The sequence below is a fragment of the Nipponia nippon genome, unplaced genomic scaffold (genome assembly GCF_047370975.1).
Source record: "Nipponia nippon isolate SJK-2023a ecotype South Korea unplaced genomic scaffold, ASM4737097v1 scaffold_32, whole genome shotgun sequence".
Classification (NCBI taxonomy): domain Eukaryota; kingdom Metazoa; phylum Chordata; class Aves; order Pelecaniformes; family Threskiornithidae; genus Nipponia; species Nipponia nippon.
This window is the reverse complement of record NW_028262350.1, coordinates 3737298-3877704: the sequence shown is the minus strand read 5'-3', so window position 1 is coordinate 3877704 and position 140407 is coordinate 3737298. Positions and strand designations below refer to the sequence as shown.

General features: G+C 48.9%; 3 protein-coding genes and 1 long non-coding RNA gene across 20 annotated transcripts in view; 2 read left to right on the top strand and 2 right to left on the bottom strand.

Annotated features, from left to right (window-relative positions):
* LOC148054283 (uncharacterized) overlaps positions 1 to 4012 on the bottom strand; it is a 9552-nt gene extending 5540 nt beyond the window's left edge. Inside the window, exons 1-2 of the long non-coding RNA XR_015707478.1 lie at positions 3956 to 4012; positions 2859 to 3847 (exon numbers count right to left, since the gene is read on the bottom strand). This is a non-coding gene — a long non-coding RNA (uncharacterized LOC148054283). The remainder of the gene's footprint in view (positions 1 to 2858; positions 3848 to 3955) is intronic.
* A 70875-nt stretch (positions 4013 to 74887) lies between these two features.
* Positions 74888 to 88154, bottom strand: KAT7 (lysine acetyltransferase 7). 4 transcript variants are annotated; one of them, XR_015707555.1, is made up of 15 exons: positions 86166 to 86350; positions 84681 to 84857; positions 84261 to 84500; positions 83627 to 83709; positions 83291 to 83380; positions 82588 to 82686; positions 82311 to 82421; positions 81284 to 81475; positions 80997 to 81086; positions 79925 to 80065; positions 78634 to 78727; positions 78300 to 78446; positions 77373 to 77479; positions 76338 to 76712; positions 74888 to 76244 (listed from the first exon to the last, which is right to left on the bottom strand). XR_015707555.1 is itself a non-coding variant. In XM_087770402.1 (15 exons), the coding sequence occupies exons 1-15, from the start codon at positions 87870 to 87872 to the stop codon at positions 76611 to 76613; spliced, it is 1836 nt and encodes a 611-aa protein (XP_087626528.1). In that variant the 5' UTR covers positions 87873 to 88154; the 3' UTR covers positions 74888 to 76610. The 4 variants fall into 4 exon arrangements, 3 of the variants coding, with proteins under 3 accessions (XP_087626528.1, XP_009462883.2, XP_087626527.1); XM_087770402.1 differs by adding an exon at positions 87858 to 88154 and having other exon boundaries at positions 74888 to 76712; positions 86166 to 86313; XM_009464608.2 differs by having other exon boundaries at positions 74888 to 76712; positions 86166 to 86352.
* A 32-nt stretch (positions 88155 to 88186) lies between these two features.
* Positions 88187 to 121473, top strand: FAM117A (family with sequence similarity 117 member A). Of its 14 annotated transcripts, none has more exons than XM_087770415.1 (11): positions 88187 to 88429; positions 89139 to 89246; positions 91817 to 91942; positions 95406 to 95499; positions 113346 to 113512; positions 116957 to 117073; positions 117613 to 117726; positions 118048 to 118182; positions 118703 to 118925; positions 119298 to 119418; positions 119907 to 121473. In XM_087770415.1, the coding sequence occupies exons 5-11, from the start codon at positions 113492 to 113494 to the stop codon at positions 120244 to 120246; spliced, it is 1071 nt and encodes a 356-aa protein (XP_087626541.1). In that variant the 5' UTR covers positions 88187 to 88429; positions 89139 to 89246; positions 91817 to 91942; positions 95406 to 95499; positions 113346 to 113491; the 3' UTR covers positions 120247 to 121473. The 14 variants fall into 14 exon arrangements, with proteins under 14 accessions (XP_087626541.1, XP_087626539.1, XP_087626538.1 ...); XM_087770413.1 differs by having other exon boundaries at positions 95403 to 95499; XM_087770412.1 differs by lacking the exons at positions 88187 to 88429; positions 89139 to 89246; positions 91817 to 91942; positions 95406 to 95499 and adding exons at positions 98496 to 98785; positions 99003 to 99390.
* A 658-nt stretch (positions 121474 to 122131) lies between these two features.
* On the top strand, positions 122132 to 127514 carry SLC35B1 (solute carrier family 35 member B1). The gene is made up of 9 exons (XM_087770177.1): positions 122132 to 122530; positions 122684 to 122787; positions 123799 to 123929; positions 124483 to 124513; positions 124720 to 124877; positions 125228 to 125354; positions 126267 to 126373; positions 126651 to 126804; positions 127164 to 127514. Exons 1-9 carry the CDS (start codon positions 122328 to 122330, stop codon positions 127214 to 127216), a joined length of 1068 nt encoding a protein of 355 aa, XP_087626303.1. The 5' UTR covers positions 122132 to 122327; the 3' UTR covers positions 127217 to 127514.
* The last annotated feature ends 12893 nt before the right edge of the window (positions 127515 to 140407 follow it).

The window sequence follows — 140407 nt, the reverse complement described above, 5'->3', positions numbered from 1 at the left end:
ACAAGCTCATTTAGGGACATGACTTGTAAACTTGGAACAGGGGGGAAGCAAGGAATAAGCAAGAGCTGTACCCTTCCCTTAAACAACCAAAGATGTGTATTTAATGTGCCTTGGAAGGGCTGACAGCCACGATCTAGACGGGATCCATCACCTCAGAGCACACCTGCACACAAGACAGCTTCAAAGACAAATCACAACTCTTCAGCTGTACTCCAAAGACTTAGATACCAGTGATGGATACCTTCAGCAAATACATACGGAGAACAACTAGGGAGACAGGCCAAAATCTAGAACTTGGTTCTCCTAATACTCAGGATCTGCAAGGGAAGAACCGAGCAGGACACCTGCCCTGCTTCACGGAGAGGGGAGGCCTGTGAGGTTTATTTATCTTTCCACATACTTAAGCACATAGAAGCTACATGACAGGTAAAACACAATCAATGGGACGCTGATACCAGTAGAGCCTCTGGGCCCCAGCTGAGGACTTGCACTGGTATGACATTAGGTAGAACTTCACATCTCAGGAGGACAGACAAAAGCCATTTTAGAGATGGAGAGCTGAGGCTTGGAGACAAAAGCAGCACACAAGGTCACGACACCCTTTAGACCCTGGCATTAAACTGGGATTCATTCCCAGTGTCTGGAGCTGCACACCGTCAGCCGGGCTGTTCACTCCAGCCCCAGCCTTGCCCATCAACAGGTTTCCTCCGGGACTGCGTGGGTACCTGGGGGCCGGTGGGTTGTTGCCATCACAAGAAAGGTGCAACTGAAACTCGGGCGACTGAGCCAGGGAAACATTTACTTGGTCAGACTTTCCAAAACTCCCAGGCTAGGACTCTCATCAAGGAAGAAGGCACACATGGGGTTTGCCTGCTTTATGGACAATTAATGCTATTTAAGTACAGTACTCCTAGGTTAACCATCTTTGTTTTGACTCCAAGCCTCTCAAGGAGACCTCAGCAGAACAATCAACATGAAACCCAAACCCCAAGCGTTAAAGAAAAAAATAAGAGATGCATGCTTTAGCACACTACAGTTTTCCAGCATTCCAGGACAAAAATAGCACAGGGACCCTTTCCCCTAAACATAAACCTCCAGCTGGGAAACATCCTCTAGACACAGGATACAGAGGAAGGAGGACCAGATCCCCACTTATCACTGTCTTTCCATTAAAGATGCCCCATCCAACAGCTGCTCCCATACCAACCACCACCCCAGCACAGGGCAAATACGAGATACCAGCACCGCCTGGATGTTGTTACACAGCCAGAAAGAAGGAAGCCCAAGGCAGGCAGGCAAAGGGTTAAGAAACAGATCAGTGCCTGTCATCAACAACCCTGGATGCGCCCCAAGTCTCCGGTGTTGGTACCTGGGCGCCTACCTCTGTCTCTGGGGTGGAGTCCTTCTAACCACAGGGCAGCCTCGCCTGCATTCCTGCTCCCTGAGTGACAGCTCAGGAGCAGCTCGGCTCCAGCCTAAGCCTTGGCAGGAGAAAAGATGCCTCCTGCAGGGCCAAGTCAGACTCGCCCTGGAAATCTCCTTACTTAGTAGAAACAGGTTAAGGAGCCAGGAGCCAAGGGCTTGGCACCGGCGGGTGTTTTGCTGGAGATGTTTAGGAGTGCATTGAAATTGCCAGCTTGCATCTCCTTAGATGTCTGAGCAATATCCTAGCACAGAATTAGGCAGGTAATAAGGGCTTGAAAGCAGGAACAACCACAGCTGGATTAAGATATAGGCACTCTAGGTCTTTGCTCAGTTCCCTGGCTCACAGAGACTTGGGATGACATCAGTCTTCGCTTTCGCTTAGTAAAAGCTTTTCTGGCACTGTTTGCAAAGGGAAGCTGGAAGGAGAACTGTGCAAGAGCCACCGCTCCAGTGACACTTGCCCAAGTTCAAAAGCAGGGTCCAGCAGAGGGAAGAGCAGCAGTTGGTATTGCTAGAGCCAGGAGAAAGACTCACAGGCACAGGCCCGTGATCCCCTTGTTACAAAGGTGGCTTGGCTGGCAAGGGCATCAGCAGAGCTGCCACTACCACATGGAGGCACCACACTGGTGGGTGGTAGCTCTGAGGCAACCACAAGCAGTCTCAAGGGTACCAGATGGTTTCCATCAGCCCTGGGAATGATCAGGGTGGATTTCCCACCTGCCAGAATTCATCCAGGTCTCTGCCCTCACCTTGCATCTGCTCATTCATCAAAACCACGAGGCTGGCTCTGAACCTGCTCCCTGGCAAAGCCTGGGGGTTTTCCAGCCCCCGCCCTTCCACGCTGTCCCAACAGCAGCGCTGGCTGATGCCAGCCAGGGAGAGTGCCACAACTGCCAGAGTACTGCAGGCCGAGACAAGGGATCCCACAGCGCCCGTAGGCAGCTGAGGGCACAGACACATGCAGTACTTGGCTGGGTAAGTTCAAGATCCACAGACCCTTGCTCTGAGTTCCGATGCTGGTTCTGTTTGACTGGTGCCAGTCAAAGCGGGGATTATCATCACTCACATGCTGGGGTTTGGGTCAGGACCATTTGACCTGTGTCCGTTGGAAGAGGCGGCTTCCCTGGGGAAGCGGGCATCCACTTCAGTCAGATGGGGCCAAACATTGACTTTAGGGGAAGGTCCAGAGAAGGAGGGCTCAGCTGCTGGGTTTGCAGCCTACAAACCAGCCAAACACAGCCAGGTTTTTAGACAACCTGTACCATTATACAGCTCCTTACTGCTTATCCCCACGGATCAGGGCAAGGATGCTGGTATTTCACAGCCCCAGCCTGCCCAGCAGCATTTCCCCATTTCTGGGACTGCTGAACTTACCCTTGTCCAGCAAAACCCACCTTGTCACCCAAACAAGCACAAGAGAAGCTTTATCTCACCAGGCTCAGCTGTCCCTCATGGAGGTGGGTCATTCCCTGCCAAAAGCCTGGCTGAGCACCATCATCTTGCCTAGATAAGTCCAAAGAGTCAAGGTTCATGCTGTGCTCACTGTCCTCCAGCAAGACTCTGAGTAAGGAGATCTCTGCAGCACCCAGCTCTTGCAAAGCTCTCCTCTCAAGCACCAGCACTCAATCCATCCCAGCTGCAAGCACAGACCATGCTCAGGGCAGCTTATTAATTTGCTCCAGCTGACATGAAGCTTGTTGATGACATTAAGGGTCCCAAGTGAAAATCACTGCATTTAAGGGTATGGGTGGATGCTGGCACATGATCTTTTAGTGTGGCTTAATGAGGTACTGAACATCAGCTGAATCACGGCAGCTCAGTTCATTTAAATGCAAAATAGGGACAACTGCAGTAATTTGATCACTGTAATCCTCCACACATTGTCCTAAACATCTTTTGATTCACTTTCCTCCATAAGTAATGTAGTGAAACTGCTGCCAGTTTTTGCAAAGTGCTTTGATTTATGCAGATGAGGAGCATAAGTCCAGAGTATACTTCCTCTTCCTGCCTTTTGTCTTTTCTATTTAAACTTGTAAGATATTCAGAATCACAGCAGAAAAGGCACTCCTAATTGGATTTGGTCCTCCAAACTATCTTTTTCATAACTGCCTCAGTCCCATAAACTGTTTCTTGTCTCACCCCAACAGCAGCTGAAGCATCTCTAGAGAAACACAGGTCTCAGCCATGGAGCAGTAGTTTACTCACATCTTTGCAACTACTCCCATCAGAGCTGCATAACTACAGTGCCAAACTCTAACTGTGTTGCAGTGTAACTCCACTCACTCCAGCAGCATTAGTCCTTGTTGTTACTGAACACCATTCATCACGAAGGGGATGCTAGGGAGGAAGAAGAGCAGGGCTGCTCCAAGAGTGCAGTCAGGCCAAGGGCTGAGGGTGACCACAGCAGGGTCCATCAGCAGTCCTGAAAGAGGCAAAGCAATCAGTCAGGTCCAGGTCCACCCAGAGCATCCAGTCAGAAGCCGCAGGAGATAGAGACAAATCCACAAGGCAGGTCTAGGAGACAGGCTACCTCCAGCATAGGTCCCAGAGCTATCCAGTAGACAAAGCCAGAGACACGCACACCTACTACATAGCTCAGAAAAAAACTACAAGTTCAGGGACTGAGCTTAAATGGAGCTCCTCAGCCTATAGGCAGAGGGAGAGGGTGGAGACCCCAGGTGAGGCTGCCCAGGGTCATTAAGATCTATTAGTGCACTTAGGGCCCTGACAGGAGGCTTTCTAGATCAGGTGAATGTTTCTGTAGGTGGGTCTCTTCATGCTTGGTGGTCACAAGAGGAGTAAAGAGGTTTTAAAGACAACAGCAATTTCCTGACCTTCTCTATTCCCTTGGACCAAATTCCCATCGTCTTTCACACAACAAACTCATGAAACTCAAAAGGAAAATTCGCAATGTTTCTATCAGCAGTTCCTGCCATTTATAAGGCACAGTCCTGACATACACGATAGAAACCCTCTGTGTTCCTAAGGCAAGTTGACAGATTTTCATAATCCAAGCCACCTGAGCTTCCCACTGGCATGGAAACCTATCTGCTCCAGTCCTGGCTCAAGCAATCTAGTTCTGGCCAGAGTGATGCTGAACCTTGGCCCTGTAGGGGTGCAAAGACCCTATGAGCCATGTAGGGATGTGTCTGGTATGGGAACTTTCAGGAAGCTGTGCTCTTCTGATCACGTCAGGCTCGTTTGCCCTGCCTACATCCACCAAGAAATTAAGGAAGCACTAGCCCTCCAAAGTGCTAAAGGCTGGCTGTAACCCTGTGCAGCCTCATGAGGGTTTCTAAGAGACAAAGATGGTGAAACCTGGACTGCTGGGATCCCAGGCAGGAATGGCTCTTGGACTACCCCAAACGTCTGAGGTCAGGGCTGAAGAAAAGTGGTCTCAGAGAAGACCCTCTCCCTTGATCAGTGATACATGACCTCCCTCGTACGCTTTCTGCTCAAGAAGTGCGACGGGACTCTCTGGAAGGAGCTGGGTTTGGCTGGTGGCAACCTTCTGCCCGTGCAGTGTCCTCTGCTCTAACCCCATCACACATGGGGAAATCTGATTTACTTGGTCTTGCATAAAGCAGCACAAACGACTTTCACCACCCTGTCCGAACACTGCGACCCTTCCTCCAACAGAGGACCAAATTGCTATTTTCATTTTATCTCAGTGGTGCACCCCTGACAGATGGAGAGAATCGGAGCTCAAATTGCTGGTTCCAGCTTTTGCCAGCTAACATAGAAATGCTTATTCCTCCTGGCTTTCCTTCACTATTCAGACCTCAGTTTATTCATGTTCATAGAAAACACTTTGCCAAAGGGACTCACGGGGACTATAGAGTAGTTTTATCCAATTACTTTTTAACTACACCTGTGATTCCTGGTGAGGTCTGGACACTGTCAAGGAGAGCAAGGCTGGCTTTGTGTTCATAAATTAAATCATTTGCTGGGAAGCAACCCAAAGAGCACAGGCTCTTCCCCTTTATGCCCCTGTTCCTCATTCCAGATCAATGTGGACATGACAAGAAAAATGGAAACATTCTGACAAAAAATTTCACCCCTAAATCTGTTTCTGTTGAATCATGTCAAGACCTGACTTAACGGAAAACAGTAAAACTAAAAATGAATAAATAGTCTTCCTAAAGGGAATGAAGGCAAGAAACCTTCAGAATTTCTAACAGAATGGAATAAAAACATAAATTGATTCTTGCCCAACAAAATGCTTCATCCTGAGAGAGTCTGAGGATGACACTAGGCTCTTTTTCAAACACTGCACCGATAGTGAGGAACTCCAGAAGGGACTGACAAAACTAAATAATGGGCAAAATCAGGCAAATGATCTAAGCGTACAACAACATTAACACACCTAGGAAAAGGTAATCTAAACCATGCCTACACAGTGCCGAAGTCAGAACCGGTAGATACGGCTCAGGGAAGAGTCATCATCAGCAATTCTTGGAAATCATTACCTTAATGTACGGTGGCTGCCAAAAAAGCCAACAGAACTGGGTATCACCAGGCAGGTGGTGCACCCAGAGGGTGCTGTTTTGCTGCTATATAAGACCTTGATGTGCCCATGTTGAGTACCGTGTGCGGTTTTGGCCACCATGTCTCAAGACGTGGAGTTACAGAAGGTCCAGAGAAGGGCAACCAACAAGATCGAGGGCATGGCGAAGCTGCCTTATGTGGAGAGGCTGGAAAGACAATTTCCTCAGAACTGACACATTTTTCAAACTGTTGAAAAACATCTCACATTCTTTGACCAAAAACTAATTCCAGCGACAGCCTCTCTGGGTCCAGGCAATATCATTGCAACTGGGACGTTCCCTGAGGAAGAAGGTGCTAATTTCACTTCTTCCACTCTTCTTTTGTTTCTTCTTGCGCAACTGAGAACGGCTGCTTGGGAGGCGCCAGGCTCAAGCGACACAGGGAAGGCTTCACCGCGCACCCGTGACCGAAGTGTGGGCCAGATCCTCAGCTGGGAGCACTTGGCCAGTTTCGCTTACTTTGCTTGTTTGTTGTGCACATCACCCTAAAAGGGCACAGTGAGTGTGTGATCTGCTGCTGAATCATACTGGAGGCTTGCAAATCCAAGAGCTGATGAGTCTGTGCTAAGGGTAAGGCCACTGCATCTTATGTCACTTTTGGCAGCAGGGAAAAAGAGGACACAAGGTGCCAAACAGCGTTGCTCTGGTTAAATACATTTGCAAAGGGTGCAATGACAACACAAGAGGGCAGGAGAAAATCAGACACACGGATGAAATTTTGGCTCTTCTGAAATTACTAGCAAAAATCTGGTGCCTCTGGTGTACCGGTATCTGACAAGTTGTACCCAAACACCCCATGAGAAAGAACAGGAGACGCTAAAGAGCAGGACACTGGCAGTGGGAAGGAATTATTTGTGTGATGTATAGGCAAACATCTGCTTTTTCACCAGCTGGAGGGTCACCAGTAGTTTTGCCTCCTCTGGAGATTTCATGGCTTTGAATTAAAAGGAGGGCATGCGTTATAACTCCCTTCCACATGTTCCAGCCTCACCAAAACGGCAGGTCCCTCTGGTCCTTGCTCTTGTAATTCTCCAGCAGTGTTACCCAAAGTTTTACTTTGGAAATTCAAATGCTTCACTTTCTGTGTAAGATTTGTTGGTCCTGCCATAATGCACCACTTTTTTTTTCTTTTTTTTTTTTTTTTTGTAAGGCTCTCTTAAAACTAAAGATTCCCTGATGCAATGCCATCAGGACAGTGAGGAGCGGACAGGAGCTCCTGGGGTGGCTAACAGGCTCAGCTCAGTCTCACCATGCTCTCCAATGCAATACGAAACAGTATTATTAATGAGAACAATAATAAAGAAAAGGATAACATCACATCATGGGAATTTGGTGGGCAAGACACAACGGTGTTGATGAAGTCTGCTAAGGAGACTACTGAAAGCAGAAATGGCATTTCAGAGTCTAATTCCCATACACAAACCCCTACATCCACTTGTGCAATTGAAAAACCCTTTTGAGTAGCTGCAGGCTGGACATGTCCAGATTTACGGCAGATTTAATCTCAAAGTGGTCATGAAATTCCAGCCTGAATCACTGAAACTTACTTACCAGCCTTGTAATTGGGGCAGAAACAACTGAGAGGGGATTTTGGGATGCTTGGGTCAGCCTCCTGGCATCCACTGAGATTATTGCTGTATAAGATATTAAGCAGATAGACTTGTACCCGGAATGGATGTCTCCTTTTTCACTTGTTCCACCTCTATCATTGCATTTAAACCAACGTTGAATGGTGGTTTGTAACACTGCAAGCTCCAAGTTCATCCATCCAGTGGGAATGGGAATGGGAGAGGCCAGTCCTACAGGTTGCCATCTGGCTCCAGTTCTCTGTGGAAGCAAGACAGGTGAAGGCTGGATATAATTGACCCCAATTCCTCAAATAGCCCCAATTGCCGAGGAGATGGCTAAATAGCAGTCTCCGAATCTGCTCAGAATGGACCCAGGTGTCCTGGTGCCCTATGGCCTGGGACAGAAACCTTTTAGCACCCCTGTCTTCCCTCCAAAGAGCACTGACAGCGTCTTATTTCAGAGAGTATCTGTCAGTCCAAGAAGTTTAAAAGCTCTGGATCAAATTCTTAATTACCCTGGACGGACACAATAGAGGCTGTCAGCACACAACAACTCATAGGCTGGCATTGTCAAAGGGACCAAAGTGTTAAAATACCACTCGGCTTTGCCAGAGAAAGTCGACTACTGGGGAGGGGGATAGTATTGGTCTGTTTTTTTCCTTTATAAAAAGGTTAAAAACAGGTCAAACTTCATAAGTGCCATTTCAAAGAAGATCTGGGCACTGGTAGGAGGCAAAAAGATTTGTCTTGTTTATGAATAATTGTAAATTCTTGGCAATCACAGGGTTCCAGGGCAATTCTAGGTGATTACTTTCCTCCGAACAACAATTTAAAGAATGAAAATATTTTGTTTATGATATTAAGGTCTTCTAGGATTCTTCCCATCCCAGATCATGTGCCATTAAAAGGTTAATTTTGATTGTATATAGAAATGAGACACTCCATAAAATCTTTGGTTTTGAAAGAAAAGTTTCGGTTGGCACCAGTTTTTTTTGCTTTTAGTCCCACAAAAAATTCACTTTGGGTTAACCCAAAACAAAGGGAAGAAATCCTTGAACTGCCAGAGACTGAAAATATCAGACATTTGCAAAGCTCTAATTATGGGCAGTTTCTCCAGGCTGGCTCGTCCTTCTTTGCATCACATATTCCAGGTCTTTAAAACCAAACCTGTAAAATGCACTTGAATTTAACCTGGAACTGGATTTGTTTCTCAACCCTGTTGACAGTTTTGAGCTGTGACACCTGTGTCAGTTAAAGGGTATGAATTTTTTACCTCTGTAGTCATGTACATATAACCACTAGTCTGGTTATCATTACACCGGTGTAAACATACCTCAACCAACATGGCCTATTCACCTTCCTTTACCAGAATCATTATGGCAGCAGAAAGCGTCTCTTGCCACTAGAAATCTGCCCACAGTCAACAGGCCCCACTCTTCAACTCTAGTGACGGTGAAATACATTCCTAGGGTCCTGCTCCTTGCTGCTCCTTTCTTCCCACATTTTTGCTGGAGCTGGACCATGCCTCCTGTGACAAGCTTGCTTGCTTGGATGTACACCCAGCAGACCATCCATTGGCCCTCAAGGACCATGGGCTTCAACTTTGGCTTTCTCTCCAAGCCTCCAAGCATCAGGGCACATACAGCACAAAGGGAGCAGCCTGTCCCTGTCTCCCCAGCCATACCGTTACCACAGTACGGCCGTGGTACCCAACAGCAGAGAAGGTCTCACATCCACCCCGTGCTTGTGTGTTGCCACCGGTACCCAACGTGCAACCCCAAATGGCAATTCCTCTTCCCGTTCCTTGGTAAGGCCCCACAGCCCTGCCTGGCATGGCTTCTTGGGACATCCATCAGCTGGTGTCAGACTCGATGTGTGTCTCAGCCTTGCCCTCTTACCCCTGAGATGATGTCAGGGAGAGGTTGGCCCAGTGGCCAGCCAAAGATCTGTCACTAGCCCTGCCAGAACTAACAACAAAGACAAATGGGCCCATCACAGTAAATGGCTCTTAATGGGCTGCAGGAGGCAATTGGTCGGCCGTGCTGGCTGGGCACCATATGTGAATTCTTCACTAATCACTCCAAATTGGTCCAATTTGTTCGAGAGCTGTGTAGGGACTTGTGCACCAGCAGCCGTAGAGTTTTAACAGGAGCAGAGCCCTGCATGGAAATAATTTTGCACTTGTGTGGATGCTTCCTGGGGCTCCAGCAAAAATGGGGAAAAAAAGAAGCAGCAAAGAGGAAGCGGGAGCTTTCAGCTGTACGACAGGGGCTTTTCATCATTTTTCACTTAATGCTCCTTGTCTTGAGGAGGAAAAAAAGACAAGGATCTAAAGAGATTGGATGTGAATGAATGAGGCAGTGAGGTTCCAGATGATGGCTAATAATAGCCTTGATCTAGCACTGGAAATACACCGTGCTTTACTGCTCGCAGAATGAGACCTGCCCATGAGAGCTCCATGTCAAATGGAGCTGGGGAGGCTGAGGTGAAGGGGGAGTTGTAAAAAAGGAATATTGGGGAAAATGAGCCTTAAGGAAGAACTTCCATGGGCACAAGGATGTCTGTGAGGAGTCGATGCTGGGACAGTGATGCACAGGGAGGATTGTTGCTACATTTTGAAATTGTATTAAGTCTCATACCACCTCTGAAAGCTCCGGCTCCTGGAGACACTTGTTGAGAGGAGAATTTCTCTTTCTGGCGTCTCCTAAGCTTGGAGATGAGGCTTATGCACACTGAGAACACACCTAAAAGATGTGGATTTTAGAAAGATCTTGTCATTTTGGGGAGAGAGAAAGGATGTATAGGTTTTTGAACGCCTAATACCGAAATTTGAGAAATTTGGGTTGAAATTCCCATCTGCGTCTGGGCAATGGAGTGAGCCTGGGCCAAGCAGGGAGGCCCCTTCTGTGTTAGTCTGTAAAAGACGGCAATCAAACCCCCTCAGCTCGGCTGATGGAAAGGCGAGGTCGTTCACTTGCACAGGAGAGCCAGCAGCCGGGCTGCCGGGGTCCTGCAGACCTCGGAAGATGGCTGATACCCAGAGCACCCATCTGCCCCAGCCAGGAGATTAAGTCACACCTGCAGTCTGAATGGCACTAGGAAGATAACAACCAGCTTCCTGCACCCTTTATTCAAAAATAAGCTACTTAACCCCCCTTTTAAACCCTGCACTTCTACCCCCTCCCCAGCCCCTCTGTGTCCATCTCAGCAGTCACACCCGCTATTGAAAAGAAGCATTGTTCTGCCCCTACCTTGCCTTCACCTCTCTCCTGTGATCAGATGTTATGGCTCTAATTATCCTGCTCCCTGCCTTCTGGACTATCAAGACATTCAATCAAAGGTCACCTGGGTCATCTTTCATTGGGAAGAAGAGACGTCACCAGGAAGGTAAAGTTTCGGAGCATCCTTTGATGCTAAGCTAGCAGGAATTACAGTCCAGCTCTCCTGGGATATTCACCGCTCCTGGCTGCTCTAAGGCACTGAAAGGTTTCTCTCTTGGTCTATTTTTTTTTTTTTTAACTTTCTTGTTAACTATCAAACCATTGACGGCTCTGCAAGTCCCACTAGAAACAAGAGCAGTGTAACAGCATAGATGGCCACTGGGCCTCCTGGAAAACAAGCTGTCATCCTTCTGGGTCAAGTACTGGGCAGAGGTACCAGTGCAATCCCGGCTAACACCTTGTGTCCTTCTGGCTCTTTCTGAGCAAGATGCCAAGTCTTCTATTGATATATAACCCTTGGCTTTTAAACTCCAGCCACGGCCAGCTCGGGTCTTTTCAACTTGATGGTAGGATCTGCTGCACTCGAAGATCTCCCGGGAGGAGATCACCATTCACGTGCTCCAGAGTCATTCTGCAAAAGCCATCACAGGCAACTGCGAGGTCATGAAGACTGCGGTGGAGACATCTCTCACCGCGTCTGGCCAGAGCTTATGAGAGAAAAAGGGCTCAAGAGCACCCAAACCGGGAAGCAAATTTTCATAAGAATTCGGTGCAATGGGAGATGAAAGCTTTGAAAAAACAGGGCACTCATTTAAGGACTTTACAGACCGAAAAGCCTCATGCTGGGCGCCCAGCAGTGAATGCCTCTGAGCACTCTGCAGCGAGGGTCTCTGCCTCACTCCTGCCCACCCTTCCTCATCCCGCAAACCTGAAACGGGTTAAGAAAGCAGCCAAAGTGCTTTAGCTTCCACGAGCTAAGGAAGAGATATGGTTTCTCCTTGTTTGCATGCTGATGAGACCCACAACAGAGGTGCCCTCAACACTGATATCTCCTGCCTCATTGCATGCAGAAAGATGTAGAGATTTCAGCCTGGCTCCAGCCTGGAGGGCCTCACAATTTGAAGGGAAGGACAGTCTGGCTTTGCTGCATCATCCTTCCCGAGGGCCCCAGGGACTGCAGTCTAAAGAACTTCCCCATCCACGCGGAGTTTGAAGCTGGGACTCATGGCTGGGAGAGAAATCGCTGCGAGGCCAGCTCCGCTGTGCCCTGTCTGGATTCAGGCTTGCACCATGCACTCTCTGGGACAAGGTCTTTCCTATTTGGCACGCTCTTCTTTGCCAGTTCTTCTTCCTTTCCTTCCACCCTCATCTTCCTGCTCTTTTGAAATCCGCAGCTTTTATGTAGGTGCCAAGGCTTGGCACGTTCTCTCTGATGCTTCCCTATATTGTCTTCTTTTCTCCCAGATAAGCTTCTTCCACCTTGAATAAGAGAGAGAAAGAAAGAGCCAAGAGAGAAAAGAAAAAAGAAAACAAAATGTCCTGGAGGGACTTGGTTATGACCCACTAATCTTGCAGAAAAAATGCTGAGACATTAAAGTAACAGAAAACTGGAGAGTTAGTCAACATTTTTTACCTGGAAGAGCTTCTCCAGATGATGTGTTTCCCTCAATACTGGTATTTTTCTTCAGCAAACACTGATTTCAAGAGAATGTTTGAATTCCGAAAACGGGAAACACTTACTTAAATCTCACTGTACCCGCTTCTGGGCACTGCATTTTAAGAGACTACATAAGTGAATCTGAAAAGACAACACAAACAATAAAGAGGATTAAGAAAACACAATATACGAGGAAAGATTTTGTGTGTCCTCATGCCAGAAACTGCCATTTAGCCCTGGGCAAAGAGGCTGAAAACTGCTATTGTTGCAGAGGTGCAAGAAAGTGAGAATCATGTCCACTGTGCAAAATGGAGTGGACTGACATGGCCCAGCCTTGCCAAGAAGGTGCAGAAGTGGTGGGACAAAAAGCAGCCCTGGGTTAGCCTACAGTTCCCAAGAGGACTAGAGGTGGAAGCCAAGATCTGTCCCATCTGAGATGCCCAGAGAAGTGGTCCCCAGGCTTCCTCTAGCATCCAGGGGAGAGGATATGAAGTGGGATGAACCTTGAAGGTGTCCTTTTCCACCCATGGGTGCCAGAAAGAGTCTACAGAAGCTGTGCTCCTAACTCGGTCATCTCCGTGAGGAAAATCAAGTGGCAATGAGTCCAGCCTGTGGTACAGAAATCCAGATCCATGAAAAGACATTTCCCCTCCTCTTTCCCAATTCCTTGGCTCAGGGGAAGTTTCCACCTGTTTCACAAAAGGGATGATTCTGTGATTCTACGGTTCTATGTGAGCCCTCTGGTCCCACACCGCTGGCGAGCGGGGCTCAGCTGAGAACCTTTGCAGAGACAGCACTGCTACGGCACCCCAACCCTGCAGCCGAGGTGCTCCGCACCAGTCCGTGCACCCTTGCCCCAGGGGAGGGTCATGATGGAAGTCTCTTTGCAAGAGGGGACACTCGCTCATGTCCCTTTGCCCACGCAAAGAATACTGGAAAATTTCAAGAAGAGAGAGATACTTGAAAAAGAATAAAATCTCTACATTAATAAGCCTGGAAAGGAAGAAGAGACAGACTTAATCTGATTGTGTGGGAGAACATAATCACAAGGGACTCGGCGCTGGGGAATCAATACCAACCGTGGCTGCAGGGGCCAGGATTTTGGTGCGGGCTGGCAAAGTTGTTGATTTGTTTAGTTCCTGATGGTTTTTGGGAATGGGGGAGCAAAGGGAGGATGGGATGGGATCCAGTCAGCGGGGACGGGGGAAGCAAAGGCCGCCTGTGCCTTTAATTTCTGCAGCCCAGGTTTTAGAAATGCAGCTTTGCTTGGAATGCTGCTGAGTGTGTAGCCCTGGGACAACTGCGATCCCTTTGATTTGGCAGACTGGAGCCTCTGCAGGTTGCTTTGTGGGTGTATTTCATAAGAAAACAGAGGAGGCAGCAGTCCTGCCCTGTAACAGCCTCCAGACATTCTGGCCGGGTGCTGCCAAAGCAACAGCCAAGAAAGGCACCGCCTGGAAGAGTGGAGTTTCAAGAAAGCCTTCTCTGGTTGGGATGTTTGCCCAGCTTGCAGAAACCTTGGCTGCATTCTGGTTTCTCCATTCAACGCAGAGGCAGAAAGGTTCCTGCAGGTAATTACATAAATTCTGCCTCCCTGCCCCCTCTCTTCCACCTTCGTTTGCTGCTCAGCAATGCTGGGATGGAGCAGGAACATGCACGTTATGGGAACTGCAGTTGCAATTCAGATTTTCAGGATGGAACCTCAGCTCCACCACGAGGAGTGATGCTGACGGTGGGGTAACACGTAGTGCTCAAGGCCCGAGCCCTGGTGTCCATCTCAGCCTGAGAAGCTGTGCAGTAGGTCTCCAAAAGTGTTTTGACACAAATGCCTGGGAGAACCTTAAATCAAGGCCCTGAGATGGGTAAATACAGAAACTGGGATTTTCTGATTGCATCAGGGCTGCAGAGCAGGATCTCATAGACTTATCTGAGGATGCACGGAGCCCAGTCTAACGCCAGAGCGGGATTCTCAGGGTTTTTTGCCTTTTCCTTTGGTCTAGGCCAGGGATCTAGGAAGAAAGCACAGTCGGCAGCACAACACTTGCCGTATCGTGTCACATGAGGATGCAAGTTCACGTGTTGTGAACCAGTGCCAGGCAAATTCCCCACACAGCTCCCTCGCTGGTAAGGAGTAACAGCATGCCCTTGGGGTGACTCAGCTTTTCCTCTGAGCCCTTAATCATTGTTGTTCAACAGCATCGCTCAACTAATGCACATCCTCAATAACCTAAAGAGACGAGTCTGTGCATAAGCGTGTGTCCCAACACGCCTGTGATTCCCTCTTTCACTGAAAAATGTTCAGTGCCGGACACCGCAAAATGGATCGGGCGATAGGGGAGGCAGTGGATGCTGTTGCTGTTCGGACGCCGAGTGCGATGGGCCACGCTGCCCCACACGTGTTTCCCGGAGCGGACAAAAGTCTGAGCTCAGCACAGTGCAAATGTAGGTGTCTGTCTCCGGTGAATTGCTATCCAAGTGAATCAGGCTGGAAGTGGAGCTGAAACAAAATAGCATCTGCAAACACCTGAAAAAGCTGGAAAAGTTTGAGGCCAGCTCCAGAATCAAAGGCTTGGCCCAAAATACGTCAACGCTCATGGAAAGACTCCCATGGACTGCCCTGGATTTTCCATTAGGTCTGCAAAGCTCAGGCCTAGCGCTGCATCACTCCAGATGTCTCACAACCCAAGAAGGTTCCTTGGCTCCAAGTCCTGGCTTGCCACCCTCCCCGGCTGGGCCCCTGGCTTGGCAGCCCACGGACCGGGATGTGCTGCACCGTGCACCTGCTACGTGACACGCACGTCGCCCCAGGGCCTGATCCTGCAAGGTCCTGAGTTAGCTCAGCCCTTCAGCTAGAGTGGTCAGCCTGAGAGTCAGGCATTTCTGCACCTGGAGAAAGTCCTGGGCAGATTCAGCAGGGCTGGAAGAGTTGCTGCCAGACGGGAGGCCTGCCAGCCAGCGGCCGCTTTCACCGAGAGATGCGAGCACCGGTCACCGTTAGTCATTGCTCTTGCTCATTCAGGCACCAAAAAGGGCCAAGAAAAGATTGGACTGAAACGTGATCAGGACAAAGAGCAGCCAGCCAGGTTAGGTCTCAAGGGCTGTGAACCGTCCCGGCTCTGCTCAAAACGGGAAAGGATTTGCAGAGCTTCTGCTCGTGGGCTGGTGTCACCAAGCTGGCACCGCTCCTGCCAGGTACCTTCCCAGTCTCCATCATGTGAGATCCTCTACCAGAAGTGCATGGTGCTGGAGTTTCACAGCTCTTGAAGGAGGTCAGAGAAACCCTACGGCAGCTACTGCTGCTTGTGTGGAGCTTTTCACGTCAAAAATTGTTGCAGCCAGCTATAGGCAAGGCTGTATCAAAGGGAAAAGCTCAGAGCAGCAGTGGTCAAGGCAGTCCTGATGGTCTTCCAGGAGCAGACAGGCTGACCAGATCAGCATGGGTCTCCAGCTCACCAAGCTGCGCTGGTGCCCCAGACCAATCCTCCACGGAGGTTGCCACGGGCCATTTCCATACTGTACAGTGCAATTCCTGATAAGACCTTTTTTCCTGCTTACATGCGGACCCTGGCAAAGCAACGAAGCTTGAAGCTGGAGCCGTCACAGGACTGACTCAAGCATCGCGGCTGCAGCAGAGCCGGCAGTGTGGATGAGGAACAGGATCGGTGGTGGGGTGGGTGAAGGGAGGAGTCAGCGAACGTGTTTTACAAGAGAGTTACACAACCCCGCACCTGGTGCAGAGGCTTCTGGCTCCCCGATGGGTCCCCCAAGATTTTAATAGGGAAGGGGAAATGTGCACATTGGTGCCATTGTGAATTTTGCCTTTCCTGGCTAAAATGATCTGTAAATTAGATCCAAGGGGAAAATGTTAAGATAGAGGTGGAGGTAGGTGTCCCATGAGAATAAGAGCAAACCTGCAGGGTAGGAGGGGAAACCAGCTGCCCACCAGGCACATGAGAAGGGACCTCTTGGCCACCACGTGCAGTGTGTAGATACAGCAGGTGCCCTGCTGTGTAATCCTTTTCCTAAGTGCCGTCAGGGACTTTCGCCCCCTCCTCTGCCGACTTAGATGCTGCTCTAGACCTCAGTGCTTGCAGGGTCAGAAACCCCACTGCCAGCCACCGCTGGCCAGCTCATCTCCCCGGCTTTGTGGAAGCTCAGGAAAGGGGAAATGAAGGAGAGAGCCCAATTCACGCCCGTGTCCAGGGCACTGCAAGCACATCGGCCCCTCTGTAAGGAAAACCTCCCGGTGCCACATCGCTGTGGAGGGACGGCTCTACTGGCTGCGGCAAGCCAGGCAGTGCCTGGGCAGCTCAAGAAGTCACACCAGCGCCGGTACAACCAGTTTTCCTCACAGCTGAACCTTTCTTGTGCACCTCGTTCTTCTGGTAACTTCAGCATTTTCTGCCAGGCAGTTTTGGTCATATGACCAATCTGCTTCTGTTTTTGTGTTCCCAAAAAATGCGAATCAGCCCCTCGGAGCCTGCTGCCATCTGCCCCCGGCAAGCCCCCGGTGTGTCCGGGAGGCAGGGACCGCGCTGCCTGCAAAGGGAGGGCTCAGGGCTTTGATGTCGGTCACCCAGTAGCTGGTGACGAATGTCTTGAGGAGGTGCAGGTCAGTGCCGCACCGAAGGGGCCGGAGCTGGAGTGTAACGTGGCTGCAGTCGGTGCTGTGTGGGTTCCTGCAGGCAGCGCGGGTGCTGCCACGTTACCCCAGGCTCCCCTGGCTGCCTGTCGTCACCCGCTGCCTGTCGTCTTCTGCTTTGATTGGGTGCTCTTCAGGATATCTGCGTCAGATTTGCACGGCGCAGAGAGCAACGTGAGCCCACTCCGTGACTGAGGCTTCTTGGTGCTGCCACAACACAAACAATAAATAATAATTATGCTGGGCTCAGAGCAGCTGACATAGGAGTGGCTTGGCTGGAATCACCGTCCTATCCAGCCCGGCATGGGCCTCACTTATCCCCATGAACTAGGACGAGAGGGAGGAGGACAGAAGAGGAAATCCACTGCAAACATTCGCCTTCTTCCTCCTGTGTAGGAGGGAGCATACAGAGTGAGAGTCAACGAACCAGCTAATTTTTCTTCTGATACAACGCCAATTGCTGCACTGGAGCTGCTCCTGGGATGAATTTGGCCCAGTGTTTACATGAATTATTATTATTCATTAAGATTATCTTGTGGTTAAAACACAGGAGCGGGAAGTGAGCGATATGTTCCTGGCTCTGCCACCGACTCTGAGCATGGCCCTGGGCAACTCACTTTCCCCCATTACTTTCCGGAAATATATTTTCAAGTGAACAAACACTTGCATTGAAATGAGGGAAAATGACACAGATTATGAACATCTGCATAAATACCTGATCGACATCCAAATCCTACTGAGAAACAACAAAACAATGATCTCAAAGTTTAGCAAGAGCTGCTTTTGTTTCTTTTATTTGCTAATATATTTGTGAATAGGGCTTGGTTTAAATGTTACAGCGATTGCTGGGGGCCTAAATTTTCAACTCATTCATATTCTGTCAGGGAGACTGTGGAAAAGGAATGGGCATGGAGACTCACAAGCTAGAAATTTTCCCATCCAAAAAGTCAGAGAAATAGGGCTAAAAATACTAAACGGGTGAAGAAGAAAAAGCATTGCAATGAAAAGAGAAGATGCAATGAAAAGATCAGATTCCTCATTGTGGTCTGGCTATTTCACGCCGCTCATGTGGCTCAGTCAGCTCTTGCTGGAGAATCCCGCTTTTTTGGGGTAACCTCTCGCAGCTGTGAAGCTGGCAGAGGGGCCCCCAGCCCCGTGCACCCCATCCTGCCAGCGCCCTGCTCCGGCCCCTCTGGGCTGGGGTGACAAACGGGAGCAGCGCCGCGCTCCAGCCCGGGCAGGACACAGGGGGTCACAGCTGGCTGCTGGCTGGGGTTCCCTGGGCAAAGCAGAGCTCAGACCCGGGGAGGCTGGGCTGCTCTTTCAGTGGGGGATGAAAGGAGCTTGTTTCTGCCGCTCCAAATCTGACAACTTGTACATCAAATAAAGGGCACGGGTTGCCTTTCAAAGCAGGGGAAAAAAAAGAAAATCAAACCCAACTATTTTAATTGACTCTCCCTTAGGGGAGGGAGGAGAAATGATACAATTATATGAGGGAGGTGGGGAGAGGGGTAGGATCATGAACTGGATCCAGTTTTGTGAACCAAATGGTTGAGAATGTCCTCAGACCTCCTACTCCATGGGCTTAACGCAGCTCTAGAAGGGTGCACCCTTTGCAACTTTCCCCACCGTGATTTATGGTGATCCCTCCAAAAGCCCTGTACTGCTTTCAGCATATTTTCTTGCTCAGCCAGGGCATCCTTTAATTATCCTGTTTGTAAATTTGCAATTAATTAATTAGCCTGTGTCTGAAAGGGCTTAGAAAATGTAAGTGTGGCTGAGTATTGTTACTGTCAAGTTCAATTATTATCATTAAATATTTATCTAGCATTGTAACTAGTGGCTGGCATTTTAGAGAGATTAAGGAAGATACTGTTCCCGCCTGGAAGGCCTTGTCATCCAAATTAGACAAAGAGAGAACACGGAGATTGACAAAAGAAAAGGACCGAGATGGAAAGGATTGAGACACCATAAATAAAGATGGTTGTGAGTCATATTGTAAACAAATACCTCTAAGCAGAAGGATAAAGAGAAGTAGGAGTAGAGCAGGGACACCAGCTAGATTAGACCTGTCAAGATGCCGCTTTTCAGTAAATAAGGCAGTGGTGCGAGGACCTGCCCGTGGAAGCTCTGATACCTGACACTGCCTCTTTGCAGGACATTTTTAAATACGGGGCCACACTCAAGGCAGCGCATTCTGCCCTTAACTCCCTGCAGGTAAATGCAGCACCACAAATCCTCTCCTGCTCCTTTGCTCCAGACCCGGCTGGGCACAGGGAAGCAGCGATGCCCCAGCTCCCTCTAGCCCGTGAGTCATGGAGCAAGGGGGACATTGAGGCTCTGCAGTGGAAGTGCGTGAGATGCAGAAGGGCACAAGGATTTTTGCTGAACGCTGCCAGGCTAGCAGAGACACTGTTTGGCACTTTCAGGGAAGGGCATATTTGTCCCTGTAGAGCTAGATTACAATGCCAGCCCTTCCCTCTCCTCTGCACAACTCACCACTGCCTTCCCTCGTTCCTGGCCTGGCTCCCATCACAGCTGGGATCTCTGGGCAGGAGGAAGGTGGCTCTTCAACCCCAATCAAGCTGGCCAGGCCCTGCAAGCTTGGGGAGGTTTGTCAATGGGAATGCCCACCGAGGGCGGGGTGCATCCCTTCCCCTGCCCACCTGGTTCTTCCACCGGGGAGGATGCTGCGTACCTGCCGTCCCGCCTGGCCCCGGCGAGCCAGGGCTGCTGCTGAGCGTGGGGAACACTCCCTGGGTGACACGCTGCCTCTGGGACGTCCTTGCACAATGATGCTGCGGTGAATGAAAAACAAACAAGAATCCCGTGCTCTTTATTGCATGTTACGAGGTGACATGGTTATAAAAATACAGGAGAGCAAATTTGCCAAGAAGGGAACGGGAGTGAGCAACAGAGGAGCTGGTTTCCTCCACGTGTTCACTCTTTAGCCTTATGCAAATCTCAGTAATATCCATTTCTCTTTCTTTAAAATCTGAAAATAACAGCGCTGCTCCTCTGGGCACTGACTGCTGCTCTGTCTGGGTCTTGGTCTGGCTTCACTTCTCAGTGATGCCGCAGAAATCACACAGGTCTATTCTGTGCTCTGTGTGCGTGCACGCACAGATTCTGTAATCAGCGCTTACGACCTGATCCAAACAAAGCCCTAGTGGCTTATTCCCAAGAGTAAGGGATTTTCCCAGCCTAAGATTTCCTGTCTTGGGAGCTTCTTGGGACAAAGAGACCTGGGTGGAAAATAATCTTCGATTTTCTGGTCTTTGCTCCAGATGTCAGTATTAAACTACCCAGAGTGCTGAGAAATCGTACTAAGTGATAAGCAACATTAAGGTAAATTGGGTTATAATCCTTAATGGTTATCTGGTGCTTTATAGTTCCAAAGAACTAATCAAACACTAATTAATTCTTATAATGGCCATCTAAATATTATCTTCTCTCTGGAGATGGGGAAGCTGACAGGTGAGCCTTGCCCAAGGCTGCAGAGCCCAGCAGAAGCAGGGTCAGCGCTAGAGCCCACGGACTTCTGCCGTCAAAGCTGGCCTCTGCCCGCACCGCATCCCCGTTTTGGTCCCTGTCCGCGTCCACAATGCCATGACCTGGATTTCTGAGGCACCTCAGGCTGGAGGAACGGGCATGTCGAAATCCAGGGGAAGCACTGTTTACTGGAAGCCAGCCTCCACACGCATGCCACACGGTCACATGTGGCAGCCTGGTCAGACGTGACGCGTGGTCTACGAGGTCATTAAAACCCCAGCCTTTGACCAGCTCAGCCAGCCATCAGATGGAAGGAATGCAGGAGGCATCTGGGGCTGAGCAGTGGCCGTCAGCATCCCCAAAGTGGGACAACCCCTCTGGATTTAGGGACAAAAGGGAAAAAACTCTCAAAATGGGCAAAACAGGCTCACAAAATCTGCTGCCAGCGAGTTCTTGCAGGGCTTCTCCTGCCCCACCACTGCCCACATGAGGATCAGAAGACAGCGTTTCCTTAAATACTTTCTGCGTTCTGGGGGAGATCCAAATCCCAGCAAACCAACAGCCTGGCGAGGCTCCGCGTGTTTGCATCTCACTGCACCAGAGCTGGCCCAGGACTCCAGCGGGCCAAAATATGGGCGAGCTGGCTCCTCGTCTCAAGCTAACTCCTTTCAAGCTCGTTCAGGTCTCTTTCTAGCATGCTACAGTCCCAGCAGCGACTTAAAATATAGACATTCCCGCAGATAGTAAACGTGATTACACAGAACCCGGCTGTGTCTCTGCGGTTTTCTCTCACTACCAGGCTTGTCGACATGGAGCCACTCCGGAAAATTAATTCAAATTAATTAAAAGTATGAATTTAAAGTTGATCAGTTAAAGCCCGTTAAACTCATGATTCAGATTTCAGAATTAAAATGGTTTTAATTTAATCTAGTTCAACACACTCTCAAAGTAAATTAAACTAAACCACATTAAAGCTATTTTAATTCTCAATAAGCATGTTTAATGTGGTTTAATTTATCCACTTTCAAAGTGAATGCAGATTAACCTTCCTGAATGTCCCCAGGTAGACAAACCCTGCTATAGGAAGCAAAGATGCAATTTAAGTCCACCAACAAAACCAATCAAGAGTTTTGATCTGGATAGGGACCAAGCCGTAATTTAACGCTCTCTCCCAGATACGGCCACACTGCAATTTCAGGTCCGACAGCAGCGCCATCCAGTAGCCCAGTAACTGTAATCCGGCCAGTGAGGCTAACGAAGGCTGTGGGCTTCGACGGGGATGCACAGGCTGCCGAGGACCCTGGGGTTGCTGGGCTGAGCTGCAGCCCATGCTGCCATGTCCTCCCGGTGGGTTTTGTCCTTGGGGCAGTACAGGTATCTGCGGTACTTGTCCGGAGCTGCGGTGGTGGTGGAAGCATCCCTGCAAGGACAGCCGAGATGCTGCGATGCCATCTACAGGGGATAATTCAGCTCAGCACAAGGTCCACGGGGCCAGATGCTCCAGCTCAGCTCCCCAGCAGCCGGGGCCAAGCACTCCCAACGAGCCCAGCGCCCGGCGCTTCGACGCTGAGCTCGCGAGGAAGCTCAGGCCTTTGTGTAGCTGCTTAAGCAAGGAGCTCTTTGAAAATGCAAAGCCTGGGGGTGATGGATGCTGAGCTCTCCTAGAAATCCACACCTCAAACTGGTTCAAAGGTATCAGACAGGCAGCCCTAAACACTTCCAAGAGCAGAAAAGTCTTCTCCTAGGACATTTTTCCAGCATGCTCCATTCCTTCTAAAAAAACATCAGTCACTTTATCCCATACGATCCAGGGCCGCTCTGCTGAGCCAGGAGCCACGTGAGCGCCAGCTATATTTCTGATGTGAAACCTCTTCCGTGGTTTGCTCTGACACCTGACTCATAAGGAATCAGCTCCCGATCCCTATGAGGAAGGTGAGGGACTGAGAGGGCACCGTTCCCTCCCCAGATCTCGGCTCGGTCAGAGCCACTGATACCACGGGGTCCTGCAACTGGAAGCAACGTGGCTGAGGGCTTGGAAAGCAAAGTCTGGGTTTAGTCCCTTTTTATATTCAGACTGGGCTTAGTGCCAAGGTGCTTTCTATGCACACAAGATTCACAGTGATTTTGTGCCAGTGTATACTTAACCCCACGCATAAATAATAGCTCTGCATTCAGTAGGTAATGCCATTAATTGCCCTCACATTACCTTTCCCTTTCAGGCTGCACAGAAGGAATCCCAGAAGGGGAACGTCAGCCTCGTGTCAGTGCAGAATTGGAGCCATCCCCTGAGCTGCACCGTTTCTGACCTGAACAGGAGCTCTGGTAAAGTTACAACTTCACAGACGTTATCCAGCTACAGGCTCCTCGCCCTGAGCCGGTTTTCACAGCACATGGCTGCGTGCTGGCTTGAGCTTTGCCTCTGATCAGGTCCCATCCCATATAAACCCTCCTTGCGGGGGCACAGTGAGCCCACACAGATCATGTATTTCTTTGCATACATATATAGTTTCCTCTACACGCGTCCCCCTACCCCAGACATGCAGCTTGGGCTTTACATGACTTTAGGCACCCAGCCCTTCTCTCCCAAGCCTCTCCTTATCCCCATCCATCCCACAAGGAAGCAGGGAAATTTCCCCGCTGTGGTCTTTTCCCTTGGCTGCAGCACCGAGTCCCACAGCCACCCTGTACCTACCACGTCTGCGAAATGGGTTACAGCCCCAAAAGCATGGACCTCCCGGCAGCTGCAAGTCTGCCCACCAGAGCAAGGACAAGAAGGATGGAGGACAGGGAGAAGAGGTAGCCCAGGGTATCTACTTCTCAGGGGCTTAACTGAGGCTGGATTTGTGGGCTGCTGAGTAATTAGGAGAGAAGATCTTTATCAGCTAGGATCTGGGGCTGGCTGGCGGTTCCCGCTGTTGATATTGTGGCAAAGCGGTTAAGGATGGGTGAGAGGAGAGAGAAAAACAAGTCTGATTCCTGGAGACACTGCCGCTGCTGAAGGGTCCTGTCACCTTCTTGCCAGTCCCCTCGGCTGACTACAAGCCCATGGGCTCCAGCAGCTGGGCAAGGCCCGCACCCTCCATGTTTTTGGCACCAGGGAAGTGTGTCCTTGCACCCTCCCAGGAACACACAGCCCTGGGTCCCCCTCCTCCAGACTGGGGAAGCAGCATAGCACCGGGATGTGTCATTGACCCGGAGAGATACGCCAACGCATAGGTGTCACGAGAGACATATGGATCAGGACACACACGCAGAGACACACGGCTCCGAGCAGCACCAAAAACTGTGTGCTACAAACCCAGCGAGAGCACGGCAAAGGGAAGAGAGGCGTATACAGCACGGAGAGCAAATCTAGCTTTTGCAGTCGAACGTGCTGTTTCCCCATGCATTATGTTAAAAATAGTAGTTTGGCTCCCGGCTTTACTCCTTCCCTGCTCCTGTGAATTGCGCTCTCTAGTCCCCACGGGGATAAGAGCAGGGGCTACCAGTTCAGGTGATATCCAGGGTCTAATCCAGCACTTCCCAGGGCTCCTCTGCACTCAAGCTCCCCTGCCCAGACCCTGCAGGGGTGGTTTGTTTCTCCCTTTAGCTCACCTTCACTCCTGGCCTCCCCAGTCCTCCCTGTGCAACATCATCTGCTCCACTGCCCGCTGCCAAGCACAGACCTGCCCGTGTCAGCCTCCATTTGTGGTGCAGCACCTGCTTTGCTCTTAATGCCGCCTTACTCCCATCTTACCGCCGCTCCTCCCCTCCCCCAGACAGGGCGATACAGCCATGGATGAGGATTTAGGAGAGCTGAGATCTCCCAGCTCCTGTTAGCAGGTGGATGATCATGATGGAAACGACATGCTGCTTTGTGTCTCCATTTCCCCATCTGCAGAATGGAAATCGTGTGTAAGGGCTGGGCTGTGTTGTTATTCTTCACTCTGGCCCTTTACAGGATGGTGCCCAAACCCCAGCAGTCCTTCAGCCCTCCGCCATACAGGCTTTAATACCATTTGCTAAGCTTTGCCATAGTCGTTCCCTGTCCCCTCCCAGCCTCAGCAATGCCACTGGCCACGTTGCTCCATGGACCCCAGCAACCCTTGACCCCGCTCAGAGCCCGTCCAGCTGCCCTGCTGCGAGCTGTGCAAGCACCTTGCATCCACAAGCACCTCGTGTCCACCCTGGCCCAGGGGAGCTGACATGCTGCTCTTCATTCCAGCAGGATGAAGAGTCTTGCAAGTTTCCATGGCCTGACCTTGCATCACCATCAGGGAATTTCTCTCGGGCACTTTGCTGGGAGCAGTAAATCAATCCCTGGTGGTAACCTGATACACGTTATATTTCATACCTTTCTATCTACAAGGCCAGCCTGCCCGGCAAGGCGTGCTGCCGATGCGGTCACACAGAAACTACCTTTCTTTTGTGCACAAACCAGCCCTGAACGAGCGCAGGAGCAGCCTGGCACGAAAGGGACTGGTTTTGCACAGCGCTGCGCTCCCCCGGGCTCCAGCATGGGCTGGAAGTGCTCTGTCAGCACTTGTGAACCTGGGGCTTGCCGGGAGTTCCAGTAAACTCCACCTCTGAGCCTGGTCTCTCTGGAAATAACGAGGAGAGGATGGCCAGGCTCCCCCCAGACACCAGCTTGGGACTCAGTGTCTCTTTCTCCTTCTGCACGCTCTCCCACCGCCCTGCTGGAGACGCGGTCTACCTGGGAGGGCTGCGGCAGGGGAGAGGGAGCCCTGGGCTCCCGGCTGGCTCCGCGGAGGAGCCTGCCCCAGCACTCGCAGGGAGGCGAGAGCCAGATCAGCTGCATTCCAGGGCACGGGATGCCCTGTGAAGTGGGAAGGCCCCGGGCCAGACCGCTCCTAAATCCTGAAGGTGCCAGAGTGGTGTGGGTTGGAAGAACAGGTCGGGGCTGCCGCCCGAACGGGAGCGTGGGGATGGTCTGTTTGTGCGAGGTTGCAGAGAACAGCTGGCTCTGCGGTTGAGAAAGAGGAGGGGGTGTGAGGGAGGAGGCCAGGGGAGCAGTGGGACCCCGGGGTTTAGGAGCTCCTCCCTCGGATGTCACCTCCGCACCCGGACCGTCCCCGGCAATGCAGGGCTGGGATGAACCGCGGGGATGCGGGAGGGAGAAGGACGCATGACGCAAAGGGTTTGTGTGTTTGGCAGAGGACACCCATGCTTTGAGCCACGCGGACGGTGGCTGGGAGGCACGCAGTGACGCTAGCACAGGGCTAAGCCCAGGCTAGCTGGCCTGGGTGTATTTATTCCGTCTTGGTACCACACTAACCCACTTATCTGGCTTTGGGACTGAAGTGACTTTGTGTTCGGCAGGCTCGGAGCCTTGGGGAAATGACCATTTAGGCATGAAGTTGCAGAGAAATGGTTTCAGAAAGGCTTGAAGGGGGCAAGTTCAGTACCAGGACTGATCCCGGCCTTGATCCCATTCCCCAGCCCTAAGAGCTGAGCTGCCACGGGGTATTCTGCAATCACCTCGATCCTGGACAAGGAGAGCCCTTCAGCTGTCTCCGTGTAGGATGCACAGATGGACCAAGAGCTGGGGAGGATAAATGGTCCCTCCTCGAGCCTCGGAAGCAGGGTTTAGCTCTGGCTGCACCTTCCCTGCAGCAGGGTTAGCCTCACCCTCCCCACAACCGCAGAGCCCCAGCGTGCCCCACCCCAGCACCCTGCACCCCGGTCCCACGCGCTCGCCCGACGTAATTGCGCCACCACACCGTCATACCGCTGCACCATCCCGAGCAGCCAGCATCTCGCCACACCATCGCACACGCGCGCGCACGCAAATATTTATGGAGAAGACTCACATTTCTTTACCAACAAACTTGAAAGCATTTAGGGGAAAAAAAAAAAAGCCAATAAAATGATACCTTCCAGCCAACTCACAGTGTCTGGGAGTGATGCTGCTCTTGCTCCCTTCTGGCCTGAGTGGTTAGCCAATTTTTGGGGCCTTGCCAGGGTGTTTCCGTTAGAAGGGGAAACTGATTACATGAGTCAGGTGTTTCTTTGGTACAATTCTGGTTATTTACAGAGCTCCCAGAGAGGCAGCTGCCTCCTTCAGACACTCCTATCTACTTTTCCAGGTGTGCTATTGCCCTCAAAATACATCTTTCCCTTGCTCCTTCCCTTGCCCAAATGGACACAATCGTCTCTGTGTTTGCTGTACATTCAAGCATAATGTGAGCAGCCGTGCCATGAGGCTACCAGCTTAAGCCCTGGGACATCCTATTATTTCAGCTGTTAGTGTCTGAAGAGGCAGTTAGTAATTTCTTCCATTATCTTTGAATACAAGATGGCCAGGAGCCCCCTCCACTTTTCTACATACCAGTCCATGTACGAGATTCATCTGTTTGCTGGCTGAACAAAAAGGAAAAAAGTTCTTTGCTGGAGCATAACCTTCACCTGAAGTTATTTTATTGTCTTTTTCACCTTAAAAAAAACCCAGATTAATTTGAAATCAAAACACTGCTTTGAACCCCCAAAATTTAATTTCATTTCTGATCTTTTTGAAACAAAGGAAACATTTGAACTTCCTCCAGATTTTCCCTCCTGCCTTCTCCAAACTAAACTGCCAAATTCAATCCAAATTCATGAGTAGTCTTGGTCTCTCTTTTGATCATCATGCCCTGAAACATCATTCCTGGTGCATTTGCTTTCACCAAAAAGGCTTTGTTCCGTCCTTGAAAAAACATCTCTGCCTGTTCCAGAGATCATGATGTTACCAACAGCATCTCCCAGCGTAACAGTACTCGGCACTGTGATCTGCTCTGACATACAGCCCACCGCAGAGAGCTGACGTGGACCATCATGCCCAGTGCCTGGAGCCTTCCCCTATAGCCAGATAACCACAGCACACTCACCCTACAGGTATATCCAAGCATTTTGGCTGGCAAACAACAGGGGTCTTATATCTATACATTCAGCCCAAGCAAAACTCAGCAAAGCTAGCTGCTCCCACACCGAGTACTGAAATTGAGAGAAGAGCCCACAGACTCAGAAAAGCAGCAGATTCTGCACCGCTCGCTAAGGATCCCATGACCCGGGTTGGATTGCCTCTGGAGTACTGAGATCCCAACGCTATCCAGAACATCGGAGTGGCTCTTACGAAGAAGACCATAGAATCATAGAATCACTTAGGTTGGAAAAGACCCTTAAGATCATTGAGTCCAACCACAAACCTAACACTGACAAGTCCACCACTAAACTCCGTCTTTTAAATCTCAAAACAGTGGCAGTGTGAATCTTTGAGTAGCTGCCACATCTTCTGGAAGTAGCATGATGCCCCACGGGTGTAAAAGCTCTGCTCTAGGTATCACAGGGAAAGTCCCCAACTTTTTAAGTCCTCTCCTCAGCGGGATGCTGAAGTCAGTCTTCCAAGGAGCTTCTTTCTTCTTGGAGTATAAAGTCATTGCACTTGCACTGGACACTCTCTGCCCTGGCTCTGGATGTAGTTGCAGGCTAAATTGCAAGCTTTGGGTGATCTAAACCCATAAGGAAACACATGACACAGGGGTTTTTGGAGAAGTCTGATAACGCGTTTTGATCATGCCTAGCTCTAGACTGAGGTTTCTTCTCTGACAGATTCTCCCCACGCATCCACAGAAGAGACAGAGAAGCACTTAGAGGGAATTTAACAAAGATGGGGAGACAACGCTTGGGTGATGTTCCTCAGGACAAACATTCAGGCTTTGGTGTGAAGTAGAGATCCCAAGTATTTTGTGAAGCTTAAGAAGCCCACTGCATTTTAAGATGAGTCAGAAATCAGGAAGATCATACTCAACCTCATCTTCTCTGGGGCTCCAGTGCCTCCTAATGAGCCCTGTGCATTGTTTTCATTCTGGTGTTAAACTTTATCTCTAGCCATGCTTCATTATTATTTATATTAGGATAGCGCCCGGGGGCCTTCACCCAGCTCCAAGCCCCACTGTGCTGAGCACTGCACAGACATGCTCGCAGGGAGCCCAGCCCTGCAAGGCTTCCAGTCTCACTAGACAAAGGAAATATTATTATCCCCATCACCCCCACTTTGAGGAGCAGCCCAGAAAGACTCGGGGAAGTGCCCAGGGTTACAGAGGGTTTCCACCTCCAGCCTATGTTCTATTGCCTTGAGCTAAATTCCCAAGTGGCCAAATCTGCCATGTCTTCATTGAGTTGAATGGGTGCCACAAGCTAAAAGGAGGTCCTTTGCCTCCTGCTCCACAATGCGGGGCAGAAAAGAAGGGAACGGCAGGACTCTTTTTTGTCCAAGCACCACATCCAAAGCCTGCTAAAGCCGCTCAAAGAGTCTTTCCATGAGCTCAGTTAATACTGGATCAGGTCTCTTTGATATACCCTGGGTAACCCTCATGCCCGTCACTAACCTCTTCGTGACTCAGTTTCCCCACCACCATGAAGCTGCTGGGCCCATGTGCGCAGCACAAAGCATTGGTTTTGCTGGTGCCAGCACAGGCAGAGGCAGAGCAAGATGAGATCACCCAAGAATGTCCTGGGAAGAAGAGGACTCCTCCGGGATGTCTTCATCCCCAGGAGGAAGGAAGTGGAAGGGGTATAAATCACCACAGCTTCACCATATCAGAAATCAAAATCTCTGCAGCTGATCCAAGCCCAGACTGCCGTGGGCATCCCTATTGCTTTTCCTGTCAGTTCCCTTGTTGTTAGAAAGGCAAGTACAGAACAGCACATGCAAACAACACAATTAGGGTTGTATGTGCTAATAAGGGTTTCGGCACCGTGCGGCTTTAATATGCAGTGATCAGAGAATTTTCCCTGGCTCCTCTCCCCAAAGAGTTATTTGCTTAGGCTGCCTCGCGCAGTTGCCTGGGAGCTCTCAGCACCTTGCGCTCACTCCAGCAACATCCTCCACCCCAGCAAGGCCACCTATTGAGGTTCTCCCTACCACGTATGCTCTACCAAGCAGGAACAAAAACATTGCTCCAGACGCAGTCTGAACTGCACCCTCTGCCTGGATCCCCTTATCTCGTCTCGGAGTCTGGGAGGTTCGTTTCCCGAAGGGGCTCCCTCCAACACGCCCCCGGCCGTGCCAGCAGCTGGCACTTCATGTCTGTTGGCACCATCTCCGGCAAGATCTGAACTGGCAGTGCCAAACTGGCATAGCAGGATCACGCACCGGCCATGCTCTTTATAACAACAATCCTTAGCACACGTGGGTCTGTGCTTTTCATACACCTTACCTTCCTTTTCACGTGGAGGCCAGAATGACTTCCAGGTGGGGAAACTGAGACCCAGAGCAGGGAACAAATATCATGACAGCATTGCCCAGTGGTTACAGCACAGCACTCAGTGTAGGCTTCAGCTTTGCCACTGTCACTTGTGTTGTCCCTGAGTGTGTCACCTCGCCCTTTGCAATGCTTTGGATTCTCAGAGTCACTTTGAAGCCTGTTGATGAGTGACGCTGTGTTAGAGCTGAGATGGATGCGAGGGACCTTGTCCTGGTCACATCCCATCCCCGTGCCTCAGCTGCGCTCCAGCCAAATTCTTTGACGTTCAGATCACAAATGGGCACATAATTTCAATGGACTTGGTTCCTCTGGTTGCTGGGAGCAGATCGGCAAAGTCAAAGTAATTCTCCCCATTTCCAGGCATCACTCATTCCCAGCAGTGAGATGGCTCTGGGCCATGGGTGGCAGAGGTGGAGGCTATGTTTTCTCAAGGCTTTTGTTAAGAGGATCTCTAAGGAAGAAGAAGAGAAGGGGCTGGAAGCCATTGGACTCCAGAATAGTGAACTTCATGGTAATTTCTGACCAGTTTGGGATTTGGAGCAATTGCCACCAAGGGATTGCTGCTACCACTAAGACAGAATTAGAGACAGGCCACATGGCAACATGTGTGAGCCCCAGGGCTAGCCCCGGGACAGCCGCAAAGGGTCACAGCACCATCTTCTGTCCACCCCAGCAGGAGTGGCTGAGACCTGGTGGTGGTTGCTCTACTACAGCTCAGGGATCTCTGCACCTCCCCGCTCCACTCAGGAATAAGCAGAAGGATGCTCCACAGAAACCCTTTGGATGCAAAAAGTTACATCAGGCTCCCCACTCACAACAGAGGTGGCACCCGCAGAATCGACCGCCTGCCTTCTGCCAAATAACGTAATGCTCTCCGTTTTCCCCAGGGACCTAATTAGCTGGGTCCAAGCTGGTCTGCAAAGCCCTTGCACCCCGTCAGCTGCGCGCCTCCTCCTTCTGCCACCCACCCACACGCGCAGATGAGGCAGGAGCCAGCTGAATGACACAGCCGCATGGCATCGTGCCCCATGTACTTTTAACCCAGCCAGTCCCTCTCCCTTGGGTGGTTCAAGGTCCGAGCGCACCAAGCAGCGCTGACAAACGGGAACATAACAAGCGCTGCCTTTAGGGCTGCGGAGCAAGGCCAGTTGGGTGCCCCTCCTGAAAGCAAAGTGGGTGACCAAAAACTTCCACCCTCCCAGCTTTTTTTTCCTTGTAATGTTCATGGGAGAGGCTTGTGTCCACGAACAGCCTTCATTGTCCCCTACACTGTTTCTTGCTGCTGGGACTGCATAACTGCAGCTGGTAGACTCCCAAGGTCTTCTGCAGCCATTGTACCACACCATCCTGTGGGAGAGGACGGGGACTCGGGGACCTCAAAGCTCCTGCAGGATGAGTACCATGTTATTTCTCACTGAGGACCCTGCTGAGGAATTATTTTAGCCCAGGCAGGATCTCTTGAAGTTTCTCAGACATGTGGGGAGATGCAAAGGCGCCAAGAGCTGTGTGATCCCCCAGCAAAGCCGCTTGCTCGAGGGCTTCAAGAAAGTCTTTCTGAAGGAAACCTCAAGCTCTGGGAGGCTCTGGCCGCGGTGCCAGCGGGATGCACAGCTCTCCGGAGGAGGGTGCGGCCCACCGAAGAGCTTAGCACGGCACATGAAAGGGGACGCCAGCAAGATCAAGTAAGAGATCTTTGGGAAGTTGCTGAGATTTTCTACCCTAATTCCCTCTAAGCCAAACAAGATCTCCCTCATCTGGCTGAAGTTCCCCCCACCCATCCCTCTGCAAAAATGTTGGGCTCTGCCTTGGCGCAGCTGAACAGAGACATCTTGCGGTGATGAAGAACCCGGCACTGGGGAGGGGAAGGAAAGTCATCCCTTGGGCCTGAGAAGTGCCAACAGACCTGTTGGATGGGGAGGACTCTTACCTCTGGTAGCAAAGGCTGCAGCGCTCCACAGGAGATGGCTGCCAGGGACACCCATGGGGTAAACAGTGAAAATCAGGATCAGCTTCTGTGATCTGGGGTTACGGTACCTACAGACCTGCACGCTTTGCCAGCACTAACTGGATTGCCTGCGAGGCAAGGAAGAACCAGTATCCTAAATTCATAGACAGTGGGAAGGGGGACTGGGAGGTGTTAAGGCACTGAGCAGAGACGTGTCCTACCCAAGCCAGCCAGAACGCCTACAACCAAGCCCAAAGCTGCACTCGTGGTGGTCAGCACGCTCCCCGCAGCACTACCTTTTCCCTGCAGTGACTCATTCCCCAGCAAAATTCCCCTCCTGTGACCCTACACAAACAAACTCTTGCTGCTTTCACAGGCGATGTTCTGCAGCGCAGAATTACTGGGCTGTCTGACATGGGTGCGCTGCTGTCCTTTGAGAGCCTGCCTTCACGCAGCTGCCCCGGGACTCACACCTTTATCTTTCGTGTAATGGGCAATGGCTAATGAACAGGAGGTGAGGCTATGAAATAGGCTTAGCATCCAAAATCTATTAGGCTAGCATAAAGGCACCAAGTGCTTCCCCTTTTCCACCCACAGACAAGCTCTCTCTCCATCCTGCTGGTGTGCCAGCAAGACTCAGTAAAATGTTTGCAATTAATTGTAAGAAATACTGAGATGCTAGAACCTAAAAAAAATCATTCCCCAACAGCTGGCATTAGACCAGCTCTAATTTTTTTTTTGGTAGCACGCTGCTGAAACACTTGGCTTTCTTTGCATCTAGTCTCATTGGCATCTCAGTGGCCTGCACAGCAGCAAACGCAGCCTGCGGCTGGCAGCCTGATCGGGCAGAGCAAAGTGTCTTAGTAAAAGCCAGTTGCAATTTTCTAAACGAAAAACTGAAGATCTAATATTCCAGACTTTGAAATTGATAACAAGAGAAGGCGTTCCAAATATTTTCCTACAAGCTCCCCTTTTTCTTCCCAATCATCTCACATTACTTGTAAGTATTATTGCAATGACCAAAACCCCTTATCAGAATATATATCCCATTGTTCTAACTGCTGTGTAAACACAGACGAAAAGATAAATTATGCTCAGGGGCCTGAGGGCATCTTTAAAGCATCACAGTTGTTATTATTATTTAAAAACATGGGAGCGGAACTTCAGCTGCTAATAACCAACAACAGTTGAATTCATCTCAGCGCAGTCATGTGCATTTCCATCTGCTGAGAAGATGAAGCAAAAAACCTCAAAATCTAATTTTCAGTTCAAAATGCAGCATTGGAAGTGGGAACATAAATTATGAAATAATACTGACAGATTTTAGTTAAAGCTTGTGTTGTGATGGAAGAACTATTTGCAAAAAGCGACCATTTGATACTTTATAATTAATCAGGAATTACTTCAAAGCCAGATCTACCTTATTTTCCGTGGTTTCCTTTTGCTAAGATCATCCATTATTAAGATTTCCCAAAGCACTTGAAGTGAATACACCTCTGACAGCTGGAACTACTACCCAATGGTAACACCTGCCTGTCGTAATCTCTTTTGTTGCATTTTTCTAGTCACTTTGAAGGTGGAAGTCACACATGCACATGCATGTGCACAGACACCCCCCCACGCCTCCTGCCTGTAACGCGGCAATCAGAGCTCCCAGGGCGGCCAGGGAGAGGTGGCCCCCAGCCCCAGCCGGCCAGCCCGGCTCTTTGCCTGCTGCCACCGTTCTCAGGGGTCGGATACTGCAGCACACGATACGCCACAGGCAGCCACGTAGGTTCGGTCATTTGTTCAATGCCTCGTTCGATACGGAGCTCACCTTCCCCGCGTGCAGAAGACCCCGTCCCTCTCCTCTGACGCCCGTTTTGCCGCTTTCCCTGCACTCCTGCTCAGAATCACACACCTCAACTCATGAGTTCGGCAGTGACCGTGGAAGAAGTTTTTTTCGCATTAGTGGAAGATGAAGGAAAGCTTGCACAGGCTCTGGATTTGTGGGCAAACTTTTACTATTTTCATTTTGCCCAATATCTGGACATTTGGTGCCTGGGCCATGCATCAGCCTGTGCCCTGGATAAAGACCCCAAAGTCGAGGGAAGATTGTCACTGGATTGGTAGAGGCAGCATATAATGTCACATTTTTGGTAAACAACCAGACTCATCAGCTGAGAGCCTTGCACTGAGTCCCATGCAGTAAAATCAAGAAATCAAGTTCACTTTTGCTTGCTATATAATTGCCTTCAGTCCTGGCTTTTCACAATGATCTCAAAGTGCTTTAGACACATGGGTGTGTGGGGCTGGCAGCTCGCCTGCCTCCAGAGCGTGAAGGAACTCCATGACTCCGCCGTGGTTTCACCCCAGGCGGCAGCTCAGCCCCACGCAGCCGCTCGCTCGCTCCCCCCCGGTGGGGTGGGGGAGACCATCAGAAGGGTAAAAGTGAGAAAACTCGCGGGTTGAGATAAAGACAGTTTAATAAGCAAAAGCCGCACACACAAGTAAAGCAAAACAAGGAATTCATTCCCTACTTCTCATCAGCAGGCCAACTCCAGGAAAGCAGGGCTCCGTCACACGTAATGGTTACTTGGGAAGACAAATGCCATCGCTCCGAACGTCCCCCACTTTCTTCTTCTTCCCCCAGTTTACATGCTGAGCATGATGCCATACGGTGTGGGATGTCTCTGGGGTCACTGGGGTCAGCTGTCCCAGCCGTGTCCCCTCCCAGCTCCTTGTGCCCCCCAGCCCCCTCGCTGGTGGGGTGGGTGAGAAGCAGAAAAGGCCTTGACTCTGTGTAAGCACTGCTCAGCAACGGCGAAAACATCCCTGCGTTATCAACACTGTTTCCAGCACAAATCCAAAACATAGCCCCAGACTAGCTACTATAAAGAAAATTAACTCTATCCCAGCCAAAACCAGCGCAGACTCTCAATCTGAACTGACTTATGTGTTCTCCTGGGCTGTGAATCTCACGCAGAGACTCACGCGTGGCTAGCTTCCAGTCCAAGCAGGAAATACCACGAGATCGGCTTTTCCCGTCAAGCTTCGGGCCTTTCCCTCTCAGCTCTGGCAGGAAGCTGAAAAGCCAGGACTTGGAAGTGCCGGGGAAGCTCACGGAAAGGCTTGTTTAGAAAGGCATGGCAGGCGAAGCAGGCATCCACCCTTACTTCTACTTAGGGGTTCTCCTGCCCCACTCTTTCTTTTGAGATTCATTTTCTCCATTAAAAAAAATAGCTTTTTTCAGACCTGTCTTGTTGCATAGGAGTCAGGCTGATCAGTGAGCGTCCTTGGGGCAGACTTAGCCAGTTTCCACGGTCCATCCTCTCTGTCCAGCTCCTGAGAGCCTGTGTCCCTGCTTTGAGACTGACAGCAGCTCCAAAAGATAGCACGGCCCCTGCTTTCCTCTCTCCTATGCTTGCTGTGCATCCAACGGAGAAACGGCAGGGATGCAGGCCAGGGGAAATACTGGTTTGGCGGAGAGGGGCACATCACAAGCATAGGAGGGGCTGCGAGGGAGCAAGTGCAAATAACTCTCACTGAGCAGGCAGCAAGCTCTGCTTTGGAGAAGACAGTACCTAACCCTTCTACTGTTCATAAGAAGCATCCTTCTAACCAGAGAGGAAAGGATTTTTTTATAAACCTCAGACCAAATTACTGCTCCCCAGGCCTAATCAAACACAGTTCCCAAAAGTATTGGCTGGCTGGGGGCTAAGTTTAGGAAGGTGTTTCCTTCCCTGCCTCCACTTTCAAACTAACCAGGATGAGGAGGAGTTCAAAGACCTCAATTGTTTGTGGAACACTTTGAACACAGAAAGGGCCTTGGGCAGGGAGATGGATTGTGGCTAAAGCACAGGCCCAGCAGGCAAGAGACCTTGTCTGCATTCCCTGCTCAGCCACAGAATCAGCATATGACCCCGGAGTGCTGCTCTGTGCCTCAGTTTCCTCACTGAAGAAATCAGGCTGAGGATCTGCCATGTAAGGCTGGGTAGAGCATCTCGAAGGCTCAGCGAGTCCTTAGGATGAAGAATGCAAACCGTTCTAGTTCAAAGGCTTATTCCTGGCTTCAAACGTGGTGGTGCTGTGTGCAAGGGGCTCTGTACATGCCCAGAGCGAGACAACCCTTCTCTAAAGAGCTCCTCAGCCTAAACAGACAAGAAGAAGAAAGGGGTCCAGGGGAAAAGATGACTTGCCTGATATACTGAAGGTTATGCACCAGGGGAATGACTTGACTCCAGCAGTCCAAGAAAAACGCCCTAACGATATGCATAAACATTATAAACACATATGATTGCTTCATTGTACACAATTCTCCTCTGGCTGAGGTCTCTGTTAATCAGGGCACGATAAGGCCAGAGAATTTACCTCCTCCCCATCTACTCATGCTGTTTCCTTTTCATTTATTCAATGAACAATCCCTTTGAGCAAAGTCTTTATCAGAGCAGCTCACAGCACTCCCTGCCAGGAACAGAGGCACAGAAAACCTGCCCGAGGCTCCAGGGTTTTAGGAATCCCATCTTTGCTACCTTACGGATGCCAGCAGTCCCTGCCCAGAATGGTGCTGGGGTTGGGAAAAACTGACGTGTAGAAACCGTGAGTCTGAATCTGCCTCAAAGAAGATATCAGTCGTACGCTAGACACATCTCCTCCAAGGCTCAGCGCTCTTCACAGCACAAGATATTGGTTCGATGTAACCCTCAAGGTCAAAGTGGGTCATGAACTTTTTCAACAGGTGACTCAGAGTCTTCTGCTACTGTGGGAAACGCTGGAGCAATTTTTCAGCTCAAGTGATGGCAGTTTGTGCTTCCAGTGAGTACGATCCCAGTGCAGTTTGCTGATGAAGCCTGCACGCAGGTGTCACCCCAGCAAACCTGCCCATCACCAACCCATCGGCGAGCAGTTCCACAACGTCACGGGAGTCTTGAGGAGCAGGGAGACAGGGCTGACGGGAGTTGTGTGATGGGCGAGCGTAAGGAAGGGAGAAAGAAAACGGTTCACAATTAAATAACAGAAGGAGGCCATGCATCACTCTAACTTGAAGCAGAAAAGAAAGACTTAAGCTCTGGAAAGGGTTAATTCCATCCAGGTATGTTCTTTCAAAGCTGAGTATTATGAGGCACATCCCATCTTAACCGCAGACATCTTCAAATCCTTGACGGAAAGCTCTCCGTGCAAAGTCAGACTTGTTGCAAAGGACCTGCCTGCTCAGAGCAGCTCTGTGTCACCTGTCAATCCTGGAGCCGCCTCCAGGGATGGGAGGCTCGAGTTACGGAGAGGAACACTCTGCTAGAGCTGGCGACAGCTCCCAGCGCAGGAGGCATTGTGCATTCCTCCCCGAGCTAAAAAAGGACGGTTGGGCTTTGATCTCCGGGCTCCGTCTGCACCACAGTGAGACGATGCAGAAGGCCCTTGGGGAGGAGGAGGGGGAGGTGGACTTGACAAGACATTCCCTAAACCAGTCTTCTCTTCAGGTCCTAGAATCAAAGGGGATGAGGGGGCGGGCATGGCACCGAGGATGAAAGCGGAGACGGAGCCTGGCAGAAGGGAAGATACCACAAAGAGCCGATTTGGGCCTCCTTCTAAGGCAGGGAAGGCTCCAGCAACATAGGACCAGATGGCTAAAGAGAATGGGAATGAGCCTGAAGATGTTTCTTCTCTTCCCTGGTTTGAATGCAAGCCAGGACAGTAGGAAATCAGTGCTGTCCCTTGCTTGGTAGCCATGTGCTTTATGCTTATGGGAGCTGTAAAAACATCCTCACCGGCAGGCTCCATGGTTAGACCATGATGGGCATGGAGACTGAACTCAGCTCCTGGCAGTCTTGCGTGAAGCCAAGGAGGGGATGGCCACAGAAAGGAATGCCATTGCAGGGACGCTTTGGCACGCAAAAGTGGTAAACCTGGAGTCACGGCTCTGCCACGGGGGGCTAAGTGATGGAAAAGGTATCAAAGCACAGGAAAGCCAGGGGACATCATTTCTTGGGAATGCCTGCCCGTTAAGAAATCTACCTTTAGCATCCAGGGAAGACTCAAAGAGATTGGGACGAAATGGGGGGAGATGGGGATTATCAAAGCTTTTAAGATTTGCTGAAATAATGATTACCTCTACCCAGCTGTCAATGCCCTGTCTGCCTGTCCCTTTAATCTGCCTGTCTGGAGGAGGTGGCTGCTTTCCTCTTGGAGCACCTCTCCTTCCACCACCGGGCGCTGCTGAGAAGACCCCACTGAACCCCAGCCCCGTGTCTCGCTGTACAGTGTGACTGAACAAGTTAAACGTCACTAAAGCCTCTCTGCCTTCCAGATGTCTAAGACTAGGCTGAACCTCAGCTCCCTGCCTCCTTTGGTGCCCCAGAGTTATTGAAATACAGAATCTAGAACTGGCAGAAAAAAATATTTTTCTCCATGCAGAAAACTTGCAAAGCAGAACTTAACCAAAACAGAACAAATTTCAGAAAATTTCATTCTTCCCCTACCTCCACCGGAGTTTTCAGCTACAGAAACTTTAATTAGGATGGCCACCTCGGAAGTCTGAAGCTTCCACAGTCCATTTCCCCAAGACTTTAACTTTTGTCTCACTATTGTATGGACATTTCCCAGTATATCTCACTACCTGCAGGCTGACAACAGTATCTAGATGAGTTACCTGATTGGAGCCCTACCACGCGTAGCATTGAGGATACAAAGGAAGATGCAGTCCCTTCCTCCAAGGAATGGGCGATAGAAAGGGATGCAGTGCCTAAACAGAAGTTTGGGAAACTGAGGCAGGGAAGAGCTCGACAACTTGTCTAAAGCCGCACCGAGAACCGTAGAAGGAGAGCAGGTTTTCTGAAATCTAGGCCAACACTTTAACCACAGGGTCATCCCTCCTTCTGTAAAGCACTGAACCTTCCTTCAACCTTCAGAACAGTTCCCATATATTTATATAAATATATATGTATACACCTGAGACATTATTGCTTGGGAATCTTCAGGCCCTCGGCCCTATCCCCACCCTTTGCACTCATTAATCCTCCTTTTTTCCTTCCTCACATTCATAAAGAATCTCCCCTCCAGCAAGGAGGATTGGCCTTGGCTCCCTCCGCAGCCCAGCGCTGCTCCTTCCCTCTGCCCACGGGGCTGCCGAGAACAAAGCGCGGCACTCCCCTTCGCCAGGGACACCGCTGCTCCCGCGCTCCCAGCCCTTGCCCCGTCCATGGCAGAAGCACGGATCCCCTGGGAATTTCTATTCTTGCCACTGTCCCCTCGGGCCATGGGTTCCTGCCCTCAGCCACCAGCAGAACAGAGTCTCTCATGTTGTTGCATAAACAAGGATGGTCTAGGTGCAGGGAATGCCGCATATTTGAGAAGGGAACAGCTGGAGTGATGGAATGGGGCTCCGGGATGTGACTGTGCTTCCTGGCTCCGTCACTGGCTTCCTGCATAGCCTTCAGCAAATTCATTTGCCTTCTTTTTGCTTTGTTTGCTTATCAGTAATACAAGAGAACAGCGTTCCCACATCTCAGGTCCATTCTGGTTTCTCTGTCTAAACTTTCCAGGTTTGGGACCATCCCTCCTCAGTCTCCAGCACTTTGCACAGGAGGGTCCGACTCTGATTTCTAATATCAGACATCTTGATTTTCAGAAAGTTCCTAATTTGGGCAGCAGTACGTAGTGCAGAATCCAACATTAAAGCCACTACAGCCTTTGGGGATTGAGCTGTGGACTTTCTGTGCTAAAATCTGAGCTTCTCTGGTTGGAGGGGTAAAGCCCAAGCAGTGCAATACACCGTCCCCGGGGTTTATCGTCCCCCTGATTTGCAAAAAGGCCGTGGGCTACAAGGTATTCATTCCAAGACTGCGCTCGCTCTCTTTCTCCCTCTCTCCTGAGCCTGCACCTACCTGCAAATGCAACTCAGCTAAATTGTAATTGGCAAACGAAAGTGAGCCAACCCCCATATTTCTTTTAATGTTTCCACAGGAACCTGGGTGATGTCTTTCACATCATACATCGTGGGTGGCAGAGACCTAAATAACCCCCTTCAGCAGTAGAACATGTTCAAGAGGTGCCAGTGTTCCCTCTCTGACTCAAATTCATCTGCAGGATTTATAGCTTCAGACCTGTCAAGCTGCAACACTAGCAGCCGCTCCATAGGAATCCCTAACCTGGGAAGAGTCTCCCATTGCTTCCCTGTACAGATGCCTCACTGTTTTGCTGTACAGGGTTCATCGTCTCTTCCCTTGTTCGACAAATATCACTTTCTGGAGAGCGTCTTATGCCTCACAAGCAAATGCCTTTAGAGTCTCCAAGCAAATCCTTAAAGGCCTGGCATTCCCATCGTGTCTGCTGGTGCTGATGTGGGATGGGATGCTCAGATTCTAAGGAATCAGGTCCCTGATTATGTATCTAATTTTGGAGATGCAAATTTGAGAATTGGGGCCAGCAAACACAATTTTCTAATCAGGGTACCTAATATTAAACACTGAAATCCAGGACTCCACGGTACAGAAAAAATCCCAAACACATTACCTCTAGTATGGTCAGGAATACGTAGCACCCTTAAAAAATCAGCCCTACAGGAACGTGTGTTTAGAGATCAGGTTGAGAACCTCAAACCATTTTCTCTCCAAAGAGCTGAGTATTGATTTCTTGGAGTAACAATGTCCTTCAGTGCTGGGCAGTCAGGGAACAGATCAGACCTTGCTCCAGATATATTTTCTCACACAATTTAAAAACATTCTTTCACATCTATCAAATTTCCCACGGAAATTTCCTTCACTTTCTGATGGAAAAACTTGTTGACTTCCAAAAGTTTCTGAATTAAAATTTGTGGATTAGAAAGGAAACAGTTCCACAATAAAAGCACACTTTAAAACAACTTTCCTACAGAAAGCTAATTCAGGTGGGAGTTTTCAGACAAATCTTGTTGTACATGCTGATCTGAAGGTGAAGGTCAGCAGGAGATGCCTGGAATACATTAGGTTGTCCAATTTATCAGCTGTTCCAGCCATTTCCTAGGGCATTTCTCCTCCTGTGCCAGTTCAGCTGTGCAATGACCCACTACCACCACCTCGGTCCGCTCCCCAGCCCCGGGAAGGGCAGCTCTGTGCAGACCACCCCGCTGCAGGAAGGCAGCCCACGCTGGGGTCCCTTCTGTCCCAGGAGCAGCCCCGAGGACGCCGCAGTTAAGCCCCATTTTCCAGGACTGCACAGCCTGTCTCAGTGCTCCTGGGGACCTGGTCAGTAAACTCTGTATTCACCTTGGGACTGAGCTCCTGGCAGGCTACAGAGACATCTGCAAAGCTAATGAACTAAGCAAGTACTTCAGGGCACTAAAAACAGCCTGTATTGTACAGTGGGGAATGGCTGAAATGCCTTGCCATTTCAAATGCTTGGCACTACAACTGTTCAATGCATTTTCTTTCTCGATTTATTATGATCAAATGAGAAACAATGAATGGTAAGTAATTAACAATAACGTAGAACGCTTGGAGGCAGAGACCAGAGCACTGGACAGGGACTCACGACTCCTGTTTCCAGTTCTGTGCATGGGTGTCGATCCTCTTTTACTGATGCTTTGAGATCTACAACTGAAACTGCCCTGAAAGAGCCGGGTTTTAGCAGTATCGCCTTATTATGAGAGGTTGGAGCACGCATCTGGTTAAGTAGGAACTTCGAGGAAGTTGGACTTCAAACCCCGCTGCCCCCACAGCCTCCTGTGGCCTGGGCTAAATCCAGGAAACCTCGATCCTACAAGGCTGATCTCTGATCCAAAGAAAACCCCACTCATATATGTGCCTAGCTTTAAGTATTGATAGTCTTAATTATTGACTTAAATGGGAATTAAGCACCAGCTTAACTTTAAGTACTTGCTTACAACACTTTCATCGCATGCTTAAATACTTGGCCAAAAGGAGACCCTAAACACATTGCAAAATGATTGCAAACCCCTCCACTTGCAAGGGGCTGTAAGAATACACACGGAGCGCTACGCAGAGAGCATTAACGCTTCTCAGAGAGATGCCCGTGTGGTGTTGCACACCAAAACGCCCTTATCTGATCCAGCGTTAACCCTCAGCTGCGTTTTGCATGGGAGCTGGCAAGGAATACTGTTGTGCAAGGAGGGACAGAAAGGGAGATGAAGGTTTCTTCAGGAAGCGGAGTGAGGAGTCAGGGAGACAGAATGCAACCACCTCTGGTGCAAAGCAGCCTAGACAGTGGGGCTGAGGTCTCCTATAGCTCCTATAGCTCCCATAGAATGGGCTATAGTGATACCAAGAACTGTCTCACATTTCAACCAAAGCCAGATTACACAGGCTGCTGCAATAAAGATACCTGATAACCGGCCTAACGCGGGCGGGCAAAATTGGTCACAGTGGAAGTCTTGTTTTCATTTGCGTTACTCCCATTGGCATCCATGCAAGCAGGACCAGGAGATTCCATTTATGTGACCCCACGTAGTGGCGATTTCAAGCCAAAGGTTTGCAGGATGATTTTGTAAAGAACTATGTTCAAATTCTGGCTGGAGGAAGAATAAAACACTCAGAACAGGGAATTAAAATTCTTTATCTCTGAAGCCAAATTTACCAAATAACTTGAATTCATAGAGATTTGCTTCCTGAACTTAAGCAATCTGTGAGTAGCATGGCCAAGGTAGAGAAACTTGTGAAGAAACCCAGGCTGAACAGCATATGAGTTTTTCAAAAACTACCAGCTCTGGCCTCATTCTGCTCCCACTAAAGCCAGAAGCAAAATGAGAAAATTCTTACTGACTCCAATGGCAGTAATTATGCCATTGTTCTTCAAACCTTCAGCCCAAAGCTCAGGCCAGGCCTCTGTAAGCACATTGAGTTCATTCAGGAGAGAATTTGGCCTTGAGCCACCCTCTACATCAAGGGCAAAACTCTCTCCATCCACAGGGCATCTTTCCACTAGCTTCTGCGGGTGCACTGCTTGCTGAGCCCTGTTGCACTGGTACTGGCCATGCTGGAAGGACCGATGTGCCCGTTGGTGCTACAGCTGAACTGAAGATGCAGAAATGGACCCAGGAGGCTGAATCACAAGTGATGGCTCAATTTTATCTAAAATAATATTTATTTATTTATATTTTGCACTAGGCAGAAGACGGGTTTGTTTTCGTGAATAGATCTGTACAAACTCAGACCACTGATCAGCCACCTTTTTTGCCTCTAAAACATGAAGCCTAGCCTCTAAGTTCTGGACACACCGGGGTGTATGCATCACGTTTAGCAGGCATAGCAGTAGGTAAAGGCGCTCTTTCCTTTTAGTCAAAACCATTTACATTTTGGAACCAAGATCAATAGCTGCAGACACTGGAATAAATTGAAAACTGTCTCTGAGATGTGGGATATCCCGAGATGCTGATCATGCGGTAGGAGTGGAAGTGGGGAATTCTTTGGGAACTGACCTCCCTTAACACACGGGCTCTGAGACTCTTCTAATTAGAGTAAGGGACTGCAAGCAAGACCTTAGCCAAAAGAGGACTGTCCAACGCAGTTGTTAAGACATCGTGAGCTGTGCCCCCAAACCATAGATTAGCTTTAAAGGTTTATCAAAATATTACTTTTATTCTCTGTATTTGCTTTGTGGCTTTTGAGCTTGTTGGGTTAATGTTTTTTCAGGTTTACTCCACCGTAATGAGGGTTAGTAACATACTTCTCAGTTTTAAATGAAAGTTGAGCTCCCCAAGTCATCACACCACTCCAGAACGTGGCTCCAGAAGAAAATGGCAAATATCATCAGATGTGAGAGTTGGCAACACAATAAAGAACTAAATAACAGGACAGGATCCTAGACCCAGCAACGTCAAGGGGTGTTTTGTCATTAAATTTAATGGAGGTAGGATTTTGCTACGGGTTTCTTGGTCTCCAAAAATAAAGCAGCCTCCCATTGAACTCTGCAAGCTCCCCCCAGCTCTCCAGAGACACAAGACTGCTGCGCACCAGCCACTCTGCCACGCTGCAGCACTTCAAAGATGAGTTCATGGAGCGTACGGAGATGAATCAGGCCCAAGCTGAGCACAGAGCATTGGCCACGAGTAACTCTGAGAGCTCTCTCCGGATTAAGTTCCACTTCTTTGGGTCATGCTTGGCTCAGCTCCTGACCAATCCCTGGTCCTACCAGATGCCTGAATCCTAGAAAGCTCCAGTCTCTCTGGGTTTACATATTCCCCAGCCACAGTAGCCTCCTCAGAGTAAGCAGGGTGCTTATTAACTGCAGGGGAATATCGCAACGGGAGGACTAAATTGTAGCCTGCAAGGAGACAGCAATCTATCATTTTGTTTCCCTCAGTCACCAGGGAGAGCACTGCTCAGTTCAGATGTGATTTCATGAACTGGATCAGCCCCCCCGTCAACGCCTTCTTGTGCTCCTGACCCGCCACAGTTCCTGCCTCCCCACGTACTGCCAAGGCTGTGTCTTAAAGGATTAAAGGGCAAAAACCAGCTCTGCTCTGGGAGTGGGCAGCGCTAAGGAAATGACCAAAAAAACAACTTAAAGTGACTTGCAGACAACCATGATGTTCTCACTGGGACAAGGACTAAACGTGTTCTACAGGGAGTGGAGGAGGCGCTGGTGGCTGGAGCAGGGGCTGTTGGCCAGGGCTTCTCGGCTCCATTGCCAGCTGTGGGTGGGAGTGTGAGGTGATAGAAGGGAATTGGGAGTCGGGATGTCGGACTCTGCTCCTGGCTTGAGGGACTTACAGCAGAGAGACCGGTCACCTGGTCCTTGGATCTTGTTCTCAGCTGTCACTGTGACTGTCACTTAGTGCTTAGAGAGGGGGATAAGGAGTGGAGGCTCCTGGGCTGCATTTCTGGCTATCCCACTGCCTCACAACATGACACGAAGCAAATAGCTTCAGCTTCCACTCATCTCTGATGAGGAAATAATAAAAATGATGCTGTTCTGACTCACAGCTGCAGGACCACAGTTTAAATCACCAGTTTTTGCAAAGTGTGTTTGTGCTCGCTGGCAGAAAGGCACTAGATAAACACAAGATGTTGAGTAAAGAAACTTTGGTCACCCAGATCCATCCCAAGTCCGAGCTATCCAAAGCTGAGAAGTATGTGAAGCCAAGGAAGATGTCAGGGGAGTCATACACAACCACGAAAGACCAAAGAACCTTTTTTTTTTTTTTTTTCTCATGTCTAGTTCTGTCTTAATTGTGATTTATACCAGAGAGCAGTGGGGTTTAAATGATTGGTCAGGTACCCACAGCAGGTATATATGCAATAAAACCGCATGGTAATTAGAAAACAAAGAGCTATAAAAGAATCATGTTCTTTCACTACTTTCCAGCACACAAAAACGTTTTCCTGCTTCATCACTGATGGGTTCCCTGACCTTCCCTGCTCACACCCTTCTTCCCCTTGAAGTATTTGCTTTATGATCTGGCTTCTGACAAATCTCAAAATCTGAATGTCCAGCCAAGATGAACTTTCTCATTTCTGCAAGTCTGTGTACAGAAACAGCAAATTAAATTTCAACTTGTGCAGTTCCTGCCCCCAGGCCCTGCATGAGAACAGCCCCAAACTGGGCCTGGCCCTGTTTGAAAGGCGAACCTGATGCATTCAGTCCTACCCTGAATGAAGACTCAAACTGGGTGGGTACTGGGTGTATCCTGATTCCTCTGCAGACACTGAGTCTGGCTGTCACGCAGACGAAGGATCAATATTGGACAGCGCTCGGTGCTATGAGATCAGTCGCTTCTCCACCTCCTTTTTCCCCCAGGACCTCTAACCTTGCTTGCTGGTGGCCGTGCCACCTCCTCTCCCAAACTGCCGCTGCACTACTTGAGCGTTCAACCAAGCTGAACCTTCCCAATATGCACATCTGTTTGTAAAAACAGCAAATAAGTACCCTGTATGAACACCCAACAAACAAGCCAGGAGAGGCTCCTGTCAGCCCACACGGAGCACATGGAGCCCCTCAACTCAGCAGGCAGCCACCAGCGGAAAATGGATCGGGTTATTTTAGAGTTTTCTTTCCCAACCCAGTTTTCCCAGCAGGTGCAACCTACCGATTTCATATGAGCGAGGAAGGCAGGATTAGGCCCGCACAATAGCACTCGTTGCTAATGCGGCTCGCCGAGCGGAGATCCTCCTCATAGCCAGAGGCCCTTTGACTGGTCAGGTGCGATGTTTATTCATTAGTACTACAAATAGAACAGTACAGCTTTGGATCTGCAGTCAGAGATGACAATCCCATGCTGCTGGCATTGCAAAAAAACAAAGTAAAGACAGTGCCCGCTCTAAACAGCTCTTAATGTCAGGTGACGAATGAAGGGCTTGCCCGTCTCATGGCTACAGCAGTCAAGCCCTCCAAAGAAAAGATCCGAATCTGGTTCCCAGGAAGAAAAGGCTTTCTCTGCAGGTGGTAGAACTTCCCCTCTAGGTTAACATTAAACCACCAGTAAAGGTTCCACATTTCTGAATGAGTTGTGATCACTAGCAATCCCTTAGAGGCAACGGAAGATCTTCCCACACTTAGCAGTCATGAGCGCTCTCAGAAACTTCCTCCATCCCCATCCTGCCTCCCAGAGCAGGGTGTGCAACACCTACACAGCCCACACAGCCCACACAGCCCACAGCCTAGGCGCCAGCTGCTTTTGCCCAGACAAGAGGAAAAGGAAGCACCAGGAGCCTCTAAACGGGCAGGTCGTCACAGAAAGAACCAGGAACCATTCCTTCTCCTCTCTGCCAGCTGGCTCAGCAGCGTGGGTCCTGAAACCACGTTTAAGCCCTGCAACTCAGAGCTGACATCACGGTACGGCAGCTTGACGCTGCACTGGGACTGAGTGACATCAAGCAAATCCAAGCGGTGGCCTTGTTACGAAGCAGCAGGTTCTCTGCCCCCGGTGCTTCCTGCACGCGATCTGAAAATCAGCCCCTGATCTCATGTGTGGGGTTTGCAGCCAAAGCAGCTCAGAAGGCCTGGGCTGGGTCAGTCCCTGGCGGGAGATGCACGGGGAAGAGCGAGGTGCTGCAGGAAGCGCGGAGGGTGATTCAGTAGGTGGGGTTCTCCCCTCTGGGCAGCGTGAAACTCCTGACCCGGTGTGGCTCCCAGGACCTGCTCGCTGATACGGCCCTGTTGGTCTCCGTAGGAAAAGCAGTACCTGATGCGGTGCGTGGGCCAGGTTCCAGCTCAGCAGATGGCATGTAGCAGAGATCTCTCCTCTATTTTCAGTTTTTGGATCAGGTGTTACTAAACTGTTAGGCAGTGCTACTGCGCAAGCCTTCACCCCAGAAGGGTCTGCATATCAGTGGTGCTGCAAGTATGTTTTGCAACAGAGGAAAAGGATGATTTCGTGGCTCAGTTTCTCCAGCAAGAATCATAAAACCTGCATCACTTCTCAGCTGTGAGACCGATTGGAAACCCATCCTTCCTGTGTGCTTCAAACCCCACGAGTGGGAACGATCACGCTTTCTTGTCTGTTCTAGGGAGTTCTCAGGTGGGCAACTGTTTCTTGCAGCCCGTGCAGTTTTTATCAGAAGTAATCTCTGCTCTCAGCTTGAGCCCCTACGTGTGAGCATCCCACAGGTAAGAGGAACAGGAATGCAAAAAGGGGTGAGCTAGTATTGCATCATGCAAATATTCATAACTGGAATTCTTGCCATAATTAACTTTTATGTTTTAAATCCATTTTGTATCTTATGCTAAGCCAAGAATAATATTTGGAGATGGATTTCTTATGAGGACAAGAACGGGGACAATGATGCAGCCAAAGTGCAGTGCAAACTATAGACGATGGGAAGCGGAGCAGCTGTATAGCCCGACACTTCCATTGCCCTGAAGTCCAGCCCTGGAGATACCCTGCCCTTCCAACCTCGCACGAGGGATTTTACAATTATTAAGACGGTTAAGAGAGTCCTCTCCTCTTTCTAGCCTTGCAAAAGCTGCTGGCAGGGACAGGGTTAATTACGGGGTGCCTGGGAGCCCTGGCTATCTGCTGCATGGTGAAGTCAAAGAACTTGCAAGGAGATGGAAGCAACCCCATGCAGCTCTGCATGCCTCTGCCGCTGCAGGGTTTGCTCTTGCTTGCTCTTTCTCACACACACGCATGTACACACACACACGGAAACCTGGAGCCCGTGCGGCACCGGCTGGGCCCGCGGAGGAGACGGGAACAGGGCGAGGCCCATCTCGCAGCAGATTCTCCTGCAGACCTGCAGGCACCTTTCAAAAACCACAAAACGGTAACCAAATAAACAAGCGGGGCGTCTCCGGCTCACCACACCCCCACGTACCCCTGCGGGCACTCGGCATCCCACGGCTGCCAAGTCGCTGACGGAGCTGGTAAATCAGCGAGGAGCCGCGGAGTGCCAGCGCTGGGAGGGGTGGTGGGTAAGGTGCTTTTGACAGTCAGAGGTAGGAGGGTGGGCTGGGAGGAGGAGATGGCAGGCTGTTTGGTACGGCTCCCTGCTGTCCTAATAGGAGCTGAGCCATCTGTCCTCAGGCGTGTGCATCAAAGGCTGACACATCAGACAGGTGAGTGCTCCGGCTCCCCGCTTGCACAGTCTCCCACACACCGCCTCCGCCGTTCCCCCAAAAGGTCCCAGCCCTCTCACGAGCCGCCATGGCCCCAGTGGCAGGGCAGGAGGAGATGCTGGTGGAAAAGCAGGCACAAGAGGATGTGTCAGTCCCTGCTAAATCTCAGAGTTGCACTTCATGATGCCTGCTAGAGAAAATAGCTCTTCTCACCCCAAAGAAAGTTGTGAGGAATAAGGGTCTGGTGTGACTGCGCTGTAGGCAGGCATTGCTTTGACGTAGGGGGTAATGCCTAGGTGTCACGCTTGCTGTTTCACTCTGAGCACACATCCTCAGCACTTCCCACTCCTTACCAGGCTTCCACGCTCCTACATCCAGTTTGGCTTCATCTTTTCTCCTAAGCCACCAAGAGCAACTGCAGAGCAGTTTGTCCGTGCAGGAACACCAGCCTGGAGTTTCATTCATTAGTTCAGTCTCTCTTTGTCTCTTGTGACCCTCCTGGAGTCCTCCTAAGTTGTTAATGTTTTGTATTTTCCTAATTAGGGCTTTACATTTTCCTAATTATTTGTAAAGGCTTATCTTTGCCCTTTATCAGCATACAAAAGCATGCAAACAAGGGAAGCTAACCTGAGGCCCAGGTTAAAAGGAAAGATGGCAGTTTCCCTGTTGATTTCAGCGAGTTTGGGATTAGGGGTTAGTTCAGACAGGGGAAACAGCACATCTGCCTTTGCACGGAGGTACCGTGGAGCTGGGCACTGAGGGAAAGAACAGAAGAGAATAATTCTGTTTCAATTACAATGATTTGAGGGCTGTTTGTCATGATGTCAAACAAAAGACAGCTTTCTCCAGGGAAGGAGCATGATGCATCTTTCACCTGCTGCATCTAGCTTGCCTGCCACCGTTGCGGCTTTCTCTGCCACCAGAGGACTCCTAAAAACTCAGAGCTGTAAAATGCAGACACCACCACTGGCAGTTGTTCTGCTGCCTAAGCTAGTCTCCACCCTGCAGGCTCTGATCACCTCCACCCCTCTGATGTCCCTGCCCTTGTTTTGTCTCCCAACCCCTCCTGCAATCTCTGTGCCCTGCCTTCTCTCCTCCCTTAACGTTGCTGACTAGACGTTACGGTACCTCCAATGCCCGGAACCAAAATCTTCTTTCCATAGCTGTGGAAATGCCCCTTGTTTTCCAGTGTGTCCCAACTCTTGAATAATCAAAACCACCGTTCTCACTTCAGTATTAGCTATTAGAACTAATGGCATGGCGCAATAATGCCTAGGAGTCCCGAACACAGACATTGCAGAAAGGCAGTCCTCGAGAGCTTACGACCTCAGATGACACGCTTATCGATTTCACGCACCGATGGCATCCCGGGAGCAGAAACGGGAGCGGGAATCTCACTCAGTCTAAGCTCAGGAGGGGCTGCTGCGCCTTCTCTACAGCTCAGGAGTTTTCCTGTGGATATCAAGGAGGCAAAAAGGGACTGTAACAGTGGCCATAAATTACAGTGAGCAATGTTATTCTTAAAACTGCCCTACACTGTCTCTCTGGCCTTTGCAAAATCTTTCCCAGCGCAACTCCCGCCTGTTTTCTTGCTAGACATTAAAACAAAAATAACAAAAGCCTCCATGCCAAAAGAAGAACTATTGATGAGGGCTGCGCAGCAACCCGGCTCTGGGGGCAAGAGACGCTCAGCGATGGGAGCTGTAAAAGCAATCGTATCAGCCTGGCCCAAGGGCTCCCGGGGCGCTGGTTACGCTCTGTGTCGGGGATCGGCGCTTGGTGCCAGGAGGGGAGGAATACGGCTGTGCGGAGCAGCCCTTCGCCTGGTACGCCCTCTCAGCTGCTTCTTTATTACTGTTGTTTTGAATATGTGCCTGATAATTGCGTTAGGTACACTCTACTTCTTGTGTTTTTGAGACAAATATGATTTTTTAGACCTTTATCATACCCTCTTTCAAATCCCTTCTCCAAACAGGAGACTCTTATTTTGTCTCTTCCCATAAGGAAGCCACTTCCCAGCTCCAGTCATACCGGTCGCCTTTTAGTCACAGCAACAGCAATTACCCAACTTGTGCCCGTCAGGACAGCGTGCACATGCTGTTTGTGTCCTCTGACTGTTAAGGAGCAAATACACTACCAGCAATTTAAAAAAGAGCTGCATTTCATAGCTGCAGCATCTCTTTTAAGGAAGCAAGCCCATTGCACAAGCAAATAGAATACAACTAACATGAGATGGCCCCAAGCTATACAATCCACATCAGGGTATGTCCATGTTCAAGGGAATGAGGACTTTTTGGCTTGAGCCTATCTTTAACAGTAAATATACTGGGATTAAATGAGTAAGTGAATATCGGAGTGTCTTTGGTGGTCTCATGGACAGTGCAGATCAGGCTCATGGGAAGACATTAGTTAATCAATACGTCGATATTTGGTTTTGCAAAACCAAATTCAAATCAGTTTCAGGCTCATCCAGACCTTCAAAATTCAAATGAGCCCAGAGATTCACCAGCCTTGCCTTGACATTGGTGGAACAACCTCCAAAATAGCGCTGTCCTTGATGGGGGAGGCAGGAAGTTTTGCTTTGGGTAGGGCCCGTCTTTTGCATGGCTGCATTCAGTCTTTCAAATGGAGGCCTACGACAGCCCTTCTCAAGGAAGCAATGCAGGGCTGGAAGATGACAATGAGCTTTCACCCCCAGTTTCAGGAAAATTGGAATATGCTGACCTTCCAAACCCAAACCATCACTAGTTGCTCCCAAACCCAAACCATCACTAGTTGCTCCCAAACCCAAACTATCACTAGTTGCCCCAGCAGTCCCAGGTTAATGGAAAAAGCTGGGATAAACCTAAATTGTTGGAATGCCAGCTGTTAACGAAGATCATTTCTGCATTATGCAGCGGTACTTGTGGTGTTGCTGGAGATGAAAAGCCAGAAGGCTGCAGTTCGCACACATATGTCTTTGCTCCCTCCAGCTACCCCTCACCAGCCCTCAAAACAGCAGTGTGTCTGCCAGACAATTGCATGTTTGAGCATTGCTGATGGTAGACTTGGTGATTAAGGTGGTGGTGAGGGGGGAGGAGGGGTGTGCAGTTGTCTAGGACTGTGTGGCTCCAGGAGGGTTTGCCAGGGCACAATCAAATTACTTCCAAGCCAAACGAAATTGGTCTGTGTCTGTAATCAGGGAGACACTTGGCTGCAGCCAAAGGAGAGGATAAACATCCAGGTTTGTGATCTCCACCAAACAAAGCAACGGAGGGAGGGAGCGGCCTTTGCAATCCTTGTTTGCCATCATGAGCTCCTGGTCAGGTGGAACATGGACATTCCCAAGCCCCAAGAGCCCATTTTGCTCAGCCTCCTGTCTCCAAGAGCAGCTGGCGCCAGGTGCTTCGGAGCGGTTGCTTCAAATCTTTTCAGGTCCGTGGGTTACCATCAGTGTTTTCTCATAGAAATTTCTCATAGATGAACATTTCTCATAGATGAACAGGTGCTACCAGTGCTCAACAGTCAGCCTGTCTAAAGGCGCTCACGTTGAGCCAAGAGCAGGCTTGGGGCATCCTGGTCTCTCCTTCCTTTGCTCTTTGTATTTGCGCTGCAGCCTGCAGCTCAGCCTACAAAGAGAAGAGTGTAGTCCAGCACTTTTGCATTAATCTCAGGTTGGGATGGCCCCACTTCATAGCCTGCTGTGCTACAGTCATCTGTGCCGCTTTGGGGGAGTAGTTCTTACAGATGGAAAGGAGAGCCCAGACTGAGCTCAGAGAGGCAGACCGAGGATAACAACACTACCTAACCTCAGGCTCTGTGGTCACAAGGGACATACAAAGATGTAAGGGAGATGATAGTCTATAGGGAGGCTGTACCAATCGAAGTAGGGTTATAGCATGCTAACGACAAGATGGCATGAGCAGGATCTCTTTCAGGGCATCACAGCCAGTGAAGTCGCCTTGCCTATACCCAGAACAGTTTCAGGGAGCAAGAGGAGCACTCAGGCTGCTGAGAGATGATAGGGAATGTGTCCATCCAAGGGCGGCAGCTGGTGCCAGGCCACTCCGGCCAGAGGATGGAGCTGGTCAGGGTCAGCCAGCATTAGGGAGAGGTCCCCTATTCCTTCCAGCTGATGAGGAACCTCTTTTTGACACAGTCTGGTTTTGCTCAAGGGTGGAAACAGCTGGTTGCACATGCACAGGCCCCACCAGGGACGTGCTTGGGCACTTGAAGGGTTAATAAAATATTTGGTAGATGGTTTATGGACTTTCTTGGGTTTTTTTAAAGCCTTCATTCATCTTGTTTCCTTGTCCCCCGTCCACTCCCACCTTCCCATAGGGCCCCTAGGGCAGAGCTGCTAGGGAGACTGAACTCTATGGTATGTGTGTGTGCGTGTGGCTCCTGGCGAGGAGGCTGGGTGGTAAAATCACTTCAAAGGGGCTGCAGTACCAGCGAGCTGCAAAAGGGTGTAATTACTGCCCTGGCTGAACCACCCTCCCAGGCTGTTTGAAGTAGCTCAGAGCAGAGCAGCATCAAAGGGGAGTGCCTTGCAGGAGCTGGAGAAGGAGAGCAGGAGCCACTGCAGGCACATCCCATAGTGTCAAGAAGAACAAACCTACGGGCATTTTACACCTGTCACCCCAAGCGCTCGCTGAAGATCAGGACCTCTTGCCTCTGATCCTGGGAACAGCTTCCAGGCAACTCTGCCAGCACAGGAGAAGTGGGGCAGGTATCCTCACCATGCAGAGGCTAAGATCAAGAATTTAGGATTAAGGCACTGGGAGGAGTGCCCTGAAATGAAAATCCCACTGCACCTAGGAAACGCAAATAGAGCTTGCATTTGGTGAAGCAGACCAAATTTCCATTGCGTGGGAAATGATGTCAAACCCTTCCTCTCCAAACTACATCCCAAACCAGAGAAAAACATGTTCTTGATCTTTGAAAAAAATACAGATTTTGGATATCAAAATTACTTTCCTTGGAAGTTTCTCATGTCAAAACATCAGAATGTAATATGAGATGAGGCATTAGGCAATACACACAAATATAAAACATTGCTATAAATAAAATATATTATTAAAATGATATTTTTTATAAAAAAGTAAAATGAGGTCAGATACAATAAAATGAAGATGAAGCATCTTGCAGTAAAAATATAGTTGAAATCAGGAAAATGTTTCAGTACCGATGAAAATGCTCATCTTATAAATCCCTTAGCTGGATGCAACTAAATTCCACTCGGTTAAGTTGCTTAAAAAATATAAATCATGTATGATCATAGACCTCCCATCCACACTTAATCAGTCTAGCCAGGCAAAATGTCAAAGCAATCCTGAGTGTTTCTATAAAATCAATTACTAATAGACTCCTTTTTTCTTCCTCTTCAACTTACAGAATGCACACTAGATGCTCTTTTGGAAAGTTTTTTCTGCTTTATGATGGCTAAAAACTTGTTTGCTTGATGTTGCTTTACAGAAGCTGCAGATTCAATAGGCTGATTTCCAAAACCAAGAGTTGTAAGACAAATATTAAAACCTGCAAGACTCCACTAACACTGCCAGAGCTGCTGGAAGTCACCCCCCAAAATTCTCCAGTCCGGGCTCAAGGTACCTGGCTGAAGCCCAAAGCATGATGTGAAACCTGAAACCAGGAAAGTTCAGCCCAGTTTCATGTTTTGTAACTGATGTTGCACAGCTCTGGCTAATGCTCAGCCACATGGGTTCTGTGCTTGGTGCCTCCTCCTCTCCCCTACCCCGGAGCAGTGGCTGAGGCTCCCTCTGTGAATCCTTGAAGGCATCCATGAAGGCATCCATGCTTTCCAAACCTAATTCTTCAGCCCATGATGCAAGTGAAGAAGTATAGGAAGTGTTCGACCCTAAGAAACTGAGCATTAAATGTCAGTATCACTTCATCTCTTCACTGTCATCATCCTATGGGTGAGTCATGCCAGTTGCTAAATAAAACGTGCATTGGCAAACTGAAATGGGAATATGAATGTGGCTGGTAGTGATGAGTCAGTGAAACTCAGCCCAGCAGTCACTGAGGCACTGGTGGGCTAGTCTCCATGTAGGAAGCACGCTTGAGGGTAACCCCAGGGGGATGTTAAAGGAAAAAAACCTCCTCACTGTTGCTGCTTGACTGTGTAAATTTATGGCACGGTAAGTGGATTTTATGAATAAATAACTACTGCAAATTGTTAACAAAGAAGGTAATTAAGTTAGTACATGTTACCAAAGGATGTGGCAAATTGGCCATCTCTTGGAGTCTTCTTCATGGCTGGAGTCAGCAGACGGCGCTGTCCCGTGTTGCCTTACGGGTTTGTTTCAGTGAGCCCCACTCAGGCGTGTAAATGCTACTCAGGCTTGGCAAAATGCTTGGCTGTTGTTTCGCGATGCTAATTCTTTCCAGGAGCTGTTGTAAATAGTAAAAGCTCTTGCTCTCTCTGTTAATCTTTCTTATCTAGAGTCGGTCTGGGGAGAACTGCCCCCTGAGAAGCGAAGGCGTGGGAGGCTTTCTTCTGGTGCTCTTCCCACACAGCGCTGTCCCAGGATTGAAAGGTGCAAGGACAAGGAAAGGCCAAGAGAACACCCTTCCCAAATGTCACGCTGTGGACATTCCTCCCAGCTGGCAGTCACCTGCACACATCTCCTACCATTCAGCAGAGGGAAGCGAGCGTCAATCAAAGATGAGACTGCCCCACATAAAATCTACAGTCTGGTTGATAACCTTACAGTTTTAGGGGTTTAGCTCTTCAGTTCAAGCTACAGCACCCTCCTGACAGCCCACTAACTCCATCAAGACGAAGATGAAGGCCTCATTTCTTGTTCTTTAGTAGATGTTTACCTCATTCTTTAGGCAGGCAGTCTTGCCCACAATTGGCAATCAATAAGCCACAATCGGCGGTCGTGTAGTTAATCCGATTTTCAAGCCAGTGCAGCCCTGCTGGTGTGAAACCAAAAAGGTCTTTGCAAGTGAGTGTTCAGTGTGAGCTTGTCTCTGCTGCCGCTGAAGGAGAGGCTACTGGAAAACCTCCCACTGACTTCAGTGAGAGTTAAATTACGGTACTGCTGCAAACTACCAAAACTACTATCTTTTAGTGATTTTGCTTGTCTACATGATTTTACAATAGCGCTGGACTTGGAGAATGGGTATGGCTTAGGACAACCTCTGTATTCAGGTCAAATCCCTGCATTAAACGATACCTTATTCACATGCCAATTTAAAACTAGCTCAGACTGTCTGAGAATGCTAAAATATCAAGGATATTTTCATATCTGGGAGAGAACATTTTAATCTAAAGGATTTAATGCAAATGAACTCTCTGTGTGTGTCACAAACCTTGTACTTGTACTTCTTGCACACAGGCAACTTCCCCAAGAGTACAGGGGCAAGCCATTCACAGGGTATTGAAAAAGAGATGAAGCAGACAGATTGCCCCACCAGCTGAGAGGAGTCCAGTAGGCAGTGAGAATTTTGTCCCAATCTAGCCTGTAAAGCCTGGTCTTTCAGACAGTCTGGAAATCCTCTGAGTGACAGGAGAGAAGCAATTTGAAGCCGGAGGCCATACCTGCGCCACGCTACTGAACTTGCCCATAGGAAGGTGTGCACACACACATGCGTACACACACAGACGCACGCATGCATCCCCTCGGCCTGGCAGCAACACGCTGTCTGGCACTCAGCCCAGCTTGTAAATCAGGGGCTGCAATAAAAGCAGAAGAACAGCATTTCTGACAAGCAGGGCAATATTTATGAGCATCTGCAGCCCTCCTTCACCTCCTAATTTGGACATTGCCCTTATTAAACATTCCTCCCTCCCCCCAGCTTCCAAGTGAATGGGGCAGCTCCCAGGGGACCTGAGCTGAACTCCAGTGAAGAGCAGTGCTTGCTACAACCAGAGCTACAACCAGAGCTACCTCCAGGAGAAAAGAGTCAGCAAAGCATCTGAGCTTGCTTGTTGCGGAGCCGGACTCCAGAGGAACCCATCAGCACAGAGCACAGCCAGGCAGGCCTGCAGTTGGTTTCAGAGCTGCCGATTCAGACACGGATATGCCGTCAAAAGCTCCTTTGCTAGCACCAGCCTTTCTCCCCTGTGCACCTCACCCAAGCTCTCTACTGTTTTGGTATCACCTTTTCCAGCTTTTGGCCTTGCCACCCACCTTCCTCTCACTAGAGTTTTCTCACCAGCCTTCTGGGTTTGACCCCCAGATTGAGGTTTCTTACACAGATAACTGCCCTCGGAGCCAGGTCTGGTCCTGGTTTGCCCGTGTACACTATGCTACTGCCACCTATAGCCTATTCTGAGGCTTTATGTGGTTTAACATCTTTCATATGGAGCTGAATTTAATTTCCATTGCCAGAGCTGGAGACCAGCATTTACCAACTGACCTGTATTGGTGTTATTATTTACTGGGGTTATGGTTCTGCCCATAGCTGCTTATTGAGGGGAAGAGGCCATTGCACAAGACACGGAGCAGGGAGAGTCCCCATCCAAAGAACTTGGGTCCAGACTCTTGGAAGGCACATTTTGACTTCATGGGGCAATGGGAAGTTGGAGCCTGAGCTCACTGGGCCTTAGAAAGGACAGTGAAAAAGCTGAATTATTACCCCATTTCACAGGTAGGAACTGGGCATGGCGATGACCTAAAGAGTCCACAGCAAAGCTGGACTTTGGATCCAGATTTCCTGAATTCAGCACAATACCTTAACCACGAGAGACTTTCATGCTGCCCATCTTCACAGGATGAGCTAATGCCCAGACTCTGCAGCTATCCAGGGCTGCAGCTTGCTGGCAGAAGCAAGAGAAAACACCCCACCTCCCTCCCCAGCACATTGATCCATTCTGCTCTGGGGGGACTGGGAGCGAATAAGCCCCCTGAGCATCTGCTCGGATACTTTCCGACATGAGCTTTTGTCCTGCATCGTGCCTGCTGCGTTTCAAACTCTCTCCTCACCCACTGCGGAGGTGTCACAACACGCCTGTGTGTGAGCCTTTGGAGAGAGGAGTGGAAGAAGGGGAGACTGTGGTAAGCTAGCGCTTACAGCCGTCTGCCGCTGGCTCCAGCACTCGCACATCAGCGCAGCCCTTTCCTGGGGTGGTTAATCCACACACACACAGAGACCACATTAGCCTTGCCGAGAGCTTCGTCTCACAACGGAGATAACGGGTTTGAGGAGAGGAGGGGTGCACAGGGGGCTGGTTGGTGGTAGGGGGGATTGTTTCATGCTCTCTCTCATCCATTTCCCTGCCCATCTCTAAAGGGCAGGCAGGAGCCTGTAATTTGTGGGGATGAAGAGGCTGGTTCCTTGGGTGGTTAGAGCCTTGGAGACTGGAAGTTCCTTCCCAGCAGCGTCTGCCACCACAGCTCTGGGCTTGGGTTACTTACTGGGAGGTCTTCAAAGCAGCAGAGTGGAGGTGGGGAGCAAAACAGAATTGTCAGCCCCTTCCTCTGCTGCACTGGCTGTCACAGCAAGCTGAGCCTAGAGAGAAGGGAGCCAAGGCAGCATGGCCTCCCCTGGAAAGCACGCACCACAGCCCTGTGTGGTCCTTGAGAGCTGGACCTGCTCACTGGCTGGGTCACTGTCAGCTGGTCTTGGGCAAAATTGTAGTATAATATTGGAATACTCAGTAACACTACTGTTCTTGGCGTTGCAGAGGCACTTACGGGCCCTCAGCTAGGAGATTGCCCCTACCTCAAAGGTAAGACATGAAATGGGAAACCTGGAAAGCAAACCATCTGAGCAAAGTACAGAGAGAATGGGATGCTATTTCTCCTGAGTCCTAGGCCATTACCTTCCCCAGTACGCTGCACCGTCCCAGGAAGGCAGAGAACTATAATAGGGTACACGGCTGCAGAGCCTTCATTTTTCTCCCCTGGAAGGGACTGGAGGTCAAACCTGATGAGCGACCCCCAAGGCTGACCAGGAGGCGGTGAGACCACTCCTGAGTCAATGACGCCTCCTCTACAGCATCCACTTGGCTTGGCACTGGGTCCTGCCTGGAAACTGGAATTGAAACACTGCTTGATCCAGCGAGAGTTAAATCAACATATTCCTTCCTGTGCATCTCCCTGTTTCCTCCAGTGGGAAAGTCGTCCCTTTTCTTCTCCCCAAAGCACAGAGGCCTTGCAATCTGAAGGGCTCCAAGTGTGCGGAGCCCTCAGAATTCATGAATGAGTGCACTCTCTAGTCACAAGTGCAGATTTTCTGGCATGTTCACAACCTTGCACTTTCGCCTTTTTCACCAGACGGTGGGCTGTGTGGCCAGGCTATGCGTTTCCTATCTGCATTTGCTCCTCACAAAGCAAGGATGACAGTAGTTGTAGTCCGACCCTTGCACCTCTTCCCAGAAAAGAAGAAACTTTCTCACTGGGAAGAAAAATAAATGTTTCATTTTCTGTGTTTTTCTGGGAAAGCATCCAGACACAAGGAAGGAGAAAAAAAAAAAAAAACAACCAAGTCCCAATATTCTGTGTTTCAGATCAACTGGAAAAATAAAGTTCATTCTTGGAAAGAGAGCAAAGGAAATGGTTTAATCTCAGACTGGTTCCAGTTCCAAACTGGTTTTGCTTGTGCACACACAGAGCCCCTCCCAAGTGACCTGGTAGTTTCCCAGGGGAGGGAACCTCTTTAGAATCAGCAGTGTAATTCAAGATGGGTCCTGCTGCCCCAGAGCTGTAATTTACCCTATGTACTTCAGACATCAACATCCTCAGAGCCTAAAAAATCACCCTCTGCTACTGCTGGGGTAGAGCACCGTGCTGGTGGTGGTGGGAATTGCAATCGCTAGAATGAAGCAGGACAATTTGGGGTTCCAAATCCATCTGTGGCAATTAAAACAACATCAGTGATACACAGTCCTCGGAAAAGCCAAGGGAACTGTGGTGATCAAATGCACTCATGCTCTCACAAGGGCTGTGAAACACAGAAACAGGGTCCAACTCCCCTCTCATCAATGCCAATATAAACCTGAAGTAAATCCACTAAAATTTATACTGGCGTGAGTAAAAGGAGCTTCCAGCCAAGTAACTTTTCCTGTCCTTGACAGCAGGTTTCTCCTTCACTGCATTTTTCTATCATGGCTAAAGCATTAGCACTGTGAACTTCTTGCAGCAATGCCGCAGCAATGTCAGGAGGACCCTGGCAGAGCAAGCCTTCCCAAGAGGAACGCCACGGCGTCTCATTTGACGATCCGCAAGGCAATGATGTATCTGTGCTACCTGAAGATCCAGAAATGCAACAAAGCTGTCAAGAGGGCTGCGTTCAGAGGTAAATGCCTAGTGACGAACCCACAGCTAGGACTCCAGGGGCTTGTGCAGCAGAGCTACCTCACATTGCATTACAAAGCTGCCCTTGCCATCAGCATCTTCCCTTTAGCTGCCACCTAAATTGGACGCTACAACCAGTAAGATGGCATAAGCCTCGCAGCCCTGAGAAACAGCAAAACTGCCGTCAGCTGCAGCGGGCATCTCAGAGGACTCCATCGCAGTGGTGCAACTGCTTGTCCCTCCGGTAGACCAGTAGATTTACACCCCAGTAGCTACTAGATTAATAACTAGATCAGCTCCAAGTGTTATTTGTTGGTTAAAACCAGATGAAAATTTTGAACTGCAATTTCCATTCCAGGCAGTAGAAGCAAGAACTGTAGGATCAGGGCTACGAGGCAGCTTAAATGCCATGATGCCAAGACAGTACCCGAGTTGGTTATGTCCCTGCCTCTGCTTTGTATCCCTGCCAGCTCCCGTGACCAGCCTGCTCTAACGCTGGCGACCAGAGGCCTAGCCACAGTAAGCGCCTGTCTCTGGAGGGCCCTCCCAGGAGGAAATGTGGTTTCACAGTGGCTGCTTGTCCGTGGGATCTATTTGGAGACCCAACCCCGCCCTCCCAAGGGCTTGATGGATGACCAGCCAGGAGGATAAAAGGCTTTCCTCTTAAAGAAACCCAGCTAAATATAAACGCTTGCTGGCTTTAATGTGTCTTGAGCACTAACTAAAACCATCTGCAATGGTAAATCTGCTATCCCGAGCCCAACCATTGTCTCACATGCAGCTCCGGACCCCGGAAGCTCCAGGAGCCTGCAACAGGCCAGGCTGACAAAGATGGGAGCAGGACGGAGATGCAGCCCAGGTCGTGATGCAGTGGAGACTCCGGGCTGCTCCAGGCTCAGCAGTGTCCCGTGGGAGCCAGCTACAGCACAGGGCACTCCCAAGGCTGTTTAAATTCATGGTGAGAGTAGGGGGCTGGTTTAGCCTGAACATTGCTTGGGGGAATGCAAAAGCAGCTCAACACCTCTTCCCTTTCTGCCCTTGTCTTTGCAGAGGCTGTTACCTCGGGAAGCAGAGTCGAGTCTACACTGGGACGGCCAGAATTGAAGTCCCTTAGCAAAACAAAGTGGAGGGACTCCAGCATTGACTCCCCCCTGCAGCTCAGCTCAGCAGTAAGGGGTTTCCTAGAAGTCAGGGCTGACACAGTGAGTCTGTTAGAGGAAATCTGTAGGGGAATCTGGGGCTAATAACCATTTATTAGCCGGGAGGTGCAGTACAATGAGAAATTTGTTTAGCCAAAAGCAGCTAGGAGAAACTTGCCTCATTCTACCAACAGCTTGTGGTGATACTGTGGTGGAATGAGTATCCTTACTGCAGGGACATGGGAAAGACCTGAGGACGGGCAGTTAGGTAAGAGCCCTCCCAGGGCTTGGATGTGACTGGTCTGCAGTGGGAGGAAGCTCTCCTGACCTCTTGCTGCTGTTCGGAAAATGTTCTGTCACTATCACAGTGTTATTCAATCCACGAAGTGCTAAGCAAGCCCAATACCAGGTCATATAAATACAAATGGAAAATGAAGGGACTTGCAAATTGCTTTAAAGAAAGAGAAGCTCCGTTTTCAGTGCAACTCTGTGGAACTAGGACAACCACCAGCTTCACTGGTGCTCCAAAGACGGAACTGGGCCCACCCGTAAAGCCACGAGTCTCTGCACGTTTAGGCATCGAATTCGGTTCTTTAGTGCAAACCACCTGAGGATTAGACCCAGCTGGGAAAGTAAGAGGTCCACAGTGCACACATCCACCTGCACCGCAATAAGACCAGACGGCACCGTTCTTCCACGCCAGCCACAGCCCAGTCCACCCGCTCCCCCGGCCTCCCTCGCCCCGCTCTCCCCACCCTCAGCCGCCGAAGGGACTGGCACCCTCGCAGCCTCATGCAGGGAGAGCTGTGGTCTGCGCTGTGCCAGGGCTCCCTGCCAGCCTTCGCCAATGGCTCCTACGCCTCTGAGCCCAGTTTAGAAGCCTCGTTTTACTGCTTCCCAAACACAGCGGGTTCGGCTCAGTGCACCTTCTCCGGTTTACTCTGCGGAGGATGCAGGCTTGAAATAGAAAAAGGAAGGGACACCTAAAAATAAAACATAATTACAGAGGGAAAGGGTGTTTGGAGTTCAGAGCTCTTGGCCCTGCTGGTAAGCAGTAACTGAGGCTCCAGGCTCGCTGTTCCTACATAGATGGGCAGATTTTAACCTCTCAGGAAAGATCCTAGACACCAGTAGCATCCTTGAGCCCCAAAAGCCCAAATGTGCCTGCGGGGAAGCCCTGTGGCAGTCAGAGATACCAGCAACCCCTGCTAGAGCTCTGTGAGGTGTCTGTACCAGCCAAACACAGGCTGTCCTGTCCTGAGCGAGCAGAGAGCTCGCTTCATCCCTTTGGGACACCTTCTGCAAATAGTGCAGCGGGCTGCGCTCGGAGTACCCCAAGGTCACACCCCGGAGCTGAGGTAGGGTGAAAGGATGGGCAACAGCCTTAGCGAGGTTTATCGATGCTGCCCTTGGGCCGGAGGTACCTGCCTCACTCCCTCGGCTGACAGTATGCGGGCTATGAAGAGCTTCTGCCAGTTTCTGGGGAACACGAGAGTAAGCCATGGGCTGAATCTGAGGCAGCTGGAGTCCTCTGCTCAGTGCCTGTCCTGACCCGAGCCTGACAGAACCAAAGGTGATGAAAGACATTTCTCTACTTGTGTGTGACCACAGCTGGTGAAGGAAAAGCTCAATGCCCAACTGGCTGCTCCATGCAGGGAAGGGGTTTGCTGAGCCCCTGGCCCCTCCGATAACCTGCAGAATCGAGGAGTTCAGGCTTTTCAGGGCAGACGGCTAGAGCAAGGAGGACAGAAGCAGCAACCTGTGCCTGCCACCACAACAACACACTACAGGGATTTCCCAGTGGAGGCCCAGATCCAGCCCTGCTGGTGTAAGCAAATGTGATTCCATTGAGCTGAAGAGGAACTGGGAATTTGCTGTCCTCTGTGAATGTTGCCTGTAGAGCTCATGTACGGTTACACCAGGAACGTGTTTGGCCCTGAAACCTTGGATATGAAGATGGAAAGGCAGCACAGACGCTCCTGCTTCTAAGGATCACAGGCAGATGCAGAGCAACAAGAAATTTTCAGCATTTAAGTGCTGTTTGCTACTACTCTGTTATAATTCAGATATTCTCCTGCTACCTAATTGTCCCTCTGAGGTGGTCCAACCACCAAAACTTAAGGAATGGCTTTCTCAGCATCTAGCCCCATCTCCTCTTTGCAGGTGATGAACTCCAGGGAGGAAACAAGTGTCTTTTTCAGTGGATGGCCAAGAAAAAGTAGTCCTGAGGCCCTTTGTCTGCACGGAATACAAATTCACACTCTTTCCTTCTCCCACCAAAACAAATCCACCTTTGGGATGGAGCACAGGAGCCACACAGCAATTCCTCTTATCAGTTTCAGATAAGTAGTATCCAAAGCTATCACAGCGCAATTAATGACCTAAGCCATCAGGTTTGAATCTGGTCTGGCTGAGAGCATCTCCACTAGCATCATCTCCCCCCTCCTAGCCCGCCTGGGAGTGACTCAGAGGGAACAGCATCACCTGCTGAATCATCAGCAAAACTTCCTGCACCAGCCAGCTCCGTGGGGAGAACTCCCATGCAGAAATCAACTGACCAAGCCAAACACCGCTTTGCTTGTGGGAGCTGCAGGGCTGCTGGCCAAGAAATGGTGGGGCCTGCCCTGGGTGTCTCTGCTCAGTAACACTCCTGATGGAGGGATTTCTTGTTCATCGGGCTTTCCTGACTTAATATGGGCCCGACTGTGATTAGCAAGCATGTAAAGACCCCAGGGTATTCAGGGAATTAGCTTCATGCTAGCTGTTGTACAAAGCTGCCACAGAGACAGCCCCTTCCCAACAGATGGAGGGAACCGAAGCATAGGGAGAAGTGACTTGCCTGAGGTCACACAGCCAGCTGCAGGCTGAGCTCAGAAGAGCACCCACCTCCCTACGTTGCCCGTCTCCAGGCCTGTGTTCAATCCCACAGACATTACAGCCGCCAGCTGAATTCTGTCACGCTGGGCAGTCACGGTGCGCTTCTGCTCCCACTGCAACCCATCAGTGGTTTCACAGTAGGAACAAGATAGGACAGGCAGTGCTTCCCCCATACCACATCCTTTCCCTTTGCCTGAGGAGGCTTGGTTATCTCGTCTCCTCAGCCTGATAGTCTCCGTCTGTCCGTCTGGGCAGGACAGAAGCTCTGCCTGTTGACTGCACATTGTCTGCGTCTGTCTGGCAGCCTTGGCTCTCCCTTGTTCCATTGACTGCTCCCAGCACTGTCTCTGTCTGCCTGTCTCCCCGCTCAGGAGAGCAAGCCTGGCTCCCTGTTGCCGTGCCTCTGGCGTTCTGGCAGCATCTCTCGGTGTGTGGGAGGAGGTGGTGGAATAAGGGAAGAGCTCAGAGTTTAACACGACACAAATCGGATGCTGCAGCACCCTTACCCAGCCATGGGAGGTGGAGAACCTGCCTGGCCCAGAAGCAGGGGCAGGCACAACCCCTGGCTGGAGACCTGGGCACTCGTGCAGCTGTGACCACATCATGCGACATGAATGCAGATTTGCAAAACCAGGCAGGGATAATATCTCCAGTGCCACCCTCCCTCTCCCTCAGACCGAGGTAAATCTGCACATGCCAGAAGCGGGGCCAGTCAGAAATAGCAGCAATATGGATTGTGGGCCTGGATATAATGGTCCAAAGTGGGTGAAAGCTTGTAACACATGGCAAACTTGTTTTGCAGTGATATTACAGCTTTACGAGATGCAGGCAACACTAAAGGGGGCTCCTTGTCAGTAAGAAAGGTATATGCTCCAATGATGACTTTCAGAATAAGATCCCCCCCTTTTATCCAGCCCTTTTCTCCAACAAGTGCTTTAGGGCTGGCATTTTCCACCAGGCTTTCCAGTGTTGGGTTCCTGCTGGGAGCTGAGGTGGGATCATGGGAGGAAGTCATTCCCAGGACAGGAAAAGTAGAAAAATAAAAACCATTGCACTAGAAAAAAAGTCTGATTTGATGGTTACCGATGGAGGACATCTCACACAGTCCTCACTACCATACAGAGCACCTCCATAGGGAAACTGAAACAGAGAGAATGACATGGCCAAGGTGGGGTACAGGTAACCTGTGGAGGGACAAATGCAAGTCAATGAAATCTCAGCTGATTGTCCAGCCAGTGACCTGTCCTCCTTTGGAGCTAGCCAAAGTCATGGCTGAACTCTTCATGGCTCACCTCGCACCTTTCTCGTGTAAATTGAAACTTGTCGACTGAAAACGCTGGGCTCACCCCTGATCTGCAGACCACTGTTGAGGAGTTATTGCTCGTACGCTACAACGGCTGCAGCCCATCTGCCTCAACCCCAGGGGTCTCGGCCACCGCAGGCAGAGCCCACTGACTCCAGCAGGTTGTGGCTGATGCAAGTGATGAGACCAAACCCTGACTTCATGTAGTTCCCACTCTCACCAGTGCAGCCTCAACACTTGTTTTACAAAAGCAGCAGGTTCGCGTTGTTACTCTAAAGCGGACCTCACTCTGTCCCCCAGATGACAGAAATAATCACAGGAAAGGCGGTGAAAGAGAAGACTCTTGGAGTCCTGTCCAGCTCATCTCTCTAGGGTCAACAGAAGACAGTCTCCTCGGGTCTTTTGCTAGTGACCCTGGTGATGGGATTTCTCCCAGGGCTACAGGAACATACCAAAGGCTCACAGCGCTTGTGCTTTTTTGTGACAGTCATCCTATATTCCCCCTCTCTTTCATCCCTTTAGTTCCAGTTATTTACCTCTCTATGTCCCCTAAACAGTCTTTCTCCCTCCTTGGGCATCTTCCAAGAATGTGTATCAGCCCCTCCCCACCATCTGATTCAGCCTTTTGTCACAAACCAGTCCCTCAAGCTCTGGACCAGTTTACTACTGTCCTTCGAGCTCTGTCAGTGGTCATCTTCCGGCCGGAAGGCTAAAATTTTCCACGGGGTTTACTGCCCACAGTCAGAACCAGATTTTCAACAACATGCAGCACATCAGCTTGGAGCTGGTCACAGCGAAAAAGCCATCTATTCCTTCAGGGAGCAGATAAGACGTAGGTCCTTTGGAAAATACGTCAACTGTCTCCCACCTCCCGACACCAATGCACAGACGCTTTCACATCCCACAGCACGTTTCACTGCTTGTTCGTATAGCGATACAATGAAGTCTGTATCTTAATTAGGGCACTGAGGTGCTAACATAATGGAAATAAAAAAAGAAAACCATGACTTCTTGAGCTCTAACAGATCCTACATTCAGACTGAGAGTCCTTCTCCAAGAGGGGAAAATCCTGAGCCTTGCTTTCATACACTTGCAGAGCTCTGGGGGCAGGTCTAGTCGACTTTAGTGAAAACTGCAAAAACAGGGGAGCTTGACTTGAACTGATCAACCTCAAAGTCCCTTTTGGGGTAGGAGACAGAGCCTCCTGTTGCTGGCTGCATATATTCCAGGCAGCAGATTATTAAAGCGCTCCCTCATTAAACGCACGACACAATATGAAAATAAATAAATAAAAATTTGCAGCCTACCGGTGACATCTTTAGCCACCAGCTTCCACTGCCAAACGGTGACATGAGAACTGCGGGGCCGTAGGTGTTGCTGGCAGCCCAGGGGTTAAGCGGGGTTACTCGTGTCCGGGCAGGGCCGGGGCAGATGGCTGCCCAGGGACACTGACGGTGGAAGGCCAGTGCCATCTACGGGCCGTGTCCTGCCTTGGCTGCTCTCCGTGCTGATCCGGGACAAGGGGACAGGCTCCGGCTCAAGGGACAGCTGCTCTGAGCTGTCATCGTTCAGCTAAGAGGAGGGAAAAGTGTTGCATGCAAAGGAGGGTGCCCAGCCAGACGGGTTCAGACCGTGCTGGCAGAGAAGCTGCCACTTGCGGTGATGGGAAAAGAGAGGGGTCGCGTCCGCTTGCAGCAGAGGCACCCGCCTGGGTTCCCATCTGGCGGACTGGCTTCCAGTTGAAGCGTCTAGGGTGATATGGAAACCTCCTCGCTGGCAGAAAAAACAGACGTCCCATCCCTGAGAGTCATGGGGGCAGCAAGCCCCCCCAAACTCACAGCAGAGGACAAGGAGAGCGGTATCTGTCGTGAAAACGGAGCAGCTAAGGCACACGGTGGGAAGCCATCTGCCACAGTCAGCCATCTGCCTGGGCCAAACCTGGGAAGGAAACCCAAGGTTTTCTCCCAAGCACCAGTCAATGCTCTAAGAGTGAGTTTGCACCTTGCCTAAAGCATGAGCCTGTACTGGTGTCCTCTAAAGCTGGGGAGAGTTAAAAACATGCCCTGGACAGTGCAGAAGCGGTTACTCTCACCATGCCCTTCCTGCAAACCAAGTAGCCCTGAACGTGAACCATTATTTTTGCCCAGAAAATATAGCTAGATGGATGGATAAAAAAGAAGTAAAACTGAGCTCCCAGGAGAAGCATAGATGGGCTTGCGTGCTGGTTTGGCAGTGCCTTTGCACAGCGACCTTCCCTGCCCTGGGAAGGCAGCACCCTCTGCTGCCCTCTCAGAGCAAACCAGACCTCGCTATAAAACCTCCTGGACTTTGCTGACATTTTGCTGGGGATTTCCAGGGAGTTTTGCAGTTGCTTGGATTCAGTCATGGATGCAATGCCTCCTCCACTAGCTAAGCATGATGAATTATCAAATATATCTGAGAAAAAAACCCAAAACAAACAGTAACTTTTAAAACCCTTTTAATCAACTGCTTGTGATTCTAGAAAACAAGGCAGTGCGTGGTGAGAGTGGAACTCGGACTGGCAATGTAATACTTCAATAAATACATCCCTCATCTGGTGGGTGGGAAACAGATTTTAGGATTCTTAAATGTGATCTGAATCAAACTCATCTGGGAAACGGATTTCTCACAGCCTCACCAAGCAAGTGTCTGCTTTTTAATGGAAAACTTGAGAAGAATTAACTGTCATGGTGAGCTTAAACAGGGGATGAGAAATTGCAAAATTTTCACAAAACAGCAAAACCTTTCTGCTTCCACCTCTATAGACTTTCTTGGAATTCTAGAATTCCTTATCTATATGCAGTTGAATTAGCCACATTAACAAAATACGAAAAATTAAGAAAAGCAGAAAGAAGTATTTAGGACCTGTGTATAACGTCTTCTTAATGTTAGACAACAGCATTATCTGATCAAAGAAGAGCTGGCTAAAGGTTAACAAACATACACAAAGTAAACCCAGCCTCACCTGCATCTTATTTTCTAACAGACACATCTGTTCTGATTTCCAGTGATTCGAATACGTGGTGTCTTTATGCTACAGGGCAGTGTGAATACCACGCTCCTCCTAAACAAGCGGGTAGCCTGCTCCCTCCCCCTGGCATTGGTGTAAGTGACTGGATGTGGTGCAGGACGATGTTGAAAGTGTCCTTGTGTGTCTAAGGTTTGTCCTTGGAAAGTGGACACAGGATCAGGGAAGACAACCTCAACTTGGCCTTTTTGCTACTCTAGAAAAGACACGAATACTTGTCTGCAAAAGGACCACTGAAATCCTAACTACAAGAAAGTAGTAAGCTAGATACAAATTTATTGCCTGCTGGCTACAAGCCATATCACTGTGTGTTTCGGGAAGCAAAGTATAGCAAAATATAGCAAAGCCATTCTCTAAAACAGCAGCTCTCAAAATGTTAAAATCAGTCAGAAGAGGAGCAGTCTTGGCCAATATTAAACTTAGTCACTGAATTTTGTTGTTGTTCCCCATCTGATTTCTGTTTTTCTCACACAAGGACTACTCTGTCAAAGAAAGATTGCTTATGGACTTCTGATTGCCGGTTTCCAATGCCAGCATTAAGTAATAAACGGAAGGTTCGAGGAGAAAGTGATTTATCTCACTGGAAGGAGAGTAATTGGTCTGCACGGAAAACTCCCTAGTGGGATGTAAAGCAAACAACAATCTCGATCCAGTGTATTGGCTCATCAGGAACACACTGAAGTTGCCAACAAACACGGTTGACTGACATCCTGTTTCCCTCCTGCGGCTCCAAGGGGTCAATCTGCGTCTCCAGAAGTGGGAGCAACACGTTTCCACTTCCCTGCCCAAGAAACTGTCCTCGGGTCAGAGCGGTGAAAGGATGCACAGCCAGATGATGTCCCAGGTGTGCGTTAACGGGGGAACCCTGGGAAGAGCAGACAGTACCTCTACGTCTTCTTTAGCCCTGGCTAGTGTGACATGTACTACGCTGCACTACGTAGCTGCAGTTGCATGGCTGTGCAAGTAAGCCCTGGTCAAAGCAAGGCTGTGATCGAAGTCATTTGTATCTCAAATGCCTCTGCTGAGATACAGCCCTCTACAGATGCGTCCATATGACATTGATTCCTCTGCAGAAGACTCAGCAGTTGCCAGAATTAGATAATCAATCAATGGCTGGGCCAGGAGAAGAACCCAATTCGGGAGTGAAATGGTAGTGGTTTGAATTTTTGGTTTTCCAGTGGAAAGTAGCTGGTGCCCCACTCTAAAAACTGTGCTAGGAGGAGGTGGGATTTGTAATTGCTAACCCGGAGCTCCCAGCAAGGGTGCTACAGCACACTGAGATGAGTGAGACACCCCGAGTGGCTCACATCAGAGGGCATTGTTTCTCTGTTTTAACTTCAGATCTGGGGGGAGGTTCCCTTTCTTCTCTGAGTCATCACAAGACCAAATGACTAGTAATTAGTTTCTAAATGTTAGACTGACACAGCCCACTATACTGGGTAGCAAGGAGTTCCCAGTGCGGTATTAATCTCTAACCTGACGTTATGAGGACAGTAGAAACGAGGGACACGCAGCTGAGGTTAATTCACTGAGAAGGGATCAAAGACTCAGCATTGACAAAATAGGAGAGCTCTGTGAACAAAATCAACGCCAGTGCTATTGATACAAAGAAAGAATCAGACCGTTCTTTTACTGCGGAGGAGAGTCGAGAAGTTACAGGAGGTTGGATTGTGCCAGCAATTTGCTCAGTAGCCTGCAGAAAACTATATTAAGTTAGAACTGTTTTGCCCATCTCATACAAAAATGGGATCTAAAGCCCCCTTTGCCACTTGTTTTTCCCCGAGCTGCAGTTCTGGTACTGTTTGTCTCAGGAGAAGCAGTGAAGAGCTCCTTGGAGGGTTTTTTTCATATGAATAGAAATGGCCTCACAATCTCTCAACAGAATTTGCAGTGGTGAGTTTCTGTTATTTTAATTAAATAACGCCCAGCAGAGCAGAAACCCACTGATCTCCTGTTTGTGCTAGATGTGCAAACCAAGGGCTGCGCAGGTAACATCCTTTCAGACAACGCTTCGGCTGAAACGTAAAACCGCCGAGCTTCTTGTTCAGACCAGCTGATGGGTAAGAGTGGGTGACAGCGGCTGCCGAGCGTACAGATCCCTTGGCCTCCCACATGATCTCTTCCTACACTTGTCAGCGTACCTGTTACTCTGCGAACGATTGATCTCAGTTATAAGCCCGAACTCAGACTCCTCATTAATCTCCACCTAAAAACACTAGCTATGGAAGAGCCTGATGTACGATCGCCTACCCAAGCACCAGGGGAACGGAATACAAAGAAAATGAAAGTCATCGTCATTTCCCTCTGTTCAGACAAGCTCCCTTTTAACCACCCCCACTGAACTGAGGAGTGCTACAGCATATTCGCTTCTGAAGATTGTCGGTTGTCTACTGCCTTATATAGCTCAGCGCGTTCATTTACTGAGTAATTTCTACAAATAACAGGATATGTAATCTAGCTCCAGAAGCCTATCTTTTTTTTACTCCCTACTACTAATATATGATGTAGGATTATTGTAATTTGTGGGTTTTGTGGATATGTGTACAAAGTAGGCACAAATTAAGAAGTGTTTTACCACTGTCAGCACATGAGTTAACTGTGACACTGGAGAAGGCTGTCAAGTCCAGTTTAACAGCTCTCCTTGAATTCGAAATCTTTTACTGTAGAAAACTCGCAGGAGCCTTTGAGATCCATTTGCTTCCTGGGGATGTTTTCTTTTCCTTTTGTTTTCTCCCTTTTTGCTACACCTCTGCTGTCATCCCAGACTCTGGTCTGGGTGTTTTCTTGTGGTGTGTGGGCAGGAGCCCAGGGGAGGGGGGGAAAAGCAGACCTAATTACAGGGGATGCTCTCAAAAATAGAGTTGCTTTTCCCCTTGTCTGAGCTGCTGTGAGAGGTAGGTGTTCTAGTTCTTTCCATAGTTTTGGAACAACAGGAGGGAGGAGTTACTGGCAGATGGACTGTCTTACATGGGTTTAAACTAAGCTCAGTTACACAGCCATCACAATAGAAACAACTGAAGTAATTTTACATATTTAGCTTCCTTTCCTTCCTGCTTCCCTGCTGTCTCTTTTCCTCTAGCGTTCTTTATAGGAATATCAACCACCTATTCCTTCCCTGCAGATCCTTGGTGTGGCCACAACACGACCACATCCTGCCCCAAACAATTACATCAAAAAGGAAAAGCCAGCAGAACTACCGGTGCTCAGCTGGGGGAAAGGAACAGCAGCGATGGACCCATGCCTGGAGATGCATGCAGATCTTCTCAGTGAAGAAAAAGAAGCACCAGTTTGCCTCATCACGGTGAAAACTCTTACGTACCAACACTGCAGGAGTCTGGGAAACAAACTGTGAGAAGGAGGGGCCTTGTGGTCTGCCAAATGAAGTGGTCCAGGGACGGAACGAGTGAAAGATGCAGAGGTTTGGATCACGTCAGAGATCTGGTTCAGCGCGGTCCCTATAAACACTGCGCTGGTACGACTGAGGGCAGCACAATGGAGCGCGGGATTAAGACTAAGCAGCTGGCGGTGAGAGAACAGTGGCAGTGGGATCCCTGTGCGTGCTGCCTTTGTCTCAGTTTTCCACCCTGCAAAATGAAAGCGCATGCAACAGCAGGCCCCAAAGGACTCGGAGACCTCACCTGCTCGTTAACAAAAACCGGATCTCCAAAGCGCAGAGAGTGCGATGAGCAAACGAGACCATTCCCCATAGAAGGCAGTAGTTCACGGTCTGTCATCTTCCCCAGTCTAAATTCTCATTTTGGGGATTTTAACTATAAAAACTTGCCTTGCCTTGGGCAGAAGTTCAATTTGGAAAGCTTCCATGCTGGAACAGCTTTACTTTCCTTGTCTTCTGAGGAAATTCAGAGGAAAAAATAATTTAGCTATGTCCGAGGTCAAAAGAGCGTTTTCCAGTGGCAGATTCTGAGAAAGCCCTGGCCTCGCTCACGCTGGAGGAGCAGTTAATATCTGTGACTGCTCCTGAGAGAGCCCTTTGCAGGGCTTGTTCTTTGTCAGGCTCAGCACATCTGAGATCTTCATATCCACTGTGCTTCCAGAGTCTGGATTCAAGGACAAGGCTGGGGAAAGGCTGAAGTATTGTGTGGTTTAACTATTCTCCATTTCCCGAGGCTGATGGAAGTTTTGGGATGACATACTGTTAAAGCAGCCCTGAGGCTGCTCTGATATACACTGGGATGAGCAGAGGATAAAGCAGGGCCCTGGATGGCTTCAGAATGCACCGGTAAACCATAATTGAACACTTGAGGAAGATACATAATTTATAGAGTGATATTTCTTTAAAGTGGTATGTAGATGTCATAATGAATGATGACATACATTGCTGAGGCGGTCATTAACTTTGAACATTAACCTCTGACTCGTCAGACACATTATTGGGTTCAACTGATCTTCGATTTGATCCAGACAAGCAGTTCCTACACCAGTTGGCACAAGAGCTAAGAATCCCTCTTGCTATGAAGTCTTAAACTACATGGAGAAACCTGGAGTGGTTTTGGGGGATTCTTAAATACCCAAGTTGTGCACTAACTAGATCAATTAACTTCTCTTCAGTTCAGCTTCCTAAAGCTGAAACAGTTGTGAGTCCAGCTCAAGAGCAGAGGATATGCCCACGCTGTTTGTCTACGTCCAGCCTGAAATACAGTAACCGTGTGTAGTGAAGCTTGATCCAAAGCAGGGAAGTGTGTGTGAAATCCTCTGTAAACCATATGCCCGTGTTACACTTGTCTGCAGTTTGTGCTACCACACCTGTACTTTAATACGGAGACTAAAATAGAAAGTGCAGTTGTTTTAACTATGGCATCTGGAAAGCTAGAAACAGCAGAGTAAACTGGGAAAAAGTTGCAGACTAGAGGGACTGTCAGTAAAACGGCTACAGGGTAGCTGGAGTTTAGGCAAAGGGGCAGAAGTCATGGAAAGTTCTCTGGGAAACAAACTCAACAGGAAACAATACTGTTCTAGGAGTACGCACGCTGGCTACCCCCGCGCCCGTAAAGCTTTCAAAGGGCTATTTCTCATTTACTGACAGCAGAGAGGCATAAAGGTTTTTTAACCTTGGCTCTGCTGAATTACAGTCTTTTTGGAAAATACCTATGAGAAGTGCATTAGATGACATCCAAACCAAACAAACTTCATTGTTGGCCCATGGCAAAAAAGGATGAGTTTGATGTTAAAGCATCAGGACTGAGCACTGGAAGACCTAGGGTTCTGTCTCGTTCTTCGGTACCTCTCTGGTTTTGGGCCCATACCCTGAGGCCTTCAAAACCAGCAGATTCCTTACGAGGTTGTATCTGTTCCAGCTGTTCACCTTTACTGGCATTCAAAATCTGATTTGATTTATATGACTTTCCGTTCCACAGTCAGTTCTTGCTTCTGGAACGTAGAGGTGAGGTGGTCTCATTCAGTCTGCACTGAATTTGTGTTTGCGCTAGGGTTTCTTCGGGTCTGTCACAGCAAAGAACTCTGTCGGGTTACCAGCGTGCTTAAAATTACATACAATATCTATTCCAATGTTAGGGCAAGGCTAAATGCAAGTGTTTGTTTTTTAAAAATGAGAAAAGAAGAGGGCAAGAAAGCATCAATCTAGGAAAATTTACTGAAAGCACCGGCTGCTTTTTGGTAGCATCCTAATTTTCAGGTGGGCTTCAAACTGCCCATACAGAATGTAACATCTGCAAGTTTGCAGTTGCTATGAATAAACTGTGGGTGAAACTGAGCGTGTCTCATCCTTTGGTCACCCAGAGATGTTTATGGCTATCTGTATGACTCACTACTTAATTAGTGTTTGCATTACCAAAGCACCCAGAGGTCTCAGTCAAGCGTGGGACCCCATCGAGTTAAGAACTGTACGTATACAGAGAGACAGGCGCTGCCTCTGAGAAGTCACAACATAAACAGACTTGACAGAATAAGGACTGGAGGGAAACAAAAGCTTAGAGAGGGGGTGGCTGTCACACAGCAGAGCAGTGTGGGGAATAAAACCCTTATCCTCTTGTCTCTGTTTAGTTATCTGCAAACTAAATCACACTGCGTCTCTCTGTACTTGCAAGAAAAACAAAAAACAAACAAACAAAGAAGGCAAAAAAAGGCAACGGGTATTGTACAAAACTGTGCTCAAACGAGTAAAAGCAATGCTCCCAAATCAAATGCTTAAAAAAGTGCCTTATTAAGGGAAACCAGACAGAATTAGGAAGAGCCTTGATGTGACTTGAGTAAACAAACATTGTTCAGGGAAGCGTCCTTGATTTTGATCTTCATCAGAACAAGACTGCCAGGGTATTCCATCTCAATTAGCTTGCTCTCCTTCTTCGTAAGCTGAGCATTAAGTCCCAGGCCACGAACACTGACATGACTTGATGATCTTAAAGGTCTTTTCCAACCTAAACGATTCTACGATTCTGTGTCAGCCTTACTTTTAACAGCACCCTTGCCTCTCCGCAGCTTAGAGCCCAGAGTCCAAAAACATTCCCTACTCTTTTTTCTCTCCCAGTGAGTTATGTAGAAAAGCAGAATCTCTGGAGGGAGCTGGAGCAGATATGTGTAATTAACCATTTTATATCAGAGATTATATCAAAGACTCAAACTGTTTGAGATGTGCTGAACTTCAAACACCTTTTTTTGAAGATCAGAGACTTTGCTGCCCCAAGTCCTCCCAGAGTACAAGAAGCAAGAAGGTCTGGTCATGGAGACACAGAAGGAAAGGCTAAAAATCTAGGGCCATCACTTTTAGGATAACTCCTTCCTTCTTCAATTCACTCCAGGTTGACAGGTGCTATCCCGGTTTTACATGACATACTTAAGTTGCCAGGATCTGGCAACATCCATGTATTCCTCGTGGCAGCCTCCCGTGCACAATCAGCTCCAGAGTGAATACACAATGCAGGCTATTTCCGAAAGGTTCAACGTAAAGGCCGCTCTAGTCACAACCCTTAATACACCAGGCACAAAGACGGGTTCAAAATTAGTCCCCTGCAACAGAAAGCAGCAGCTTCACTGAACTGGAGATGCAGAATAGCATCTGACTGAAAAAAAACCAAAAAGAAGGCATAAACTTGAGCAGAGAACATGCTTTATTGAGAAGTAGATACAAGAATAGCACATTCTACCACATCATGGGAACAGGGTTTAGCTTCTGCACAAGAATGGCCTTCTTCCCTACTCCACAAGAGATCTACTTTGTTGGATAGTTTCATGAGTATCTGTAGTTAGTTACAATACAGGAGTAAAGGGCATGAGACAGCAAAATTCAGTAATGCCCACAAGGTATACACCATGTACTGATGATTTTTTCTTTTTCTTTTTTTTAAGGAGGCAGAGAGAGGCAGACAACCATCAGAAGAGCAATAGAGAACTTCTCCACGTTAGGATGGGTCAGTGGTTAACAGGAAACGGCTCCTACCTACCAGTACATTGCAAGTGCTTCATTTCAGACACCATTCAATATGGAAGCATTGGAAGGTTTAAATGAAATCGGCACTATATGATGCTGCCATCGCCTACCCCAAGATTGTCCCCCCTTTTAATCACACTGGAGCCATATAGGAAACTTGTGGCACAAGGACAGTGGTTATACTTGAAAGCCATTGTACGGTAGTTTCTTCCGGTGGTGCTGATGGGAGAGAGGAAGTAAAAGCTTTTTTGTTTTACAAAGACAAACAAGAACGCACTGTCAGAGAAGCAAACCATCCACACAGCTAACTGGAGCTGCCACTGATGCACAGGACGTACACTGTAGGCAATCCAACAACTGACGATATTTGCATTGTAGAGTTTCTGTGGCTGTTTGGACAAGGCGAGCAAAAATCTGTCTGAAGTTTTAATTTCTTCAGTCTAGAGGAAAAAAAAATCCCCTCCAATACAAAAGACCTACAATTCAAGGAAGACTGCTCTGGGAAAAATATCTCCAGTGAAATATACTGAACAGGCTGTTTCTGTGTAAAGGAACCCGCTAACTCCCAAGAGATAAACAGGAAAAACCGGTAACTTATAATCAAAGAGGTCTCTCCAACAGACGTGGTACTGTAGTAGCTCCAGGAGCACATACCAAGAGCAACTCTATGAAACATCTCAGACCGTGATGTTCTCACACACTTAGCCTCGACTGCTCCAGGGTAACACTAACACTCACACCACTCGGTTACAAGATATGCAAGCTTCTGACTGTACAATATTAACTAGGTGAAGACCTGCTACATTATATGGAAAACACTGCTGAGAGACGTGGCATGTTATCTTACTAAAACTATTTGATACGTGGAATGGAACAGTCCATCAGGCAGGACTAGTTAAAAATGCTGAAGTCAGTGTAACTGCAGCTTGTTGGAAAACCAGACTTTCCCCAAACAAGCGTTATTAGACCTTGTTCAAAAGCCACAGAAGTTCATCTCCATTACTTAGAACGCAAGGAACCTGAAGGAAGAAACAACCAGATTATAGGACACAACACAACCTCATCGGAATAAGAACATGAGGGTAAGACCAGTGACTGGACAGGTACAGTACCAGATATCAGAACTCCTTGGGCCAGTGCTGCTAGGAGCTTCGTTTGGGTCCTATACAGATCCAATCCTTGCAACCTCATTGAGGCCGAAACATAAAGTTCCTCAGAACTAGCGTCTGCGGTGTGCACAAAAGATCTGGGCCAGAACAGTACCAAGGGGAACTGATCTTTCGGGAGGGTACTGTACCAGCCAATCACAACAGCAACAGATACGACAGAGATCCCTAGGGTACTTCCTACTGCTGGGGTTCACTGGCTTCGGGAGTGAGAGACAGTTAAGTTCCCTTAGGAGGGGTCCATTTCAAACAGCTGGGATCCATTATCTTATTGCTGTTGGATCTTTTTGCCTCTTTGGCTATCCATTCATCAATCAGATCCTAAGGAAAAGAGCATGAAAGGGCAGGTTAAAACAAATGATCCACGACGGAAAATTATCCATGGTACACCACCACACATCCAAGTCCACAGATCTGAAGACGACTAGCCTACTAACTGCTTAGCGTGACAAAAATAACATTTCCTCCACAGTGCTTTCTAGAAGCCCTTCCAATCACACTGATAAGGCTACTTTTAGCTACAAAGCGAAGTCTCAGGGAGGGGAAAACAAGAGAGAAGCTGTCACGTTTGGGGATTTATACACCACTTCTATCTAATGAGGACTCATTCAGGATTCCATTAATTCCGTTCACTTCTATGTCATCCATTTGCCCAATGAAGGGCAGGCGTGATGAGGAGCATGATGGGAATGTCAATCCATTGCTCCCCTAAAAAGTCGCTTGCAATGAGCAACATTATTCCACACATCAGGAAAGAAAGGTCAATACCGTGTATTTCTACACTACTGACAAATCAGGTTGGATGCCCACGCTGTATTTTATCGGTTACGGCATTTGAAAATTACAGTGCCACCCCCCAGAACGAAAAGGCTGAAAACCCCAGCACAACGCACAGGAAATACCAGTTTGAGCAAGTTCATATGAATCTAACAGCTAAATAGAGGGAAACAAAAACGCAGAAATAGCCATCACAAATCTTACCTGTCTTTTCAGGACCAGGTGTTTTCCCTTCCAGTACTTGAGCATCTGAAGCGCCTGCAACGTGCTAACGATGTCGACAGGGTTTACTGCAGTCTCCTGGCTGATTTCTGCAAATCAGTATCAGTTTATGTTAGAACAGAAACAAATTCCTCCGCAATAGCCTCTAATTGTTAGTTTTCAACTACAACTTTTATGCAACTCCTTTTGAAGTGATATACACAAAATGCCTTGCGGATATTAAAGAAGGCAGATGCAGTACTACTGTCGCTGCGTGACTTGCACCCTTTCCCCACCCTGGTTATCCGCAGCGCCGCTCTACAACTTGCTTTTGCTCCTTTCGCTCTTGAGGGCTGACGGTTTGCAAATAGCTTGAAGACCCCACAGGCTATGATGCAAGCCATGCAGAGCTGAGCAGAAACAGCCCAGCTCACCCCCAAACTGAAAGCCAGCCTAGACATCACGACGATTTAGTGCTACTAATTTTAGGATCCAAGTTAATAAGGTGTAATCCTCTGAAAGAAGACGTAGCCGCTTCTTCAGAACTAGCTTGATATCTCTATGAAATGCTGCATACTCCTAGGTGCCATAAACATAAAAATGCTATTAAAAGAAGTCCAAAGAGTCTTAGTATTTTTCCAAAGCATTTGAAAGCCTCTCGGTGGAGCCATTTTTCTTTTCAAAATTAACATTCTAGTCTATAGCTGGATAAAGTTCTTTGCTGAATCTTTTTTAAAAAATGTCTTTTTTAAAAGCAGCAGCCAGTACATACTTTCAAAACTCTGCGAGCTGGCTTCTCTTTGATGCTGGCAGGACTGGAGAGGAGCCGTACCCAACTACAGGAATATTCCCCTAACTGCACTGCTACACAAACACATGCGTATGTTCCTGAACCAATTCACTACAAGCTTATTTAGCTTGAAAACATACCTTTTATGGAGATCTCTTTTCCTTGGAAATTATGCAGGTAACGAAGGAGAACTTCCTTCCAGTAACTACGGTAGCTGATGAGACCTAAATCAGACAGAGGGCGTTCCGGAGAGCCAACTTTTTCTTCTACTTTAGAAAGCAAATAGCCTGTAAAGGAAAGAAAACTTACTTATCCTTCCTGAACTACTCTCTCCTGACTGTTACCCTCTTCAGCACATGCAGAAATCAGCTATAATGAAAACTGCTCAACCACCACCACAGGCATGTTAGATTTCTTGGTGAAATTGTCACGTTGGACAGAATATGTTTCCAGAATTTCTCTCTCTCTACTTACTGAAGTCAATGAGCATTTTGCCGTAGCCTTGCCTCATATACTGAGGCATTGTCAGGATACAAGAAACATTGTAGTTGAGAAAAGAATTCTTCTCCTAAAAACAAGAACAGAGAGGGTAGATTAACAGGTCTAGATCTGTACAAACAATGGGTATATCATAATCCCAACAGACTCAACAAGCCTGTGCAACTGATACAACACAAGGTGAAAGGAGCAACAGTAGAAAAACCTGCCTAACGACAAGTAACACGATCATCCTTCAGCTACCAACCTGGCTTAGTGTCTTACTTTGTTAGCCATTCAATTGGGTGTTCGGTGCACAATTTTAAGCCTAGGATGGCTGCCCATGGAGTTGTACCTGAGAAGGAGCCAGTAACACTCTCACTACCACCTCTGTCATCCACCAGGTTTACGTGCAACAAGAAAGCGACATAACAGCAGCACTATAAGCACATGGTGTATATTGAAACGTTCAGACAAAGAGACTCAGACACACTTATCCTCGGATCAACGCAGATTTTTCTTTAGAGCATTTTTTTTTTAGATATTTCCTCAGTTTTGTCTCGGGTGATTTAAGGAATACAGTTTCCTGCACTTTATTTGGGAGAATATTCTTCCTACCTATCGAATTTCACTGACTGAAATATCTAAACTGATAACTGCGTTGCCTGATATCACCATCGCTGGAAGGGTAATCGCTTTTTCTGTATTGAGGTAAGAACAACCAGGAAATGTATTTCACTGATGTGCAGCAGAGATAAAACAAACAGATTGGCTATTTTTTAGGCAGGCGACATGTCTGAGCAAACAGCCGAGAAAACCGGCTCCTACTCTAAGCTTGGCCAGTGACTTACTTGTGTGATCTGCTTCAGTTACTTATGTCTCAGCTTTTCCACCTCAGAATTTTTATTCCTTCAAGTACTTTATTAAAAAAAAAATCATGGTGACTAATACTTATTTTAATGTTTTTTCTCTACGTTTCTTTACATTTTCTTTATCATTACTTTTGCCTACATTTAAGACACCACCATGCTTCCTAGTAACAATAGTTCATTTGAGCTGATTTGGGTTTTGCTAGTAACGAGGAAAGATGCTACAGCAAAGCACCTGCAACCCCTGCAGCAAACAGTAAGAACAATTCACATAGATCAGGTTTGAAACTTTATCTGTTCCTAAAAGCAACAAATCCTCAGACTGCAAAAACTCGGAGGGGAGATTCAGTACTGATAATTGGCGTCCTAAATCTCATTCTAGCGAGGCAGTAATGCGTACGTATGTATTTTCAACTGACCTTGGAGAAATATCCTATCAGGTGACAGCCAGTGTTGTCAGCTTCTGTCATGACATAGAAGAGGAAGGGTTCAACATCATAATAGAGTGTTTTATGGTCCAAGAAAAGTTTTGCCAGCAGACACAGGTTTTGACAATAGATCTAGAAGCAAAAGGAGAATAGGATACACCTGTTTTTTACAGTGGAACATCCCAAGAGTGGACAAAAGCAGGCATACATGGGAACCGACAAGATAATTCTGAATCATCTGAGAAATGACGTACAGTCTTTCAAACAGAGCAGCTGAGCCAGGAAACAATTCCATTTGTGATGAAACTTGATAAGCCTAGCTTCCTAAGAGTGGGACTTGACGTTTGCGATATCAATCTCTGAATGTCCAAAACATCACATCCTCAGCAAAAGGGAGCAGAAGGTTGGAGCTCTGCTTGCTTGCGCTGTATTGTATTAATCCCATGCTTCAAGGTTATCTCTGGTAACTAGAAAAGACTCCTCCCAGCTTCCGGCAGCGCAAAATTCAGCTTTTGTATTTGTTTCTTTGTTCTTTCCTCTGAAGCCTTCAAGACTGGACACAACCAGAGACAGGGCGCAGGCATGGTGCTACTACCTAGCACTGAGCCTGGGGTTGCAGATTCATGTTCTACCCTTCAACTCAGGGTTAAGGAGGTCAGCCTCAATAACTTTAGGCTGCTTCCCACTCTAACCCCAGTTTGACTGAGTATTCACAGGGAATGAGGGATGGGCAGCAGCAATCTGCCGAGGCCAAGCACAGAATCTCCCCACTAACTTTCAGAAAGGGATCTTGACACACATCTCCAAAAGCTACAGATCCAGCACAGTACGAGACAACAGATGGAACTGCTGGAGCACAACAGGGCTGAGGAACAACCATAAAGAAAATGCAGACAAAACTACTGCCAGAATTGCGAGAACGGACAGATCAGACTCTAGTAGCCTTTCTGCAATGAGAGGGAGAAAGGGCCACTTGCATCTTGTTTCTCTACAGGAAAAGCAGTGCCCGGCACATCTGAAAGACTCCACACTCAAGCCTGGCCTCATGATTGCAGTTAGTTACCTTGTTCTTTTTGCCATCCACTTCAAACACCGAAATGGAGCCTTTGCGGTAGATTTCATCACCGGGTGGATGTTTCCAAACACATTTTGCCTACGACAGGAAAAGTTAGGGTGACACTACCGCTTTACGGGCGGAAAAGGTTACAACAGCTACTGGATATACCAGGAAACACGCAGTGTTCTCACCTCCTAAAGCGAGCAACTGAGCTACCAACAGTAACATTTTAAAATGTTTGCATGCTGACATCAGATTGAAAGCTCAGGAATCAGCTCTGCCCTAGCCCTTACCATGTGTCTGCGCAGTATTGTCTGGCTCTTCATATATTTGAGACAGAACTCGCACATGTAGAGACGTCCCAGGCGAGCATACTCCTCTGGGTAGGGCGAATGATACCAGGTATCCAGCTCATAGCGGCCGAAAGCGATTGTTTTAATCATATTGCTGCCTTCTGTGATCTGGCCCTGGAGTCGCAACTTTTCCTGTGAATGAAAAAAATGGATGATTATTTAAAAAAAAAAAAAAAAAAAAAAAAAGAAAAAGTAGGTAGAGAGAAAGGAGGCCCTATTTATTTCCCTCAAGGAAATTGTTTCCTTCAAGTCTTCTGAATTCATCTTTCAGTGTGACCATGTCTAATGACCCCTCCCACGGACCTCTCCTCAACCAAACTCAGTCTGAGCCCTGTCTACAAGCAGGACAGTTACTGACTGCTGCTTTCATCAGAAAATGTCTTGTGAATCAGCACTTAGGAGCATGCTAACACTAGGATCCTACTCTTTCTGTTCTGGCAACCTCCTTGCCACTTCATGCTTCTTTCCTAATCTGCAGGGAGAGGATAGAGCCTAATGCTCCGCCTCAGATATCCCAGATGCAGTTGTCACTGGTAAGCATCAAAGTATCTTTTGGTTCATCTCTGGAGATGGAAAGTAGCTTTGGAAAACACCTAGAGAAGCCTCAGCAGTACAAGGTTTTGAACTCCATTCCACAGTCACCAGCTACTTCTTTCAGCAGGTGAAGCTGTCCATTCTTTCCCTGAAAATAAGCACCTCTTAAATGGGACTGTTACTAATTATTCCTCTCGCAGGCACTGCGGCATTCATGACTGCAAATGCTTAGCTCCATCTGTACTTTCAGCAAACCCTCTGAATGACTGGCACTTAAGCGTTATCCCTAGCCTAACGTTGCTGACTTGGCTGGGCTGTAGCTGCTCTTCTTGCAAACTGATTCTATCTGCGCAAGTACAACAAAACCCAGAAAGCATTCACGTTTCTAACAAAGACATTTGCTATGAGATATACTACGAGTTAGAAGTCTCACCAGGTCCTCAGATGCCCGTGCTTGCGCTCTTCGGAAAAGCTCAAGGTCATACTCGCTCGTCAGGTTTTCAAGTAGAGGTTCCCTAGTATTGCCATAGGTTTGTCTGTGCTCCTAGACCAATAAAATAATAGATTTTGCTGCCTTGCTGCTACTAAGCTGTTGGATCTTGCAGCTTTTTTAGCTGAGAATGTTGCAGGGTGACTGGGAAAGCCAAACTCCTGCTTAGTGGTCTCATTCCAGATAGGAGGGAATGAAAGAATAAAATTACTGCTTTTACCATATATTTTTCTTTTTGCTCCTTGCTTAGTCCTGAGTTCCTCTTCTTCCTGAGCTCAGCTACTTTCTCTTTGTATCGCAGCTGTCTCTCTGTTGGTGCCTGAAAGAAACCAGAGGTGGAAACCTTCACGAGGCTTCATCCACTTCAAACAGTTTTCTTCACCTTCCCACTCTAAAGGGCCTCTGTCCTGCCTTTCATTTCATGACGTTTGTTGCCTCTGAACCAAATCCTGTGCTAATAAGAGGGCACTGCAGGTACAACACAGGTATGTAAAATAGGAAATATTTCTTCCTACCGCAGCTTGCCTTTGCCAACGTACCTCAGTCCCACAAGACAGGGTGCACTCCTTAGGCACCGCTTAATCATGTGGACAAGCTCAGAGCCGACTCATTAAGTCATCTTGACTCAAGTCCAAGACTCATGAACCGAAAAATGTAATTCCCCTGGTTTTATTCTTTTCTATTTAGTCAGAGTAAAATTGTAATTTACAGTTCTGCAGAAATTCTCTTAAAGGATACAATGAATTGCCCTTGCTGGAACAAATGGGAGATGACAAATGGGGGGAGTGTTGGGACTCAGCACAACAGCTTACCCAAGAAGTGAAGAAGTGAAATCAAGTTAAAATCATTGTTGCTGGAAACCACAAGCTGAGGTTTTTCCACTTCGAACTGAGCAGCCACCCCATTATGCGCAGATTGCCTACCTGGTGTCTGGTGGCGTGCCTGTTATTGTCATCCTGCCGATGGGCCAGCATTCTCTCCTCAATCTGCTTATCCCGGCTCTGTGCTCGCACCTGGAAGCGAAAACTCATCCGTCAATGCTACAGGAAACTACTACCAAAGCCTTAATCTTTTCCATTTCTTGGTGAGGTGAATTTTCTGAACTGTAATTCACAGATGATTTGACACACAAATGCTGCTGTCTTGCAGCTAAAGACAACAGCTGAAACACATTAACTCTATTTTCTGTTCACAAATGACAGGTCTTGGCATTTTGTTCCAAAAAAACATAAGGAAGTTAAAACAGAAGACTCATTTACCTTGCACTCATCTGCTGAGAGATTATGATATAGTGGGCATCCTGAGATGGAGAAGTGTCGCTCGTGTTTTCCGGTTAGGTGCCCTGCAAAGGATCAGAAAAAAACCCCACTTTTAACGTATGATCATAAAGAGGTTTAAAAAGTATCCTAGATGGGCAGGTACCTCATAGGAGCTTCTCAAGGAGCATGCTCAGTAGTGTGACAGAAGGAGCACGCTTCATGGCACAAGCTTTAAGAACACAGAAGGAAAATCTTTTTCATGCTAACTCGAAAGCTGCACTCCATGCAAGCAGCCAGGTATATTAGGGGTCTGCAATAATTTGTTGCTGAAAACCTGCTTCTGGCAGAGACCAGTTCCCTACCTGCAAGCTCTGCATTTTCCTCCCGCGCCTGTGCTCACGCTCCTAATTTGTTCTTTACCCTATCATCCCCCAAACACTCCTAGCCAGAAAACACCTCCAGGAAAAATATACCTGCCGATATGCTTCATATCCCTTCTCTATACCCACTTCTCAATAAGACTTCTGACCCTAATTAAGTGCATATTGTTAGGATGTATAACTCAACTGACTGGGACTTTGAACATCAAGCAGGAAGGCAAAACCCAACAGATTAATCCTGGAGCTGAAATTACCTAAAGAGTTACAACCAGGAGTGGGACATTTCATGTTGAAATTGTAGCTTTCATGGAAGCGGCGGCGCTTAGGGCGGTGAGACAGGTCACTTCCAGAATCCTTCATGGACATGTCCTTGGCAATGCTCTCATCATGGGATACATTTGGACTGGAGATATCAATATCAGACTCTGAGGAAGGGGCATTCCCGGTGGGGGTACGAGGTGGAGACTCATCGTGATCCGCTGCATTTTTAGTGTCTGAATAAGGATTAAGATGTTACAAATTTGCCTGAAAGAAAGCTTTCAAAAAAATATGTAAAGCAACTCCAGACAGCTGTCTCAAACCCTCTATCCTCAGGATATTATACTGTGCCCTCAGAGAACGAAGTCACGTACTCTTTCCAACAGCACGTTGCAAACTTTCAACACCTCACGTACCTCTATCAGAAAAGTCAACCACTTGCTCAGTCTCTGACCCAGATGAGCGAGTCTGCCGGAGCGGGTATTTCTTTGGAGTCACAGGAGTAGGCTGCTGTTGGCTGCGGGTTACCCTCCTTGTAGAATAGACAGGCTCTTCTGCTCCAAACGATGGCGGATTACGAACTGGGCTGGAATCTAATTCCACAGAAACACCATAATTACACCCACAATAACCACTCTAAGTCAGAGACTGGCCTGACACATGCTCTGAAGGCTGTAATACCAACATCTGATAGCTGGGTATCGACAGAGTTCTGTCCTACTGCTCACCGCTGCGTGTCATCACAAAGATATGCTCTGTTCTTCTAAGCTTAAATCTTTTGACACTTTTACCAACACTGAGGAACCTGGAATTAGATCAGCTTTCTCTGGACTTAATTACTTCACTAACTAGCAATTACAAACCAGCTCTCATTTGGAAACCTAAAAAACCGTTAGTTTAGATAAGAACTATCAGTGTTTAGACAACCCTTGGGAACAGCAAGACTGCTTCTGGTGTGGAGCTATATTTGGGACCCTGCGTGTGGTTTTGTGATCCTATATTGCCCATAAGACTATAAAACAATTATTTTGCGAGAAAATAATGCTTTCATAACCTAGGAATATCACAGGCATCGCATGCACATCCAAACCACCTTTCCTCTTGTTTTTACGGCCTAATTACCAGGTGATCTTGCATGTATATTTCGTACCTGCAATAAAATTTGTCACAAAACAGATTCTTTATCAAAGCGTATACAGGGAGCAATGGAAAGAAGTTGTTATCTACTGTCATTTCCTCCCCTTGATGCCAGATGGCAGCTTATTAACTAACAGCCAAGAAATGACTACACCAACACTAAAAACGAGGAGGTGGACACATTCAGTGTTTCCTCTTACAATCTGGATGCCAAAGCAGAAGCATACAAAATAACTGGCAATACATCAATTACATTTATTGCAGAGTAGGGTCAGCGTCAGCAAGTCATGAAAATACATCTTCCCTTGCAGTACAGAAAACCCCAAACAAACAAAGAAAACAAAAACAACTTTCACCTCTAAACACCCTCTCTCTAGCTTGGCTCCAGTGCCAATATAACTGTCTAGATGGGAAGCAAATTTTTAGAGTTCCCAGAAAAATTAGGCAAAGCTGGCAGCAGAATCACGGTGTTTGATTCCTACTTCCTTTAACAAGTAGACAGCTTTACTTTTTGAGCAGAGGATACTCGAGTTTTGACATCCACCACCAGTGTAATCTTTAGATTATATTACCTCATTTGTGCAATATGCAAGACTGCTTTTTGCTGTGGTACATTAATAGCCAATGAAAAAGTGAAATATTTTTATTTAGGTATAAACTCCACACCTTTAAGTTCTAAAGGTCAGGAATATGGAGTACATTGAGCCGCTTGTTGCTTAAGAGGATGCTTTTCTTTTCCTTCTTTAAGAAAATAAAGCATTTACCTTGAGAGCTTTGACTGAGTCTGGCTGAGGACCGGGTCACACGGGCGGATCGTCGTGATGTGCCATCGCTTTCAGAGCTGTCTGTATGCTCAGGATCAGTAGAGAAATCAGAGTCTTCTGTTCCATCTGAGCTACTACCCGCATTCCTCTGCAACACCACAGACCCAGACATTAGCAAAGGAGCACTTAAAGTTGCATATTGTATTTATACTATTAAAAAAAAAAAAAGAGAGAAAATATTTGATGCTAGATAGATAAATTCAAGCTGACACAATGACATATGCAAACAAATAAATGTCAAGTGTATTACTCTGGAGAAAATAGTTTAATAAATACGCAGTGTCAGTGCCTTCAATAATAAGTTTCTGCAAACCGATCTGCTAAGAAAGATCACAGTAGCACCCGATTTTATTTAAACCAAAAGGTAAATGTAGTTTTAAGGCTGGACAGGATAGGCTCTGAGCTGACCACTCTCGGTTCACCCTGCCAAGCCAACAGCACTCCCCCACCACCCGCCTGTTCAAAACAGCAGAGGCAGCCCAGCAGAGCCCAAGGCACCACGGGAGCAGGTGCTGGAGGAAACAGATGGGCTCCAGCAACGGCCAAACTGACTCTTGACTGCTCAGCAATTCAGGGCAGCGTCAGGGCTCCCCGGTGGAAGCAGGCAGAGAAAACGAAGGCACTCAGCAAAGAGGCTGGGCCAAAAGAGGCTGTGAATGCAGCTGTATTCACCTCGTCTTGGACCACCAGAGCGGCCCCCTGCACCACGCAGCGGACCGGGCGGCTCTCTGAGGGAAGCAGGCCTCAGAAGTTGGCGGGCAGCCATCAAGCCTCCGAAGATCCCTCCCCTGCCCGGCAGCCCTGACTGGAAACCAGGGTGTGGGGGCGTCCATAGATCTGGTCAGGGCGGCCGGACCCTCGGAGGGCGGCCGGAGGGCGGCCGGAGGGCGCCCCGAGCGGCCGCCGGCCCTGAGGGGACGGGGCCGAGGCCGGCGCCCGCCTGAGGAGAAGGGCGGGAGCGGCTGCCGAGGCCCCGCGCGCACCGTGGCGCGAGCGCGGCCCCCGCGCCGCTTTGTTTTGCGCCCAGCGGAGACTCGCCGGTCCCGGCCAATCACAACGCGCGTGGGAGTGGCCGAAAGAGGGAGCCCGCCAATGCCGGCTTGCGGAGCAAAAAGGCGTGGCCACCGGGAGTGACTGACGGCAGCCGCCAGCCTATCAGTGCAAGCCTCGCTCCCACAGAAACATCAACCCGGAGGGGCGGAGTGGGATGGGGGAAGGGAGAAACAAGGCACGCGCGGGGAGGTGACCGTTGGGGGCGTAGATGGGCAGCCGCGCAAGCCAATCAGCGGCCAGCCCGGCAAGGCAGCCCGACCAATACGTGACCAGCTCTCCAACTGCCTGCCCAATCGGAAGAGCCAAGAGGCGGACCGCGCTGCAGGCGCGGGGGAGGGGGAACGGTAACCGTTGGGGGCGATGAGTGACGAGCAAGAGGGCCAATCAGCGTCCAGCGTGCCCATGCGGGAGCCACTCAGGGAGCGAGTGGGGCGGGCGCTGGGGGCTGAAGGCCGCTATTTTTCCCTCGGTTTTGTACCCGTGAGAGGTAGCGGAGGGGGTGGGGAAGGGGAGAAAGCCGCGGCCCGAGCTCGCCGGTTCCCCCGCCGGGCGCCTCCCCAGTTCCCCGGCCGCGCTCACCTTCCTGCGCGGCATCCTCGGCGGGGGCGGGGGCAGCGAGGTCGGCTGGTCCCCAGCGCCCCCGGCCCGCGAAGCGGCGGTCGCCGCCGTGTTAGCGCTGGCGGGCTCCGTGGTGACAGCCGTGTCTCCCGTCCTGCGGCACGTCTGCTCCGGCGGCGCCAGCCCGCTCCCGCCGCCGCCAGTCCCTGATCCCTGCTCGGTCCCTCACGCTTCCGCCGGGACACGGTCCACACCCCCCAGTCACGTGACCCCCAGCCAGCCTCACGCCAGCGGGGGCTGCCATCTTGGATTCGGACAGGTATCCCGGCGGCGCCGCTGACAGTGAAGCCACCGGCGGCCATCTTGGGTTGGGGCTGAGGGCTCTTGGCGGAGGCTGGGGTTGCGGCGGCCATCTTGGGTCCGGGTGTGAAGTCAGCGGGCTCCCGGCGACGCCCGGGGACCGGAGCGGGGCGGGGGGTTTCCCCAGGGAGCCATGTTGGGTTCGGGCAGCCCGAGCCCTCCCGCTGGGGCCATCTTGGGGCCGGGCAGAGGCGCGCCGGCGGGTCCACGGAGTGATTGGGCGGAGGAAGGCGGTGAGTCCCCGTTGCTCTTGAGGCGGAGGCGGGGAGCGCCGCGCCTCCGGCTCCCGGCCCCCCTCCTGCTGCGGGGGGTGCCGCCGCCTGCCCTGCCTGCGGCCTGCTGGAGGGAGAGGCCTTCCCCGGGCCCTGGCTCCGCGCTAGGGCGGGCCTTCGCCGCGGCCTAGCGGGCCTCGCTGCTTTGGGCCCTCATTCGGAAAGGCTGCTGTCGTTAATTAATCTTTCCGCTCTCAAAATATCGTCGGGGGGGGGGGGGGGGGATTTTTTTTTTTTTTTTTGTGAAGCTTCGCCTGTGTATTTCTCGCAGGGGAGCTGGTCGTGTTTCTGCCCCGAGCTGCTGAGGCACCTTACGGTGCCCCCCAGGCCAGCCAGAGGCCCGAGCTGACCCCGTCTGGTCCCCAGCACAGGCCGAGCGCTCTGCGGGAGCTGCCTCCCTGCTTGTGATTAGGCTGGTAGCTCGTTAAACGTAATACATCAATAACGTTAGTGTGATAACACTGTCTACGAGCAGCAGTATATTGCTTTATGTAAAGACCCGGGGAAAAATAAAGGTATTTAGTCAAACACATGATTTCTCTCCGACTATGGTTATCTTTAGGGATCATGAAATTCTCAGGGTCTAATCCTATAATCCTTGTGAGTGCATGTCATCCGTAGTCATGCAAGTAATACCATTTCTCTCATTCCAAGTTGTTATTGCTCCTAGGTGTATCCAATTTCCTGCGAAATGTTGAAAGGCAAACCCTCTGAAGAAGTGAAGATGAAATACCCCTGCTTTTGCCCAAGCAGAGAGGAATGGGAAGCAATACGTGTGGTATGTGAAGTGGGAGTGTACATATTGGTTGCAAATAAGCATACGTTTGATCTAAAAATTGTACGCGTTAAGGCCAGGAAAACTATGGGTGCGTGAATAAATTGTTAGTAAGTCTGGTTATTTCAGTGAACCAATTTGCAAACGTACTGAAAGGTGACTGCAGGAGAAAACACTGCTGCACAAATGCATGAATTCTTCCTACTTTATAAGAAAAAGAAAAGTCTGCCTGGAATTTAATAGAATTTTAAATTGCAGCTGAGCCAAAATCTAGTGCGTAATGAATATTATGCCCTCAAGTTATTAGACTGACTTGAAATGTTTAATTTAAGATAAATTTGGGATGAATTAAAGCATCACCTCCAAGGGCAAGAGGAATGGGAACAAAGAAAAGCAGTGCACTATTCCTTAATGGAAGGAAAAGGGAGGAGTTAGTCTGGACACTTTGTAGTTGCTCCTCTCCTGTGTATTTTCTAGGAGACAAAGCTCACGCCTCACAAGAGTGAATGTGTCTAATGTTTCAAACTGATGAAGGGCTCTAATGGAAATGTGGGGCAGTCAGGAGCAATAAAAAAAGATTTCAAAGAGCTTGTAGATTGCAACTTCTTCATCGGTTATTTCTTCTTCCATTAAATGGCATCTGCCTGTGGTAGAAAAATGACAATTAGCTTAAAGACTGGTTCTAACATCACACATTTGGACCTTGCAAATATCCAAATTCAATTGCAGATTTGCTTGAATGAAAAAAGCTAAAGAATACAATGACCCTGTGAAAAGTGGCACGTTGCCACATTCCATTCAAATAGTTGCCTGTGATGAGAGCTAAAGGATTCCTCTTTCAAAAACTGCATTATATGAGAGCTGTAGTGCTTAAATGTGTCAGATAAACAAAATATTAACTGGAGCTTCTAGGTGTTACTGAAATAAGTTGTTTATGTTAATGCATATTAGCAGGACTTATCACCACCAACAGGATGTTACTGGAAAAACAAAGCAAACAAAAGTGGGTGGTGTTTAATAACTTTCCTAGAGGTGGCAGTACTTGAATAAAAGCCAGGAATCCAGTTCCCCATGCTGTCTTATCGTCTCCTGATAATTAAAATGGTAATGCAAAATGTAAGTCCTCTGTGCAGTGTGAAGACCGAATTGACACAACTCTGGAGTATCCGCTCTGTGTAGAGGGAAGGGAGCAGTGAGAAGGGAAGGTTGCCTTACAGGTGCCAAGCTGTCTCATGCTCTCAGAAGAGCCGCAATCAGATCATGTTATGACCACAGCAGAGCTTGCAAGAACTTTTCTGTATGTGTGTATCTACCAGTAGAACAGACTGCAAGGATTTAACTTATTGCTACTACCCTTCATTTTAAAATCCAGCCCAAACTTAGGAGACTTATGGCAGAAATACAAATTAATGAAAAAAAAATAAATAGATTTTTACGTGAAGGATGTGTACAGCCCTTGGCCATGTGCCAGTGGTCCGTACTGAAGAAGCTCCAGCCCTGGCATTTGTTGGAGCTGAAACTGCAGGTCTGTGCTGGGGAAAGCCACAAAGGGAGGTGAAACTTGAGAGGCTGCGTATGCTGACGGGTGCCTCCCTCGTTGGCATCACCACTAGATGTCAGTGCCTGAAACCTCTTCTTCACCCTGAGCAGGCTAGCGAAATTGGGAATCGGCTTGGGAAGAGAGGGAGCTATTTCTTCAGGGTGCAAAACTGGTGTAGCTTCTGCTTACCAGAACTTCCACTGGGGTTTGGCTCCCTTTAACAAGGTCCTTAAGACAAAATTGCAGTCTCGTAACTCTGTGAGACTCTTCCAAGTAGGAAATTAGGAATTTCCTCACGCTACACCAGAAGAAAGTTTAGCAAGTGCTTGATGACTTGGAATTTCATTTTAAATCACACAAAAGTGATTTTCAGTTTTTAAATCCTCAGTTATTGAGTATATGTAGGTGCCACGTTGCCACTGATGTCAGCAGAGTTAGCTACCTGAAATCTCTTGGCCGTGAGGATCTCACTGAATCTGTTGAAATCTCTCTAGGCCTTTAGCCTCACTAAAACTCTTTGGAACTTAGGCTTGGGTACATTCACTGTTGTATTTTAAAAAAAAAAAAAAATCTCTTGCTGGATCTTAGAAAATATAGGCAATGAAGGGAATTTTCACCAAAACCAATCTCCATAAACAGGTACAGCCATCAACAGGTTGAAATTAGGTTTAGAACTCTGATCTCCTGCTTTCGTTCCCACTTGCTCTGGAGACATGGCATTGAGTGAGCTGCCTATGGGATCTTAACATAGCCATCGCTTATATTAGTGATAATATAAAGTAAGCTAGCTTATGTAGGAATTGTTATGAAGCAGAAGTGATGCTTGTAAAGTACTTCAGGTTTTTCAGCTGCTAAGTGCTTTATAAATGTTAAAGCGTTCACTTTCATTGCTTTGTGTGTTATTTGCTATGATGCATGCCTGCAGGGCTACTTAACCGTGTTTTAAGGCAAGTGAGAGAAATGCTATATAATGAAAATACACTATAAAAAATATCTGAAGTGCTGTACTTGAATAAATCTTACTTGCTTTTAGGTATCGTCTCAATCCAGCTCTGGGGCCTAGGGTTACAGAACGACTAGGATAATGATGAAGTGCTGCAAAAATCCAGAGCGCTGTTATCCAGGACGGCTGCTTCTTTTGCTTTCATGTCTTCAGAAGGTGAGTAGAGGTGGCTTCCCTCTGGTTTGGGTTCCAGCTTAATGTTTTTAAATCGTTGGTTTTTAGGTGTGATAGGTCTGGGCAATAAGAGCAGCATCAGAGAACCTCTTGACCCAAGCTTGAAGAATTCCTGATCCAATTTGAGGTGTCTCATAGATCCGTATGGGAGTGGGTCACTGTCCCTCACAAGGGCACTTTTGCTATAGAGTAGCTGAGGGCTAGCTGCTGTTTGCTAGCTGTATTTTTGGACAGGGCCTGAGCAACCTGATCTACGTTGGCCTGGCTCTGAGCAGAGGTTGGAGCCTAAATTATTCTGACTGTCACCAGCTGAGAAGCTTGAACTTGGTTCTTGACAAAGTATAGTCAGTGGTGTGCAAACAGGTTAAAGGCAGATACGTGCGTACAAATGGTAGAAAGTGCAAGGCACGGAATTTAACGTGGCAGAAGATCTGCTGTGGAACCTGGGCTAGCAATGAGCTTGGCCCTGTGTATTTTTGAGTCTTGACTTCTGTTTGCAGCTGAAGAGGCTGGCTCTCCAGTGGGCCTTGGTACGCTTCAGAAGTAAACCCAACAGCAATGAACGTATTTAATTCAGACAATCGTAGTGCTGAAGCTAGTCTAGCCTGTGGGATTTATTTGCAGATTGGCATAGCATTTTTTACTTTAACATTAAAAAAAAAAAATCCATCAGCTGTTGCATGTCAGGAGGACTTCAGTTTTGAGAGGATGTGTTTGCAGACAGTTCAGCAAACAGCTGGGGGGGTGTTTGGGTTTTTTTTTTTTGTTTTTTTTTTTAAAGCCTGAAGCTGGTTTAGATTTGAATGGATACTGACTTGTAGTTAAATAGTCACAGAAACCCCTGTATGGAGAATCGTGGCCAGGTACCATGCATTGAGCTGAAGATCTTGCAGAACACAACTAGCTGTAGATGGATAGGGGTGTTTCAGTAAACTTGAACAGAATCCATGCACTTGCTCTTTCCCTGGGGCTCTGGCATGCAGACATCTGTGTTTTCTGGCATCAGGAGCAAGGTCAATCCAGTTTGGCCTATATCATGGGGTTTTTTTTTTGTGTAATGGAAAAAAGATCCAGTCCGAGTTTTGCTGAAAGCAGAATTTTTTCACTTAGTTACAGCTGAATATAGCCACGCTTCCTGGTTCCCTCCCTCCCCTGGGTCTCATAGTATAATCTAATTATTAAATAGTTGCAATAAAAGTATGTTTTGCCCTGGCGGGACTAAACTTTGTTGATAGGCCAGATATTTTTATGCCATCCTCCTGCTGTTCTTGCCAAAATGGGTTATTTTTTGGATTCTCTTGTCTGCTTTTGGATTTGTGATCTGCTCCTTTAATACATTCCTTCCAGTCTAGGCAGTGCTCTCCAGCTGCCTGGCACTGATGTTAATGCCTTGCTTCTAATCAATCAAGTCCGCCGCATGCTTCCTTAAAGGAAAACTCTGCTCATGTTGTTCAGCCCAATGACACAAACTTTCACAGGTGTAAAAAACATTTGTCACCAAAAATGACACTGATGTGGGAAGTAAAGACAAAACTTTATCCTGTTTGGCATTTCTGAGCCCATCCCGTGGGCAGTTCTTTTTCATAAAACCGACTCTGGTACTGTGGGCAACTAGCCACAGACTTTGTAGCTCAGTTTCCTGCTGACATGAGTATCTTGATTGTCGTAAGAGCTTTGGGGATATTAAGAACAGGTTGTATGTGAGTGTAGTAGGGACAGACTTTGTCTTTGCTTGCTCCACTAATTAAAGAGCGGTCCCTAATCACATATTCTGTGCCTCGGGTAGTGGAGGTAGAGGGATAATTTAGGATGTGCCTACTGTTTAGATCCAGAGGGAAAATAGGAGGCAGGTAACGGAGAAACCAAATGTCACCCCAAATTAAAGGGTGGAGTATACTTGGAGGCTCAGCCAAAGGTCAAAAAAATAAGCAACCTTAAGACAAGGAGTAAGAGAGGATTGTAGTAAGACAAGGTGGAAGTAAGAACCAGAGCTAGGCAAAATGATTTGAGAACAACAAACTACTACCAGTTTGGTACATTGAGCAACACTGTTGCTGGGATGGTCTGATTTACTCTGATATTAAATATGTGTCAATTTGGCTTCTCCTCTGTTTAGGCAGGTTTATCTTTCCCTTAGTTTCCTAGGAGACGGATTAGCTCTGTGCCTTAAAACTGAAGGAGCCAAAGAAACACCAAATTGAATGCAAATTGCCAATAGAGAATGGATGGAGAATGGGAGGATGTATCTGGAGGAAGCGTACCACAAGATGGGAGCAGTAGCTTTTACACCAGTTTGTATTATGCAATATGATCACTGTCCTTTAGACCTCCTAATTGGAAAAAAAACATATATTGTCTTGGAGAAATTTGTCAGATAAGTAAAGATTGGGGTGAGCAATGTTATTGCTTTCTGGGGGCTTATGTCCCATTAGGAGTGTGCTGCTGCAAAATGGCTGTTCCTAGGATGAGGTTTATGTGCCAGCTGGAACCGCTGATTTCCTTTGAAACTCCTGGTTTTGTAATTAATCATGGCAAAAAAAAAAAAAAGTTTCTTCCCATATGAACTTCTGGCTTGCTGAGCTCTGAGGTGAGCCAAGTAGGTTATTTTCTTCAGCGTCTGCATTTTTTCCTAATTACATTGTGCCAGTTGTTGCCACGCAGTTTTATGTACCTGCGCTTCCAAATTCCTAAGTTCCATGTTCTGGAAAAGTTCAGCAGCGCTTCTTGGGGAGCTTCTCTTGGGACTGCCTTGTATCTATGAGGGAATAATATTCTTGTGCCAAATACGGCCCTTTATGTAAACTTTTTTTTTCTATACCACATTTCAAGCACTTTCTAATCTAATTTGGTTTCAGGAAATAAAGGGTAGTGCTGTGTGACTGAGCTGCCATGCTTTGCCAGACAGTAGCTGATGGGTGAACTAGAGCTCTCATTGCTGACACTCTTCTGTGCAAACTGAGAAACCATGGGTTTGCCTATCCTGAAAACATAAAGCTTCCTTTAACACACAGTCTCCTAAGCAAGCTGTCACTCCTTAATGGTGAACGTTTTACATTTAATGCAGCCCATATTATTCTGGGAAATCTTAGTAAGTCTCTGGTTGGCTAATTCCTGAATCCATGTGGTCGGGCGTGGGAGGAGAAGCAAGATCCTCTCTTAGGATGAGATAAGTGGGATCTACCAGCATAGATCACAAGTCCTGGTGTCCCCTAGAAGTGCTGTGTCCCACTGCAGACAACTGTTGTGTCACTTTGAACTTCCAGACGCCAGCTCCTGCATAGATGCACGGCCTGGCACAAGGCAGGGGATTGCTCTGAATGCCATCAGCACCAATGGTGATTAAAAGAAAATTAGAAATCATGTACCCAAACTTTTGCAAGTGTATGATGAAAGGATCCCAAAGAATACAATAAACTTTGTCCCTGCTGTGTCTGTTTTCCAGCAGGAGAAGCTGCAGGGTCACCGCAGCGGGATGATCAGATGGCTCTCGTAGTGGGTGGAAGGAACCCACGCAGCAGCAGAGGATGTCGCAGCAGCAGGTATGAGACGTGCTGTATTACGGCTGCAGTTTCGAGTCCCTCGCCTGTTTTGAATTGATTTGTCGGTACTTGACTGACTTGCTCTCCTTGGGCTCCTTGTATTCATTTACATGCTCTGTTAGGATGTTGGCAGTGCTGGATGTCGGTGATTTCTTTTAAGGGCTCTCTTTCTTTCTGGTATATTGATGATTCATACTATTAGGAGAGGCTTCCTGCCTTTCCATGACTTAGTGAAAATGATCTATTTCATAATGTCTCCTTACTCTTAGCAGGGCTTGTGCTCTGTTCCCAAAACTCCCACTGTTTTCACTGCAAGCATGACCAGACTGTGAAATAGCTTGGCTGGTCTGGTGAATAATCTGTTGGTCTCTTTTAATAAACTGCAGTTTTATTTATCTTGCTGCTCTTTAGAGCTTTTCATCTCAAAACATTTGAGTGCAGAAACTGTCCAGTGGTGAAATGCAGCCATCTCTCTCGGGGATAGAGTGGGAGGCAGACAGGCAGGCATTTTACTCCACAGTTTAGAGTGAGAGCAATTTTGTTCAAGGACAATGAGGGAAAGCTTAGCTTGTGTGCTGAATGACCCTTTGATCTTCCACGTTCACGCTCAGCTGATCAGGACTTTAAATCTAAGCTCTGTCTCCCTCCTACCCGTAGCAAACAGCCAGAAATACAATCTCATTTAGGACTTGAGCGCTGGACCAGAATGACAGGACTGCGGTGGCAACTGTTCAGCCTTACATGTTTCCTATTTGCCTGTCGCTTCCTCAAGTGGCGCTGACATAAAGCTAAAGAACGGAGGGTGGCAGTTCGGGGATGCGTAGTAGGGTGTGCTCAGAGGGGTCCAGGGGGGAGGGGAAGGCCAGGCCTGTTACACAAAAATATTCTCCTGCATGCCTGTAAATACTGAGGAGCTGGATGGTGCTGTAGTCTTAAAAGGTGACTTTCTGGAACACGCTGAATAGGTTGGTCCATAGCCACAAGATGCATTTGATAATTCTGAAGCTTTGTGGTGTTGCTAATTGTGATGAAGTGACTGGCTTTCTGAGGCTCTGAAAACTTGGAATAGTTCACTGGTGGTGTGGTGGGTCAGCTCTCCTCCTGCGCAGGGAGACAAGGCTACAGAAACTGCTCTGGCAGAAGGAATGGAAACGAGCAGGCAGAGCACGATGAGAAGTTGGATCCTTGAGCTGCAGCCCTTGAGCAATTGTAAAAGATTGTGTTACTTCTGCTGCTATGCAGCACGTCATTAGGAACCTTAATTACGGGGAGATGACTGCATTGCGTAGGCTAGAGTGCAGCCTGCAGGAATGTAGGAACTTTAATTTTATAACGTTTACTCTGTGGTGTGTGTCTTTGCTGGAGAAGGATAAAGAAAGGCCTCTTCTTGTTGCAAATGCAACAAACTTGGCTGGTTGATAATGTGCAACTCATCTGAGCTAGAATGGCTGTAGCCCATTTGACAGGTAACAGTTGGTGCTTTCTTGCCTCTTCCTACATATTAAAGCAAAATGCGGGTTTTAAACCTCGAGGGAAGCATTTGGTGAAAGCAGAACTTGGACTTGAGATGGAGTGGTGCTTGGCTTAGTTGTGCTGAAGCACTTTTTTTTTTTTTTTTTTTTCAGTATTCCTTGTTATATTTATAGCATGAGATAAGGTGAGAACAATCGGAGGCACAGCTGTGCGACCTCCTTTATGCTAAAACAAACAGCACAGAGGAGTGAATATTTTTAGTTTGTTCCAGCTGTGGGTATTGGGTTCAAATCGCAGTGCCTTAATAAGACGGTGTGGCAGAGAAACTGAAAGGTGAATTTGAATTTCTAGGTTGGAAGGACTGACTCTGAAGGGTTCCTAAGAAAAGCTGAGCTACCAGTCCGTCAGTGAAAGAAGAATATGGTCAAAACTCCTCTATTTGGCCTGTATAACTATTTTTCATTGCAGTTTTATGTTCTTTTGAACACCTGTACTTCGGTAGTTTCCTCTCCATTTCTTTTTCTTACATTTAATTTCCTGTTTCTTTGCTAATAGCTACTATGGACCTTGGGAAGGAAATATTTTTAGGAAGAGTGTCTTTGACTTGAAGAAATGTCTGTATACAGAGTAGCAGCAAGGTTTCAAAGATCAGCTGGGTATGGTTTTACCTTGTTTCTGCAGCGGGAGCTGGGACAGGAGGAACTGTTAGGAGAACAGACACTTGAGGACCTTTGTTTAGTTTAAAACTTAATTTTAGGTCGAAAGATGAAGTGAACAGACTTGCCGTCTTCTGGTGAGTGCTGTAAACTCGCAGAAATGCCTCCTAACACTGCTGCTGTTCTGGAATGTTCCCCTACCCTTAGGACAGTCCTGAGCAGAGATCATTGTGCCTCCTTGTGTGACTGGCCGCCTTGGGTTTCCGCCTTATCAGAGATCTCGCAGCACTCCTTGCTAGAAGAGATAGGGATGATTGGTTTGATGGGTGGCATTTTGTTTGTTTACCAACATCTAATAACCAAAGCTGTGGTTTGTCTCATCTTTGCTTCCATCGGGAGGTATGTTCTGTCTTTTCCTTCAGTAACTGAGGTATGGCAATATGTGCCACCTCTTCCCCCCGCAGGGTTTTTCTAGAAGCAAGAAGATGGCACGGGCTAGTTGCCTGATTACCTGCAAATAGAAGCAGCCGGCCTTGTGAGCAGGGAGGTACAGGAAGACGATGGGGAGCGCTGCTCTGCTGCGATAGCCGCTGGGGGAGACCAACTGTCTGCTGCTGTCACAGCCTCTCCTCTCCAAAGAGGCTGGCACGAAGCCCGGGCTGCTTCACCACCTCATGCCTTTCCCCCTCTCCTTATCTAGCCATGCCACAGCTTCCCGGGCTCCTGGGTTGGATAGATCAGCCCCACCCTCTTCGCTTGGGCAAATGCTTCCTCTCCCGACACTCATGTAACTGCGTCCGTCTGGAGGCAGAACGTAGCCCTGGACCCGTAGTGGGCAGAGTCTGCGTGTAGGTTTAGTAGAGCTATGGCGAGCGAACAGCGTGAAACATAATAACCTTTATTTGAGGACTGTTAGACTAAAAATATATTTTAGGGGGCTAGAACAAGGAATAAAAGCCTGCATGTCATGACGGCTTTTCGGGAAATCAAACAACATGGTATAAACACAAGGTTTAAGTGGAAGCCATGATCAGAAGTGACACTTGAGGAGCAGAAGGTCGGAGGATGGTGGATGAGCGGCTGCTGAGAGCCCTGGGTGGGTGGAAGGAGCTTTTCCTCTGCACCCGCTGGGTGTGAGACCACAGGGAGAAACGGAGGTGAGGCACCTTGGAGGGGCCTAATCTTGAAAAAGGCTGTGGGGCCCAAATGGTCAGCATGGGAAAAACTTTATCTCTAGTACTTACGGCTTCAACTTTGTCACCCCAAAATCCTTGGCACCCCAAATCCTGAGCATTCCATTTTCCTATGGCTCTATCCAGAGCTTTGACTTTGTCATTCCTGAGCCCAGCCTCCTTTCTGGGTCTGTGTTCTCAGGTCTTTATCCCGCTTACTGAAGTAGCAGTTGATTCCCGCAGATGATGTGAGATGGCAGACAGGGGAAGGAACAGAAGTTGTCTGGAAAGAAGAGCTCAGCAGAGCCCACTTGAGTCAGGGGCACGTGGTGGTGGGAGAGGCAGGGAAGCGAAGGAGAAAGGTGCTGGTCCCGCTCCTGTGGCAGCTGGTGTTCGCCAGGGTCAGGCCCTGTGAAGGGGCTGGGGAGCGACTCGTGTCCTCGGTACAAAATGGAGAACGGGAGCAGCGCAGCAGCGTGCCCTGATCCTGCCAGCCCGTACCTGCGCCCGACAGAACTGCTCATGCTCTGACCAGCACAAAAAAAAAAACCCCAACTTCAACATTTTGATTTCTGTTCTCCTTTTTCCAGGTGTGTATATATATATATATTTTTTTTTTTTTTTAAAGTCTTAATTCAGCCTGGGAGGGGTTGCGGTGAGGTGTCTTGAGCTTCGGGTGTCTGAGGGGTACGCAAAATTGGAAGTTTGCTCAGCAGTAAAACTTGGATGAGACTTCTCCACAGCAGGTTTTTCTAGCTTAAAGGCAAAGGACAAGGGCGATGTTCGCTGTGCTTGGAGCAGGGCTCCGGTAAAGGGGGGGAAAAAAAACCCTAAAAGCCTGTAAAAGCCTCAGCTTCCTCCAAACGGCGGGGGTGTGGGTCGGGGACCGGAGAGCGCGGGGGCCCGCGGTTTAATCGTGACCGGTTCTGGGCTTTCGGCTGCTTTCTGCCTTTCCCCGTCGTCTCCGCGTCCTCCGTTCCAGGGGGAACCCGGCTCGTCGCCTCCCTGGGGCTTGCGAGGGCCCGGGACGGCTGGGCCTTGTGCTTCCCGCTGCGGCCGTGCCCCGGGGCGAGGCGGGCCGGGCGGGGAGGGGAGGGGAGGGGAGGCGGCGAGGCCGGGCCGGGCCCGTTCCGTTTCGCCCCCGAGGTGAAAGAGAAACCACCCGCCCACGTGACCCGCCGCCGTCACCGCCGGACGCAGAACACAAACTATCGGCCTCCTCTGATTGGTCTTCGCGGGGAAGGGGCGGGGAGTTACGGGAGACCGGCGATTGGTCTCCGTAGTAGGCTGGGTTTTACGCGGTGTTCCCGTGTTGCGATTGGTTGTACCGCCGCTGCGGGGAGGGAGAGGGGGCGGGGTTTGAGCATCTCTTCCCTCTTTGATTGGGTCTGGCGCGAGGGATGACGCCTGTTAAGGGTGATGGCGTTTCCGATTGGACCCCGCTACAGCGCGTGCGGGGGAGGAGCTCGCAGAGAGCTCTCATTGGCTTCCGTTAGCGAGGGCGGGTCGGTTGGCTGCGGGCACCCAATGGCCGCCGGGCTCCTCCCGCCGGCCCCGCCCCCGGAGCGCTGATAAGCGGCCTCGGCGGCGCGGGGGGTCAGTGCGGCGGCGGGCGCGGGCGGGGAGGGCCGGGCATGGCGGGGGCGGGCGGCGCTTCCTGCTGCCGCGGCGGGGCCGGGGGGCTCCAGCCGCTCCGCGCCACCGTCCCCTTCCAGCTCCAGCAGCGCCGCGGAGACGGGGGCTGGGCAGGTAACGGCGGGAGGAGGCGGGCACCGCCGCTGTGCAGCCGGGTCGGCGGGCAGCCCGCGTGTCCCTGCGCTCGGCGGGGCACCGGGGGCGGCGGACGGGCCCCGGGTGGGTTCCGAAACGGCAGCGAGAGCCGCTGCGCCCGTTCCCGGCGGCACATCCCCGGGGCGGCCGGTCCCGGTGCGAACAGCCCCGCGGGGGAGCGCCCCTTCGCCCCGGGCCCCGCAGCCGAGGCGAGGCCGGGCTCGGCCCCCGCAGCGGGGGGTCCCGGTGCTGGGCGCGCCGACACCTCCCGTTCCGCCCGGGGCCGCGGAGGCAGCGCCGGGACTGGCGAAAGCTGCCGTGCGCTCGGGAGGCTTCTCCTAATTGATGCTGCGTGGGTGGAAGTGAAAGAGAAGCGAGAGAACCGAGGGCAGGGGAGCGGGGGAAGCAAACCGGGGGCGGGGGGGAAAGACCGTGAGCGAAGGAAAGCTTCAAACCGCGGGAGGCGGCCCCGAAACCGCCGGGGCCCTTCACGGTGTCGCCCGGGGGCTGGGATGGCCCCGGCGCTGATGCCCGGCCGGGGGTCAGCAGCTCTCCCTTGGCCGCCGGCCTCTGCGCAGGCCGGCCGGGTCCCAGCTCATGCTCTTCCACGGCAACGATTTGCCTCTTCGGAGGTGGCTGCACAAAACAAACGGGCCCTGTGCTTCATGCAGCTGATCTGGCTTGATAAAGAAGCAATAATTTGATTTGCGCTAATGGCAATTTGTCCCTAATTGCGTTACTGAGATTTTTCCAACTGCTTCAGGAATGCTTATTTAAATACAACTTTTTGGTGACCTAATAATGATCTTTGGCTTTTCTTGATGTACGTATTACTTTTGGCTGTTCGTGGGACTGCTTTTGGAAATTGGGCTCTTGCTTGGCTGTTCATTATCTCAGGAAGTATTAAAATAGCAATGAAACACTTTTTGGGTTAAACGTAAGTTTAACCAGACTTCTGGAACAGAGAGGAATATTTGTCAAGCTTTGGGCCAGCTGATGTTGGTGGCATCTGTTCCGAGTGCTGGTCTCTTGTTTAATGCAGCAGCTACTTAATCCACTTTGCAGAGCAGCGAGCTGCAGCCCATCCTACAGTGAGAATTAATGGCCCTTCGTGAAGCGTTGTGTTTCACTACTTGAGACTTAGAGTCGTTCCTGCCACTGGCAGGGTTGGTATTGATCAGAGAAGCTATTAAAAAGCTTTTTACTCAATTTACACTTGAAACAAGTTAATGAAATAAATTCTTTTGAGTGCTACTCTCTGCTTCCCTCTCAGCAGTGTGCTGAAATCGAGGTGAACTTGCTGTTAATAGGGCAATTACTCGGTAGCTTCAGATGTTACAGAGAAAATAAAGGTTGAAAAGTAAAGGTAAATCTGAAAGAAAGGTTGTGTTAGAGCTCTGTACTGTACCTACTCCAGAGCGTGGGGAATACCACGCAGCTTTCTGAGGGCAAAACTGCTGGAGCTCCGCTGACATGAACCAGAATTGCTGGTCTTCATTTCGTCCTGGCTCTCTGCCTCACTGTTCGGGCTCTAGGAGTCTGAGTTTTTCCTCTTGATCATAGTCATTTCATCTACAGTTTTAGAAGTGTTTAAATTTCCATTGCTCTCTGCTTCATCGCTCTTTGTACGCTTCGGTTTGCTCCCTGCATGTGTGGGAGCCGTAGCAGTAAACTGGCAGGGTTTAACCGAAAACCGGTATCCTGGTGATTTATAATCTAATACTTTTGTTCCTACCTTTTGGGAGCTCAGCATGGAAATCCATTGCTTTACCGCATCTTTCCTCATTTGACTCTGCTGCCTTTCTGCATTGCTCTCGCGCTGCGTGGCGGCTGGCTGCCGGGCATCTCTGTGGTGCTGGCTTGGGGTTTTAGAAGAAGAGGTGCGGGGTGATCTGGGGTCTGATCCTGCAGCTGCTCTGATAATAGAGGATCCCATTGAGATGAGGAGCAGCTGCTGAGTCTCTCAAAGGGCTTCTGTTAAGAGGAAGAGCTAGAGCTGGGGGATGCCAGGAAGGAGGTCTAAGAATATTTTAAAAGGACTTGACTTGCTGTTTAGAAATCCAAGATGTCAGGGCTTCCAGTGATGAATCTGATGTGTGTCACTGGGGTCAATGTTGGTTGTTTTTTTTTTTTTAAATCCTTATCTCTTCAGTGATGTGGCTTTTGGTGGTGAAGCAGGTAATGTGTTAGTGTTTGATCCTCTTCAGGTGCAGGCCAGGCCCATCCCTGTCGCATCTTTATGCCGGGTTGGGTGGCTCGGAGGCGGCTGCTGGGGTAGACGGAGCTCTGCAGGTGCTGTAACACTGGCAAGGTTACGCCTTCTCTGGGGTGGGATGAGCTTTGTGGAGACTTTGAAGTTTAAATCGGTTAACGGCAATGCTCGTGCTGTTTGTGGCCTCAGTTGTTTCCTCCAAAGCCCACGCGGAAGCACGTGCTGGTCGGAGAGTTTCCACGCTTGCATCCAGACTTCAGCCTGCCTGAGACCTGTGAATCCGCTGGCTGGGTGTAGCCCCAGTCCTCATCAGGCATTGCAGGTCTGAACCCTGACTTTCTCAAGCAAGACACCCAGAAGTCTTTATGCCTCTTTTTTTTCAGTATGATGCTAGAAAAAATAGGATTATTTAAATAGCAGCTCAAATGTTAATTTGCAGACCCATTGGTGAACATAGCGTTTTGTGAACATGAGTGGGGAAGTAGTCTTGGTCATCTCAACTGGTTCATGCACAGAGAGGGAGAAGATGGAAAATGGTGGAAAGGCAAAGTCATGTCACGCGTCACTAGTTGAGCAGACTCCTTCAGTGCACTCCTTATTAAATGTGTAGGGGGTAAGATGGGATGAATAGCTGAACCGGGAGTAACCCACCAGCTGCTTTTCTGGATAGTGTTGGAGTAGATTTCTTGGGAGGAGAAAGGGTGACTGCCTGTCTGCCTTCCGCGCGCTCCCTGTTTGTCAGCGACAGCGTGGCATAGGAGAGGAACAACGGCGAGGTGCAAGTCTTCACCTGTAAACCTGTACGGGTGATTTGGGGGTTTCATGAATGGCTTTGACAAGACCTGTGTCTTGCCCCTCATATATTTCACGTTAACGCTCCCTGAAACCAGAGCTTTATTGATAACCTCTCTTCACCAGAATTCAGGTAAGTTCACCGGTTTTCCCACCACCACCCCTACAACCTCAGAATTATGTGGTGCCTTTTGGCTTTTCAGGAAGTTACTGTTGGCTGAGCTGACTCATCTAGATGGGATTTTGTTGCTTGCCTGCTGAACTTGCCTGTTTTTGAGATGCCCAGTTGTTTTTGCTGTGTGGATCCTGCTAGAGAGGCTAAGTGAGCAGACTGCCAAATATCTTTATTTGGTATCTGAATTAAACCCGTGCCTGGTGTATATTATAGAGGCAGACGAGTGGGACACTATTCATAGGCAATGCTGTCTGAGTGTATGTTTAGCAAAATGAAAATGCTTCTTTAGGAATAAAAATGCCTGTTTACCACTTGAAAGTGCTGTGGGATTGCTGCTTACATGGTAGCGACGCAGCAGAGCTGTTCACAATATCTTTCTCTGCTTCTTTCTTTGCTGCAGGTGTCACGTAATGAGTGTGGGGGTCTCCTTCCCCCCTCAGTCTTATTAATTGAATATCTTAAGTGCCTCAGGCCTTACTGTGTTTGCTTTAGCACTTGGTATCTGATGGGGTTTTGTGTCCTGAGGGATGGGTATAAAGGCTTTTGTTACTGAAATAGTGGTCCAGATGTTTGTGGTGTCTGCTCTTGAGTTTTCTTTTATGCTGTTTAACACCTGTAGTTTTTCAGGGGGTGCTTAAGCAAATGAACAAGGGACACAATGGTTCATAATGTTTATATCCTGTACCCAACTTGAAAGTGAAAAATTCCATCTTGGAGAAGGGGTATCTCAGTCGAAGTAGCAGCTCGGTTGTATTAACTCTCCAGAAGGGAAACAAAAACCCTCAAGTGAGGCTGTCATGGGAAAACCGGGCTGCTGCACTGTGCAAACAGCTGCTTCGACAAGCTTTGCGTTTCCAAATTTTGGGATTCACTATTAAGTAATTCTGCCTTTGCCTTTAGGGTTTTGCTGTGGGTAAGCGGGCTGATAGAATTAAAGGGTTAAGCATGGGTAGGGAGCTGTAGTGGGGGAAAATAGTCATGTAGGGACTGGTCGAGGGATGGGAAAATCTTGAAGATGTCCTGCTGTTGCACTAGCCAGGAAGAATCCTGCCCCTGTCCTATGGAATCAAATCAGGCTTTGTGCAAAACACAGCTGAATACAATATGTGGCTCAGGTTTGGAGGCAAAGCATTGCAGGTGGCTTTGTTTTAATGTAGAACGAGTTTCTCGCACAGTAATTGGAGCCCATTCATGGTATTGCAGCCCTCGGCTGATACGGATCATACCTTCAATCTAAACTTGCTGCTCCCAGTTTGTTAGCCTCTGGATACGGGTGTGGGAAAGGGGAAACAAAGGCCACATCTATAACTAATCTTGACTTGTGTTGACATTCCGTGGGTGAAACAAGTCTTTCCCTGCTTTAAAATGCTGGAGAAGACATTTAAAAACAAATTTGCAGGGGGAGGGGACTGTGCAGTCAGTGTGATCTGTCCCTTCTATAGCAGAATGCTCCAGAGGAGATAAGAAGCTCTCGGGTCATTTACCCTGGATGGGTTTTTATTTGTGAATCTTTCTTTCAGCTGGGGCTTATCTAACACAATTGCATGGACCATAGCAAAGTTTTCAACATTTGTTGGGTGAGTAGAGAACTGAAGGAACCTGGGCATCTGTTTGTGCAGAGAAGGAGCAGCTCTGTTCCAGGTGTGGTAAACGCTTTTACTGTGCAGTGCAAAAGAAAAAACAAGTACTTGGCCTAACACTGTGAGAGAAATAATGCGAGCACTGAAGTGCAATGAGTTCTCTTTATGCAAAGCTTGGATGTTGAAATGCTGCGTAAATGGCAGCGTTGACTACACCGAGCTGATCTTGGCACTTCCCTCGTGGCTCCTGCAGCTTAAGATGACAATACTGATTTAGCGGGATTCACGGTTGTACAAGAAGGATCTCCAAGAAAGACCAATAGTGTTGAGCCTGTAAAAATATTCCCTCTTGGAATTTATATTAAACAGGACTTTTTGCATTAAAAATTAAGCTTGTGGTGCTGCCATTCAAACCACCTGATAATGCAGGGTTGACTGCACAGGAAATGAGGAAAATATCAAAGCAGGTTGTGTGGTTAGCCCATTCTTTGAAAATAACGGGAGATAATTGTTTCCATGCTTGCCTGGAACCTGCTGCATGACTCTGGGCAAGCTGCTTCTCCTCCCCGTGCCTCAGTTTCTCATAGTTTGTGTGCCATCCTTTCAGGCTGGAAGCTTTCAGGAACAGGAATTACAGAGTTTGTACGGTTCCTGGCATGCTTGAGCCTGAGGCTGCTGTGTGCAACCGTTGTATGCATAAAGCTGCTGTGCTTACACTGTTCAGGCTGGCTGTAACACTGAGCCAGTGCTGGCTTTGCTATCCTGCTTCCCAGTGAGAATAGGAAGGTAATGAGAAGGTATATCTGTTGTGATTTTTTTTTTTTTCCTGGCTGAAAAGCTGTTTCAGTAGCTTCATGTTGGCCTCCCCAAGCAGATGGCTTAACTGCAACTAGCCATAAAGATGACTGTGAGTATGGGAGGAGGGCTTGTCGTAAAGTGTTTGTCATTTATGTAGTTATATGTATACAAAGGGCAGGAAACCTTCTTCCTTGTTTTCCATATTGTTTGTAACTGTAGAAATATCAAGGATGTCCTACTCTGTTTTTGTTTTACTTTATCTGTACTGGAAGACTTCCAAGGGCTTGAGAATCAAAGGTTTCTCATCTTGAGAGTGAGAGCCCTGCCTTTTGCAGCAATCTTGATTCCTAGATGCTTATCAGGAGTTGATTTATGTAGGGTTAACAAAAAAGGAAAAAAAACCCAAACCCACAGCTCTGTCTTCATTGCTTGGGTTTTACTCTTCTGATAGGGGTGACATGGATGATCCTGGTAGCTCCTTAGTCATCTGTATTCTCCAGGATCAGAGTGAACAAGTCCTAAAGTTCTAATGTTTGAACAAGTTTTTGCTTGTTTCTAAACTACTCTTATTGTTTGTGAGACGCTGTCTGCCCATCTGTTTCTTTCCTTGTCCTTACTTAAATTTTGGAGATTAAAGCCAGTGTAGAAGCACTCCCAACCCATACCAGTGGGTAAGAAGATTGAAGATCCCACCAAAACGGTGCCTGGCATCAGGCTGCATTTAGGAAATGTGCACTTCAACCAAAGACTTTGAGAACGTTGAAATTTTTCAGATTGTTTTATCATTTGAAAAACAAACTTTGCAAGAATTAAGTTAAAGGTGAAGAGTTCCGTTCTTTTCCTCCATCAACTAGGTGTTCAGATTCAGCTTCAGGCCTTGAGCCGTGTTGGAGGGAGTTGCTGTTTAACAATGTCTGTGTCCAAAAAAAAAAAAAAAAGACAGCTTGAACTGTTAGTGTCCCCTATTAATTTCCTTCAATGATATCTGCAGATGCTGTGTCCTTTGGGCAGCTCTCTCCAGCTGTACTCTTCTCGCAGCTTGTAACCAGGGGAGTGATTACAAAGCCTGGAATTTCTTCCCTTGTGCTCCCGGGCCAGTTGTGAAGCCCTCGAGGCCGGTTCAGCGAAGCCTGCGGGGCAAGTCATCGCTGGCTTGGATCAGGTGGGAATGCAGCTCCCCAGCCTGGTGCAGGATCCTCTTTGCCCTTGGGTTTTCTGCTTTCCCGATGCCCCCCGTCAGTGGGTTGCTCCTTTCTGTGTCGGTCGAGCGCCGAGGCAGAGAAAGGTTTCTGAGGGGTTTCTTGGAGGGCTGTGCTTTGGGAACAGCAGGTACTTTTTTGGGTGTCTTGGGCTGTGTGCGTACAGTTTGAGCAAGAGTCATGAGGGGCAGCGTGGTTTAACCACAGCTTCTGCCTCTTCACCGGAAGGTGCAATGGATTTCAGTGCTCTGAGGGTTTTGCATTTCTGTATTAATGTTTACTGAAATGAGCAAAGAGCTATGAAATCCCATCCTGGCATGGGTGTGAATTTCCCTTCAGTTGTAAATCATCTTTAAAGGCAAAGGGATTATAATTTTTAAACATTGAGAGATGCAGAATACTTCCTTTCCAGAGACTTGAGGTGAAAAGACTTGGTGCCAGAAGTTACTGCTGTGAAGGTGTTAACTCTTTTTGCAGGAGCGGCTGAGGGTTGTGTATATCATTACCTTTTAATCTGCCTATAAATTCCAGGTTCATGCTCCTCTTTGAAGCCCCTTAACATTCAAATTGTTCTTTTTCTCTACCCATACATATCAATTGCAACTGGTTGTCTTGCTGCATTCTTCTTCCCGGTTGCATTACTACTGAACACGACTTTCCTTTCTTGCTTTTGGGATAAAGTGAGATTTTTCTTTTCCTAGAAAATGCAGACTGTGTCCAGCCTTCAGAGGTTGCTTGGAGTCATCCTGCTGCCTGTCTTGTACTGGAGATCTTCTCTGCATCCCTGCTTGGCTTTGTTTTCTGGTGGGGCTTTTTGTGGAGACCCCTCAGACGGTGTGGATTTATAGCCTCGCTGGTCTTTTGGTACCTTGAGTGAGCACGTTCTGGCAAGCTTCTCTGGATCTCCTGCTCCATTTCTGGTTAAAGCTTGGGATCTTCCCCTTGTCTCCTCCACTTAAAAAGACCTGTCTCTAGCTGTTTTTGTGGAGAGGATGTATCTTTTTTCTCTCCAGCTTCTGTGACCTTTCATCCCAGCACCTTTAGCTCTTGATCTTGCCTTCGTTCCTGTGTTGGTACTAAGCTCTGACCGTGCCGAGAATTGTAGTGAAATGCTTCAGTTTTCTAGCACGTTTGCAGATTTCTGTAGTGTACTAAGCATGGGATTTTAAATTTCATTAAGAACAAGTAAAACTGCCTGTTCATCTCCTTTTAGGCTTTCTGGGATTCCCAGAGCAAAAGCATTTATTCCTTGCATAATCCAGCATTGCTTTCAGATTGTGCGATAAATTTAAGGTCCTCTCCGGGAGTGCTTTTGCAGAAGCAGCACGCAATAGCAGCGCTTCGGTGTGCCACGAGGAACTGCCTGGGCTGACTGCGATGGTTGCAAGCGTGGCTTCTTAAATCTTCACGTTTTTTCTGAATGTGGAGAGAGCGCAGTGAAGGCACAATGCTGGGAAAAGGCAGTTCTTTCCCTGTAAAGATTTTTAGTCTTTGCTATGTTAAAGATTGAGACTTCAAAAAGAACTGATTCCGTTGCATTTCCTCAGTGCAGCAGTCAGGACACACAATTTTCTTTACCTGCTCCATCTGGGGGGAAAAAAATTAAATAAAAACTGAGGATATATTTCTGAAGCTTGCTTGCTGCTGGGAATTTTTTGGCAACAACCTGTCAGGTAACTTGATTCACCATGATGAAACTGCAGGGAAATTGAAATGAGACTTAAACGGGTTGTAATGTGGAAGCTTCAGTTTCGATCTTTATTTCACTAACACGTCCCCTGCTTGTCACTGCACTGGAAATGCCTGGTTAAAGTGGTTTTGGCCCTCAGAGGAGATAAGTTTTCTGATCAAGTACCATCTTGCAGAGTGAGGTTAGATGAAGTGAGGTTCCCTGACGTGGTTTGTGGATTGCTGTTCGTAACATCCTCTGGAAGTCCTGCGCGTGTCTCTTGTCCAGTTACATTTTAAAACAAGAAGAGAAGGGAAGACGCTGGATTTCTTGCTGTCTACCAGCCTCGCCTCCTGCTTGGTTGGACTGGAGCCAGCGAGCTCGGGGTGATGCTATGGCCAAGACCTCCTCTACACCAAAACTGTTGGTTAGAGCTGTAGCTCATTAAGCAGTGCAGCCCTTAAGGTGAACATAAGGTGCTGTCTTGGTGCTCTGGCATGGTAGCGTAGCTTGTGTCTGCTGTCGGAGCTCCTGCCCTGGCAACCACCCCAGCAATGTCAGCGATGGGTCCCTTCTGCTTGTGCCACCTGAACTGCCTTCAAGTAGCTGTTGTGCAGAAAAGTGTTTTCGTCTAGAGATCTCCCAGCTAGATTGTCTAGGAAGATGTTAAAGATCAAGGAAGTGGTGGTGGGGTGCAGTAGGGGACACTGATACACATCCAGCAGCCTGGTTGGTGTGAATATTTTGTCTCAAAGAGATGTTTCTGTGTCACAGGGTCCTGCTGTGGTTTGGCAAGCCCATGAGAAATTCAACTTAGGCATTTATGTTATCTCCCTGCCCCCATCCCCCAAATCAGGAGCATCATCTGAATAAGACATGTTGTAAAGAGCATTAAAAGGTGTAGATGAGGGAAGAACATACAGAACTTAAGTAATTAGCAGTAATTTCTGTTACACTGGGGTGCAAGATAGTTGCATAAGTTAGTTATTATTGACAGAGTTGCTTAGGTTCCACCTCAGCTAAACTCTCCCTGAGAAATTCTCTCTTGAAAGCTTACAACTCTTGCTTGAGCCGGTAAACTGAAAACTGCATCCAAAACCATTAGGTAGGGAAAGCTTTCCTGCGTAGTGAAACCTCAGACAGCCTGTCATTCCATGGTTAACCTGAAAGCTGATCGTATTTAAACATGAACTGTTATTTTATGCTTCATCGCTTGAAGATAGACCTTTGCAGGGGCTTATTCCAAAAATGTCAGAGTCCGGACAGCATGTCCCTAAATTTTTAAACATTCTTCTGATATTCAAGGGTTGGTTTCCCCAGGGTGAAATCTGGAGAGGGAAGGAAGAAGATTTGACTTTATTTTTGCTTGCCATTGTTTTTCGATTCAGCTGTAGGTACTCTTTATTAAGAAGTGACCCTGAAGTTTTTAAAAGTTTACTGAAGACTTTTACTTTACCTTTCTAGATGCAGAGATTGGCTGGCCTAGAGAGACTGTTGAGGAAACTCTGAGCTCACTGATGTTGATGTGGTTGGGAAGGACCAGGGACACTGCAAATCTAGGACTCCAGTACTGAAAACTTTCTACTTTTAAACGTATGCATTGCACCAGTCTCTAACTTGTGGCTGCATGAAAGCCTCGTGCAGCAATTGGAGGCAGCCAAGCGGCTCCTGGAGATACGGCGACGGTTCTGTTATCTGCAGCAGCTTTACTGTCGCATGAAAAGTAAAAGCGCCACAACCTGACGCTTCTCAGCTGTGGAGCTGGCTTGGACCAACTCCAGCGCTTGTGGCCAGGTGGCAGCTGTGCAGGCTCGGTGCGGAGGGATGATAATAGCACCGAGCCGTAAACAGGACACTCCACCCTGCCTCGGCGCCTCTCGCGCCCTCCTCCTTGTGCCCAAAACGCGGCGCCGTGCACGCAGCCTTTGCACCGTAAGGAGGGCAACCTGCCCCCGGTGGCAACCTGCCTCCGGAGGCAACCTGCCCTGCATCTCCCAGCTGCCCCTTGCCCTTCGGGCTTCTCGGTGCTGCTTGAAAACAAACTGAGCTGTTCGGTAGCAGAGTTGTACTTCATGAAAAGCAATGACGGTTTGTGCTGCTCATACATTAATAGCTTTAGATGTTTGTCAGCCCTCAAACACAATTGATGCAGTTGTCACCGTAGGAGGCCACGTCTCCTCTGCTCTCGGTCGTGTCTGTTCTCGAGGTCCTTCTGGGCTGGTTTCAGCTGTGTTGCCCTGTTGAAGGTACGAAGGTGACCCCCATCACTCTGGATGTGATGGTTGTATCAAAGGGGGCCCCTTGGAGAGCTTTGTGGGGGACGTGCGCTGTCACCGCAGCGCGGGAGAGGGGCTGCCCTGCTGCAGCAGCGTTCAGTTCTGCCAGCGGCCTGGCTGGGGAGAGCAGCGCGAGAGGAAGACAGCTGAGGTCACACGTAATGGAGATGCAAGTAACATAGCCTGTGGGGGTAATGAGGCACTGAAGAGGAAGCTGCAAATACTAACGAGTTTCTAAATTAGAGTTAGTGGTAGGTGTCTTACTGTTAACTGTTTTAGAGCAGGGAGTGTGCCTTGAAATGCCAGCTGGACCCAACACAATAAGGCTTTAATCCAGTGTGGACCTTACGAGGTGTGGCTGTCATGCAAGGACTAATGCTTCTCTTGCCCTCCCACGGGGCTTTTTGTTCCTACCCTTTTCTCACCTAGAACTGAAGAATTCCACTGCTCAAATGGTATTTTAGCTGATAAAAAGATGTATTTAACAGGCCATGTTCCTGGAACAGTCTCACCCCTGAGCCTGCCTGGGTGCCGCAGTACCTTTGTATACCCCGAGGTATTTGTCAAACACAACGTACTGCGTAACAGTTTTACTGCTGGTTTTAGTGTGGTTAACTCGCTACCCGCCTGCCGTGCCCTCATTTTGGGGAGGAAGGAGAGAACGTCTGTACACAAAGCACCTGGAGCAGAGCGCTGTGCATGGCCTTAATATCTTGCCAGGAGGCCACAGGGCTGGTTCTAATGTGTGTGGTAATTTGCATGTCTAATCAAAACGAAATGCAAACAAACTTTCCTGCTGGCTTGAACTTGTCTCTTTCTTGCTACCTTTTTGGTTTTGATGATAACAGCTTTTTTCAGCTGCAGGGGTGAGAGCGGGGCTGCAGAAGAGGGCAGCTGTGCTCTGCTGCGTGTGGATCCCATCTAGTTTGGAGCTGGTCGGGGATGCGATGGAGGAGACGGGGAAGGCGAAAAGCCTGTGCTCTTGCCTGCCAAGAGAGGCGCTTGGCTCTCCATCCTTGTGATGGGACTGCACTGGTGTGCGTCATTGCTGACACACAAACTTAAACTAGGCTGATTTACAAAGCTTTTCTGTTAATCATGGTTCTAGCTACCGTTATGAGAGTGATGTCTGAACAGGCAGCACGGCCATCCCATGGAAGCTGGGCAGACCTGGAGCTCCTGGATTTGAGCTCAGGCCCTGCCAGCAATGGGCTGTGACAGTGAACAGGTTGCGCATCTCCCTTTCTGGTCTTTGCTGAATGAATGCATGCGCCTGCTAATGACACCAAGCGCTCGCGTGGTCCCGCTGGAGGATCCAAACCTTTGCAGACTTTCTCTTGGCTTCCTTGAAACTGGAAGCGAGCAGTAGCATGCTTCCTTGGGGGAAACTGAGGCACATGGGCTCCCTTTCGCTGTTGGGTTTTACCATGGTAAGAGCCTGGGTTCTCTGATGAAGCATTGTGCTCCAGCTAGTAAGAAATATGGCCTTACAGACAGCGTAGTGGGTTTTTTTCTACAGCGCTCATGCAAAAGCAATGTGGATATGCTGAGTATTTCACTTGGTTGTGTAGCAGCTGCCTCGACTTTGGCTGGAATGTCTAATCAATGGCTTCAAGCAGCCACTTAAGGACTGCAGTAGAATCTCTGCTCCTAGAGAAGCAATCTCTTGGTGATAAGTGTGAATACGGCTCCGCAGTGGAGCGGAGGAGTGAGCAGCAGGGCAGATTGGGCGGTCAATCCACCAGCCCTTGCTGGCCCACTCTACTGAAGTGGTGTTTCTCTTGCTGCTTGTTTTCGATAGCTGACTTTGAGCAGCAAAACTGCCTGTGCCGAGGCTGGGCAGCAGCATGGCCTTGGCAGGGGAGAGCTGCTGCTGTTGTGAGAGTGGGAATTCACTGGGCACGTTAGAAGCTATAGGACTCTGGTTTCCGACAAATAAATGCACTTCTCCAGGCTGTATGTGCTAGTTCCCTTCTTGTGATCTTTGCAGTGGACGTGGGCTTGTTAATTGTGATAGCTGTTGCTGAATCTTGGCTTTGGAAGTCTAATTTTCTTTTTTTCCCCCCTCGTCTAGCTAGCGTTCCCTGTGCTGCTGCTGCGGAGAAGACCTGCCGTCCCCGGCAGCCCCGTGTGCGGCGCACCTCTTCGCTGGACACCATCGTGGGCTCGTACCTGCTGGGACAGTGGCCGCGGGACGCTGAAGGAGCTTCCACTTCGTGCATGAATGACAAAGCTACCCAGGTACGAACGCCTGCGGACTGCCCTTGAAGTCTCTGGGCCAGGAGAGGGTTGCAGAACTGAAACGAGCTGTGTAAACTAGGGGTGAATAGGGAAGGCATTAAATTTCCATCTGTCCAGCTGCAACTTTCTAGGAAGGCTTTTTTTCCCCTTTTTGCTTCTCAGCTTCAATTGATTCCACTTTGGTGCAGAGTTAGAATTTCCTTGGCCTTGTTTGGAGGCAGATGGCCTCTGGCTTTCTACTCCAGTACTGGCTCAGCACCGCTTTTTTTTTTTTCTGGCTTGCGGTTCTGGGCCAAGTCCTTATACAACACTCGCGGGCTGTGTGCCACACGCTGCGAGAAGTCAAGGGTGCTCCTGCAGAAGGGCTCACTAGCACGAACGGCGCAGCTCTCCCCTGTAGAATGGAAAAGCTCCAGACCTCGAGGAACTCTTAGCAACCTGTAAATATTACTGTATGGCAGCAAATAGTGCTCGCCTATCTGCAGAGGTGAAAGAATTTAGAAGGATAAGAGCATCCGTTTGCTTAACAAGTTGTTTATTTAGCACGTTCAATCTCTGTTAACTTGCTGTTTGATCTTCGCTGTTCAACAATTTATTACTGGGCTGTTTGCAGGAAATTCTCAATTGGATTCCAGCTTCCATTGTCCTTTTCCAAAGTGTTCTGGCCTGCTTTTGTTTCAGTTCTGGTGCCCAAGAGCGCTGCTGAGGGCAGAGGGCGTGCTGGAAAGGAAGGGAAAGAATTTGTCTAGCTTTATTTCTGAGTTAGCGAAGCACACTCTTCCTTTCTGTCTTCATCAGCAGCGGTGAGAACTCTTAACCCCAGTGTTCTGCGGCTAATTAGTTTTTCTTGCATGTGGCCTTTTTGGGGAAAGGGTTGGAGAAAAGGGGCACCTCCTTCTTCCCAGAATGGAAGATACCACTGTGTTAATTCAGACTCTGCTGAGCCTGGAGCTGATCACTCCTCTTGGCAGTGAATAGGCCAGGTGTGCCGCAGTCTTTCATCAGTTATCTGCAAGTGTCTTGCAAATGCTAATTTTACCTTGCAACATGCCTGTGAAAGGAGCAGTGATCTCCAGTTTCACACACAAACCCCTGTGTGTCAAATGACTTGTCTGTTGAAAGCTGGGAATAAAGTCCTTGGTTCTCGACTACCCTGTGCGTTCACGAAATGTTCCTCATCGTAACCTCCACGACTTTGCCACTCCTTCCATGTTTTCAGGCTTAATAGTTATCAAACTTGGGACTTTCTCTGCTAGCCAGTACATGTTTACTTCCCTCCTTATTCAGCTACTGATCAGCTGTTTTGCAGAGCTCTGTAGATTTGCTGTCATGAGGTGGTTAAGTGAGAGATACAACTGCAGGTGCTCAGTGTGGGGGTGAGGATGGCAGCACTGTACATGATTGGAGCTTGCGGCTTTATCTTGCTGTGCAAAGCATTTTTTTTCTCTCCTTTTTCTGAGGAAGCGGTTTTGCCACAGTTAGTACAAAAGGTTCTGTAATTTCCTTCTGCCTTGACAGTCTGCCTGCGAGAGGTGGGACACATACGCGCTCTTCGTTTTCAGGCCTTCCTATTGCAAACAGCGTCTTTTCTTCCTTTTTAGGCCCTAGTTTTTTGTCAGCACCGGTGCAGTGCTCAGTGCTCTGGGTATCGCTGCAATAAGTGACTTCTCAAGGGCTCAGGAGGCTTCTAGCGGCTTGAGGAGAGTTTGTCGCATCCTGCAAAGCAGGACCATTCTTAGCAGCTGGAGTTCAGCTTCCCACAGATTTGCCTCTTGCAGTAATGTGGGATAGGGCTGCGGTCTTGTCTCTTAGACCTTTGCCTCTTCTCCTTAGCTTTCTTACGTGCGTGGTCTCCTGGGGTAGAAAATGACACAATGTTTTGGGATAACAGCCAAGTAATGATGTTTGAGTTGTTTAGGAGAGAATATTTGAGGTAGGAAATGAGATCAGATGTGCCATGTGCTGAAACTGCAAGGTTGGTCTTTGCCGTAGGATTTCCCATCGCGTTGGTCTGTTCCTCGGCTCTGTCTGGCACGGTTCAGGGGTAGCGCGGGGATGGCTGCGACCGTTGAAGGGATTTCTTCTCTCAAACCAGACTGAACACTGTAAATCGAAAAACTTCTGTGCTGCAATGTCTGCTGCTTACAGGCATTGCAAAATGGAGGCCACGACAACAAATGGTTTTAGCTGTAGGGAACGCAGTGTGCTCTGCTTACAGAGCTGTGTGTAAGGAGGGGCTTCGTTCAGAGCCTGTTAAGTCAGGAGAGGGTTGGATTTCTGCCCAGAAATCACCTGTATCCCTTTACAGAAGGAAAAGCTGGTACCTGTCTAGGTAACTCGCCTTGTTCCTTTGGCTTAGATAGATTTTAAAACCTGTTTTGAGAGAAGAGGCTTCTGTCATCCTCATGACTCAACAGGGTTTAAAACAGCTGCTGTTCTTGCAGTAGCCTCTGGGGAGATCAGTTAAGCTGCTTGGAGAGGAACTGTTCTCAGGCCCTTGCACCTTCTGGCAGCCTGTCACTGAGGATGGAGGAGGGAAGCATCATCCAAAGCCTCCCACAGAAATGGCAGGCAGCAGTGACACGGGGTGAGCGTTCTGAGAGGCACTGAAATGCGATGTGGGGGGAAAAAATGATGGCTGGTCTTGAAAATGATGTGCCTTGGGACTGTTCCGATCCCGGAGTCTCTGCCGAGAGGGCTGAGTGCAGTGGAAGGAAGTTCACACCCTTTGCTGATCAGATTAACAGCCCTTTCTGATTTCCATTGATATTTAAAATGTAGCTGTTGCTTGGAAAACAGCTGTGTAAAGTGGTGCTGAGGCTGTTTTTCTGCATGAAGAGAGTCAGCCGAGAACTGCCAGCCCCGCGGCCGGAGGGACGAGAGCTGGAGAGTCAGCTGGGTTCTTCCAGCGCTCCGGCAGCAGCAGCAGTCAGTCTGCAGGCCAAGCTCTGGTTTTGGTAACGCCTTTGAGCTCTGATACAGGAGCCTGAGGTCTCAGCAGCAAGTTGTGTGTTCTCATAGCTGGGTGAGGCTTTTCCTCTCGGTAATGCTTCTTCGTACAATGAGTGCCTGAAACCCTACGTCACCGGTCATCAGCCGAGAGCCCGTGCGAGCAGCGCAGGGGGCGGTTGCGGTTGTTTCTCCGGGGTAATGGTTTGGCGCCCTTTATCTCATCTGGTGCTTGTGGTGATTAAGCCACTGACTTCGGGGCAGGTCTCTTGCCACGTAGGTCTGTGAGGTCCAGTTGCCCGATAACCACAAATCTGGCCCAAGTGACTTTGTTTTGGCAAACAGAAATAGATGGCTATCTCTTCATGCACGCTACTGAGTATTGCACTGAGGGGGGGAGACTGGAATAGGGCTGCGAGCAGGCAGTAGTTGAGCACTTATCCTTAGGACTCTACCACCAGTCTCTAAACCAGCAAACGTTGTGATTATTCTCAGCCGTGTTTCTCATCACTTCAGACTCCAGTGTCCTGGCATGACGTGGAAGTGGGGAAAGCCAGCTCCAGTGCCCACAAGCGTTCTGCTTCTTGGGGTAGCACAGATCACCGCAGAGAGGTAAAATAGACCCACTCCCGATGCTTGAGCAAGATCTGTGTTAGTTGCTGGAGGCTCCTGCTTGCGTGGGAGGGGAGTGGGAGGACAGGATACTAGTGAGGATGAGACCTTAGCCCTTGTTCTCATCCCTAACGCTCTGTGCTTCAACCAAAGACTGATCTTGTTGGCTTCCTCTAGCAGGCAGCTGTTGTAAAGTAGCTCCACTGAAACTCAGTGCATTGCTTGTCGGCGTCGTGGCGTGCGTGGCTCCCAGTGGGGCCTGGTTCCTAACGATCTGTAGGTGGAAGATAACCCAGACCCACTAGAGGAAGGGCACTGGCCACATCGCAGCGGGGGAGTTTGTGACGAGGCCTTGCAGGTGCTTTCTGGTCCATCCTTTGAGAGGTGGCCAGAGCTGCTGCTTGTGTGATTGAAACCGTCTCTATTTTGGCACTTCCTTGTGGGCTGGAAGAGAGGGGGAGGAGAGAGACGAGGCATGATCCTTTTTGGTGGAGGTGTGTTGGCTTGTCTGGTTCTGTAGCTGAAACTTTGTTTGCTAGATTGCCAAACTGAAGCAGCAGCTCCAGCGAACAAAGCTAAATGGCAGAAGTGGCAAAGAAAAGGAGAAGAGCTCCCCGCTCCAGGGGGACCATGCTGTCCTTGGATCGCTCAGGGTACGTTCACGTCTCCCCTGCTCCGCTGTCACCGTGTGTCCTAGTGAGCTGGAGAGCAGGCGCCTCTGGGCAGGTGTCCAAGCTGTTCTCAGCCTTCTGCTCTCGTGCCTGAGAAGGGAGAATTTTTTTCTCTTCTCCCCCCCCACCTCTTCAGCCCTGTGCTTTGATCTCCAGTTAGTGAGTTTACGAGACTCTGCTGTCAGCCTTCTGCCGTCAGCCTCCTGGCAGGCTTTGGCTGAGCCCTGGAGAGCTGTGGGGACAGGATGGAGCGGCTGAGTTTGTGCAGATATAACCACCTTCTCTGGTTCTGGATTGTTACAGGACGCTTCTTCAGGCTTCCTTTCTCCATCGCCCGTTTTGAGGCTCAGCCCCTGTTTGCATAGGAGCCTGGAAGGGCTAAACCAGGAACTGGAAGAAGTGTTTGTGAAGGAACAGGGAGATGAAGAGCTTCTGCGGGTAAGTGAAGGTCACAAGGTTGCCCTGAATCTTCTGGGTGGTCTTGGACATCCTTCCCTCTAAAGACACTCCTGTATCTGTTTCTTGGCCACAGGGACGGTCTCTGTGTCTAGTTTTAGTTTGTTCTGGGCACGTAACTGTCTAAATTGGGTCAAGTGGCTGCTGCCTTCCCTTCTTAAAACTTGCTGGTGCTATGAGAGGTGAGCCAGTAGTGATCTCAGGAGAGATGACACCTCACCGACAGCTTTAAGACTCTCTTAGACTGGCATCCACGGCTACTTTGTGCTGTGCAGATGTGGGAGCAGTGATCCCAGAGAGCTCATGAACCAAAGCGCGTTACAGGATACGGAAGGGCCGGTGTCCTGGTTGCAGGAGGCTGCCTTGCTCCCCGAAGTGGAGGCTCTGCCCGGATCCGGATCCAGCACCCCAAGTAGCTGCTGTCTGTAGGTGCAGCTGCTGTTAAATCTCTTCACTGGTGGCAGGGGTTTCTTGCTCCTCTAAGACTTTGCTTCCTCCCTAGATATTGGATGTCCCAGATGGCCACAGGGCGCCAGCGCCTGCCCAGAGAGGCTCTGGAGATGCGTCCCTGACTCTGGAGCCCGGCAGTGGCAGCTGTAGCAGCCTCTCTCTTTCTCCTTCCCCTTCCGTGCCTCTCCGCCTTTCTCCGCACACCCTGGCGAGACTGGCGGCAGAAGAGCCCTCCTCTGCGGCAGACGAGGTGCAGCCAGATCCAAAGGAGAAAGGTAAAGGCTGAAAGCAGAGGGGCGGGAGGTCAGGGGAGACCAAGGGGGGGCCAGTGCTACGAAAACCTCGGTGCAACGGCTCCTCCCTGTCTGCGTGCTGGTTGGAAGCTGCAGCTGAGATGGGGGAGAGGCTCTTGGCCAGTTTGGCTAAACTGTAGCGGACTTCTAAAGCTCCAGTAGTTACCCTCTGGGTGGGTGGTTTCCAGTATTAGATGGAGGATGTGAGCTGGGAGCTGCCCCGATACAATGCTGCAGCTTTGGGCTTTTGTAGCCTGCAGCCCCAGGGTCTAGAAGAGCACGGCTGGCGTCGAGTCGGAGAGCGCTGCTGGATTCTTCTAAAAACTTCTCAAAACCTCTCTTCTTCCCTGCTAGAGGAGGGCAGCCCTTCACCAGTCCTGGCCTTTGCTGCTTCTCCTCGGCCCAACCACAGCTACATGTTTAAACGGGAGCCTCCTGAGGGATGCGAGAAGGTCCGAGCCTTTGAAGAAGCTTCGTAAGTATGAGGAGTTGTCGGCAGGAGAGAACTCGCGTGGGGTTGGTCCTATGGGAGGCCGCTGGGGTGGGGGCAGCCGAGGCTTCCGTCGCTGCAGTTGCCTCCCCTGCCCCGTTCCAAAAGTAGGGAGCAGCCTCTAGGAAAACACTTGCAGCAAAACCGTGGCTGCTCGGGTCTGAATTGCGAGCCCTCGGACGCGCTCGGAAGGATCTTGTGATGCCTTGCCCTTCCCAGGCAGTAGGTGTTTCTCAGCCAGCAGAGCCTCTTGAGAAGAGGTGGTGCTCCTATAAATAAGCGTGCTCTCAAAACAGGCTCTTCGTGCCGCTCTGTTCCCGAGGAGCGCTCCAGCTCACGGAGTCAGCTCAGCTTTTAGTCGGGCTCTCTGCAGAGCGCGCAGCTCCGGGTGTTTTCCCTGTGGCTGCAGGCACCGGCTGCTCGGTGCCCTTGGGAGCGCCTGTTCCTAACGCCCTCTGCTCTCTCTCCTTCAGCTCCCCCAGCCCTGATCAGCCTTTCCAGCCTTCCTGCCCGGATAAGAACAAAGTGCACTTCAACCCCACCGGTTCTGCCTTCTGCCCCGTCAGCCTGGTGAAGCCTCTCTTCCCAAACGTGGGTTTCCTCTTCAGGAGCTTTCCAGCTTCTCCCAGCCCCGGCACGGGCGTGTTTACATCCTGCCAGCCCGCAGCTCCCGCCCCGTTCCTTGGGGTGCGGAAGGACGCTGCAGTAGATAGCTTCAGCGAGGTGTCCAAGTCTCCTTCACTGAATTACGAACACTGGAAGCGCGGCCAGCCAGAGGAGAGCGTCGTCTTCCACAGCTCTCTCGTGGTGTGAAGCCTTGGGGAAGGCTAGCCAGCAACAGCAGCTCTGGCTCCTCCGCGCGGCTCTGCCAGCCCGTGGAGGCTGGCGCCTTGAAGGTGGGATGTGACAGGCGGCCCCGGGATCGAGAACCGCAGCAGGCTTCCTCTGGGGATGACAGACTGTGGAGTACAGCGTGCCACGGGACTCCTCGCTGCCGGGGAGGCTCGTTTCTCCGAGCCTCCCCTGTTCAAAGCACTTTCCTCTGTTGAATTGTCTTTGTTTCCCGTGTGATTGTTTTGCCGGTGAAGAGCAGTCGGGCGCTGCTGCGGGGGGCAGAGGCAAACTCGTGCTCCACGGCTCCGTGAACGAGGTTGAGCTGGGAGGGTTCAGGTGGGGCTTCCACCCCTCGCCCCTGCGGCCATCTGGGGTCGCTGGACCCCGGGAGGGGGGGAGGAGGGGTGTGTTGGGGCAGAACACGTTGGGTGTCTGCGCTATTAAGGCAGCTCGTCTCGGAGCGCAGAGGGCCGGGGAGCAGCGGGTCCCTGACCGTGCCTCCCCTGGACACCTTTACCCCTCCAAACAAGCCTGGAGCTTCCGGAAGGCCGTGCTAAGCGGGGAGGAGCGCGGGGGGCTGAACGCAGCTTCGCCCATCCGGGCTCCGGGAGGCTTGCGTGGCTGAGGGGGGTGAGGCTGCCCGCCCGGGCGCCCTGTGGGCGGGCAAGGGTCTCCCAGGCGCCTCGGCCGTGCTGCGGGACGAGGGGGTGGAAGTGAAAACGGGCAGCGCAGAGGTCTCTGCTCCTTGCCGCTGTAGAGAAGCGACCGGCTGCTTCCCGCCGTCGGCTCCCGGGGGGACGGGCGGAGGCTGGGCGTCCCGCGGGAGCCCTGACCGCGGCGGGGCTGGAGGCCGAAGCGCTGCGGCGCCCAGCAGCGCCGTCCCGCCGCGGTGCCTTGGAAGGCGAAGCGATGACACGGGAGCGTTGATTGTAAAGCCTCTGGACAACAAAAGCGTTTGATTTTGTGTTCTGTTGCAAAGGCCCTGGGCTGTACTGAAGCAGCCCGTTCTCTTGTACCTGATGTAGAAACTCTGTTTTCTTCCAAAGACACTATTTTTGCAGCTGTTTGAAGTCTGTATTTTATGTATGTATTGCAAAGCTTAAAGGCGGAAGGTTCGCTTTGGAGCTCTTGTGTTCAGAGGGTTCTCTCGCAGCGGCTGGTATTGCCAGTTGAAAAGAAACAAAATAAATATTTCAGGCACCCAAAGTACTTCTTTGAGGTTTTAAGGCATAGAGCTAAACGGGAGGCCCTGGGGCGTTCAGCAGCGGTGGGAGCCGCGGCCAGGCCGACGGCGGGGTCCCGGCACCGGGGGGGGGGGGGCTCCGGGATGGGGAGCTTCAGCTGCTTCAGCAGCGTGAGCGAGGCCGCGGAAAGGGGACGCGGTCGGCGGAGGGAAAACGGCTCCGGGCGTGGGCGGCCGCGTCCTCCGGGGGTGCGGGGCCGGAGGGAGGCAGCCCCCCGCCACCGGCCGGGCCCGGTTCGTTTTCCGCGCTTCCAGCCGGGGGGAGAGCGCCCAGCCCAGCCACGGCCGCCGAGCTACGGCCAACGGCTCCGGGTTCCCCCGAAGGAGGAGCCGCGGGGCTCCGGCCGCCCCGGGCCCGCCCGCGCTCGAGGCCGCAGCCGCGGGGGCTGACGGCGGGCGGGCGGCGGGACCTGCGCGGCGCTGCCGGAGGCGCTGTGCGACGCTCAGGCGACGGCGGGAAGGCCAACCAGGCACCGCCCGCTAGCTCCGCCCCCCCCGCCGCGCAGCCAATCCCCGCGCTCCACATCGGGTTGCGTCACCGCGAGGGCCGCGCTCGGCGAAGGCCCCCGGCCCGGGGCTGCCCGGGGCGCTGCCTGCCCCGGGGGGGGCGCTCCGCCGCCCCGAGCGCCGCCGCTCCGCGGCGGAATCGGCCCCGGGGAGGCTCCGGGAGGGGTCTCGGCGCGCCCCTCCCGGCCGGCCCCGCCCGGGCCCCCGCGCTGCACGCCCGCCTCCGCCCCGCGGCGGGCCCGGCAGCGCGGCGGGCGGGCGCGGCCGGGCCGGGCGGGCCCTGGCCGTCGGGCGGGCGCAGGCCGGGCGTATGAGGCTGCCCGCTCCCCCGCCGCCGCCGCCGGCCGCGCTGCGGGATGCGGTGCTGGAGGTGGCCCCGGCGCTGAGCGGCCGCGCCGCCGCCATGGGAGCGAGCGCGAACGGCGCCGCGCTGCCCGAGCGCCTCCGCCTGCCCGTCTGCTTCCTGGGCGTCTTCGCCTGCTACTTCTACTACGGCATCCTGCAGGAGAGCATGTGAGCGGCGGGGCGAGCGGGAGGCCGCCCTCGCCGCCGGCCCCGGCGCGGTGGCGGCCCGCGGGAGCCGCTCCGGAGGGGGGGGGGTCCCGGGGAGGCCGCTCCGCTGCGGGCCGGGCCCCGCCGCTCTCTGACCGTGTCCCGCTCTTGCAGCACGCGGGGACGGTACGGCGAAGGCGCGAAGCAGGAGAAGTTCAAGTACGCCCTGACGCTGGTGTTCATCCAGTGCGTGATCAACGCCGCCTTCGCCAAGCTCCGTAAGTCGGGGCCCGGCCGGGGCCGGGGGCTCCGCGGCTCGGGCAGCTCGGCCGCCAGTCGGGGCTCGCTGCCCCTCGGAGGGGGGGGCCGCTGTGGCGGAGCTGGCGGCGTTCTCGGGATGACAGAGCCACGGAGTCGTTTGGGTGGGAAAAGACCTTTGAGGTCATCGAGTCCAGCGGTAACCCCGCACGGCCAAGGGCGCCGCTAACCCATGTCCCTCAGCACCACATCTCCCCGGCTTTTAAACACCTCCAGGGATGGGGACTCAGCCCCTGCCCTGGGCAGCCTGGGCCAGGGCCTGACAGCCCTTTCAGGGAAGAAGTTTTTCCCAATACCCAACCCAAACCTGCCCTGGCGCAGCTTGAGGCCATTTCCCCTTCTCCCATCGCTTGTTCCTGGGGAGAAGAGACCGACCCCCCCCGGCTCCAGCCTCCTTTCAGGCAGTTGCCGAGAGCGATGAGGGCTCCCCTCAGCCTCCTCTTCTCCAGGCTGAGCACCCCCAGCTCCCCCAGCCGCTCCTCCCCAGCCTTGGGCTCCAGCCCCTGCCCCAGCCTCGCTGCCCTGCTCTGGCCACGCTCCAGCCCCTCCATGGCCGCCTTGGGGTGAGGGGCCCAGCGCTGAGCACAGCATTCGAGGGGCGGCCTCACCAGTGCCCAGCACAGGGGGACGATCCCTGCCCTGCTCCTGCTGGCCACACTGTTCCTGATACAAGCCAGGATGCCATTGGCCCCCTTGGCCACCTGGGCACACTGCTGGCTCATGTTCAGCGGCTGTCGACCACCCCCCCCAGGCCCTTTCCCGCCGGGCAGCTCCCAGCCGCTCTCCCCACGCCTGCAGCGGTGCCTGGGGTTGCTGTGACCCAAGCGCAGGACCCGGCCCTGAGCCTTGCTGACCCTCACCCAGTGGCCTGGGCCCATCGGCCCAGCCCGGCCAGGGCCCTTAAGGCACTTCATGATGGCGGCGCCTGTTGGCAGCTCTCCTGACTTTCCTCCTCTCTGCCTTCCTTCCAGTGATCCATTTTTTTGATGCCGTCAAAGCGGATCGCACTCGGAGCTGGCTGTACGCCGCCTGCTCGCTCTCCTATCTGGGCGCTATGGTTTCCAGCAACTCGGCCCTGCAGTTCGTCAGCTACCCGACCCAGGTGGAGCAGGGCGGCCCTGCGGGGGCGCGCGCCGCGGGGGGAGATGGCGTCGCGGTTCAGCTTAGCACCCTGGTACCCCCCAGGGCTCGGGGTCCCCCAGAAGCAGGCGCCGCACCAAGGAAGCCGGTGCTGTGGAAGAACCAGCTGGTGAAATGACGCGGAGGGAAACTGTGATTTTGGCGCTTACTTCTCTGTGACCGCTTTTGTGGGGCTGTGTCACCGGGTTTCAGGCAGCGCTGGCTGTGTGAGGGGTTAAGAGAGTTCAGGCTGTTCCAGAAAGGGAATAGAAATCCCCAGAAATTATGGGAATTTGCTAATTGGGAGTTGGTGCTCACGTTGGAGGGCTTGAGATGACTTCTGAAACCTTCACCGCTGATGAAGCAGTTGCCCTGTGGTGGGAGTTTTTGTCGTCTTTTTTTGAAGTATGGGGTGTGTTTTACTGGAGGGGCGTTCGGGGAGCTCGGACCCCGGCCCGTCACCCTCACGCTGCCACCAGCTCTCGTCGCAGGCAGGTGACGGTAGGCGGGCCGTTAATACAGTCTTTCTTTTGTAGGTCCTAGGCAAATCTTGTAAGCCCATTCCAGGTAAGCAAATTTCACGTTTCTTCTTCAATGTGTGGATTTCTCATGCCCTCAGGGAGGACCTCGGTTGTCAAACAGCGCGTCTGCCCTTCAGCCCGCTCTGCCGCGGGAAGCGCAGGCGTGGTTTTATCTGCGTGTCGCTCTGTTGGGCCAAGTTACAATCCCACGAGCGGGTTTTGGGAGCGGTTTGTGATGTTGCTTCTTTACAGTCATGCTTTTAGGAGTGACTCTGCTGCGGAAGAAGTATCCCCCGGCCAAGTATCTTTGCGTCCTCTTGATAGTCGCCGGCGTGGCCCTGTTTCTGTACAAGCCTAAAAAGGGGGCTGGGAGCGATGACCACGTCTTTGGCTATGGAGAGCTCCTCCTGGTGAGTGCCGCCAACGCAGACGTCGCCCCGGCAGGGGGAGGAGGAACAAGCCGTTACAGCACAGATAAGGCCGTGTCCTTTGTACCCCAAGCGTAGCCTGAAGCTGGTGTGGAAACGCTTCCGCAGGAGGACACCCCGGTTTGAGGGGCGCGCTCTTAAGCTGCGGCGTGAGGTCAGCGCGCGAGTACGCGCGCATCCCTCCCAGCCTGTGTTTTGAGGCCATGTGGTTGCTACTGAGCAGGTGACTGGGATGTAAAGAAAGGGGGAGAACGCTCAAGATTTTCGCCGTACAGAAGAAATAAAGAAGGAAGGTTTTCTTTGCTTTCTCTGACCTCTGTCTCTTTTCCTAGCTGCTGTCGCTGACCTTGGATGGGCTGACTGGTGTATCGCAGGACCACATGAGGGCTCACTACCAGACGGGTTCCAATCACATGATGCTGAACGTTAATCTATGGTCCACCCTGTTCCTGGGGGCCGGTAAGGAACACCGCACGAAACCCACAGCCGCCGCGCCCGGAGCCTGCCCTGCCACGCCCCGTGGGAAGAGGCGTTGTGTCCTGCTCCATAAAAGGGCCTAGAACACTTTTTGCAAATAACTTTATGTTTTGGTTTGGGGTTTTATTTTTTGTTTGTAAGAAGTCGCGGCTGTTCAGTGTCGCTCTTCTCCTGCCCGCTAGAGGACACCGCTTCACGCAGAGCGTGGCTGCCCGGCCGTGCTGGCTGCTGAGAAGTCCTCCCTGCGGGCAGCTCTGCGCTCCAGCCCGAGCCGCCTGGCTCTACCTGAGGGCTCTCTTGCGCCGGCAGAGAAGCAAACCCCATCAGTGTAGCGTTCCGCTCCAGTGAGGGAGTAGCACTTCTCATTAATCGCTAGGGTTTGTTTGGTCAGAATTGGAGCTGCAGTTAATGATTGCTTCTTTCATTGACTAGGAGGGCGATGGCTTTTTCTCCTGTTCTCTTTGTTTCCCACTGTGTGGAATTTAGTCGTAATCATAGACTCATAGGATGGCTTGGGCTGGAAGGAACCTTAAAGATCATCTCACTCCAGCCCCCTGCCACGGGCAGGGACGCCACCCACCAGACCAGGGTGCTCAGGGCCCCATCCAGCCTGGCCTTGAACACTGCCAGGAACGGGGCGTCCACAACCTCTCTGGGCAACCTGTCCCAGTGCCTCAACGCCCTCTGAGTAAAGAATTTTTTCCTAACATCTAATCTAAATTTCCCCTCTTTCGGTTTGAAACCGTTCTCCTGTCGCTATCTGCCCTTAGCCGTTGCTTTCAGTAGCTCCTGTTGGGTTATGAGCATAAACTGAAATTATATTATGTAGGCAGCGGCTGCTCGGGCTGCCTCTGGCCTCGTAATTCCTGCTTTTCACCTTGATCTTTCTTCCAGGGATACTGTTCACCGGAGAGCTCTGGGAGTTCCTGAGTTTTACGGAACGCTACCCCAGCATCATTTACAACATCCTACTGTTTGGCCTGACAAGTGCGCTGGGTCAGGTAAATGCACCGCCCGTGTTCTGCGGTCTTCGCGGGGATGTGTTTGCCCAGTTAGCGGATGGCAAAGTAAGGCTGCTTCGCTTTCCGTTGCTGGTTGTTGCTTGCTTTCTGTACAGGCTGCCTTCGGAGTAAAACCGATACAAGTTTGTGTGCAAATAATCAGGTTTTGAAATAAGATTCTCTTGGCTCTGGCTTGATGGCTTTTCATCTGAAAATAGGAGCCGTGTTGTACTTTTTCCAGTCAGAGTGACGAAAGGCATCTTTGTGTTTTTTACAGAGTTTTATTTTCATGACTGTGGTATACTTCGGACCTCTGACTTGTTCCATCATCACCACAACCCGCAAGTTCTTCACCATTTTAGCGTCCGTCATTCTATTTGCCAATCCCATCAGTACGATGCAGTGGGTGGGAACGGTCCTGGTGTTCTTGGGTAAGTCTGGGAAGGAAACACCTGAGGTCTTTTCCCCTCTTAACTTAAATAGAGCTGATGTAGAGCGAGGGGAGAGCTACCAAAAGATGCCGGTCAAAAAATCTATTTGTACTAGAACGCTCTCGATGGAAGAGCGTGTTAGTAGCCTCACCAGTGCAGGAAAAGAGGAACGTGACTTCTAGCAGATCTATTTGCTCTTTTTTTTCTCCCCACGCCGGGTAAGTCGCTGCCTCTGAGTGACCATTCGTAAGTTGGTGCTGTTAAAGCTGATTTTTTTTTTCACAAAGTTCCTTGTGTTATGTTTGTTTGAAGAATGTGAAGCACTTTTCTGTGCACATGGATTCTTTCTCTCTTTGCAGGTCTTGGACTTGATGCCAAATTTGGAAAGGGAGTAAAGAAGACATCGCATTGAGGAAATGGTTGATCTCTGCAGTCGGAATGAACTTTTAATTTATTGTCTTGTACCTCAAAATCTGTTATGAAACTGGACTCAGGATAGGTAATCAGAAGGGGAGTGTTTGGATTTTTTTGTTATAGTTTTTTAATTCTAAATTGTCTTAAAAGTGTAATACTTTAGTTTTAACTGTAATTAAGCTTTTTTTTTTTTCTTCTGTAATCAGAGCTGCATTACTAGATCCTAGCAGCAGGATGAAATTCTTGCCTTAACAGGAAAAAAACTTCATATCTTTATTAAAGAAAAAGAGACAATGGCCACTTTTCCAGAACTTTAATTTCAGTATTGTTGGCTGGTCTTGGGGAGAAACAGCACACCTCTCTCCAAGGAGAGGGCTAGTCTTAGAATTATGTTAGTTCTTTGGTGTGGCCTGGAAAGATCCCTGGATTAAAGGCCTGTGTTGAAGACAACCCCCTCTTCTGCCTGATCGTATGATTTTTTTTTCATAACGGAGTTGGTGGAGCAGCCAGTTGGACACTCTTCCATTAAGATAATATGTGCACACGTTGAGATGCGTTATATCCTTCATCCGAGCCCTTCTAAAACAGAAGCAACTCTTGGCATATGTAAAAATTTACAGGAAACCTGGTTAACCAGCGGGCCCCAAATTAATTCTTTTCATAGCCCCTGCTGATGAAGGAACAGGACCCTCTGCTGCTAAAACCATGCCAAGGTTGTGTGACAATGGCTTCTAAATGTTGAAAGGGCCCGTGTTAATTAACCACCATCACGGTGAGCTTTCAAACACCCGCTCCTGAGCGCAGGCTAGCTCCCCAGTGTGGTACGGGGAGGAGTTATTGCTGTAATGATGCCTTCAGAGTTGGAGAGCAAAATTCTCCAAAGAGCAAACTTTACACATGAAAGCATGTTTCTACCAGCTGTCACTTGGTCTCCATCTGTTCCGTGGCTTTGGCCTTTTGCCCCTCCAGATGGGATCTTGATCTCTTTCCTGAGCGGCTGTTGTAAGTCTCTCTCTCTCTCTGTCCCCTGCTTCCCCCACCCCTCCAGTATTTCTTACGACTTTTTTGGCCTCAAATTTGGTTTTCATTTAATCTTACTATCCTATAGTTCTACTCAAACAACACATTTCTTGCAAAATTAAACCCTAGGCTATTAAAGGGTTTTTCTCTGTCCCCTTCACCTCTTTGCTAACTTACATTGTCTTAAAGGTCAAGTGATAAGTAGCGAACAAACATGTTCTCAGTAGTAGAGAATCCTCAAGTAAAAGCTTCTGTGACTTAACTCCATGAATACTGCCTGATGAAGACCATGTGCTGGCATCTGCTACTGTACGGGGATTCTGGCTTCTCTGAAGAGTTATGCTTCCCAGTATCTCTAAGGTAATGAATACTATTTCCATTTTATAAAAGGGAGCAGAGAAATTGGATGACTTGTTCATGAACACTGTGGCAGAGAGAAGAATTAATTACCTGTGGTGTGTCTTAATCATAAAACTACCTTTTTCTCGTGTTTATAGGACTTGTGCTCCTCTGTCTCTCAGCACTATCTTAAATGTAACCAATTCTCAAACTCAGCAACCAAAAGCAGCAAAAAGATTCTAGGTGAGCTCTCAATTCTATCAGTTTTGCAGACTTGTTTTCCCTTCTATTAAAGTAGTAATCTAATGTAGGAATAGACCCAGCTCGCCCGTCGCTGTGCAAATACAAACACCTGCAAAATGCGTTATAAATCACTTACTCCCTCGGCCATCCACTTCCTCGTGATAATCTTGGAATTTCTGTTCAAACATGTCTCCTGTTAAGGATATTTGAGTCATTGCTGTTACAAACCACTGCTCTATTCTAGAGCGTGTGCTACAAATCAAAGGGAAATCGCTCTTATTTTGATTCCACGGAAGCAGATTTGCTTATTAGCGATAATTCTGTACTGACTAAAGCTCTTGAGAAAGTATATGGTCAGAAATGGAGAGACTGAGATAGCAGCAGCCTTTCTCCCCTGTGCTGTCAGTCTGTTATCGGCGATCTCCTTTTTATTTACAGCATCTCAAGCCAAATTGCTGCTTCTGCGTACATGCTAGGAAGACTGCTCTTCCTGAACTCTTCTCCCCCTTTCGCCCTGAGCCTAGAGCAGCTCGAGGAGACACAGTGTCTTAAAAATGAAACAAAGGCTTCATTGTTAATTTTTTCCTTAACCATCGAAAAGAAGCCACGATAGTTTCGAGGGGACTTTTGCCCAAACCCACAGGTCTGTCCCCTTCCCCACACTGCAGCAGCCTAGACGACCAGCAGAAAGAATGAAGCTGGGAGCTTCCTAGGGTCTCTTTTCTCAGCCAAGATCTGTCTTTACCAATATCTTCAACTTGTCTGTATTCAGGGCACAGATTTAAAGATCAGTCTGCCAAGAAGAAAGAAAAGAAAGGAGATTTTCTCTCTCCTGATTGCTGCAGGCTCCCTTGACCCACTTTAGCTCTAAAGCCTATTCCTGGTATTGCTCCAGCTTGGTTCTTGCTGCATCTCCAACTCTTAGTCAATAAGAATTTCTTAAAACAAAGGCAGCTCTTGTACCTACCTTGAGTCTGAATCCTTCGGATTTCCTTGGACAGCTTGCTGTCTTCTCTCCAGACCTCACGTACTGCAAGATCCCAGAGGAGGCTACAAAAGCAATTGAAGAAGCTATTTTCAAATCAGCGCTGGCTTTTCTTCTTGGACAGTTTTAACAACACTGCCACAAAACAGGTCCCCAGCTTTGAGCTGCCAGGAGGACTGCTGTAACACCTCTCCCCAGTGACAGACTGGTTACCACATTTTGAGAAGCCTGCCTGGTGGCTTTTGGTGTATGTTCCTGCTTGAGTTCAGCTGTCTCCTTAAATAAAGACAGGTAAACTCCAAAGGAACTGGGTTAGGATCCAATAAAGTTTTCATCCTCCATGTTACTTTTTCCTATTAGAAATAGTAGCCCCTCTTCGAGGCACCTTTTGCAGAGGGGTAATTACGTTTAATGGGGGTTTTTTGGCTTTGTTCTTTTTTTATAAACGGCGCAAGCGTCTTCAGAGGCAATGCTTGGATTTCTGGTCAAGTGTCAGGAAAGGCTCTCTGTCTTCAAGTAAGAGAGTAGTAAGGTACAAAGTGTTGACAGAACTTACTCCAGTTCATCTAGATACTGCGTAACATCTAGGGTATCGCTGTGCAAAGGAATCTTTAACTACTGCTGGCAAGTTATATTTTGCTTATTCAAAGAAGGAAGTGTTCCGTGGTAGCATGTGCACCTAGAAGCAGTTTAGAGGATTCAAGGAATTAAAGCACGGTGCCCAGGTTCTCTACCGACACTCTGGGCTTCGCCAGTTCTGCTGTGACTCGGTTTGTCTCTCTGATTTTTTCAGACGTTCTCTGGTTTATTAGAAGGGTGCAAACCTAGTTAAATAAAAAAGACTACCTTGTTCTTTTTAGTCCTGTGTGATCTGTCTGTCTTTCCGCAGCTGTAAGCAAGCAATAGTTTTGCATAATGACATATTTTCCCAAATGAAAAGTTTTTGTGAAGTGGAAAACATCACCCTTTGCAACCAAGATGGTAGGTGCTCTGAACACCCACTGTGTAATGTTCTGAGTTTGGGCTGACTTGCCGAGGAGTTACTAAAGGGATGCTTGTGGTTTGCTCCTTCCTTAGCAGATGTGACTGGTCTTTCTCTGAGTAGAAGAGGAAGGGAAATCGGTTGAGTAGGAGATTCATTTACGAAGTGCCTTAGACAAAGCCCTGCAAGTGCAAAACATGAAGGTCAGACTGAGAAGTTATGAGGAGATTCCATCCTCCTCTCCTACTTTCTGTGGGCTCCAGAGTCCCAACCCTGAGTCCATTCATGGCTGGGCCAGTTACCAGCAGGGGGAACTCTTACTTCAATCATGTTCAAGAAACGCAAGGAGAAAAACAACAAAAAAGCAGTTCCTCTTTAATTAGCGATATAACCGTACTTCCAGAGTCTTTGTGCTTACAGTAAAAACATAACGTGGAAATCCAGGTCTTCCTCCATTTTTATTCTGCTTAATTCTTTTTGACCATCAGCAGAGACTACGTTGAAGCTAAGTTGTTAGAAGCTTTAAGACAATCACCATCTCTTCTGCAGAATGGCCTTCATTACAAATAGCAAGAGTATAAAGAAGTATGTGTGCACCTGCATGTCCTCTTGTCCTCACGTAACACAAACAGCTGCCTTCCTGCACAGCAGCAGCCACTGGCATCACAGGCGATGTTTTTGAAAACATTTCTGCCAGAATTCTCCTAGGAACCTTGTCAGTTCTTGGTGGTTCCAGGGAGATGAGAAGAGTCACGCACGTACTGAGAATAAACAGCAGATTACATTGCTGCAGTGTTTGTGCCTGTTGTCCCTCCAGGAGGAACTCGTTGATGTATCAGCTACGAAAGGTGAAGTTTTATTTCACAGCTAACTGAGACGTGGCATCCGCGGGGGGGAGAACTTAGCAGCTGCGTTCCTTTTCCTTTCATCTTCCTTGTTTTTAGGAGCTCCTTCTGCAACTCCATCAGCAGATGTTTAAAAAACCCCAAATGGGTAGAGAGCACATAGGATAGGGTAGATGATACTGTACGTGCGTATATTTTGTAGAGGTGGATATAATTGTATAACTGATAATTTTCTGGTCACAGGATGGTAAAGACTCATGCTCAAACGAGAACAGTTTAAGGGATAACGAAGTTATCGTTACTGCTTTGAAATCAATGAATTGCCAGTCTCAAAGATGCCACTTAAAAAAACCCAACCCTAATGGTCATTCTTCAGTAACAACTAGGATTTATGCTGTGCCACTCAGTTAGGAGTTGGGGATCGTGTGAGCTTATCCTGCAGGATTCCACACACTCTTGCAAAGAAAATGGGAATTCCCGTCAGATTTCACGGACTGAAAAGCACATGAGAATCAAAATAGCACCCATGGGGGAAAATACATGCTAGCTTTAGAGTCCCACTTTAGCCTGTAGTAAGTTTATGCTGACTAGTAGTAGGAAGAAGTGTGTAAGGCCGATAGGGATGGGATATGCGTTCGAAATATATACTCTTACAATAAACAGTTTCATACTTAGATTTACAGGTCATAACTAATAGAATTTCAGCAACAGTGAGCCAGGGGTGTGTCTAGAGAACAGGAACAACAATAATTGCCTCAGACTGAAACCGAGACAGCTGGATGTCACCCTGGAATTAGGTATTTAAGGTTTTAAATATTTTAAGGAAAAAAAAATAAGATGAAAAGTGCATTTAAGGCTTCAGAACTAAATTAGCAAAAATGGTCGTGGCTTTTTTTCCTTTCTCTTGCTATGCTTTTCTGCAGTGCTTGCGATGTCATTTTCCTTCTTTTTGTATATTTATGCACATGTAGGATCCTGAACACTTTTAATACCTTCTTCATCATCACAGTTCAGTTACTTTGGTAAGCTCACAGCCTATTTCCAAAGTTTTTATGAGCAATTAGCCTGTTTTAAAGAAAACAAAGTGTTCCGAAGACAGCATGGTTTTCATACCAGTACGTGTCGAAATACTGACTCATTCAGTAGAGGTGTTTTGCTAGGAGAATGCAAAAAAAGACTGCCAGCGTCAGGAATGTGGTGCGTTTTTTCCTGGAAGTAGATTCAGGCCCTTTACTGGGTCTTCAGTTACTCCCAGAGCAGCACAAACGTGCAGCGTTAGGCATTCCCCAGAGCAGTTCTATTAGCACAGACCAGCTGCTGACGAATCCATAAAAGCTGAAATCCAGCCAGGTCAGTCATGGAAACCTTCCATCACTTGGAATGAGGACTTCGTCTTTTGCTTGACTGAAACTTGAAAATGGGAATGAAGTGAAATATTTTGATAGGCATACGTAATTTTGAGGACAGCAAGGCAAGGTTTCCGTAATGGTCCCTGTACATAGTGATTTGCTCTTCTGCAGGTGGGACTAGCACCCCACACTTTTTAATCAAATGTTGTTGTAATTTCCCCTTTATAATAGCCACTGTTTAAAACCAACACTAAGAAACCTTGCCGTGGCCCTGGAACATGAATAGAGAGCCCACTAGGCCCATCTGTAACGGCCTCTTCCCATTGACAGCAGCAAACTGTCCTCCAAAGGACTATTTCCCACCTAAAATTAAACATTGCAAGGCAATAAAAAAATCTCAGCCCTCTCAAGTACGCTCAAACAGTAGGGATCATTGTCTCCAGTGTCTGTGGTAGCGGAAAAAGTCGACAGTTGAGTTTGTGTCCTCTGGCAGCGTGATTGCTTGACGTTCATTAGCTGAACTTCTAAAAATCGCTTCTCAGAGCAATGCAAACTGCTTTCCAGGCAAAGGCTGCCTCTCCTATTCCTTATCAGCTTTGAGGAGCTGAGTGTGCTTTCCAGACATATTTGCAGCCTGCTCTGATTTGGTTTATTCTCAGAATTGTAGTGTCACTTTCTCCCAAGGTCTTGAGAGATCTCATTCAGTCAATGTGATAGGCTATAACTTGTTAATTAGTTTTAGAGTGAATGTGGCAAGAAAAACAAAATCCTGGTCGCAGGATTAAGAAACACCACCAATTTGGATTAGCAGATTCTGCCCCTGCCTTAGGACCTGTGTGGCAATCCCATAACCTGAAACGTTTAAGTTTTTTATTTCTGCGTGAGCAGCTGGGCTAGGTCTGCAAAGAGGGAACGTTCACAGCCACACCCGGAGAGATGTAAAACTGATCCGAACACACAAAGCACAACTGAATTACCAACTTCTCTGAATAACGAGGCCTGAGCTGTATCAAGCTGGGCACTTTAAATTAGTGCATAGTTTTGACATAAGCTTTATTTTCTCATTTGATAAATTCTAAGATGTCTTTTTTCCCCCCTCTGTCCATATTGCATGAAGCATATTATCACTTAAAATCACAGAGGTACTGGTTAAGATAGCTTCATTAATATTTCTAAGCAGCAAGACACCATTACCTGATAATTGAGGAAATGCCGAGGAAGAAATTAATTATTTTTGCAGTCGGTAAATATTTTAGGAAGCATGAGTTACATAAATCTTGGGAACCCATACAGGATGCAGCACTTCATTTCATGATCTGTAAACTTACCCAGTCACAGACAGGGATAGCATAGTCCAGTGAAAAAAAGTAGTTCTGTAAATGCTGGAATTAGCAACCCCTGCTTCGATGGAATGTGGTAGAATGCAGTGATCTTTGAGGCCCCTACTTCTTTTTTTTTTAACTTGGTTGGAAACCACTGCTGAATTAGAAGTTATTGAGGGATGGGGTAAGAAGATAGGAACATCAAACAGCATAAGCTTTGTCTCCTTAGGAAATCAGGTTAAAGATAACGGGATCATACAATTAAAAGACTACAGCATACAGATCTCTACCATAGGACCAAAATACTGCATGGACAACCTTACTTTCTGCTGGTCTTCATGGCTTCTGAATGCTTGGTTTTGAAATGGCTGTTTTAGAAAACAATTTTCTAAGCAATAACTGAGTGCATCTTCAAATGAAATTAAACATCTGAATACTCATTACTGCCATTTTGGTTGCAGCAACTTAATGCCATAATAGTCATTGCAAGGCATTGCTCATGAGAAGGCAAAAACAAAGAGCTGATGAGCTCCACATTAAGCTGTTCAGTTCTGTAAGAATGTTCTAGAGTAGCAATATTTAAGTCACAATACTTGCTAGAATTGGTGCAATAAAGTACGTATTGACAGCTAATATTAATCTTTATCAGTGTGTCGAAAGCATAGATTTAGAGAGCTCTCCTCTCTTCCACCAGCATTAAAAAATAGAACAAGACTAAACTGTCATCTAGTTATGAATCCTGATGCTACACAACTGAAAAATTCTTAGTTTGTGGGGACCTTACAAAGTCTGCCTTTTCCTTAACTGTTGTTATTCCCCACAAGGTCCAGGCTGCAAATGCAGTTTTACGTTTTCCCTTTACTACATCACTTTCATCACTTTGCTTCATTGTTCCCTACTTTTTTCTTACTGGATTTACTTCCCCCCCCCCCTTTTTTTTTTTTTTGCAGCTGTTTGAGCCCTTTTTGCTCATTCATACTTTCATGCTCTATTTTACAGAGTGAATCTTATCCTTGATTTTCAAGTCTTTTGTCCAATTATCTCTCTGTACCTTTAGAAGGGGAAAACAGCAGTGATAAAAAACTTCAGACTCTGTTGCAGTCCGTTCCCACTTCTCCGCTAAGGAAGATTGCTGTGATAACATTGAAGGTTAATTCTTATTTGTGAAGAAAAGCTGGTTTGAATAAATCGGAGGACTTTTGACAATGTTCTGAGCTCCTCTACCCTGCAGGTGCTAGCAGAGTTAACAGCGTCTTGGAGAAAGGAAAATAATTTCACAGACCATTAGGGCTGGTGGGAAGCAGCAGGATCAGGTTTTAATGAATACAGGATCAAAAGCATCTTAAAGCAAACCAGCACCAAAAACAAGAGCAGGCTCATCAGGGAAGACAGGAGATGCTTCTAACGAGAAACAAAGCACCAACTCAAAGACATTAGGGAGTCACTTTCTCACAATAGTGCATTTTAAAGTATAATTTCCTCTTCTAAAAATTAGCTTTGATACTTTTCCAATACATGTAAAAATAGCACTATGAACAGATTCCCTGCAATTAAAATCTCCGAGTCAAGAGTTTTTCCGAAGGAGGTCAAGATTTTTTAAACAATGTTTGTTTCCTCACAAGTAGAAGTAGCTTTTAACCACAGAAACAATGACTAAGTTAAGTTATCTTGCAGTATTTTGAAGTCAGGAAAGCAAATTCTGACAAGAAATACGCATAGCGGTAAACTCAGACCTGAGAATGGCTTGTGCGTGAAAAAGGAGACTATTGCACCGCGCCAGCAGGCACTTTCTCACAGAAGTGCTGGTTGTTATTGTGTTTTGTACTGAGTTTAACGCTGTATGTAGGTGGTGGCTGCACGAGAGCAAACTTATCCTCTTGTGCTCCAAGGGACGTAGGTGCTAGTGGATCCAAATGTAATGAAAGTGGGAGCTCATTGCTGAAGTGCTCAGGCAATGCCGGTTTTGAGCACGTGCATAACCAGGAACTGGCAACACTTACATGAACTTTCAGGTCAGAAAGGGCAGTACCTGAAAAATTTAAGTGCCTGTAGTTTTATACATCTGTTGAAAATGAATTGGTTTCAGTCATAGTTTTGAACCTGGATGCCTAAAACGTACCTAGTTCCTATACTCTTCTGGATTTCTGCTTTGAAACCAGAAGCAACCAGTTTCCCAATTTTGTCTTTTTTTTTTTTTTTATATGAATAAGCTGTTTAACTTCTCTACACTTTAAAAAGTTTTAAAAGATGGGTAATATTCAACTTACCCTCCTACTCCACGCAAAACTGAAGATTAGTTAATTTATAGTGAAGGAAAAGTGGGGATACTGGACTCTATCTAGCTCAGTACTTGCTATTCTGTTGCAAATTAAATTTTGAGGAAACGGGTTGCAAAAAGAAAAAGCTCACCAGTTTCCCTTCCCTGGAGGATCCTCAGACTTACATAGTTCAAAGAAGCCAGTATCTCAGAAGCTTTTCCTTTCATCACAAACCATATCGGCACTTACTGTCCTCTAGTGTGCTCTGCTAGTGCCAAAGCGTAGACTCCTTTGACAAGATAAATAATAATGTAGGTTTTGTACTGGGCTAGGTGAGAGCATGACATTTTCAAGAGGATGGAGATACCCTAGCAGAAGTCAGACTGGAAGGACAACCTGTTAGATCCTAGATTTCTAATTGGCTATGACACAAATATTACTATTTCACAATAAAACCATAAAAGCCTATAATATCAAGATTCTTTTTATGTCTTAAATGTAAAACAAGCAAACAGTAACCATATCCGAAACCAAGCCATGATTCCCTTACTGTTTGTGAATATACCACAGCATTCCTTATGCATTGTGTATGGGAAATGAGTTCTATCGATGTCTCAGTGGTATAAGCAGAGGTGAATCAAGTAACTTGCAGGTTGTGTGACTGTTGCATATATAAAAGCCTCATTAAGTCTCCCCAGTGATGGGAGATGGGCTTTGTTTAGAATGGTTTTGTTTGTTTTTGTAACAAAGATAGCAAATACAGGAATTAATTAAATAACTCTGTTTTCATACTCTCCCGATCATCAGGAGCCTATATGAGATTTTAATTAGTGCTGCATTTTCAATAACTCTGTATCCGTACGTGTTGCAGATTCTTTCCTGGATAACAGGGAGATAATTATGAGAATTCTGTTTTTCAGTCTCTCACTAAAGGGATGGCTGATATATTTAATCATGATGTAGAAATGCTGGCAGCTTTCTCTGAGTTCAGCCTCTCTCTAATTACATTTCTAGTTTTTTAGTAAATTGAAAGGGAAAACGTAGGAACAAAATAATTAAAACCAAAGAGGAAGAAGTGAATATTAAAAAGCAGGGGCTATTTAAAATTCTTGCACACAACCGTTTCACGGACATCAGTTTAATCAGCTTCATGTAAAAATCAAACTTAAATATACACACAAGTAACACCTCCAAACCTTTACGTACAGTAGCATTTACCGGTTCTTTTCATGCAGAAAAAACAACCTGTCTTGTATCATCCAGATGATACCGCGAATTATACCCAAAGTGAATGCGTTTGATAATCCGGTACTCTCACATGCACAGCGGTGTCCAAACACACAGACAGCGACATATCCCCATGCAAATTGTCAAGGTTCAAGCAGTACCTGCACCTAGGAATTGTCCAGTCATTTTATTACAGAGTTGTATTAAAGACAGAAGGTAGGTTTGTGAAGAGCAACAGTATTTCATTACTATCTGCCACCAAGGAGGACAGAATTGACCCTAAGTAACTTCCTCATATGGAGGAGAGGTGAAATTCGATCTTTGTTTTCACAGATACCCAATTTGATTTTCCACTCCCTGGGAACAAGAGAATTTTGATCAGGAGAACGTCATAAACTGCAAAAGAGGTTGACCTCCCTACCGCTAAGTGACACATGGCCAGTGTTGAATTAAAGGAGACATTTCTCTTTGTTCTAGCTAGAAACCCTTGTACCCAGACTCCGCAGCCGAAGCGCTCTAATGCAGGAGGGGAGGGGGGAATCTCTTTGTTTTCTCTAAAACTGGTGCTGTAATTTCCTTTTGTACTTCAACTATAAGAGAATAAATACATCAGTAAAAATCCACAGTTCATATTGGGAATATAAAATCTAGGATAACGGATAAGGTATGAAAGTAAGTTTTCTAGGAGAAATGTGTAGCCAGATTAGGAATGCTAACACCAATTCTGTACTTCCCAAGAGGCGGTTTTATGGCATTTCTTCATTACAATGCAGCATTACCTGCTGTTTTGTCACCATGGGCAGCAGTTTGTGAAATGAAGGAATGAAGCAGGGTCCAAGAATTGGTGATGACTTGGATGAGATACTTGCCAAGACAACCCAGGACACTGCAGAAAATGTTAGCAATAAAACAGGCAATATTCTCTGAGTCAGTAGTGGACGAATGTGGCAGCCTAGTGTACAGGACCAACTGTGCTAGGAGAACCAGCATTTTTCATCCGAGAGAATGAGGTATGAGAGAAAAAGACTTTGGATCTTTCATTTAAATAGGTGTAGCTGTGATATGTATTATGTAACCTGGCTAATTTGGTTATTGAGCTGCTTTGTGTGTAATTTTATTAATTCACTATAATGTGAGACTGAAACTGGCAGGAAAGAAAGGCGAGCTCTGGATAAACTTCTCTACAAACATTTATGTAATTAAGGACTACTAACAATGAAAATTTTCCTTCCCCTGGTCGCAATCCACTACAAATTAGAACAAGAGAAGACCCATATATAAAAGAGATCTTAGGATCACAGGATGATTTGGGTGGAAGGGACTCCAGGACATCATCTGGTCCAACCTGCTCAAAGCAGGATCACTTATGAGGCCTGACAAGGTTGCTCAGGGCTTTATTTAATCAGGCCTTGAAAACCTCCAACAGAGACTGCATAGTCTCTCTGGGCAACCTGTCCAAATGCTCATCTATGGTCATGATGAAAAAATTTCTTCTATCCAGTCTAAATCTCTCTCCGTTTTACTTTTGTTTCTCATCCTCCTGCCATCTACCACTATGAAGTGCCTGGCTCCATTCGCTTGATAACCCCCTTGTAGGTATTGGAAGGTCTATAAGGTCTCCGTTAAGCTCTTGATCTAGACCGCTGAATGACAGACATAAAGCATGTTTGCTTTATGATCCTTTTCTCAAAACATTAAAAGAAATGCTGCGCCTTGAAAAAAACTCACCAATCAACCTCAAACTTGGCAAGAAATTCTCATCGTGCACAGCGTGGGGAGCCATTCTTCACAAGCCCTGGTGACCCGCGCACTGAAATGGCCCACGATCCAGCCTGAAGTGAGAGAAGGGGGAAGAACTGTTTGCATTTTCACTACACAACTCTAAGCCCAGCCCTCAAAGGAACGGGGAGAAAGGGTCAAACCAGGCCACACCACAACAGCAAGAGACACGTACACCCTCCCATCTCCCCTAACACCTCCTCCTTGGGTGAAGAGATTTAAAATAAAACCCTACACCAGCTCCAAGCAGAGCCCTCAACCCTCACACACCACCAGAAGTCTGCAAGGCAGAAGTGTTGTCCCAAAAACTTGGGTCCGTTACCCGGTGTGCGTCACCCAATTCACACACAGAGTCGAGGTATTTTCCTTTATTATGTAAACGCGCAAATACGGGTGCCTGGTACAAACCAGCACACCGTTGATGTAAACTAAGAGTTATTTATACAATCATCTAATATATATTCATTGTCACTCTGTTAAATGATTGGTTGAAGTTCTTCACCTACCATGTAAATTACTACACGCGCTCACTATGATTCTCGAGACCTTTACTTCCTTAATCTTTTGGGTCGGCGGGTTTCTTGAGCGGGTGTTCCTTGAGTCGGTGGTCGTGACCTCCCCCTGCCAGAATTACCTTTCCCCTAAGCGGGGGACAGACTTTTTAGCAGGGCCAATAGCGATAGGACAAGGGGTGATGGTTTTAAACTAAAAGAGGGTAGATTCAGACTGGATATAAGGAAGAAATTTTTTACAATGAGGGTGGTGAAACACTGGCAGGGGTTGCCCAGAGAGGTGGTAGATGCCCCATCCTTGGAAACATTCAAGGCCAGGCTGGACGGG

Bases quoted from the DNA above. Each gene is read 5' to 3' on its own strand.
- KAT7 (XM_009464608.2), bottom strand. From the start codon at position 86,337: ATGTCTGGGTCTGTGGTGTTGCAGAGGAATGCGGGTAGTAGCTCAGAT. The intron at 82,422-82,587 runs GTAAAAGCAGTA...TTATTGGTCTAG, and splicing joins AGCAAAAAGAAAAATATATG to GAGCACAGACAAACCTATGG. The intron at 81,087-81,283 runs GTAAGGGCTAGG...TTCCTGTCGTAG, and splicing joins CAATACTGCGCAGACACATG to GCAAAATGTGTTTGGAAACA.
- FAM117A (XM_087770403.1), top strand. From the start codon at position 100,435: ATGGCGGGGGCGGGCGGCGCTTCCTGCTGCCGCGGCGGGGCCGGGGGG. The intron at 118,183-118,702 runs GTAAGTGAAGGT...CTTCCTCCCTAG, and splicing joins GAGATGAAGAGCTTCTGCGG to ATATTGGATGTCCCAGATGG. The intron at 119,419-119,906 runs GTAAGTATGAGG...TCTCTCCTTCAG, and splicing joins CGAGCCTTTGAAGAAGCTTC to CTCCCCCAGCCCTGATCAGC.
- SLC35B1 (XM_087770177.1), top strand. From the start codon at position 122,328: ATGAGGCTGCCCGCTCCCCCGCCGCCGCCGCCGGCCGCGCTGCGGGAT. The intron at 122,531-122,683 runs GTGAGCGGCGGG...CCGCTCTTGCAG, and splicing joins GGCATCCTGCAGGAGAGCAT to CACGCGGGGACGGTACGGCG. The intron at 123,930-124,482 runs GTGGAGCAGGGC...TTTCTTTTGTAG, and splicing joins TCGTCAGCTACCCGACCCAG to GTCCTAGGCAAATCTTGTAA.